At 37.8% G+C, this 130294-nt stretch overlaps 1 protein-coding gene across 2 annotated transcripts; it reads left to right on the top strand.

Moving 5' to 3' along the window:
* Positions 1-233: 233 nt before the first annotated feature.
* On the top strand, positions 234-64236 carry RB1CC1 (RB1 inducible coiled-coil 1). 2 transcript variants are annotated; one of them, XM_059815228.1, is made up of 22 exons: positions 234-310; positions 2797-2923; positions 3184-3354; positions 14976-15178; positions 16299-16734; positions 20627-20797; positions 26929-27113; positions 29548-29734; positions 29815-29896; positions 30765-30826; positions 31888-31991; positions 34078-34204; positions 40551-42466; positions 48029-48188; positions 50358-50466; positions 50587-50827; positions 53687-53738; positions 55059-55106; positions 58047-58105; positions 59922-60058; positions 62835-62905; positions 63261-64236. In XM_059815228.1, the coding sequence occupies exons 1-22, from the start codon at positions 240-242 to the stop codon at positions 63336-63338; spliced, it is 4797 nt and encodes a 1598-aa protein (XP_059671211.1). In that variant the 5' UTR covers positions 234-239; the 3' UTR covers positions 63339-64236. The 2 variants fall into 2 exon arrangements, with proteins under 2 accessions (XP_059671211.1, XP_059671212.1); XM_059815229.1 differs by having other exon boundaries at positions 59922-60049.
* Positions 64237-130294: the final 66058 nt, after the last annotated feature.

Raw genomic sequence — 130294 nt, forward strand, 5'->3', positions numbered from 1 at the left:
ATATGTGGAGGCTTACCTTGCCTATGTTTCTGGTCAGAGGAGCATCTGTATGTTTAGTAATGGATAAAGAACTGTGGCCTATGAGAGCTGATGTATTCACCTGCTGTATATCTAAAAGTATTTTTTCAAAAGCATGTACATGTCTGTCTTGTATGTGAAATTAACACTTGAATCTTTTTCAGTTTCTAAATGATTTTAGCAGTGGAAGTTATAAACTTCAGAGACCTAAAGAAATCATCATGAAGCTATATGTATTTCTGGTCAACACTGGAACTACCCTTACCTTTGATACGGAGCTGGCTGTACAAAAGTAAGAAAGTAAATTAGTTGCATATTCTTTGTTTTTTAAATTTAAAAGAAAAAGACTGTATATATACTTTCTGTATACAGAGTTCTGGAGAGGCGATACTCAGTTGTTTTTCAGTATGTCCATGTAGTTACCTTCTAGGTTTTCATGTATTTGAATGAATTTTCTTTTTTTAAATTTTTTTTTTATTAGCGTTTTCAATGCCTTGCAGGTGATTGTGTGTGTTTGAGGTCCCATGAAGGAGTGGAGAGGTTATTTACTCTCCGTGGCAGTGACAGAGGATGACTTGCTCTTAGCTGAGTCTGGTGTTATGTTTGATGCTTTTTGGAAAAATGGTCAGAATGAATTCTGATCTTCTGTGACCTTTTATTGGATGGCATTTTTATTTAGGATTCCTCTGTAAAAGGTTTATTTTTTACTGACTGGCATCACAGAAGAAATTCCGCAGATTGCTCTTTCTCCTGTCGCTATATACTCATCCTGAAGAAAATGTGCACTTTGTAATATTTTTAAATTGCATGGTAAAGAGCTGGCATATAGGTTTTTGTCTCATGTCCAGGATGGGTAAAAGTTGGTTCTGTTCTATGTTGTAAGGCTCCAAAATGTTTTAATGAGATTTATATGTAAAACACGAATTTCTGAATGCTCAGCTGCCTGAAACATTAGCAGTGTTACAGAATTGCAGTTAAGTCCCGAAACTTTGCTATTTGTGTTTTTTTCACTGCACATTAAAAGCACTTTGCAAATGTAAAGATGCTTTTAGAGAGGTCTAGATATACTGGATGTACTGGATCATTTTATCTTGTTCTCATGCGGAACTCTGATCTAATAAATAAATCGTGTATAATACCATGATAGCCCATATACCTTGCAGCTAGCAAGAGCCACACTTACCTGCTGTCCTCATATTCTATCGGTGATGAATGAGTTGCAAGTAATTGTGCTTGAAAGACTTCTATTGTGGATTTTGTGCTCGTATCCATTGTTTCTGTTGTCCTGAATTCCTGTTTGTAACTTTCATGACTAAACAAGTGAATTTGGATTTTGAACCTTGTTTGGGGTGGAAGGGCCTTGAGACTGTCTACACTGATTGTTTTTGTATGCTCTTCTGCAAAGCCCACTGACACTCAGGTATTATTGAGCATGAAATAGTGTTTCATATCAGCCATTCTGGATCTGCTGGGTCATTTGCAGATGTGTTAGCACCCGTGTATGCTGTGTGGTACACTGAGACATTCTCTTCCTAAATCGTGGTGAGTGAGGTACAGCACTTGAACTGCCAGGCGAAGCGCCTAATAGTTTGGTATGGGCCCAACTTCATGCTCAGTTGGATACTTCTTTGAGAAAGAAGCTTTCCAATGGCTGAACCACCCAAAATCCAAGACTCTTCAGTTGAACAGTTTAACTTATTCTGTATATCTGTATATAGAGACTTGCTCTTTCTAGGAAGACTTAACTTTCTTGGGTTCTTTGCCTGTCTCCTTGTACATGGACAGGCCAAGCTATCTTCCCAAAGACCATGGAGATGATAGGTGAATGCTTACTGTAACACAGCTAGTGAGTACAAGCTTGTGCTCATAAGATGTTTGTGGTGAATTCATTATATCATATTGAATCATGGATATTTTAGATAACTGATCTTTATTTTTTCAAGTACCATATAGCCAGTACCATTGTTATGCTTACTGCCAGTTATACCAAAACCATTGATGCTTATATTGATTATTCACTTGATACTCTGAATCTTTTTAACACCTTTGCACAGCTACTACCCCAGTGTGTTGGGTCAGTTACTTTATCATATTAGAAAATTCTTGTTTAGTTTGCTGTTTGCCTGTGTCTTCAAGACAAGGTCTAGAACTGTCTGAAATAAGCAGTAATGTGAAGATGTCATCACCCAGAATTAAAGGTACGAGGATGGTGAACAAAAATGGGTGGTTTATTGATTTACTGTTTCCACATTAAGTGTCTGTAATGCTTATATAGATAGATTGTTTAATATCCTGTTATTGTTGAGTGCTATAGTGCACTTCATATACAGTAAATCAGAGTTGATTAGGTGAAGTTGTGCTGATGTTATGCATAACGAAGTGTTAATACTCTTGTTGTGGTCTTCTAGGGTTTCAATAAGTCAGCTGTTTGTTCATAAAGTATATATTCAAAGAATATAATATGACTTTTACAGTTGTTATCCTAAATGCTTGATGTGACTTAATCCAGAATTTCAGTATGCTATGTGTCTTCTTGGAAAAAGATTGCTGGTGACTTACCAGTGATGCAGAGGCTGTCTTCTTTTAGCTCATAGGTTATTAGCTGGATATCCAGAATGCAACACATTACAGGACTTACAAAACTTGGAAATATGTCATTGTGCAGAATAAAAAGGTCTGCTTTGACACAGACAAGTCACCTGTCTCTATTACAGGAATATGTAAAATTAGAGACACAAATATGCTGATAGTGGCGTCTTCTCTTCACATTTTTTCCAGTGTGGCTGATCTGAAACATGCAATTCAAACAAAGTATAAGATTGCTATTCAGCACCAGGTACTGGTTGTCAATGGAGGAGAGTGTATGGCACCAGACAGAAGAGTGTGTAGTTACAGTGCTGGAACAGTAAGTGCATACTGCATTCTTCATCTAAACTGTCATTTATAGGGGAAGAAAAAGATGTTTTACTAAGGGATTTTTAAGTATTTTTCTGTAGTGTAGTGTTTGCTGGCTTTCTTTTGTGAAACAGATGTTTATGTATTCAGCTTATATGTGTAGATTTTAATGTGTTCTTAAGACACATTACCCACATGATGAAATAATTGGTGATTGAACAGTATGTTGCCTTTACTCAGTGTTTGGTTTCATTTTCTTTTTGAGTGTAGGATACAAACCCAATTTTTTTATTCAACAAAGAAATGATCTTGTGTGAACGTCCACCTGCTATCCCCAAAACCACGTTTTCAGCAGAGAATGAGATGGAATTGAAAGTAGAAGAATCTCTCATGATGCCTGCAGTGTTTCATACGGTAGCATCACGGACACAACTCGCTGTGGTAAGTAAATCTTACTGTACTTGCACACCAAAGGAAAATAACCTTTTTGTTTGTCAAAGGGGAAGCTTGATATAAATTATAAAATAGTTTGTTCAAAAGATGGTAAGAATGGCATATTAGTGATGATGTATTTTTCAGAGCCTTTGTCTCGAAGCTTCAAGGTAGGTATTGAAATGTGCTTGCTTCTTCAGCATGTTCAAAGCTTCTTTCAAAAGCATATTGTAATACAGCTTTATGGATTCATATGTTTACAGCATTTGCAAAATAAAAACAGTCTGGTTGCTTTGGACCCATGCCTTAATGCTCTGCCTTATTTTCAAGTGTCTTCAGTCTGCCTCAACGTGCAAACAGAAAAGTTTGTTACTTTGGAAATGTTGTTAACCCAAGTAGAAAATGAAGCAGTATATTTTTTTAAAGGCACCTTGCCAAGCTTCTGTTTCATCTTGTATGTCTAAACAACTGGTGAGGAATTAATAAAACTATGTTTCCTTTTCCTAAAATTCAGGCCTTTTTATTATTGAGTGTTAACTTTTACTTGCCTAGAAAGCAAATTTGTCAGAATTCCAATTTGATTACTTCTGTATTATTTTGGTAGGGAGATCTAGTTCCTTGCAACATGGTCAGTAAGATACCAAGTGTGCATGCAGTAGGAACGGCTGCGTGTTTGAGAGTGACACAATGCTTTCAAGTAGCTGGACTGATTGCTTTTCTTCATGTTAGGAAATACTGCCCTCATCTTCCTTTTCAAATTTTACATTTAAACACATTAAATATTTTTCATGTCTCTAAAGATTATTTGAACTTCCAGCAGCTGGGAGTGGGGGAATGGTTACGTGTAGCATTTAGCACAAAATGAATAGTAATATATATTCTTAGCATGTTGTCTTAGTAGTAAAGTTTCTTAGTTTCAGTGACAACTTTAATGCAGTACAAAAGAATATTTAGCGCTTGAAGTGGCTGGTTTATAATACTGTCCAGCTGAACTCAGAGAAGTGCTAAGTCTTCCATATATAGTACAGGGTTTTTTAGTTTTCCCTGTTGGCCTCCTGACCTGTCAAGAGGGTGAAGTTAGCCTGAATAATCTGACCTTGACATACTGTCTGTTTTAAGGCAAGGATTGAGTCCAGTAGACTCTCTTCCTCTCTCCACCACATGTTGACAGTTACTGCTGACTTAGGACCTTGAGTTATTAGGGATCTGTGAATCATATGACTGTCATACGGAGAAGAGTGGATATCGATGTGAATTCAGCTAAGAGTGGGAGGTTTTCATTTGTGCTCAAGGAGAGTGTAAGGATTCTGGTTTTTAGCAGCTGAAACTGAAAGTGCTTTAAAACCATTTTTTGTGAGGTGTTAAGAGGATCTTATAAAAGTCAGCAAGACTGATACGTGTTAAATGCTTAACATTGATTTGATATGAAAGGGGGGCTCTAGTAAGTACTACGGTCTTTGTGTTTGTGCTTTACTTAGGGTAATGAAAGTGAAAGGTGGTGGTACCCATTCTCAGATTTCTCATTGTTGATATTTTATCTTCTTTCTTCATCCCATCCCTGATTTTGTGGTCTTGAAGATTCTTAATTTTGGTTTTGGTCTGATGAAGGTAGTATACACTGATAAAACATATTTAATTCCTCTGGAGTAAGCTTTTGTATTCCAGGGGTTTTATAAAAAATACTCCTACTTAAACTTGAAAAGAATTGTTAGTGATACCTTCTCTTCCCCCTTGATTCTGAAGGATGTATTAATATGCAGAGCAAGCAAGTTTATTGCAGTGTTTCTGCTTTTAAATTAATTATTTAGATATCTACTGGCTCATTCTGGTGGCAAGTCTTCTGTAAGGGAAGCCCATATTTCAGAAATACTCTTAAAAGTCTCTGTGTGGAGTACAGCTTTTGTTGGCCAACTAGAGCTATAATATTTAGCTAGAGACTGGGAAGTTTACCTAGAGAGAGTGATCCTGACCTGATTGCAAGAAGAAAATAAATTTTTCCGTACTTGATGGCAGCTATTAATATTATTACAGGATGGGGAGAGGAATTTAGTATTAGAAGATCTTTAAATGTGGATCTAAATACAATGGAGGTTTTCTTTTTAGACTGCAGATTTAGCTTGGAAAAGGTTATTCTGTTCCCCACTCTTTCCAGTTCTTCACTGCTTGTAAAAGGGCTACAATGATAGTAGAATCTTTTGTGAAAAACTTAGAAATTTATTTTAATATTAAATAGGTAGCAATATTCTTAAATCTGATACACCTTTATACCCACAGTTAATTTTCTCCAAGATTTTAAATCTTTCAAAGTCATAGGCTCTGTGTTAGGCTGTGAAAATGCATTGGGTACTTCTTAGGGAGGTCAGGGGAATGACAAAACCATCATGTATGGTGGAAGATTAGTAAATAGGCTATTGTGACTGTAGATGTACTGAGGTGTGAAAACTGTATAAAGGAGTATTGCAGTATTGTACTAAAGCAGTTTTTCACGTTGCCTGCTTGAGGCATATTGAGCAGTAATTCAGAAGAAACCAAGGGAGGACTGGAAATGTGGTTAGAACATTAATCTTCTTCAGGGTTCACCATAAGCCTCTTGGCTGGGAAGAAGAGAGAACATGGGATATTAATCCTTCTCAAAATTAATTAAGATCTGGGGAGAGCTAGAAAGGCTCTGAACCTCCATAGTTGTGAGACTGATGCATCCAAAGCCACACTGAGAATGCTGTATGGGAGACTTCCTGCAAAATGGGCATGAAAGGTCTGTCTTAAAATGATCCAAGCTTTGTCTTTTTATTAATTTTAGAGAGATGGTAACCTGCTTTACCAGAAAAGAGTTTTTGGAGAGTTTTTGCCTGTTGTAGTATTTATGGTAATTTAATTAGATTTAATTAATATTTACTACTAATACATGATAAAAATGTTTTGTATTAGGAAAATAAAAGTTACAGTCTAAATCATTGCTCATGATAGAAAGTCTTACCTATTCTTGTCAGCAATAAGAAACAGTGATGTAAAAGTAAGGGAGAATATTTGATAGCTACCAGTTTCTATTTAATTTGGTATCTATTCTGCCTAGAGGATATACAGTATGGTTTTAAAATCAGACTTGTTATGAAATTGTAAACAGCATAAGAAATAGTAAAAATTGCTTAGAAGATGGCTGCTAACTTACTGTGCATGAGCTCTTGGTTATCTCTTGTACCTCGTGCCCTATGTCTACTTTAGTAATAGGCAAACTCGTTGTGTGGAAGATTATGAATATTTCAGGGTGTGAAGACATTTATTTCTACCTTGTTTCTCCCTCATTTTAAGTCTGCCTGAAAACTGTTGAATTTAATCATGTTTTTCGGCATCTGTGGCTTGAACTGTATACTACTTGGCAACTATGCTCTAGAACTGTATGAAAGGTTTAAAAAAACCTTGTACCTTACCGTATTTTGAACCTTATTTGTACTATGGAGAAAGGTGGACAGGTATTTCTGATTCACTTTTTCTGATCCATACTTTGTATATGCTGGTATGTGACCTTTAACTTTTTTGTCACAATAACAAGTAGTTCTAGATTCTCCTTTAACAAGTATTTTTATTAATCCATGCCTATATTTCTCTCCATTTGTTTTTTGCTTGTCTAAAACTGACCAGTATTGATGTAAAATCTGCTTTTGTTTTCTGCATTTTTTTGCCGTAACTTTCATATATCCTTTGTTACTATTCAGATATAAACAAAAGTAATCTTTTCACAGTGGAGGTCCTGGCATTCTTACAGCTTTTTGTCCATATATGTATAGAGTATAGGTATATGTAAAAGCAGCCATTATTTCTTTTTTCCCAATTATAAGTTAATAAAATTAGTTTCATGTAGCCTTTTTTAGATTTTAATGCCTTCTAACCAAAAATCATTCATGTGAGAAACTTACTACCTCCTGTTTGTTTTTCTGCTGTGCTGTGATTATCATATCAAGATACCTCAATTTTTTCTTTCTTTTTGCTTTCAAGATTTTAACATCTATACAGATTTTCTTAAGTTGCTGTTGATTACACAAGATCTCGTTACGTAGACTTCACAGTATAAAGATTCGGTAGCTTGAAAGAAGCTATGTCTGTTACCTTAACTTGTTCCTTTACCAATTAAACTGAAATTCTTGCCCTAGGTTTTATTACATATAGGACAATGTCTCTGTCTTAAACTTTTTTTATCAGATCCTTTTTGGTCAGTGTTTGTTACATCTACTGTCTGGCTTTTAAATCTCAGTTAAAGCAACTTTCTAAGCCTATTTCCATTTTATGTCCCAGTATCCTGGTTTCCTTTTGACTAAAACCTTGCCTTTGAGATGCCTGTGCCTAAAGGGTTACAGTTTGCCTTTTTATAACTAGCCTAGTTTTCCACCTCTCTTCCAGTTCGGCAGTTTTGGCCTTGAGCTGCCGTATGTGGACAATAAGGTGCACAGAGTGTTTGCGAAAAGTTATGTACACATCAGCTTAGGGGAAGACAAGCTGTTCTCTACACAGTGCATTGTGCAGTAAACTGCATTGTGTGAATCTTGTCTAATCTTGTGGTCTTTTAACACTATTGCTTAAAATAATTTCTGGTAGCTTAGCCTTTAGAAAAGGATTATTTATTTATTTTTAGTGATCTAACTGAAGTTCCCATGTTATTTGTCCCAGAAGAAGGATATTGGAAACTTGGACTTTTTGTTAGTGGGTATGTTTCACGTCTCATGTGAGATACTGTTGCTGTCATCATCAAACTGTCAATTCTGATCGGTTTTTCTTTGAGAAATGGGAATGAGCATGAGAAACTGTGTGGTCGTTTCATCTGGTTGCCTAAAACCATGGCTGTAGTCATAGTCCCTGGATCATTCTTGGTTTAGTTCCAAACGCTTCTTAATACTTAAGCCAAGAAGTACAGTCATGCTTCCTGAAAGCTGTGTATCTGCTCCTTAGAGAAATGCTCTTTCACTTCCACTAGAAAGTTGTTTTGAGATGCTCTGGAAAAGAGTTACTTTAAAATTTTAATGTTCTTTAAGGTGTTGTAATATTTGTAACAATTGTGTAGCTAAATTAATGCTATTCAATTTTTTTGGGCTGAATTATTAGTCTAATAGCCAGACACACTTCTAGCTCCTCCACAGAAGTCCAGACTTCTTTGCAACTCGGATTATCGATCAATCTCATAATCTTTTAAAGTGATGGTGAGGTTAAAATGGAGTAGGCTTTAGTTTTCCCCAAGGTGTGCTAAGAAAGAGCTGCCCCAAGGTGTGCTAAGAAAGAGCTGCCCCAAGGTGTGCTAAGAAAGAGCTGCCCCAAGGTGTGCTAAGAAAGAGCTGCCCCAAGGTGTGCTAAGAAAGAGCTGCCCCAAGGTGTGCTAAGAAAGAGCTGCCCCAAGGTGTGCTAAGAAAGAGCTGCCCCAAGGTGTGCTAAGAAAGAGCTGCCCCAAGGTGTGCTAAGAAAGAGCTGCCCCAAGGTGTGCTAAGAAAGAGCTGCCCCAAGGTGTGCTAAGAAAGAGCTGCCCCAAGGTGTGCTAAGAAAGAGCTGCCCCAAGGTGTGCTAAGAAAGAGCTGCCCCAAGGTGTGCTAAGAAAGAGCTGCCCCAAGGTGTGCTAAGAAAGAGCTGCCCCAAGGTGTGCTAAGAAAGAGCTGCCCCAAGGTGTGCTAAGAAAGAGCTGCCCCAAGGTGTGCTAAGAAAGAGCTGCCCCAAGGTGTGCTAAGAAAGAGCTGCCCCAAGGTGTGCTAAGAAAGAGCTGCCCCAAGGTGTGCTAAGAAAGAGCTGCCCCAAGGTGTGCTAAGAAAGAGCTGCCCCAAGGTGTGCTAAGAAAGAGCTGCCCCAAGGTGTGCTAAGAAAGAGCTGCCCCAAGGTGTGCTAAGAAAGAGCTGCCCCAAGGTGTGCTAAGAAAGAGCTGCCCCAAGGTGTGCTAAGAAAGAGCTGCCCCAAGGTGTGCTAAGAAAGAGCTGCCCCAAGGTGTGCTAAGAAAGAGCTGCCCCAAGGTGTGCTAAGAAAGAGCTGCCCCAAGGTGTGCTAAGAAAGAGCTGCCCCAAGGTGTGCTAAGAAAGAGCTGCCCCAAGGTGTGCTAAGAAAGAGCTGCCCCAAGGTGTGCTAAGAAAGAGCTGCCCCAAGGTGTGCTAAGAAAGAGCTGCCCCAAGGTGTGCTAAAAGATACAGCATTTGTTTTGGTTGGCCTTCAATCTTAACAGTTCTGGTTACAAGCTTTTAGAAAATTCACCAGAAGAAAAAGACTTGGGTGGCTTGGAATCAAGCTAGTAGAAGTTATCGCTTACCTCGTACCATGATTTGATGCCCTGGCCGTGGTGGTTTATGTCAGCTTCTCAGTATCTTTTTCGGTGGTAGATTCTGTCACTTGACTTCTCCTACCCTGCTTTTAATGTCAGAACAAAGAGCTGGTGCATACAGTACTGAAGAGAAAGTCACTAAGCTATAATTTACAGAATAACTTGTTCTGTATTATGCTGATGAAATAAATACTTTCTGAGTTATGTATTAAGTTGTGAACTGTGTGGACAAATGTCCAAAGGACGTAGTCACCAAAAATGACCAATATTAAAGGAGAATGGAATAATCAGCTGTCTAATGAAAGGAGAGAAATTGCTGTGAAATATCAGTCTCCCTCCCAGTGGAGTTAACTGTTCAAATTACAGGTTTTAAAAGCTGAAATCTTGAAGTGATTAATCTAGTAGCTTTACTGATGTTTTAGTTGGAGGTGCATGAATTAGAGATAATGGTCTTGGTTATTAATTTTGGTAAGCAAGATAAATGCTTCCACAAAAGGTAACCATTATCTGCTTTTACAGTGTATGGGTGTGTGTAATTTCACTTTCAAGGATGTCTTTTGTTGGCCTGAGGTTGATTTTTAGGGTGACTGAAACATGTAAGGAGTCCTTTTTACAGCATTTCAGAGACATGGCAATAGAGGACTTTGATGACTTGTTTCCTTTTACCACAGGGTTGTAGAGAATGGAAAGAACCCTGCATTTCCTGAGAACTTTTGTTCTTTAGAGGTAAGTCCAAAGACCACTTAAGACACACAGACCTTCCCTGGATATTTTGTTCAGTTGAGCAGAATTACGACAGTAGGATGCAAAGATGAAGTCTTGAAATTGATGGGAAACACTTTACCAGTTAATTTCTGGTTTAGATAAAACATACTTGGTTGCTTCTACTGATTTTGGTTGAAACATACTAAATGGAAGTAATTATAATCAGAAGAATCACCTAAATTTAAGTTACGGCGATTGAGGGAAATAATTCCACTAAACATTCTGTTAAAGGACCCAGCCAAAGGTAAAAATCTTCCTGGTGGGCCTGTGAATTTTTTGACAAATTAGAAATTGAAGATGCCTTTAGTTACTCTTCAACATAACAGTATGTTGAGATTAGCCTGGATTTGTCTAGTCTTGTACTGGTAGTGGTGCTTCTTGAAGTCCATGTTCCAGTGGTGTGGTGAAGCTGTTGGTGTTCTAGGTATGCTGGTATAGCGAGTAAGATGGTCGTAGCTCTACAAAGCAACTTAAGTTAATTTTGATACTATGTGAACCATTGGGTGTCTGCCAAATACCCTTGAGTGGATCTGTGAAAAATCAATGACAAAAACAAGCCTGTTTTTAGGCAGGCTTCATTTTCTGTGCTGGAGCTGGCAACTTTACTGAGAAGTGTGAAAACGTATGTTGGATTGCAGGCCTTTATATGCCTGACATAATTCAGCTTTTAGACTTTTTTCATTTAGCAGAGAGCTGCTTAATTCTTTTCTGCATACAGACATACTGGTTAGTGAAATAGATTGGTCTTGATCCTTTTGAAGTAGCCTGACGAGGTCTCCCCAGAAATGTTGCCTATGGCAAAGGTAGGAAGAACAAGCCAAATCACTTGAAGCTGTATTTCAGTAGTGATGGAATGATAAGAAAGATATATCTGTGTAGCTTTTAATTTAATTACTTTTAAGCTACATAGATACTCCAAAGGCAGCAGAAAGCTTCACCACTTCATTTTCTTGCTGCACACTCTCACATTTTAAAAGCAGGGTTACAGGATTGACTGAAACAGTGTTTTCTTCTTGATCCCTCCATGCAGCATTAAAAAATAAAATAATGCTTTAACATAGTGTTCTTCTTCCCTGCACTGGTATCTGCTTAGTATAGTCTAAGACTGAAACAGTTCTGATAGGTGGAAAAATAGTTACTCCATGTGGTTTGAAGTTTATTAGAACCATCCAGTTGGACCCCCTGAATTCAGAGTAATATTCTTTACATTTGAACGTAATGAGCTTATTTCATGATACTGCCTAAGGAACCAGCATCAAAAGCAGTACTGGGTTCATCCATACAGACAGAATTCTACTGCTTGCCTCCCACCACCCAGAGAGAATTTCTTTGGCACTTGGGATACACATGTAAAAATAACTTTGGGAGGATTATAACATGGAATGCTGTTGTAATATCTTGCATATGTGCCCTGAAACAGTCATGTCTCTGTTTAGTTGTACAATTTGATTTGTGTATAAGCTTAAAGGTAACTTTGAAAACATGTTATTAGAAAGAAACTTAGCTATGTTTTCAGGCTAATGAATTTAGAGCTCAATGTTAGTTCAGTTTGAGCTCTAAATAGTTCAGAAAAAATATTTTGTCTCTCAGTATCATATTTAGGATCGCTTTCATAATGGGATTTTTTTTGTTTTAATGTCCATGTCTCCTGCATATACAGCAAGGAGCTGCAGCTCATCTGACAATGAATACCTGGCTGAATACTTAGATGGCATTGGGGTATTTTTATATAACAGTTCCTCTGGGCAGTCTCTGTTACGTGACAGATCCTGACACTTACAATGCCCTTTCTGTTACATGGTTTCTAAAAAATAAAGACATACTAATTTGGCACTCTGGGAAATACTGTTGTTTACTCTCACTTTTCCAGGAATCAGACTACTGGGATACAAGCTTCTAGTTTGGTTAAAATTGGGTAAATGGCCACAGGTTAGACCACTAGATACAGGGTGTTGGTGCTGGTCATTAGTAGTGTAACAAGCGATTTCAATTGTAGTGATTTCCTCTCCCCCCCCCCCCCCCCTCCCCCCCCGCCTAAAATTTGGTAACTTGTGACTTCTGTTTTGTGTTTGAAAGTGTTTTGCTGAGGAAACAACCTTGTTAAAACTAAAATCTTAAACTGACAACACTTAGGTTCTCAAGGGAGCATCAAGAATGACATAAATAAAGCTTCATAGGACAGCACTAACTTGTAACTTTTGACTTCCATTGTGAACACAATAAATAGACCTAGCTTAAAAAGGCAAACACTGGTCACTAGTTAAAAGTACGTCTTAGGGTGGAAAGTCTGGTCATATCAAGACTAATGTATGCATTTCCTTATTACCCAGTTGAGCTGTGCCATGCTAAGTGAGTTTGTCCAAAGGAAAATAGAACTAACAAAAGCCTCTACCCAGGGCTTTTAAAGAAGCATTTTTGTTTGAAGGTGGGAGAAGTCCAGTCTTTACTTTCCACTGTGATACTCACTTGAAGAACTGTGTAAGAAGACTTTATGATCAGTTCTGATTTTGTAGATGGCTTATATTGTTTTAGTCTTCAAACTAATAGTGGTTCTGCATATGCTCTCACTTCTGGAATTACTGCCAGTAGTTTGGAGGAGGGTTGGCTTTGGGAGGTGAATAGTGTTCGTGAGTTGAAAATAAAATGCTTATGTACATTCCCAGGACATGCATTAGAACACAATGGGGACATTCAGTTACCTTTTCAGCTTCATATTTTTGGTGTATTTTTTAGTATACCTTAGGGTAAAACAGACTGTTCTTTTGGTTCTTAATATGATAATTGAGGAGGCAGTAATTATTTTTTAATATGCTGTGGAATTTGCCTTTGAGTAACTTGTCTACAAAGTGAAATTAAGAAAATATTGTTCAAGTTGTCAATATTGGTTTGGTCAGCTTATGTGAATTTAAATTGTATAGATGAACTGGAGGTAGTGACTTGCAGATTTCATCACTACTTGGATGCCATCTCAGTTGTGTTACCAGTTGATTTTGACTTAGGAAGTGAGAGCTTATGCAGCAAATAAAATAACTGTTCTTTCCAAACTGAAATCCTTATTCTCCTGTGCACAGAAAGTGACCAACATTCGGAAAACAGGAAGACATATAGCATCTTTACTATGAAGTGATAGAAATTTGTAATAGCTTTTGATTTCCTTGGAGTTGCATGTACAAGTATGTTTATATATTCATTGTTCACTTGCTGATAGCTTAGATACCGGTGATTTGCTTGAGACAAGACTTGGACTTTAAAAAAAAGAAGGGGGAGGGTAATCATAACTTTCAGGCTTTGTCAATATTAATTCTGCAATTTTTGGGTAAAGTGCTCTGCAGTTCTGTGGCTTATTTTGGGAAGGTAAGTGTTGTTGGGCTCTTTTTTTTTGTGTACGCTTATGTGCTGCTAACCATGTGTTCAGCAGCGAGTGCGTTCTGAAATATACTGATGTGTTGGGTTTTTAACACTGCTTTCCCACTGTATTTGTATAACTTGTTTCTCTGTGCATCGTTTTCTCACATGTACTACAGCAGAGGAAAGTTATGTGTTCAGTCCTAGTTTAACAGTATGCTGAACCTGCAAAAAGTAGTAGGATTTACTTTCTTGGAGGGTAGGTAGATATTAAAACCCAACTTACAAGTATGCTCAGGAGAATATTTTCCATGTAGTATGTTATTGATAAAGTATTGAGCTGAAGAATTTATTGTATGACTTGTGTTTTACTTTCTCATTTTGGTATTTGAGTAGTGGGGACAGTCTCTTTTCTTAAATTGGTAAATAGTTACTCTTGTACTGGTAGTTAAAACTTTGGAATTTAATATAATAGGCATTGCTGTTAGTGCACTTTTAGTAAGATATGGTACTTAACATCTGTAGGTCTCTGTTTTAACTCTGCCAAGTTGGGTGGTAATTAAATTCTCACCTTCTTATGGCAGTAAAATGCCTCTTAGTCATCCAGTTCTTTAACAGAAAAGCTTCTGCATTGGTTTGCATATACCAAGTTTCAGGGTGTGTTTTAGAGTTTTGTGGATGCTCTGCACTGCTTCTTACCGTGTTACATCTGGTTAATTCATTGAAGTCTTCCATTGATTAATAATCTGCCCTGCTGTTTTCCCCATGCATCTCTTCTTGCATCTGATGCACCTGCGCTTCTGCTGACTGATCCTGCAATTCATTGGCTTGTTCTGAGCTTCTGCTTGGCTCATCAATAGTTTTCTACTTAATGGACCTTGTTTGCAAACTCTTTCTATCAGATTAGTACAAGCATTATTATTCATGTATGTGTGCACTGAGTATATTAACAGCATTTAATTAATTTTATAAGGTTTTTTGGAACTACAACTTTCACCTGCCTGTTTTGAAGATATTTCTTAGTAAATCGTCTATACCTTTTTTTCATCTAATTATATTTTTTATTTAAGAATGAAAGAAGTTTTGTTATTTTTGAAGTTTCAAGGTGTACAACTTTTTAGTTATCTGAATTTAACACTTTTTATTTATGTCTCCCTGTAATGTTTTATATAGTTACCACAGTAATAACCTGAAGTGATTTGCATTTTGTTGGATTTTTTTTTTTTTTCCCCCGCAGGAAATGTATGAGGTTGCCAAGAAGCTTTGTTCCTTTTGTGAAGGTCTTGTACATGATGAACATCTTCAGCATCAAGGCTGGGCTGCGATAATGGCCAACTTGGAAGATTGTACATACTCTTACCAAAAGCTACTTTTCAAGTTTGAAAATGTATATTCAAGCTATTTGCAGTCCATAGATGATATCAAGCTGAAACTTACACAGTAGGTTTGCCATTAAACTTCAGCCTCAGTCTCCAAAGTTACTGTATTTTAAACTTACTTTTTGAGTGTTGTATGTCTGGTGCTAGTTCTAATTAATCAAGTGTGTATCTGTTTGATTATGTGTCAAGGAGAACATTCTTTCTGTTCTATGCTAGTCACTTTTTAACTGACATTTCTTCCTTGTATTCATCAGCATGTAAAAACCTGTATTGAATTATGTGGAAGATATGCTCATTGATGAACAGCTGTTTAAGAGCTGGAGTTCTTCTAAATGTGTACTAGAAATAGCTATATAATAAATTTAGATATTAATCAACATTTTTAAATACATATTTGCACTTTTGAATTCTTTTTAATACACTTGAGCAGATAGTAAGACTGATCTATGTTGAAAGTATGAAGTCATAAGACAAACTTTGTGTGTATATGTATACCTTTGGGGGGGGGGGGGTATGTGTGTATATATATGTGTGTGTACTTTATCCTGGAAACTCTGGATGTTACTTCAAGGAAAATCTTTGACATCTTTCTGGACATCATAGTATTATGGTATTTCTGAGTGCTTTGCCTAATAGAATGTAAGTGAATGTTGGATACTTGAAGAAATAAAGCATAAATATGTTTTACTTCTCAAAAATAAAAGTTTAACTTCATAGCTTTTACCAAATATATAGAAACTATTCAAACTCCACAAAAGTAGTCGGCCAGAGGACACTCAATCTTTTGCTAATGAGCATTGGTATTAATGCAGATTGGAAACATAAAAGTCCCAGTTGTTTGTATTTTAAAAAAAAAGGGCATGTGTCAGTTCATCAAACTGTCCCTTTTTTCATTGCATTATAAACACAAGCTTGCTTGAAGTTTAGAAGAGTTCATATTCAGCAGTGGAAGAGAGCAAAAATTGTAACTTCTTTAGCTGTCCTCTCATGACGTTGATATGAACACAGTATTTTGAAGGTGTAGTTACTAAATTTATTTTGAAATCTGCTTCAATTCTGAAATAATAGTACTTTATATTACAGATGGTTTGTATCTAAGTTTTTTTATATCACACTGGTGTCTAGATACTGATGGCTTTTGTGTTTTGTTTTTTTTTTCTTTTCACCCTTCTTTAAAAAAGCTTGGGTTCTGCTGTTTCCATCATGGCCAAGATACCACTGCTGGAGTGCCTAACGAGACATAGTTACAGAGAATGTTTAGGAAGACTGGATTCTTCAGCTGAGCATGGAGGGGCAGAAAGTGAAGAAACTGAGGATGGGAAATCTGCTGAATTGGTGCTTTATTCTGATATATCTAAAGTGAACAATAAATCAATGTTAACCTCATTTTGCAAGTCAGTTGAACGTTCAGCTTTGGAAGGCACAGATCCTGAAAATGTAAAAGATGATAAGGAATCTGGTCAAAATGCTACTGTCCAGGACAATGAAACATCAGTAGAATTGAAAGATGACGATCAGCCTTCCTTCAATGTGTCTTTGTTAGACTGGATAAATGTTCAAGATAGACCTAATGACGTTGAATCACTGGTCAGAAAATGTTTTGATTCTATGAGCAGGGTAAGTTAACAACTTTAAAAAAATCAAGTTATATTGCCTTGAATGTTGCTGTTTATTTTCCAGATGCTGGTCCTTTTCAAGTGACTCAACTTTTTGTAACTTGTTTCTCAGATAACTTTCTGAATGGAGACCAAAGCGGAGACTGGGGGGTGGGAAGTATTTTAAGAGTTCTTGAGTGTCAAGAATTTGACCTTTAGGAAAATGTGCAATTTAACAATGAATACTTGTTATCTTGCTTGTTTCTCAAATAGCCATTCCTGTTAGAAAGCCAATAGCTTCTTGTAGCGTATAAGCAAAGTGACTTTACTTCTCCTCTTTCTTTGCCTTTTTCGTAGAAATTTATGCTTAGAATGAAAGTGAAGATTTTCCTGGACCAAAGTTAATGTTCTTTTGTGTTAAAAATACTGAAACCTTTATTAAAATATAGGACAAATTCATGTGGTTAATTGTGATAAATTTACATATTATATATGTGCATTCTTTATTAGCTGATACAGCTGTGCTCAGAAGAGCCCAACATTTCAGTTTGTATTTCTGCTGCTGGTAGAATAAAACATTGCTCACTGTCTTTACTTTCCAAATTATTATTTTAGCCAGTGAGCATTATAACCTTTTAAAAACCTTTTGCCTAGAGATTTCCTTCTTTCTTTGCTTTCACTGTAGCTTATATTTCTTACATTGTCTAGCCTTTTTTGCATATATATATAATTTTATACTATTACAACCCAATATACCTTGAACAAAGACAACAATTTCTATTGTCTTTGACACTTTACTTCCTCCTTAAGGTAGGACTGGAAGACTGTATCAGTTACGTCTAAACCCCATCTGTCGTAGGGAACATTATGATGTGGTCTGTTCTGTACATTGATTTTTCAATTCTGTCTTAAAAGTAGTTGGATCCTTAATGCTAAGGGCTGCTTAAGATTTTAAGCTGTCTAAATCTTAGTAGTATAGAAAAGGCTAAGAGAAAGATTGGACTTTGCAAGTTTTTTTCTTTAGCAAAAACAATATTCAATTTTGTATGTGAAAGACTTCCTAATTGCTGAAGTCTGAGACAATCCTTTGTCCTGTTTATTCAGTAATGCCACAAGGTACTTTCTACTAGTTTAAAACAAGAGTAACAAAACCCAGTATTTTGGTTGTGAGAGAGTAAATTCACTTTGTACATAATATTAACAGGGCACAAATGTAATGTCTCTTAAAAAAAAAAATCAGTATTTTAAGAGACAGACATTAAACAGTTGCTTCCAAATAAATTAGTGATATTAAAGATACAAAAACAAAAAAATAACCACTTTAGTTACATACTTACTGTACCTTTTTTATCAGCTTGTAGTCTTATCGGACATACATCACACGTTTTAGAGAGGCTGTCTTGTAATTGTGTGCTTTTCTGTTCTTGCCTTACCTAAGACGAGTTAGAAACCCTTTGTTTCAGCTATTGTAATTGTTTTGTAACTTAAGCTGATTTTTGTAGGGGAAAAAATGTGATTGCTTCTGCAAAAATGAAGTTTTCTTTTTGTTTTCTTGGCATAAGCAGAATTGGCAGCTAGGGAAAACACTTTAGTCAGACTATTATGGCCACCACCAGAACAACTGTGATGGATCAATCTTGATTTATTTTGGTTCACAAAAAGCCCAAAGCTTTGAAGTAATGTGGTAGTTCCTAGTTTTCCTTAGGAAAACATTAATTAAATCTATTTAGATAGTAGCACAGACAAAGGATGTAATCTTTTGCCTACCATTGATTTAGAATTGGTTTGAAAACAGAATTGGCCTGTAGCTGAAAAGGAAAAGAAAATACTAAATAGATATCTTGCAACACAATGGTTCTTTTAATATTTATTTGAGATAACACTTTTAACATAGTGCCATTTTATTCTAGCTTGCTATTCTTTTTAATTGTTTTTCCTGCATTCTCCCCATGCCCTTTCCATCTTGGAAATATGAACCATACAAATGGTTTGTGATTGCAGTTCTTATTTGGAACTCTGAGTTCTACAAAATGACACTTCTAATTGCAGAAACCTAGGATACAGTAAAAGCAGTGGGTAAGTAGGAGCTAACCAGATGTTTCTGTTAAGTTCTGTTCTAGCCACTTAAATAAAAGGCTAGAAAAGGAGGAGACTTCTAAAGATGAGGAGAGCAATATTATCTGCCAGTGAAAGTAGAGCTGAGTGCTACAGATGCAATTAGGCCAAGGATGGGATAAAAAGAGTGGATGGAGGAAATAAATTACAGAGTGAAATGAGAGAAATAGGCATTATTTCTAAAAGGAGATAAAACACAATTAGTTTATGAAGGTAGAAAAACCCAACCCACTTTAGTGGGTTTTAGTATTTAGTCTGTTTAGAAATTTTAGTATTTTGTCTGTTAAGAAACTGTTCTGGATGCTGCAGTGGAGTAATTCAGGATGCCGCAGGAGAGTAATCCTGAATAGGATGGCAATGAAGATGATCCTATAAAAATAATCTGGTTCAATCTCTGAGACTATTTTTATTACTGGTTCTTGAAGATGGACAGCTCTTTTGAGAAAGACCAAGTTTCATAAGGCCATTCATAACATACTAAAAATTAGCCTTTACCGTTTTCAGAAAACTTTGACATATTTTGTCACATTAATAATAGCATTAATTATTTCTTCTGAAAAGTTCTGGGCTAATTACCAATTTTTAGTACTTTCCTTTGTGGTTGTCTGTTTTGGGGTTTTTTTTGTTTGTTTGAAGAGAAAGACCTATTCTTTGTAGTTGCTCCTTTATTTGTAATGCTTTTCCTCTTCAGATTCCTCTCTCTATACCCCAGAGGGTTGTTTCCAGAATGAAAGTGCTGTGTGTGAAAGCTTTTATACAGTTAAATAATAGATTGAGGGGAAAATAGTACTTCTATTTATGTTAATATTGAGTCATATAAGTGGCTGCTTTTTTGGGGGTTAATTTGTGTGCTCTGTAAGTGGCATAAACCCTGCATGTTGATGAAAGAAGCCAGTGTTGTGACAGCTAGTATGACTTCACAAGATAGTGTCCTTTTCACTAGATTCTCATGTAATAGATGGCATACCATAACCATTTTGGATAAATTTGGGCAAATTTGTTCATGTTCTGCTAATACCTAATGACTCTTACTATGTTCCTAACTAATATATTCCAGATTTAGACTAAACTCTGTCCTACATAAGCTGTTGCGACTACCAATGTTTTTTTAGAACTAAGACTTTTAGACTCTAATTTGTTTCACTACTCTTATAGTGAAACGTAAAGAGCCACTTAATGTTTCAACCACTTTTTTTTCCTGGATAATGGCCTGTGAAGGAATATGATGAAATAATTTAAAAAATCTGGTTATATTAGGAAAAACATTAATAAAAAGTATTACAAAGGTATTATTTTTCCATAGCTTGTTTTCCAGTTACTTGGAACTAATCCGCCTGTGTAAGGACTCAGCTAAAACATTCATTTCACGGGAAAAGGCTAAAGGGTCTTGCAGCTTTTTCCCATCACCCTCCCTACTTCACTTTCCACTGGGTCACATTCACCACTTGTTTTGATTGTAGCTGTAAGGATTCTGGTCCAGGGTAGACTGTGTCCATTAGCTTTAAACTGCCTCTTCCCCCTGCACCTGCCTTGTCCCCTCAACTAATGTCCCTGCCACTTGTAAGGATCCTGATTTCTATGATGGCCTGGTTGGAATACTTCAAAGAAATCCATGCTGTGATATAAAATCCACAGACTAATTAATTCAGAAGTCTGAAACGGATGACAGATGTAGGCACACATTAGATTTATTTAAAAAAAAAAATAAATTAAGGTTATAAAAACTCATGTAGCTAGCTCATGTCACCTTTCAATATGTCAACTGCTAGTAAACATTTCTTTTTATTTCCTTTTTTTAGCTTGATCCAAGGATCATCCAACCCTTTCTGGCAGAGTGTCGACAAACTATTGCCAAACTAGATAATCAGAACATGAAGGCTATTAAAGGCCTTGAGGATAGGCTCTATGCATTGGACCAGATGATAGCAAGCTGCAGCAGACTGGTGAATGAACAAAAAGAACTTGCTCAGGTAACACACATTTGTATGTGTAACATTAGAAGATGGTAGATTTTTGATAAGTGTATGCTGTTAAAGATTACAATGAAACAATTGCATGTCTTAATGCAAGATAGTTTTCAGCTTATCACACTCGAGATGCTCACAAAGGTGCTATATTCATAATAATTTGACATTTAAATATTGGTAGTTTTTACATCTTGTGGTCACATTTTCAGCTCATAACTCGCAACTACCACATTAATTTAAATACTTTTTTAAAACATCAAACTGGTTGAAAATGCAACAGTGGGTGGTGGACAGCACCGGAACTTAAATACAGGGCTCATATTTATGTTGCTTCATCTATATTGGAGGAAAAAGTCACTCTACAAAATAAAAATGTCTTACTTAAAATATCCTAGACTTAATGCACTGGGAACATGCAAAGCTGTAGTTCACTGCAACTTTGTCGACTGCATATTAAGCTGTATGTTTTTATAGCTAAAGTATTTCTGTCAACATTCTCTTGGTTATAATTTGGAAAAATATATTTAAATCCAATTCATCCAATCAGCATTCTTATAAAAGAACCAGTGTAAAACTGCTGGCTTCTGAGATACATCAGTATGATATTCTGGAATAGAATACATCTATTTTATTTTAGAAATTAGGTTTCTTCTGGATGAGTAAGAATCACTCAAAATGGTAAAAATTAAAAACTTTGAAAATACCTTTTAAGGTGTGTCTTGTTGTGTTAAGGTTGTATCTTGTTGAATCTACTGAATGGTTTACAAACAGGTTGTACTGTATTAGTGTAACATTTTGCACATCAGTGTAGAAAGCTGATAATGAAAATAGGATCTGATGAAGGTGTCTAACAGCTATAAACACTGTAGATGTTTATTTTAAAGCTTATTTGAAAATTGTTGTTTTTAATTAGTATTCTGCGCTTAAGGAGAAGTAAACATCTGGCTTAAATATTATCTTAGTCTCTGCCTGTACATATCTTTGTCAAATCTGTCTAAATTTCACCTGGCTTACAGCTACATTTAAGAGCAGACAACTTTTTGCCAATGGTAGACCATCAAAGACAGCCTGTAGTTTTTCAATTGCTCATATGCTGGAGGCCAGGATGCTGTGAATTGGTTCATCTTTGCTAGTTCATCCAGTCTCTCATTAAATGGAAGGCAGAAATGGAAAAAACCTCAATAATGGAAAGGGAAAATGAGGCATGAAATTGGCATCATGCCAAGGTGGCATGTCCTGATCACTTCCTGTCACACCAACTAATTCATTGGTTTGTTCTTAATATGTTATCTTCTGACCTTTGACTAGTTCTAGTGGCAACCAAATACAGCCAGATGGGTGGTGAGCTGCTCCACAGTCCTTTTATCCTTTCTTTTGGTAGTGTTATTTCACTTATGTGCCATTCCATGCAGCTAGCTCTTCTTGTTCTGAGGGGGCATGTTGTTTTATTTTTCTGAGCTGAAAAGGGGAGTTATGACCCTGCTGCAGTAAATACTTCAGGAGTTAGAAGTTGAGGGTGTTCAGGTTTGAGTTGTGGAGGGATTTTCTGTTATCCTTATGGTCTAGAAATAGAAAAGCAGCTAGAAAATCAGAACTTCAGTTGGAGATATGGAATAAGAGGTAAGTAGGTTAAATTTAGTTTTGAAGGGAAATACTGAGTCCTTAATAACTTGTCACTCAAAGATACAGGATCAGGGAAGAGGTAATGTGGTTAGTGGTTGATCACCAAGCTCGTAGTGAGGAGATGGAGTAGTGTGCCTGCATTAGACAGTGTCATTTGAAGTAATAAGAAATTTGATTAAAGACTATTTTAAATGTAAAATATATAGCTCATATTTTTTTTAAACATTACAGTGTCCGATCAAAGCTTCTTTAATAAATACAGTTTCTGTGAAGAGCTTCTGTTAACTTTATACTTAAGATTGTCCTTTAATGCCTTGTCTGCGATTGAAAGTGTATTAAAATCTGTATGTAGTCATTATCTGATGTTTAAATTTTCATCATTACATCAGAGCTGGGACCATGAAGAAAGGCACGAGTTTCTTATTTCTGCTTGCATGTTGGTATATAGTTAGTTGGAGTAAATGAACAACACTGCCTCCCTCTCTTGGCTTGGTTAGAGCCCCCTTTTGAGGACCAGAGAACTGTGCTGACAGTTGCATAGGACCCAGGCTTCCTGCTCCATCTTCTGGCTGGTGTGTAAAGATGGGTGCTACCAGTACTTCTGGCAGCATTGTTTAAAAGTGGAGCCTGTCTTCAAATAATTTCAGTAAGTCTAGAAGTAAGTTTGTAAGTCTCGCAGTGTTTATATTGTAGGTCAGTGCTAAATCCAAGGGAATTTAGCGTGATGGAAAAGCTACTCTTCTATCTCTATACTTACTTGGTTGCCCAATGCTGTGAGTGGTAGTTTTAGCTATGTTTTGCCTCTTTGCTTGAATGAAGAGCCTACCTCAAGCTTACCAATCCTACTTTTGAGTGAGGTGCCTAGAAGTCAATTGGAAAGATACTTTGTCACGTTGTATAAAAGCCACTGTAAATTTAGCATTTGTACCTTTTGAAGACTTGTCAGAGACTTGTAACTTTCAAATCTTCATCTTTGCCTTTTTCTTTTTATAAATTGTCTATTCCTTTATTTATTTAGGGTTTTTAAGAACAGTCAGATAAAATGTGATGGTGTGTTTGGTTTTCTTATTGTTTTTTGAAGCTTCAATTAATTAAATGTGGTTAAACAAGTGAGTAAGTGTACTACTAGATGCTTTTATTCCTTGATTTTATATGTGAGCCTTAGGAAGTATTTTCATACCAGTTTTAGTAGTTGTTTGGATACTGTTTGGAAAAAATTAGACACTTCTAAGATATTAGAGCTGGTATCATGTTACTCATTCAAATGATAGTATGCATAGAAATCTAAGAAGAATGGTGAAGTGCAAGGGTTTAATTAATTTAAAAATATAGATGAGGACTTGTGTATTTTTAAAGGTGGTGCTCACAATTTGTGTAGTAACTGTTAATACTCAGTGTTATTGGAAAAAACTCACACAGTTTTCCTTTACATCACAGCTTCCAGCAGTGAACTGTTTCTGTTGATAAAATAAAGTGGAGGTACTTTATAGAACAAGGATAAGGAACATCTCAATGGTAATCTCATTGGCAGTATTTGTGTTGGAAGTTGTAGGCTTATTTTCCCCAGGCCAGAAAAAGCTGATGTTCTATCCAGAATTTGAGCTAACTTTCTACTCCAACCTCAGTTGCATTATTAAAATTCAAACCAAACTTATCCCATGGAACAAAGTCATCTGCTGCTAGAAGGCCTCATTGCCTAGTTAATTTGCTTGTTCCTGGAACTGCCTTAAGAGTTCTTTTGCTTCTAGTCAGTCTTTTCAATTAACTGACTGTTAAACAGCCTTTTATATGAAAAATTACATCCTGAGTTGTGTAGCTGAATAGTTGATATCCAGCCCCTAACGTTTAATATGGAAAGCTGCTTTGTTAAATTAAAAAACTATTTTTTTTCTCTGTGGAAGCTGGGATTTTTAACATAAGCATATAAAATTGCGGTCAGTAAGTGGCATTATGTGATAAGAGTATGCCTCTAGAAAATTTGGAGCCTCTCTAATTTTCAGTGTGATTCTGCCCAATAGCTTATCTTTTCCAACATTTTCTTGTATTTGACTTTTTTTTAATTTCCCTATTAGTAGTGTAGCTTTTCAAAACATTTTGTTACAGCCAAATGCATTTCCATCAGTTAGGTTCATAGAAGTGTTACTCTTCTATTAGCTCTGTTTAAAAATAGTCACAAAAACTGGTTGGCAAATGGCCTTCTTGATTCTGGGCTTGTTCTCTTTCCCTTGAAGTTGTTGGGAAAAGGACTTTGTCACCATCATATTCTGTACTTTTACTTTCCTCCTGCTTCTTGTTACATCAAAGAAAACCTTAGATTTACAGGTTTATAGCTATTCAGGGTCTTCTCAGCTGCTTATTACACCACTGACTGCCATCTCTGATTGTTTGAACTTCAGTCTAAAATGTTCTCAAATATTCTGTATTGTTGCTTCTTTGATTTTGAAATAGTCATTGAGAAAAATCCATAAAGACATTATCATACCTGTGTTTCAGGACCCTTTTTAGCTTGACTATGATGCTCATGTCATGACTCCTGTCATCTGATCAGGGCTAGAAAGGCAAGAACTTGTGAGAACAATTGATTATATAGATCTTGGATTTCTCTTTAATTTATTGGAGTTCCCCCACCCTCTTTTTTTTCTCAGTTTACAGCAGCTTTTCTTAACTGGCCTTTTTCTAGTGTGCTGAGATTTTTTTCTTTCTGATTTGCATACTAGGGTAATTTTAGTTTAAATATGATTTTAAAGATGGGTCCACAGATACATAAATGGCAAAAGATACTCAAATTTATGAATAGCCTTTTGGAACTGAGAGTAAAGCTGGAAGGGATTTTCCAGCTCACTGCATCCAGTTTTGTGTAACTTCAGGCTCCATGCCATGTGATTCGTTTAAAAAGCTTACTGAGCTGCTATTTAAAAGCAATTATTTTCTTGACTTATCTATTCCTGTTGCAAAGTTGTATAGAATCTGATTGTCCTAATGTTTATAAACATCCATTGATCTCAGATTTGAAAATATTTTTGGCTACTTCAAATCTGTATGCTCTCATGCCTATACTGCCTTTCATTTTGGTGCTCGGCAATTCCCTAACGATTATCACAGCATGCTTCTTCAATGTCTTTTGTCTTCCTTGACTGAACAATGCAAGTTCTTTTGATGGGGCTGTCATCTTCATCTCAGGAACAGTTCTTCTCACCTTTTCTGGTTTCCATTCCCTTGGTTCAGACAATACATATCGTTAAAAAGTTTGCAACCTGCTTTTGTTTTTCAGGGGGTCCTCGCTCATGCAGTACGTAAGTTGCTCAGAGTTCAGTAAATGGTTGACTCTTCAGTATTCTCTTCCATCTTCAGTGTGCTGCTGCTTCTTTTTCTTTTCATTACATTTCATATACTTGTTTGATACTTACTTTGATTTCTGTGCTGTTCTCACTAGGGTATAAATATTTATTGCAGGCTTTGCAAATGTGTTTTGTAGCATCTTAGGACAAGATTTCTTTACATTGAGTATCAAATCAGTAATGACAGTGGTTTCATTTTTCAGCAGTTTTGTGTAGCTCTCTATGGTTTACTCTTCTCATGAACTTCAGCTTCAGAAAGAAACACTTAAAACTATTGTCTGGTTTTGAATTCTTTATTAAGAAAACAAAGGCTTAATAAACAAGTTTGTCGAACTACAAACGTAGTGACCACTGTGATGTTAAAGCAACATATCACAGACATGATACAAATGCGGACAAAATCAAAGCTAAAATTGGTGGTGGTGTGTGGTATTTTCTTGCCTAAAGAACCACGCTGTTTCCAGCAGTATTTTATTTCACCCTTTGAACTTGATGGAGACGATGGCCTCGCACGGTAGTTAACACCAGCAGTCCCCTGTCTTCCCTGTCTCTTCTGTGTATGTGTACATATGTTACCTTCTGTAGTCAGCCATCTAAGGCAGTCCATCTTCCCTGTTTAGCCCCCCCACCCATTTTATGGGTTGCCTGTTAACCATCCACAACAGATGATTCTTGGCTGTGCCCAACTTATATGCACATATAAGATGTCTAGCTGCGATCTTGGCTCTCAAGGAGGATTAGTTTCATGTATGAATTTCTTTATGCAAAAAATACATTCTTTAGCCCACAGTAGTACTGAATGTGCTCTAAGTTGATGTTAAGTCTTACATACGCCAGGAGTTAACAAGCTGGTTGTTTGCAGAAATTAGAGTGGTGGTTGATCCCCTCCATCCCAGTAGCTACTTTTCTGCTGCATTAACTGGTGTTGGTTAGTTGTGTAAAGTTCTTACAGGGTTGTGTTGGTAACTGTTTGGGAGGGAAATAGCAGATGGACTGGATTATAGAATGAAAAGAAAGCAGCTTTGACACTTCTCTGTGTAGCGTTCTGTTATACTCCTCAATGGTTGCAGTAAGTTTATTAAAATGCTTGCCTTCTTACAGAGAAGATGGATCAATTCCACACTTTTTGATTGTCACAAAGCTTGTGTAACAAATGCGTGTCTTTTCCTCTAGGGATTTTTGGCTAATCAGAAGAGAGCTGAGAACTTGAAAGATCCTTCTGTGCTGCCTGATTTGTGTTTGAGTCATGCAAATCAGCTGATGATTATGTTAACTAATCACAGAAAACTGTTAGATATTAAACAGAAATGTACCACTGCCAAACAGGAGCTTGCAAATAATCTACAAGTCAGACTGAAGTAAGTTACAACTTTTCAACTTCATATTGCTTCCACTTGCATCAAGACTGTTTAAAGAATGTGTGTCTTAAAGTCTTTGGTAATGTGTAGAGTTTTTCTTAATGGGAGAGAAAATAAAAGCTAGATCACTTCAGTTTGTATATGAAGTTATTTGTAAGCGTGAAACAAAATACTATTTTAAGGGAAACTTATCTTGGAGTTTAAATGGTCTTCATATCAATAAAACAATATCCAAGAACCTACAATCCCCTCTCCTCTCATCAACCTCAGAAGCCATCAGTATCTTATTTAAAATTTGACTGGCAGTTACATTGATGTTTTCAAAGGATTATAATAAGCATAAACGAAACACTCTTCAGTAGCTTGTGATCACATCAAAGCAGAAAAACATGCCAATAGTTTGATTTACTTGTAGTTAATGAAAAATAATTTTATCCGGTCACAGCCAGTAAAAATGGCAATTTTTCATGTAAGCATCATTACCATATAACATAGAAGGCAGTAAGTAGTCTATTTTGCACAATGGGAAATACAGTTTTTCATACACTACTACACTTTAATTATTAAGCTTTAGATAATTTGTCATGCCAGATACATAGGAAAAATATACAGAGTTTAATTTTTGGGAGAAAAAACTTTGTTTATGCTAGCAGCTAATAATTAGGCAATGTTGTGACTCTGTTAGACTTGCACACTGGATAATCCATCAAACAAATCTGTTTTTTCTTCTTGAAGAGATTACAGTTCGTATAGATGAGGTGGGTGGAAGGTGCAGGAAGTAAAGCAGAATTAGCAGTGTACTAGTGACAAAGATCCTGTTGTGTTTGTGAAATAAATTACTGCTAGGTAAATTGAAATGTGAATTTGTCTGTCTTTGTTGCCTATGCATCTGCACTTAGCTCAATGAAAAGATGTCTTTTTTGCACCATTTTTCACTGTAGCAGGTATTTAGGGATAGTATGTAGAACCTAGGTTGCCATAAATATCACTTTCATTTCCTGTATGTTAAAGTATTTGTGTAGTATACACTTAATTCATGCACTTAATTGGAGGCAAAGACTTGCATCCCTTTGTTAAGGAATAAGCTAGTGAGGTGTGGAGAGTGAATGCACAGAGGATACATCTGAAGAGAAGAATAAAGCGTAGATGTAAAAAACAAAACAAAAACCACCCAACAAAACAAACAAAAACCCCAACAACCTGTCCTCACTTTCACACACACCCACCCCCACTGCCCCCAAAGCAAAAAAAAAACCAAACCACCCCACTGTATTTTGGGTCAAACCAAGGGTGGTTCTAGCTTGTCTTCAGTAGCAGTTAGTAGCAAGTGACCCTAATGGGAATCTAATAATGAGGAAAGAACATAAACTTAACTATATGTAAATATTCTTAGAAGAGAATATTCTTATCTGATCTAGAAGTGGCTCTTCTGTGTTTAATTGCTGATGGAGGGTTTTTTCCATTAACTAGTCCAACTTCTTTTTGAATCCTCAAACTCCTGGTTTTTGCAAGCTCTGCAACTTAGCTATATGTTGTGTGGAAAATGTACTTCCCTTTGTGCTCTATACGAAGTCAACAATGCCCTCTTCTTACTTCTTACTACTCATTACTATGAGAAAGTCAACAATGCATGTCTTGTAGTTTTTCTGTCAGTATATGTTCCTAGTTGCTTAATGTTGACTTGTTCGTATTGTTTCACTTCTTGACACAATTCAAGTAAAAAACTAATTTTTTGGTTTTTGTTAGTTGCGGGACATACCTCCACCTTATGCCTTCTCTGGTGGCAAAGTTGCTGTAATGTTTCCCCTGAAATACACCAGCTGATCACCTTTGCAGTAGTTATCCCGGGATTTAGTTATGTTGGTGGCTGTGCTTGAAATCAATGTATTGATTGTATCAATAACATAATTGAAGGTGTGGTTACAAGGTGTGGGAATTTGTATATTATGGGGCTATAATTTGTAGTGCGTGAGTAGATGGTGTGAACTTCCTAAACAGTATCCTTACCCTTAGTATTTCTGGCTAATGCTTTTCAATAAGTATTTTCAAGATTTGTAAACAAAAAGTAGTCTCTTCTTTGCTCTGGATGTACCAGCTTTTTTGGTTCTTCTGGAGAAAGTTACGTTATCATTCCTCCTAAGGTTAGGTATACAAAGAGCATTACTTGTCAAAAACAATACCTTAACTCAGATGGTGGTAAGTGCTCATTTTTTGAGCACTGGTATCCATATCTTACTGAGAGAAATTAATAGAGAACTGCAAGGCAACTACTGAATTCTGAATTGCTTGGTACTTCCAGATAGCCTGTTGGTATCCCATGTAAAATTATGTTATTGTTCAGTTCATCCAGACATGTTGCTAATCACAGTGAAATTTAAAGGCAGAAAAAAGATGACTAAGTTGTTACCTTCTAAAGTGTAACCTACTTTTGTAGGTGGTGTTGTTTTGTAATGCTTCATGCTGACCAAGATGGAGAGAAACTACAAGCATTGCTTCGTCTTGTGACAGAGCTCCGAGAAAGGGTCAAGGTTGTAGAGGCTCTCAGTACTGTTCCTCAAATGTACTGTCTAGCTGTTGTTGAGGTTGTGAGGAGGAAAATGTTCATAAAACACTACAGGGAGGTAAGTAAGTAAAACTTGGAGACCAAACCTTTGTGTCAATGTATAAATTAACAACTAACTACATATTTTCCTGTCCGCAGTGGGCGGGTGCTTTAATAAAAGATGGGAAACACCTATATGAAGCTGAAAAGGCAAAAAGGGAATCTTTTGGTAAACTGTTCAGTAAGTACTTTCTCGTCTGTGAAACTGTGGTTAAGTATGACTTTTGTCTTTGTAGTTAAAAGGCCTTTTATTGTGATGTAGTTTAAATACATGTATAATTGTTTTTTACTTAAACAGGAAATGCATGCAGTGTGCCAGATAGTCCTATTATGAACAAAATATTTTTCTATTTTTCTATTAATCAAATTAACTGTTTCATATACATTACCTAAAATACTGTGAAAGTTCTAATTAGTTTAATGCTTGTAAAAGATAAGATTTCTAATTATTACATTTGAATGCAGTTTCTATTTGAATATGCTCTGTGAGCTTTACTGTTCTTTTAAATAACACTTTAAAAACCATTACTGAGTATTTGGGTATTGCTACGACTTCCTCTGTACTACTTCAGAAAAAAACAAGAACGAAGACCCACATCTAAAGAGCCTGACCAGGGGTTAAAAAAAAAAAATATTACAAATTAAGTTGCTGGTAAATCTGATTATTTTTTCTTTTTTTCTGCAAAATCCGCAATTTATGTTCTGAATGAACTGCTAAAATAAGAAAATTGAGCAGAAGGTTATCAAAATTTTGGAAGGGAGACTAGCAACATTACAATGAAAATTTCAAAAAGGAGTTGAGGCTTTTGCAGGGGTGAACCTTAAGCTAAAAGAGGCTTCAATGAAATGAGAAATTCTACTTGCATATAGTGGGTTTTGTGTGAAGTTCTGTGGTCACTTGCAATTTTTATGTTGTCAAGAAATGGCATAGTTAATAATGCTTTCAAATTTAGTTCAGCTGTTAAAACTGCAGTAGCTTAATTGTTTTCTCTTGGGGCATTGTTTGTATGTTGCATTTCTTTAAATAACCATTTTTTTTCTTTGCCCAGGGAAGTCTTTTCTAAGGAATCGTTTGTTTAGAGGACTTGACTCCTGGCCTCCATCCTTTTGTGTATGTACTCAATATATTTTTGGGTTTTATTCAATTTTTATAAACAGTACTTTCATAAATTAAACACCTAAGCTTAATTCATTCAAGCTATATGCCTGCCACATTGCTCTCACACAGACGAAAAAGCTGGGAGCTAGTGTTCTTTGTATTTCAAGTGACCTATATTAACATTGGTTCGTAACTTACAGCGTGGTGGGAGAGGAAATGTCAACTTGATACTCCTTTTTAACAAGGAGTCTGTGGTATTGAACAAAAAATTGCTATTAATGATCAGAAAAAAAGATGCCAGGAAGGATAATTTGATCATCTAATCCTCTCTTCTGAGTAGTAGAGCCATAAAATTAATCAGATGGTAAAAGCAAGTAAAAGGTTTTCATGTTTTTCTATGATCACCGATGAGTGGAAAAGCATTTTTGTTTCTCTATTGGCTAATAATGTGAAGGGGTGAAAAAGTATAGCTGTAATTAAGCATTGCCTGTTAACGTTGATTTTGTACAGCTTGGTTAATTCAAGTAAGATAACTCTCCCTGATTATAATGTTGTCATCTCACTTTGCCTCATTTAACCTTTTAAGCTTCTCCTTTGCAGCTTTTTTTTTAAAGGATACTTAGAAAAATAAGAGTGCTACTCATTTCAGTGTTTTGAATACTGAACTGAATTCATACTTGACTGTATGTTTAGCAGCACAATAAATAAAGCTTCAGTGCCATCTCTTATCTCTTAACTTTTTAAACACATCCTTAATGTTTATGAAGCTTGGTAATGGGGAAGAAGTTGGACTACATGATTGTTGTAGGTCCCTTCCAACTGAAATACTCTATTCTACTGCTGCCTGAGGCACTACGGATAGAGTTAATGACTATAAAGGAAAACAATTTTTTTTTTAGGGGGGTGGGGCCAGACATGGTTCCTTTAAAAAAAACCATGAAATCTATTGAGAGATCGATCAATTTAACACCAACCTTTGTGTTATTAGTGAAGCTCTTTTTTAATCTTACCTTAGTTATCTTGATATTATTTACCTTAACAACAATGTGAAAATTACTTTCTTCTTAATACAGACACGAAAACCTCGTAGATTTGACAGTGAGCTTCCAGATATCTCATTAAGTGACTTGCAGTTTTTGCAGTCTTTTTGTCCTTCAGAAGTACAGCCATTACTCAGGTAAAGCATGCTTTTAAACTTATGTTATGGAAATACCTTCCCCCTGTTCCTACCTGCTTCAGTCCCCCCACCTGCCCCATTAATTTTTCATAAGAAACAGACCAAGGATACTTTTTTGTACTGATACGATTCTTAAACAATGGTCTTTGCTGACTTAATGCAGATACGTATTACCTATATGCTTCACATACTCAAGCTCAGAGGATTTGAGCACATGTATTCTGTATTGAGATGTGAAAGATGTTGGATGTTCTTCTTAGCTGCCTCATAGCTAAAAAACAAAAATTTGTTGTCAGTTTTAAACTGAAATAAACTCATAACTTTGTTTTGTCAGATCAGAATTAGATTGGTGGGGGTTTTTTTGCACTTTATTAAGTGGTATTCTGGAGGAAATAAAATACATTTCTTTAGCTCAGCATGAGATCATAGAGATCTCCTGTATTCAATTATTGCTTTTTCTATGACAGACTTATTTTACTAAAAAGTGTATTCTCTAAGTGCCTCTGCTGTCTATGGAAATCCATCATTTTGAGCAGAAGCTCTGTTTCCATGTTTCTTCTCTCCCAACAATGAGGCAGACATGCAAATGTAGAGAGGAAAGCTACTGTTTTGTCTCACAGGCAACTTGACAGGATTAGTTTCTTACTTAGAACGTGGAGATGTCTTTCTCGAAAAGTTGACTGTTGGAGTGAGCTTTCAAACTCATACGTCTTAAACCTGTAGCAATCACATATAAAGAAATGCCAACCAAGATAATGGGCAAGAAATAGGCAGTAGCAAGTTCTATGTAAGGTTCTGTCTAGGAAGAAATCTGTCCATCAGTATGACTGCAGTCAGATGCTGCATCTATCCATCATCCTTCTCCTAGAAGAGATCTGCAGTTAGAGGTTTGCTGAGATTCCTTTTTGTTTTTAGCCCCAGGCCACAATCCCACAAAGGATGATAAGGTAAATGCAAAAACAGGATGCTCCACTGTCATCTGTCAGGTTCACCAACAGTATCAGCCTGATACCTGTTATCGGTGCACAGTGCAGGAGCTGAATTCACTGTGGTTTTCACCTCTGTCTACTGGCATTCTTTTTGATTCAGAATTCCTGGCCATCTTTATGGTATTTCTGCTGGAATTAACAATAAGTATAGTGAGCTTAGTCTGCCTGACAGGGGATTTGCCCTAGATCATGATACAGCTGATGTACCCTTTTAATTTCTCTTCTTAGGCTCTTAGGCCTGCTCCTCAGTGATTCTGCAGGAAAAAAATGCAAACTATATTATCATATTGCTGATGCTTGCCTGATTTTTGAGTTTGAGAATTTTATAACATTTCTGGGAAGTTTGGACTGAGTTCAGGAAGAATTTTGCCTTGCTATTGTCAGAAGACCAATCACTAACCAAACTCTTTTAGTTGGTCTGAATTGTAGTGACATAGCTTTCCACTTGATGGCAATAGAGGTGGGATTATGAACTAAATGAACTCCTGCTTCATGATTTCAGTGGAGCTATTCCTGAACAAATTAAAAAATCCTGGATATACAGACTCTCAAGAAAACTTAATGTTGCTTTTCCAGAGGTATAGAAAAGTTGCAATCGAAAGCATATCTTGCAACACTTGCAATGTGATCACAACACATTAATTAGTCTTTTAATTTAGGTTACCTATCATTAGAATAAAATAGTAGAGAATTAATAGCTACTTCAAAGGAAGAGCTGGATTGGAGAGAATCCAGCTGGAGAGAAGAATAGTCATTTGCTTCAATTACAGATCTAATCATTATCAGTGCTCTTCTGTTACTGTAGCTCTAGGTACTACTGGTAAATCTTTTCCTCAGAAGGAAAGACTCTGACATATTACTTCCCTATCATTGTGTTTATCATTACCTACTACTTAAAAGCTATCAAGTTCTTAATTTAAAACACAAATACCAGGTGGTCTTAGTGGATTTTCTGGGTAAAATAGATGAAATTAAGAAAGTACAAAGTTATACAGAGGGACGCTTAGTCTGATTAGAATATACACATAATAATTTAATATATTTGAATATTATATTAACAATATGGAAAAAAATTCTAACCCTATACTGTTTTTAAGGGTTCCCATACTTTGTGACTTTGAACCTCTTCATCAGCATGTACGTGCTCTACATAACCTGGTAAAGGCAGCACAGAGTTTGGATGAAATGTCACAAACCATTACAGACCTGCTGAATGAACAAAAGGTATTTTTGTTTTTCTTTACCAAGAAAAGAGAATATTCTATTCAAAAGAGTAAGGTATTTTCATAATATTGTTTTATCAACCACTTCAGAGAGAAACTTTGTTTTTCCAGATGTAAAGATTAGTCGGTGTCATAACTGTGTAATGACAGTTTCCTTTCGAATCACATACTAGTAAATATTCTGAGAATTTTGAGCTATTCAATGAGTAAAGTGAGTCTGTGTAGAGAATAGTCAAAAGATATAGAACATCTTCTAAACATGTTACAGATGCTTATATTCCACAGAAATTGTAGAAGTAGAATTATTCTGTTAATGTTTCTGTTTTCTGTCATTTTCTCAAGCTTCTGTGTGCAGAATGTATGCGTTTTGCCTTTGTCACTTTAGTTTGTATTTAATGAAGTTGGTATTACTTCTCTAGATTTTTGCATTGATTCTTAAGTTCTTTTGGCACAATCAGTTAAGGAGAATTTAGGGCCTTCGTTGGTTGTCCCCATTAGCCTGAATATCGATGTGTCATCTACTCCTTTGTTGCAGTCCTGCTTTTTGGGGAAGGGAGGAAATATGTGCAGTTGTTTGCTTTGAGTATAGAAGGAACAGATGACAAAAAGATTGCTTCCTAGTTTCACTCTGCTTGTCAAGCAGATTCTTTCCCCTAGTAACTCTGTTTCTGCCTCTGTGCAGTCAGGCTCTAACGTTCGTAATACACCAAACGGGGCCCTTTTAGCTTCTGACTGGAGCCTCTCCCAGGGAAACTGGGTGAATTTAGCAATGCTTAAAATCTTATGTGAAGTTGACTGCTTCGAATTGGGTTTCTTTAGCAGTTTTGCTATAGAGAAAAGGTGTTATTTTTGTGGGACCCCATGTTATCATCTGTGATGTAAGTGTTTGCTTACTAGAAGCATCTTCTGTAGGGCTTCTGTAGAAGCATCTGCCAAGGTTATGGGCATGTTTAATTTTGAATTAGCAAATTCCTGCTTATATCAGGTGACATGAAGTCCTCTATCTTCTTATTCCTCTGGGACTCGAACAAGAGATTCACTGGAAGTCTTTTATGTATGTAAAATACAAGATCTGGGCTGCTCTTTGTTCTGTAATATAGAAAAGGTGTGTCAGTTATGTAATTTTTTAGCTCTTTTCTCTCTTTATGAAGATTGTTTTTTATATGAACAGCCATTAAGAACAAGAGTGTTAGGGCCTGACCACTGTATTAGCCAATGGAATGGCTAGGACTGGTGTAAATTTTGTGAAATCTATGAATTTTCTGAACATGCTCTTCCAACAGACCATGCTCTGAAATATAGAAGTCCACCAGCGACTTGGAGCATCCTGAAATTTATCTCATAAGAAGACAGGATAGTGACAGGTGTTCTAATGAATTAATTTATCACTAAGGCTTGCAATGTCAGAAGAGTGTGAAATAGAGAAGTAAGTTTTAATTCAAAATACACGTAATAACAGTAGAAAAATAAACAGGAAAGGTGCCTTACTTGTTCAAGTCTTGAGGGTTTGCCCTTTTTTGTTCAGACTTTGCTTATCTGAGAAATCTTTATCAGTATCTGGCTGCACAAAAAAGATATTTGCCAAATCAGGAGAATCTGTTCTTTCCACTCCTCTCTTTTTTGCTGTGCTTTGACTAGTTTGGATACTTGGCTGACTCAGAAATGTCAAGTGTTTAGACAGATTTGGATAATTGTCTGGTTCCTTAGTAAATTACATTGCACAGTCAGAGCTGGGCCCTTCATGATGTCATTTTGAAAATGCCCATCTCTCTGTGTAATTTCAATGATTCATGTGAACTCTTCTTTGGAATTGAAGTAAGTAGATATGTCAGATTTTTTCCTTCTCAATGACAGTGATCTTGTTATTACTTGATTGAAGATACTAGGTCTTTCTCTGTGTCGCTTTGTTCTGCAGATTATCTAGAAGTGTTTTTTAAATTATACTACTTCTGCCCCTGTTCTTTAGAATTATTGAAATAATTTGAAAATGTTCTTTTCTTATGCTTAGTATTGCTGGGAACTTACAGTATGTAATCAGAAGGATGAATAAACATTTAATAATAATCCTGAAGATGCCTACAGTGTCAGGCACCTACACATTCTGTTGGTGAACTGTGAGATACTGTCCCAGCTTGGTGCGGAGTTAGCGATGACTGTACAGGCGTTGCCCATGTAGCAGAGTGTTGCTCTTGTACTCTTGCAAGGAGACACATTAGACCCCAACCTCCCTTTCCATACAAGTGACAGGAGAAGCCTGGTTCTTTAAGTTGGACTGGTATAGTTTCCTTGGCTTGTTGGTGGTGCAGCAGTTTAGCTCTGTCTGGGTCAGGTGGGAGTTTATCCTGCTGCATCAGCTACAGCAGCTGATCTTTTGATTCAGGCAGGAGAGAAAAGCTGTGGTTGCAGACAAGTGAGCAAAGAGCAAGTCAGAGAGGAGATCCAATACTTTACTGGGGATGTTAGTAGCATTTCTTTTTAAGTGTCCTTATAACTCTTATTTCAGCTTTCAAGTTCATAGAACATTAATGTTGATATGTTTCTCTATCCGATACCCGATTTCTTTTTTTTAGTATTGCATCAGAGTAGTTAAAGAACATTGTTTTTCATTTTTGCTTAATTTGTTACTACTTTGAAATCTGTTTTCCTTTTCAAAGCTTTCTGCTTATTCTTTGTAATTTAATGGTCTCACACCAAAGACATTGCTGTGCCCTCTCATTTCCATAATACAGACAAAGTTTAAGCAGATCAGTGATTGGGTTAAAGATGTCCAGGAGAAAGTTAAGGTGCCCGTAGGAGTCAGGTAAGAAGATTAAGGTGTCTTCTCCACAGTTAGTAGGTGATTAACATATGCTATCCTTTGGTATTAAAAGTTTCTCTTACAAGAGAAGCTGGCTTTTCAAATGAGATTATGAATCTACCATTTGTTCTAGTTGAATTCAAATTTTAAACACTGTTTATAATCCTTCCAAGAATTGCTCCGTTCCCTGATTATGTTTATCATAGTAACATAACTAGAACAAGGCATGTAATCCAGCAACACCTGAGAACTTAAAAATTGACTCTGCTTCTCTAGCTCTGCTTTCTATTTTTTGTTTGCTCTTGACTCCTTTTTCTTATTCATCACAGGAATTACGGTGTATGACATACGCATACATTGCTGCCTGTAGATTGTAAATAGACTAGATGGCAGACACCAGCTTCTCAGGGAAATAAGCAACAGTAAACAAAGTCTTCCATATAGTTTCAGCTACTCAAGAAGTGAGGTTTAACTCTTGACTAGGCAGTAATCTGGTGCTCTAACTAGAGACCCAGCTCACAGCAGCCACTGCAGAGGCACGGAATTTGTTACAGTCCCAGGTCATGAGGAAACGAAGCTCAGCAGAGTATTGCTCCCCACAGTGACAGCTATTTTTTTTCCTTCTTATTGTGATATCCTTAGTCTTTACCTTCTAGAATGATTCTGCAGGGGTGCCAAAAGTAGATACCATCTTTCCTTTGCATGTGGCTTTCTTTAGGGCCTTACTCAAAGTCTTTTGAAGTGCTTTTTCAGTATGTGCTTACTGACGTCTGTGATGCTAGCTTTTATTACTGTAAAAGCTCTGGTTTATGTTTGTCGCTTAAAGCATATGCTTTGAATCCAGGCATGTATCAGCATATACAGTATTCTTCAATATTTCTTTTTCTAAGTTTTCGTAGATAAACAGCAAGCTGAAATTAAACCCAAGGGAAATGCTCCTTTTGTTAAAGATACTAATAGTCCAGGTTTAAGCATTTCCCTTTAACTTTTTTGTCTCGTGTCCTGTGTTCATTTTTGATAACTAAAGACAATATATTGTGTATCATGAACATAAGTTTTTTACAGTGGGTTTTCATCACTGGATTGCAAAATCATTGTATGATTTACTTGTATATAGATGCAAAGGCTAATGGAGGTGAGGTGTAAATGCAGGTCTGTTAAATAAATGAGTGTCAGAGCTGGAAATAGATTCTTCCTAAATCTCAATTCAGAATTCAGTCACACTACATCTCCATTAAAAGAACATTTACATGGTACAGAGAAGAAGAGGGTCCCTTTTTGGGTAGCAGCCATTTGTAAAAGATTGAGAAAACAAAAATCAGCTATTTATACATCAGCAGTCCAATATCTGTCACTTCTATCTGTCTTTTTGGAGTTCTGTTACTGACCATTTATTGTCCAGTTCCACTAACTGTTGCCAGTCAAGTAACTGAGTTCAATGGATAGCAAAAGTTTCTTCGATAAAAAGTAACGTACTAAAGAACACCAGACACATGATTTAAATGCATGGAGACAGCTTAGATGGCTTGGAAAAGAGGTACAAGCAGGATCGTCAGGATTATCAGATGGAGGCAGTGCTGGCTTTTTGGAGAATAGCACCATTCTGAAAGATCTACTGCACTTTGAGACTGAACATCTTATGGGAATCTTTTACGGTAAATATTCCCATGAGTCTTTACGAACAGTTTCTTTTCAAGATGGTCATATTCCTCAGATGAGCAAGATCAAACAAGTCCTTCAAGGATGAATGATGGAAAGGCAAGTTACCTTGGGCTTGGTTGGGCTATGGTGTTACAGACAATGCATCTGAGGTCTTTCAGGACACTGATCCTTTCAAAAAAACTCAACATCTCTTCCAGTTTGTGATCATGATGATCCTGCTCATGCCTCTTCATCCTACGTGTCACAGATACTCTCCTTATGTATTTTAACTTTGTGTATTTCACTGTGATTTTCTTAGGATGGATAGCAAAGCAATTTTTCCTATTACAGACTTGTTCAGGTATGCATCCTTGGTGGATACTGAGACTGTACATTGCTTTTTGGCTTCCACTGGGATGTGTTCTGCACTTGCTGAAGCTTAAGGTTTATATTTTTGTTCTAAGAATCTGCAGATTATATTATTGTTGGCATTAGGGCTTTTGTAATCCCTGTTCTATTTAATAGTTAATAGTATAAGATACCACAGGTTTACCATTTGTTCCTAGTTCTGGTAGATATGAAGACAGTAAAGGAAGAGGACTTTAATACACACTTCATTTATTCGGTCAAAGAAAGCTTGCAAACAGTTAATTTATTGTGTTAAATCTATTAAATAAATAACAAACGTAAGAAAATCTGTAACCCAAGTGTCATCTTGTAGATACATCATACTGTAAGTTAAATTGAGTTTTAGTCACATTGGAAAAGCATAAGTGCATGTAACTTGGCCTGCAGTTACAACTGTTATAGGTATGATAAATCAAAATTCAACTGAATTCACTTAAAGTATATATTTCATGGCAGTATAGAAAAACACGATGTCTTTGAAATATCAGATTGGTTTTCAAACACTGTGCGTGAATTTACACTTTACAGCAGAGTATGCACTGGAACTTGAGATCTTGCTTTGTAATTCGTATAGTAATGAACAAGAAATGATGGTAATGAGATTTAAACATGTCTTCTAATCACAATTAATTGGAAAATTGATTGGAAGGTAAGTTTTTAGCCTTTTAAGAATCAAAAGCAGTGGAATTGATCAGAATTATTTGGGAACAGTTCCGTGACGGTGGAGAAGCTTTACTTAATCTTTTGTATTGGTTTACAAGCAGCTGTTACTGATAGATTATTATGGGTGGTTATTCTAACCATTAGCTTTTCAGCTGAAGATTGAAGGATCCAGTGCTATAGAATCAGGTTTGGTGGTAACCAGGGTCTAGAGGCAAAATGGCAAAAATTGGAAGCAATGGGAGGAGCATGGGCGGGGGAAAAAAAAATCCACTCAGACTGTGATGTCTTGCATTCTGAAAAATCAGAATGTTCCTTTTAATTAGAATGTGCCCTTCATTATACTCTCTGTCCTTTACACTCTCACAAGCAGTACAATTCTCATGCATGTTTTTGATATGTTAGTAGAGAAAAGTTTTGTTGTAGTAAAGCTTTTTGTAAACCTTCTTAACTTAGTATAGTGACTGGACTACACCAGTTTTAACAGCAGTATTAGCAACAAAAAAATAAAAATATTTTAGTAACAAAATTATTAGGAGAACTGAAATCAATAGGCTGTTAGAAAACAAAGCCTATTTCTGACTGGTTACTTGAGTTTTTTGTATCATCCAAACTTATGTTTCAGGCCTTTCGCATGCATTTATATGTGATTTATGTAGGACTTTTGGGTAGGTGAACATATAATATTTATGTATTTACAAATGGTGCTTTCTTGAAACTTACTGATAATAAGGCTGACTCTTTAAGTTCTTGGTTTTACCTGGTAATTTTTAATGAATTTAAAATATTAACACTTTTGCCTATCACTTTAAGTGTTTGTTTCCTGTTTTATAACTTGTAGGCCTCCAACAGTCAAGCATCGCCACAATCTGCTACTACACCAAGGATGGAAAGTACAACAGGAACCGCAATTGCTACCTCTTCAAGAACTCCTCCATCACTCAGTCTTCAGGGTCCCCTGTGTCCTCCTGTGTGTCCCCCAGCTCCATTAGAAGAATTGTCTCCAGACAGCATTGATGCTCATACATTTGACTTTGAAACTATTGCCCATCCGAACTTGGAGCAAGCTCTTAAGCAAGGGTCATTAGACTTGGATTCATTAGCAGAAAGTCCAGAATCTGACTTTATGTCAGCAGTAAATGAATTTGTAATAGAAGAAAATCCAGTATCTCCTAATGTAATAAGTGATCCACAAAGTCCAGAAATGATGGTGGAATCTCTTTATTCTTCAGTTATCAATGCAATAGACAGTAGACGTATGCAAGATACAAATTCTTGTGTAAAGGACGTTTCAGTAGAAAATGCGTCTCTCAATGTTTGCATGGAGAAGTGTAGGGTTATTGCCCAAGACTCAAAGGTACATTTAAGAGGTATAAAAGAAGATCTTTGCCACTTTAGAACACTTGTACAAAGAGAACAATGGGACTTTTCTAATTCTTTAAAATGCACTTCGTTAGAAATAGTAAATACTATTGAGAAGGTAAAACTTTCACTTGAAAAAACACTAAAAGATAAACATCAAAAAGAATTACAGTCTTTGAAAAGTGAGTATGAAACTAAAATTAATAAATTATTGGAGGATGGTGAAGAAAATAAAAAGAAGATTAAAAAGTTAAAAGGTGACTTATTAGGCCTTGAGGAAGTTCTTCAGAATAAGAATGATGAATTTGCAATGGTGAAAAATGAGAAAGAAGCTGTAGTTTGCCTTCAGAATGAAAAAGACCAGAAATTACTTGAATTGGAATGCCAAATGGAGACACAAAATTGTGAAATTAAGGAACTGAGACAGTCACGTGAGATAGTACTTGAAGACTTGAAAAAACTTCATGTTGAAAACAATGAAAAACTACAACTCCTGAGGGCGGAACTTGAGAGTTTAGAGCAAAGCCATTTAAAAGAACTGGAAAACAACCTACAGGCCAGGCACTTACAGGAATTTGAGAAGGTGCTAGCGGAGCACAAGGCCTGTTTAGATAAATTAAAAAAAGAGAACCAGCATAGACTTGAACAAATGCAGGAATCTCATGCAGTAGTTGTGCAAGAGAAACAACAACAAGTAGAAGAGTTACAACTCAAGGTTTCAGATCTGTCTGATTTGAGGTGCAAATTAGAAGTTGAACTTGCCCTGAAAGAGGCAGAAACTGATGAAATGAAGCTTCTTTTGGAAGAAAACAGAAACCAGCAACAAGAGACCTTAAAATCTCAGATTGATAAGGAAACTGAAAGCTTAAAAAAGGAGATAGATAAATTAAACAATAAAATACAAATTAACAGTGATGAATATCAAGTGGGCTTATCAGAACTAAGGACTCTGATGACAATTGAGAAAGATCAGTGCATTTCTGAGCTAGTAGACAGGTATGAAGAAGAGTCAAATTTGCTTAGAACTGAACTAAATAAAGTAACACTTCTTCATCAAAAAACTTCTGAAGCAGAAAAAAGACTTTCAGAGCAAATAGCGGAACTACAAAGTAAGTTAGAGTTGGAAGCGAATGCACTAGAAAAAGAAAAAACAGAAAAATTGTCCCTCTGTGAGCAGCAGGAAAAATATGAAGCTATTATCCATAAGCTTAAGGAAGAGAAAGAACTGTTAGTGTCTAACCAAGAACAAGACAGGCAGTTGCTCATTCAGAAGCTCAATTGTGAAAAAGAGGATGCAGTACAAACTGCTTGTAAAGAGTTTGAATTACAGAGGGAAGCTGCTGAAAAAGGGCTTTTGGAAAAAATACAACAACTTGAGATGCAAGTAAATCAGAGGTACTGTAAGAATTAAGTTACTGTGTTTTCCTAGTATTTTAAAGTAATTAATATGGTATATTAGTGATGCAGTATGCAGTAAGTAAAATTTCTATGTGTATGTAATAGTGTTTATCTGGGTTTCTATATTCAAGTTTCAAGTTATTTCCATTTTATAGGTGCTGATATTCCTGTGTCTGTAGTTAATCTCAAATATTGTAAAATACCTTGTACAAAATTATTTCCAGATGGTAATGAAGGCTTTATATTTCAGTCTTGTAATGTTACGTTGAAGGAGCATTTCAACAATAGACTGTTGCTTGAAATTGCGATTTTGATGGTCTCAGGCTCTCTCTCCTTTCCCGTCCTGTGCTCTGGTATTAGCACTGTGTGAGCATGCAGTGGCTAGCCTTTAGGCTGGTAACTTTCTTTTTCTTGGCTAACTATAAACTCTGGTTGGTGCTAATGGTGGCACAAAAAAGTGTGTGGGAATATATATGATCGACTGAGACCTATCCTATGGCCATCTGGACTTCCATTGACTTTAGCTGCCATGGCTATGTATTTCAGGGTCTTCAGTTTGAGCTTTATAAGGAGACGCACACGGGCAACATAATTTTAAAGAACATCCTAACATCATTGTTTTCCATTGTTAATTTCTGCACTGTTCTTCCATTTTAAAAAGAAAAACATATTTTCCCTTGCATAAATGCCTAGAATTACGCTTTCTGACTTCTCCTATCTTATGTACTTGCTAGTTCATAATGCCTGTCAGCAGAGTGGATTATGATGTTGTGGAACGGAAATACTAGAATTTTTCTATGTGACTACTGCTTAGAAACAATATTCTATTTTGAAATGCTAGAATTTCATTTATGTTCTTGTAGTGTGAAGGAATGCAGTGGATAGATCTTGTTTGTACAATACCTAAATAGAGCAATTTTTTTCTAGGTATTATGATGATACATCAAGTATGTGAAATGGGAGACAACCAGTAAAATGGACAGAATGAGCATAAAAGCCAGAAGAGTACTGCAGAACACGAATACAGACTTAAGTTAGCATTTAACTGTTGAATATCAATGTAATGTTAAAAGAAAAAAAAAAAAGCAGGAGGGGGGAGGTTATACAGAGAGTCCAACACGCATGCGCAATTCACTTACATAGTGCAAGGGAAATCTGAATATCCGCTTCACTTGAATTATCTACTTCAGTCCCATTATGTCAGGATTTTGATATGCGAACATACTCGTGGCTTAGACAGGTGCACTCTTCACTGGCTAAAAAACTGGCTGGATGGCTGAGCCCAGAGAGTCATGGTGAAGGGAGCGAAATCCAGTTGGCGGCCTGTCACAAGCGGAGTCCCCCACAGCTCAGTTTTGGGACCGGTCTTGTTTAATATGTATATTGATGATCTGGACAAGGGGATCGAGTGCACCCTCAGCAAGTTTGCAGATGACACCAAGTTGGGTGGGAGTGTTGATCTGCTTGAGGGTAGGAAGGCTCTGCAGAGGGATCTGGACAGGCTGGATCGATGGGCCAAGGCCAATTGGATGAAGTTCAACAAGGCCAAGTGCCGGGTCCTGCACTTGGGTCACAACAACCCCATGCAACACTACAGGCTTGAGGACGAGTGGCTGGAAAGCTGCCCTGCAGAAAAGGGCCTGGGGGTGTTGGTTGACAGCTGGCTGAATAAGAGCCAGCAGTGTGCCCAGGTGGCCAAGAAGGCCAACGGCATCCTGGCCTGTATCAGAAATGGTGTGGCCAGCAGGAGCAGGGAGGTGATCGTGCCCCTGTACTTGTGTACTTGGCGCTGGTGAGGCCGCACCTCAAATCCTGTGTTCAGTTTTGGGCCCCTCACTACAAGAAGGACATTTTGGTGCTGGAGCGTGTCCAGAGAAGGGCGATGAAGCTGGTGAGGGGTCTGGAGCACAAGCCTTATGAGGAGCGGCTGAGGGAACTGGGGTTGTTTAGCCTGGAGAAGAGGAGGCTGACGGGAGACCTTGTGGCTCTCTACAATTACCTGAAAGGAGGTTGCAGAGAGGTGGGTGTTGGTCTCTTTTCCCAAGTGACAAGTGATAGAACGAAAGCAAATGGCCTCAAGTTGCTCCAGGGGAGTTTCAGACTGGATATTAGGAAAAATTTCTTTACTGAGAGAGTGGTGAGGCACTGGTATAAGCTGCCCAGGGAAGTGGTGGAGTCACCCTCGCTGGAGGTGTTCAAGGAATGTGTGGACGTGGCACTGCGGGACATGGTTTAATGGGCATGGTGGTGTTTGTTGGTTGATGGTTGGACTTGATCTTACAGGTCTTTTCCAACCTTAGTGATTCTGTGATTCTATTCATCATTAAATGATGTTCCATCAGTATCTGTTTTATATGTCAGTGTATGAAAAAATACATCAAGATATGTTACATTTTTTTGAATTAAGATTGTGACTGGGATATAATGAAATTAAGAACTGCCTTTCTTAATTGAATAAAATATTCTCGTAATGAAATATTGTGAAGTTAGGAGGAAAAAGATAAACTCTATGTTCTTTTCCTTTTTTATGTATTAATGTGCTGTAGAAGTTTTAAAAACTTGACTCAGGAAAAAGATGTAGCTGTGTCATCAGACTTTTTAAAAATCCACAATCTACACTTAAATTTGAACAACTTCTGAGCACAGCTGTGTGTATTCTTATACAAACTGGATAAAACAGATAGTAATATATTTCAAAGAAATATCTGCTTCAATCTAAAGAAGTGTTAGTAGCTTGTTATGAGTTCTGTCAACTAATTTAATTTTTAGTGTGACATAAATACATATTGCCTCCTAAGGCTGCTCTTTGTGCCTTTAATCTACTGTTGGGCTTTTTCTCTAGGAATAAAGACATGCTGTGTTTTATCTCCAGAGGGCATGTGTTATGTGAATCTGTCTTAATATTTCAAAGTCACTGTCTAGCTGTTTGGTTTTTGAGTTCCTAAAACCCCAAGCTATGTCAGTAATTCAAGTTGACTTGTTTATCCTCACTCAGTCATTGTTTAGCAGTTAACTTGTAATGGTAGAAACCAACTTCTATTAGGCATGTGCCTATATGCTTGTCAGACAAATGTCCTTTTCTGCAAGTGCAATGTTACATTAGCCGTCTGGAAGGCATGGACAGGGAGATGAATTGTTAAATTTGGCCCGAGTGTTGTGCTGGTATCAGGAATTCAGTTTTTGAATTTACATGAAAACTAACAAAAATATTTAGAAGTGATAAAGAAATGTTTGTGACCCATGCATTACCAACATATGAAAATGAATGTGTTTTGGTTATAATGTGCCTGAAATTCAAGTCATCATGATTGGGAAAAATAATAAAACTGAAAGGCATTTGTAACTCTCCTATTTAATCTTTACACTGTATGGAGCATGTACTAATCAAGATTAACTGAAAAACACAGTTTCTGTAATGACTTTCATTGTTAAGCAGTGTGCTGGTTACTTAAAAGATTTATAACATTGTAAAGAATTTTAAAGATAGGGTAGGAATCCTGACTGCTTTGAAAACTGAATTACAGCTTTGGTGTCTTCCAGCTGTGATACTGTCCAGCCACTTCTATCAGACCACCATCAGCAGTGAAACTTCTCTGTAGAGCATGCACTCTCTCTCACAGTTAGGCTTAATTTAGAAATAAATTGAAATTTAATCCAGCATGAAAATGCTTTCTCAGTGGCATAAGAAAAATTTTCCTGGGTGTCTCATGACTTGCTTTGTTCTCTGCTTATTTTACTTCTGATTTCTGGAATGTCAAAGGTTGTTTTGCCACTCTTGAGAACTTCAGTTGGCTTTCAGGGCTCTTTTATTTACAACTTCTCAGGGGCTTTTTGAGTGCTTAGCTACTGCGTAATAGTTTGTATCTTCAGTATATGCCCATGTGGTAGAACAGTGGTAGAGTTGTTAAATACATCCTTTGTCATCTTAAAGTAGAGTAGTACAGTGTTTACTTGCAAAGGAACCCCAATCTCTGAAGAAATGTGCTTTTGGTATCTTGAAAACACTAAAAAAAATTAGGCATTGTCACTATTGCCATGGTTGTTGAGACCTTTGTGGATTAAATGTGTAAACCCATTACCTGATCTAGTGAAGCAGTTTGAAAACTAGTAATGTGTTACCATGCTTTGCAGAATAACAGTATCCTTTACTTGGCTGTCATTTGCAAACAGTCGGTAGTCCAGGCAGCCTCTCTGAGAGGCAGATGATACCTGCTTTGGTTTGGTGCAGCTAACAGTTTTGGGTTTAGGCTGATGTATTAACTTGGGATTTAGATAACCTGGAATAATATGAGTGAATTTTTGTTGCTTGTAAAGTAAGGTGCAGGCATACCTCTTCTTTACACTTCTCAGACAAACTTATCCTGTGCTTTCTTAACTTGTTAGGGAGAATTGATGGCAAAACCAAGGTAGGTGAGTATGTATGTGATTGTATGGTAAAGCAAAGAGTCTGTAGAAATGGCTGGAACTGGTTGTTCATGGATGCCCAAACTCCCATCCAGTATGCACTGATCAGAATTTTAGGTTCCCTGCCTCCTCTGCAATTCAGTTTTCTTTAATATTCTCTGTGCTGAATCTTTCTGGTGTCTCTGAGGTTCTGTAGCCCTTAGTCTTAACAGAGAAGCTTCGTATTATGAAGCAAGAGGAATTCTTGGAACATTTTTAGCATTAGGAGCTGTGCTTGTGAATATTAGTACATTTGCACGTGATGTTAGGTAGGCTGTGCTGAAAGCAAAACATCAGGAGACCATACCTCCAAGTATGCTCTGACTAGAGAAAACCATTGACACATATATGTAGAATTAGAGTTAAGTTTGGGAGATTTTCTTTATATTAAATATGATTCTAGTGTAGACGAATAATAGAAATCTACAATAAATCTACAATAATAGTTTTCCAACAAAGGGATTTGTCTATCCCAGTGTTCTTTAGTGGTGGCTCTTGATAACTCAAGCCAAAATACAGAAGAGGGTAGTTAATGCTTTGGGTTCAGTGATAGGAAATATTTGGCCTATGTAACATTGCCTGTTTCAAGAGCCATTTAAGGTTGTTATCCCTCCTGCCTCAATGACTTTTGATGCTTTCCTTTCTTTGTGACCGTTGCTACTGTTCTCTGGATTCTGCAGCCCAGACTTTTGAGTTTCATATCTGGATTCCTTAGCATCAGCTTTATTGCTGAATTGCTTTAATTATGTGAAAGTTCTAGAGGCTTTGCATTTTGACATACTAAGAATATTCAGGGAGCTGATATGTCATTGTTCCTGTTCTTACCACTTTCCATACGTTCTGTTATGTTAGAAAAATGAAAACAAAAATCTCCCCTCGTCCCCAACAAAATTTCAAAATTAGAGCCAGTGTAGTACACTAAAAAACAGAATGCCCAAGAGTGAGAATTTGGTGAGACGCTCATGATTAAAAAGTAGAATTGAAGATTAGTAATGACTTAATTGGAATACTAATATTTGAGAAAAATGTCTCAAAAAGGAACTTCTGACTTTTATTTTGTATGTTCTGGGACTCTGTATATGCTGCAAATTTAAAGCCTGAACATTTTCTTTTAAGTCCTCCCACTGAATCATCTGCTGAATCAAGCTTGGTTGCTGAACTTCAAGAGAAGCTTCAGGAAGAAAAAATGAAGTTCTTAGAGCAACTTGAAGAACAAGAGAAAAGAAAGAATGAAGAAATGCAGAACATCAGAACATCGCTTACTGCAGAACAGCAGGTAAAGCTGATTCTTTTTTATTACTTTTGCTCCTGTGACAATTGTGTGTTCTTTTGCTGTTTCGAAGTTATGGAGTTGTTTGGGTTTTTTTTGCTATGTAACACTTACACATTCTAAATTTGCGCTGTTATCTGGAGCCAGGATATGATGTGTTAATGGAATCCAACACCTAAGATTTAAAAACAAAAAATGAACAAACAAAAAACCTGGAGCAAAAACCCCTGCCTTAAATATCTGTAAACTGTGCAATCCAGATTCAATTTTTGTTATTTTGTGACTACTTCTGCTTAAGTTGTTAAGCTAGTGCTGCAAATTTTTATCCATTAATCTGTTGATCTCCAGAAAGATACTGCTGAAGCATAGTTTAAGTTAACAACACAAAATTTGTGGACAACAGAAAATTAATTATATGAAATACTAATTGAATTGGAATGTTACTTAATGGCTTTTAAACTTTTATTAGCCTGCGCAGGTGGCATTTGAAGTTCGAAGCAAATGTTGTATTTTACTTATAAACTTAGAAACACTATGTACTCCACACCTTGATACAAAATAATATTGCACTGGATTAATAATTATATCTGTATCCACACATTTTTTTCCTTTCAGAACATCTTGAATCTCTCAGATTTTGTAGATGAGTCTTCAGTTCTTAAATTAAATCTGTTAGTAACAGCTATTATCTACAGCTTTGTTGCATTTAAACACTAAGAAAGGATTTTCTGTTTTAAGCACCTCTATTTTAGCTAGGGTAGGATCAAATAAGGACAAAGACCCAGTGTAGTGATCAGCCATCTTGGTGAATGAACGCTGTGAATCACTTGGTGCAGAGAGCAGAAAATCAGACAGTTATACGGGAATATTTTTGAAATTTCTGAACTGCAGACGTTAATACTGAAGTGAGCCTTACTTAGTAAATCTAGTAGGACTATTTCATACATTACATTGGTATTAATAAGATCTGTTTTTCCATTCAGAATATGCCTTAATATGCCATTTGCCTTATTATCTAATAATAATAATCTTCATTTGTGCAGCAGAGCGTGGAAGAGAAGGTTCTGAGGCATTAACAGCAAATTCCAGGGAAAGATGGAACCTTTTATTAAAAAAAAACAAAACAACCACCAAAAAAACCCACATAAACATTGTATCAGTCAGTGCTGAAAGCTTACTGGACTGGCTCTTGCTGATCACTGAATATTCTGGGTATTTAACCTCACCCTTGATGTAATTTTTTTATTAGTAAAGTCATCTTAGAGCTGTTAATTATGCTTGTGGTGTATGATAGTTTTGTTACGCAGACATATACCAAAGGCCGCTGTGCACTGTGTAAGGTGTGCAGCCTGCTAAATAGCTTGTGTTTTAAGACTGAGAGTTGATAGGCATAGGGTAAGACAATCTTAAAATTCACCAGAAAAGTGAAATTGTAATTTAAAATATCCTTTTAGTAGATGCTTGTTGGTAGTTTTTATCTGTCTCTTAGTACAACCTTAAGAGTAGAAGGGGTGAGGGCATAATGGTTAGCAGGATTGAAGAAGCAGAAAGATTTGTCAGACTCATACAGAAGGGTATGTTAGCCTCTTTTATGTTCAGTTATTCAAGCTATTAGCCAGGATTCCTGTATGACTTCTGCATTAATTAATTGTTCACTGAGGAATTAATGCATGACTTGAAATGTATTTTTAATTCAGATTCTAGGATATTATTCTAGTTTATTAATAATGAAATTTTTCTTTTATTACATGTTACATATCTTGATGCAGTGCAGCTTTGTCTTAATAACCATTTTAAGCCTTAAAGTAACTTTTTTAATATAAAACATGCAACTGTCTTAACTGGTATATAAAGCATTATGTTTATAAAAACCGACAACTTACAAATTATTATTTTTTAATGATGATTTCTTTATAATTATTCTACAAGTATGTATTGGAGTTGTGGGAACCAGAGGGATAAAAATTTAGAAAATCGTTACAGAGAAACCTCAAAAAATGTACAAACATGCTATCTCTTCACCAAAGTAATATGTAAACAACTTTAATTTCTTAATTATAATTTAGGAAACTGAAATGCGGGATATCTTTTCTACTTTTTTGTTCTAGTGATGTATCTTGCATTATGTTTATACAGTGCATATCTTATTTCAGTAATGCTTCTTTCTGTTTTCAGACCAACTTTAACACTGTTCTGGCAAGAGAGAAAATGAAAAAAGAAAACATAATTAATGATCTTAGTGACAAATTAAAAATACTTACACAACAGCAAGAGAAAGATAAGGGTAAGCAAAGTTCTGAAAAAGTACTCATCTTTTTTAATAGGACTATTCCATTCACTACAGATTGGTTTTGATCCTTTGTGCTGCTGTTATTAAAATAATTTTTATTCACTTTTGTCATAGATTTGATTGAAACACTTTCTGAAGATCGAGCTCGCTTACTTGAAGAGAAGAAAAAGCTTGAAGAAGAAGTTAATAAACTGAGAAGTAGTAGTTTTTCTCCGCCAACCTATTCAGTGGCAGCTTCAGAAGCTTGTGGAGCCTGCGCAGCTGATATTTCCACTGACACAGACAGATTGGTTTCTGACATTGCAGCTGAAGGGAGAATGGACTCCACAATGGAAACCAGTATGATGGCTGTGCAGTAAGTATGGAGCATTGTAGGAGAAATACACAAAGCAAGCTTTCATTCTTTAAATGTGTGCTGTTGGGTGTTGTGAAGTACAAATGAGCATGTTTAACACTCCTGCCTTTGTTCTTGCTAAAAATATTTTTAATGTATGCATACAATTGTAGTGTCACAATCATCAGAAACGTTTGGTTTTGGTGACCTAGTAGTATGCAACTTAAAGGTGAAACTTGGCCCCACAATTATGAGATGGAAAAAAAAAAACCCAAGTATATGAAATGTAAGTCAAATGGGAGAAAAAAACAATTGTAATAGTGGCCTAGAATGAGCTGGGTGACTGCATGTTACTGGAATGTCTTTTGAACAGTGGCTGGCTCTCGTTTAAAAACAAAACAAAAAACTTCGTTATTGTTCGTGTACATGTCTGCTGTAAGATAGCATAATGATATTCCTTGATGAAGGGGAAGGGATGATAGGTATGCTTGGTAGAAACTAGGCTGAATCCTCAGGATTCAAAACAAGTAATGGGACTGAGGCTGATTAAGTGGCCTTGATGGATTGATGTTTTGTATTATGGGAGAGAGGACAGGTATTCAGCATTCCTTTGTTTGTATAACCTCTGATTCATCAGTACTGTCAGCTGTGATGTACTGGTGACTTACTAGAAGGTAGTGATGGGACTGGGAAAAAAATTTCAATGGTTTAAAAAATTACTTGAGGAAAACAGCTAGGGCAAGCAATTTATGTACCTCAAACTAAACTTTTCACTGAAAAATGGTTCTTTTGTGTTTGGATCTGGTTGATAATCTGGATTTACAACAGATTCAAATAACGTTATGTTGATATCACACACATTTATCACCCTTTTTGTTTGGAGGTTTGTTTAAGCAGGGACTAGTTTGCAGGGAGGTGTCTGAATCTATGCTTGAAATACTGAGGTGATTATAGAGATCAGAGGGAGTTCACGGAGTTTTGTTGCAGTCATTGACTTCACTATAGTCTTTATTTTGGGTGCCCTACAATAGCAGCGTACTTTGGTATTGGCATATAATGCCTTGCCTAGTAAGTTAAGAGTCTAGATGTAAAGCTAGTAGACTGTGATCTGGTCTCAGTACATGACTATGAAGTCTTCTGAACTTAAATAATTCTGACTGGTACAAAGTTGTCCTTTTGGTTGTTGTCAGGAATCCAGCTTACTGCAGATGTATTTTCTGGTTTTTTCAGTACAAACTTCCATGAAAATGTACATCAAGTTCAGATCCTCGATTCTTACTTCAAATGTACCTAAAGTAATTTTATAAAGGTTTTTGAATAGTAAAGACTCTCTATGCTCCAAGAGAAGGGGTTATGATGATGCATGCAAAAATCCTTTTTTCAATTTTCTTAACAATTTTCATAAATTCCTCTTAACAAATGTAGAATGTTAGGCTTAAATTCTGTACTAAAATGAGCACATTCTATTACATGTACTTTCTGACTAGAATAAGACAAAATGAATAGCATGTGATGTGTGCATTAAAATAGGACTTATTGTGCTAGAAGATGCTCAGCTATTATCATGCTCGGTGCAATACAAGAATCCAAGTGCAATATGAGAATCCATTCAGAGTAGATTACTGGGAGAGAATTCAGGAAAAAAAGATGAAGTTTCATCCAAGGCTTTTCAATTGTTTTTTTAATCCCGTATAGAAACCGGGGAAAACTAAAAAAAAAAATTAAAATCTGCAGTATGAATATGTTTCTGCTATAGCAGCCTAAGAAAACTGAAATAGTCAACATTAAGTATTTTTTACTAATTAATGAGAATTGTTCTTCATGCTAACACTTTCTACCTCCTCATGGTGGAAGATTGCATTTCTTTAATTTTCGCGTGCTAGGAATACTCATTTTAAGATCCCTATCTTTAGAAGGAGAACTATTTCTTGCAGTAATCATTCTAGTCCTGAACTCTCAAGGCAGGTTTACAAAAAAACTTGAAAAGATAAGCCTGGGAACAAAAAATTTTGGCTCAATATACTGAAAGTCAGGTAACAAATAGGCAGAAATTACTACAGGTTTCTGTTGACTACTTCCTATTACGTGAGAGCTGAACAGCCTTTTAACTGAAATGAAGTAATGATTAGCATGGCTTAATTATAAACTGTTAGTTCTACTTTGCATTTTGCTTGGATTTATAGCATGTTATGTCAGACTGGCTGAATGTTCTATATGTCCAAAACTTGTCCATTTTCTTTTCCCAAGCAAATCCGTTTGGGCTACAAAATACATTGTTTCTTTCCTATTAACCTGCCTATAAAAATGTATTTTAATTGGTATTAGGAATTACTCTCTGTGTTCTTAGGAAATTTCTTATGAGGATGTTAGCATTATCTTGTCATGCCCCAGTGCTCGGTTTATCTCACAGATAAACAATTAGCAAGTTTGCATTAGTGTCCCTCTACTAGAGAGTCCCAGGGCATAGAGCCTTTAAATTAAAAAGATTAGGAAAATATGACATTGTAGAGCTGAACCGCAATATCGAGGGTTAACTGCCAAAGCATTTGGAGTTGTTTCTTTCATCCTAATGTTTTGAAAATAATGTAAAATATGCAGAAATGGCCCTATTAAATTTATAAACTAATCAGTGACTGAAAGTTTACTGGCTTGTTGCAACAATCAATCTTCTTGGTTTTAAAGAAAAAAAAAAAGAAAAAAAATCCCCGAAAACATTCTGCTAGAGATGTCGATGCTGATTCTCAAGGTCTCTTTCTGTGCTGTTCCTCTGTGCTAGCAAATATATATAGCACTCATCACTGAGTGAATATGAGGGGAAGATAATTTTTGATCATGGAAAAAAACCTCATTTTTAACCTATCCATTTTCTTTCTCTTTTAGTGAAAATGTCCATATATCTGAAGAAAAACAGAGGATAATGTTGTTAGAAAGAGTGAGTAGATTGTGAGGTTAATCATTACAACTAAGTACTTACAAATAAGTATGTGTGAAGTTGTGCTGTGGTCAGGTATGTACTCTTAGGCAATAAGTATCTGCAAGGCTTATAAATATAATTCCAGGGAATGTTTTTACGCTGTACTCATTTTGGATAAGTATAATTCGTTGCAAAGTACATTATACTTGGCCTATCTTAAATTTTGTTTATTCTGTTTATGTAGGCTTCAGTATGAAGGAGTCAGGTGTAATATTTCTTCTTAGGAGTGACAGGTCATCGATCTAGGGATTTTCTGTAGCAAAAAAAAGTTTTGATTACTTTTTCAAATTAAGGCATCCAAAGCAGCTGGACAGGAATTGAGATTGATTTACCCGTTTCTCTTGGAAATGGGTAATTTCTCCTCTTAGGCTGCTACTACTTAGATAATTTTAATTCTTCCTGAGATGCATTATGGTCTTGACAGCATTGCTTCTGTAAAAATTGAGGTAGCACTTGTTATTAATGTGCTTAAAATTATAATTTTCTGAAGTTATTGTCATGCTCCTACAGGATACAATTGTAAGTTTATACCTCAACCCCCCTGCTTCTCCCAAAGACATACCTTAAATTTTTACTTCTGTTACAACTTTTATTTTGAGCATAGCTTTCAATGTACACTGAGTAATTGAACCTTTTCGATGAAATAAAAGTTGTTATTCATGGTAAAAGGCTCGTTTAACCCTTAGTAGTTACACTGGAATATTTCAGATTCTAGTAATTTTTAACTACCCAGTTATATCTAACTCCATTCCATTTGCATCTTCAGAGTTGACCTTAAAAAAAAAAAGTCTTTAGTTTTTAGCTTTGTAGGATCACTTAGACTAAAATCTGTGATCAGTTAGAGAACGTGAACATTTTCTGTTAATGGATTGTGGCACTGTATGATGCAAGTGGCCGGATGTTTCTGACTAGGAGCACTTACGTGCTTTATTGTGTCATCTGCTTATAAAGGATTTGTCATGGGTAGCAGCTATAAAATAGCAATATATTACATTTCTTCTGCTGTTCTATCAGTGAAATGTTTTTCTTAAGGAGAAGGATGAGTATGGAGATAAGTATAGCTTAGCAGTGGGTTTTGTAGCACTGTGGTAATTGCTAGACTTCAGATTTTTTTACATGTCTTGTTCAGAAGATGTTTTGATACTGTTTTAAAGCTGAAAGCTGTAGTAAATATGTATATTGTATAAGTAGTCTGGCACTGGTCATACTAAAACTTTTTAAAATGTTTATATTGTTTAAGGTGTATTAATCAGTTAATCAGGTAAGATTTTCTTTCAGACTTTGCAGTTGAAAGAAGAGGAAAATAAGAGATTAAATCAAAGATTGGTAAGTATTTGTGCAATGCATGTTTTAAGTCTCATGAAAAAAGAAAAGCTTACAAATGTTAGGTTTGTTAAAATCTAAAAATGTGTTTTATTAACTTAAAAAATTTTAAGTTTTAAGGCAAGTGGCAAATAGGTAACCTGATAACCTTTCAGAGATATCTCAACTTAGCGGTCTTATGGAAAAGATTCACAGGACTAGAGAGGAAGAGACTTCTTCCCAAAGAACACAGACCATCCAGGCTTGTGGTAGGGCGAGTTAATTTCAGTGGTGCCATGGCTCAGTTTTTCAATAACAGTAGGTTGAAGGCCAGTTTACAAGAATGTAAGTATGCCTGCACATTAAGCATAATTAGAACTGTTAGCAATAACTTGGAGATTGTGTGACAGGTGATGTCCTGGAGTTTGGTAGGAACTGATACCTGTGTAGTTGCAAGTTATGTTTCATAGCAAAAGTGTTTAAGTTTATCCAGTAGGAGCTGCCATTTTTCTGTCTGGGATAGGATTGAAATTTACTATGTAATTTACTCCTGCTACATATTCAGGTATGAAATTGCTATTTTTTTTTTTCAAACACTTTGCATTCCATGCTAAAACCTGTCCATAATAACCCTGCTGGTGCAGGGCATAAGAAAGGATTGCGAAACATCTAAAAGCATATTTTATAGAAGAGGATTTTTTTTATTCAGAATGCCAATGAAGTGCATAAAAGATATTTCAGTGTAGTTTTTACGATAAAACTAAAACAGACTGGACAGTCTTGCAAACCTTTCTGTACATTTCCTGAATTAAACTCTTGATCTCTTGTCATCTCAGAGTAAAATGAAATTGAAGAAAACCCGGTGTTATACAAGACAAATACAAAATTCTTTTTTGTCGTTATGATTAATACCAAGCCATGTAAGAGAAATTAGCAGCTCCTTAGTGTCTAAAGTAATTGAAAGTTGATTTCTAAATGGGCAGAGGAATGTAGTATCTTTTCAATTTCTTATAAATAAGTTGGTCATTTCATAGATACAAGAAATAAAAATAGTTTATTTTATCTTCATCCTCCTTTCTCTCCCCCTCCCCCCCCAAATACACTTCTAAAACAGAAATATACATCAGCACTTAAATACTGATATTTATTTCTATCCAGCTACTTCAGATAAGGAACCCAGAAGGGGTTCTGCACAATAAAAGAAAGTCTTTTCAGGTCACTGACTTTTGCAGGAAAACTTGTGGGTTACCTCTGCAAGCAATAAAAGATAAAAAGGAGCTCCTTTTTAATATGAGAAATGTTATTACAGGATTTTTGTTATTTTGTATAGATTATTGAGAGAGGGGAACCTTTTTTCTGGTTTAAAGGCTATTAGAACTCTAGTCATAAAATAGTCTTTATAGAGTTTTAATTGAAGTATTCTTAACATTCTCATTTGTTTTCTTTTTCTTAAATTTAGAAATAATGAAAAATACAGAAATCAAGCTAGTTTGCATTTTAATTTAACACTTATTTCAGTTTTAAAAAACAGTAAGAACAACTTTGGTCTTAACATCTGAAGAGAACTGTCAAACACTTTAGTGAACAATCTAAGCAAATTATATGCATTTGACAACTTTCATGTTAGCTGCAGCTTTTTCAAGAAACAAAAGAACAATGTGAATAAATCAAAGAAATGTAGTCTCTAACAAAAAAAAATTGATCTGAAGTTAGTCTCCATAAAGAAAACTGCTGAAAGTGTTACCAGAAGTTGAGAGCTTTTTCTGTTGTACTGTATTCAATTTGGACTCGTTCTTTGCAGAAATTAAGAAAACAAGTTGTGAATAGGCTTCAAGCTCATATTAAGACAGACTGATACACTTGGGGAAGTGGGGGGGAAGACTGACTGTAGGAGATATGCAGTAAGTAACAATATTTGAGTTACAGCTGAAAAATGATGTGCTAAACTTCAAGTATGCGTGATCTAGATTTGAATAGCATGTATAAATGGTCCAGGGAGTAGGAACCTATGGAAAAACTGCAAGACCTTTAATCAGAGTTTCTACAGGGAAATTACAAATTGTCTTCTGTAAGGAAGTTACCAAAGGGTAATGAAATGTATATGTTTACATCAGATCTACTTGCCTGTATGTGGGCTGTGTATCCCTTTGTAGATACAAAGTAGCATTACCCATTTTAATTTCTCATTATCACAGTTAGAAAGTGTACGTACACTTACATTCATTTTTAGATCTAGTTCATCCTGTTGAAGTTGGTTCATGTGCCAGTATTAATTAAACAGACTTAAAGGCAAATATCATGCATATAGGAGATAAGAACTTGGTCCAAAACCGTACATAATTGAGCCTTTGTTTGGTCTTAGTAAATTTGACTCCAGTTTTATTCCAGGGACTGCTGCTTAGTTTATTACAGTAAACTTTAGATTATGTGACAGTCCTTAGTAAAACTGAGAGGCCATATCGAGTTCAACATCCAGAGTTTAATTGTAATAAACATGTTTAACCTCCACTGTTTTACTCTCAGCCTTTTTAGAATGCCAGTGGCTTCTGTGTTAAAGCGCACAGCTATATCACAGGCCTTGTGTATGCTCAAAGCAAATCTTCACTGGCATTGATCTGGAAAGCACTTCTCAGTTTTAAATAATGAGGGAGAAGTCAGTTATGTAAGAAACTTCATAATCAAAGGTAGCTATTAAAAAAAAAAACACAAAACAAAAAAAACCCCAAACAAACCCAAAACAAAACAAAGGCAAAAAAAACCCTCCACAAACAAACAAAAAGTAACCAAACCTGCTACAGAACAGGATGACAAAAGGGTATGCTCTTTTCTTGAGTGAATGCAAGATCTACAAGAATAGACACTGTTTAAAATAATAATAAATTATTTATCTTAACCACATTGTTACTTGCAATGTACATTTCGTCATAGCTTGCCAATAGTTATAGCTTTTATCTTTTTTTATAGATGTCCCAGAGCATGTCATCAGTATCCTCGAGACATTCTGAAAAAATAGCAATTAGAGAGTAAGTACATGTTAATTTTCACATAAACAGATGGATATGCCTTCAATAATAAGTATGTAGTTAAAGAATGTCACAATTCTTCTGTTCTTGCTCTGTGGTGAAAAGATATATAGGTCATCTCTATAGTTTAGCCATCAGTTATTGAACCATCCCAGCTGGGCAAAAATAAAATCTTTAAATGCTTTTTTAAATAAAAAAAGGCCTTTCTGAATTCTGTATGTCAGTGGTTTTCTTGAATTCTGTTCCTTTCTTTACACAGTTCATAAGGATAATACCTCATGGGATTTCTAGAATCCTCCCAGAGTTTTCTTTTAGATTACTTTTGTTTATCTGTAACCTTCTTGAAGTCATGCTAATAAAAAGTACAAGGAATCCTGTTCACCCTGAATGAGTAGTGCTCCATTATATTTCAAGAGAAACTTGAAGTTTCCTGAAGTCTTCAGAATTTTTGTCTTACCTTGACAGAATGAAATTAAATTAACTCAAATATTTTTTTAGATATTATCAATCTGTTAGCAGCTGCCTGTAGAATTGTTACTGGAAAAAAGTATTAATTCTTGCAAAATATGAAAGCTACAGACAACTGTTTTTAAGTAATTTAGCAGTCTGATATTTATTCAGTAATACAAAAAAATCTTTTTGGAAAGAAAATCAACACAGATTAATTCTTCAGTGTTTTCTGAATTATACCAAATTGCATTTTTGTTGTAACAAGTTCAGTATGTGCAGAATCAGCTTTTCCTGTGAGCATCTGAATATTCTCACAACTCTCTTGGTTGTCTTTTTGGTCAGGAAAATGTCATGAAAAAAGAATTCATCTGTCCAATAGGGAAGTCTTTAAGTCAGTATAATCTGTCACCATCATAAGTCCAGGCAGAAAAGCCTGGAGTATTGTTTATTTAATCTGAAAGTGAACTTCAAAGAAGATAAGCTAAATGTCTTTCTAGATTGACCTGTTTATCTCTGTGTATCTGCAATCTGCTTTTATGGAGAAGAGTTTTCCCCTTTCTTTGCAAATTCCTCCCCCATCCCCAGAGTTGTAGTAATATTTATTCTTAGAGCTCTCTCATGGTCTAATGTTTAATTTGTAGCTATTTGAGACTTGATTTCATTAATGGATAAATAATTTACTTCCAACAAATTTGCACAGAAACAGAAGTTGGAGGCAGAAAAAGTTCTCCCAATTCTGTTACTGAAACTTGGCATGAGAACTGGTGGCTTCTTGTGTTATCCTGGTGTCATGAAGAAACAGATTTTTTGAAGCTTTTTATGTAAAGTTGTCACGGTGTTTCTTTTGCTTTTAACCCTTTGGTCAAAGATGAACACTTCATCCCTTCTTTGTCTTGTGTGCTTAAAACTTTAAGATTGAAAGCTACATAAATGTTTTGCTGTATTTTCCTGTGCTCAAATTGACTTCAGTTTAAAACATCACAAGAGTGTTTGTAAGCACTTGTACAGTGATCATTACATTAAGTATTGGTGAATAAAACAATACAAAATTGAACTGTTAGTATTTTGTTAGGTACTTCCATTTATATTTTAAAGCAAAATCGTCAGTTCTTTTGAAAAAAATAATTTGAGCTGATGGATGTAGAAAAACATTTCAAAAACACTTTTTAAAAGTAGAGCGTTTTGTTGACTTTAGAAAATATAAAATGTATATGAGTTGGCATAACAAGTAGAAACGTCTGTGCTGCTGTTCAACTAAGTCTCAGTCTGTGCAATATTTGAGGAAAAAACTGTAGTGGAATTAACGTAGTTTTGAGCTTCTGTGCTTTTTTTAGTTAAGTTCCTTGATTTTTATTTTTTTCCCCAGTTTTCAGGTTGGCGATTTGGTTCTCATTATCTTGGACGAAAGGCATGACAACTATGTATTGTTTACTGTTAGTCCGACCTTGTATTTCTTGCACTCAGAATCTCTTGCTGCACTGGATCTCAAACCAGGTGAGTGTGGTAAGTGTCAGATTACTTCCAATTATTATCTCCTCCTACAAATAACACTCTTAACTTTCTAACACTTAGTAAGTGATTTTATAAATATGTATGTGATAAATATGAGAAGCATGTAATATAGATGGCTGTCAGCTGTCTTTGTAGCTTTTGCTATTTGTTTTGACGCTAAACACTTTTCAAGGCAGAACATTTTAAATCAAAAATTTATATAGATGTTAATATCTTGGCAAAGTAGGGAAAAATATCTGCATCTTCAAAGTAAGCTGTAAAAAAAAAAAAGAGAGAAAATGCCGATTTTGTACACACGCGGAGCTTGTTAACATGTCTGTGGGGAAAACATTCCCATCAGGCTGCTTAGCTATTCAGTAGCATGAATAATGTATAATTGTGTAGGTCTCGGGCCTATTTTTATGTTAATTTGTTTTCAGTGTCTTTTTTTGATTAGGAAAGTAAATACAAAACTCAAGGTAACATTTCTGTCAAAACTGCATGCTCTATTCTTATTTTTTAATACCTGATTTTATGATGTTCTTTGAAGATTGTCTTTGGATAAAACTTGTTCTCTTTGTAGCTCATCTTCTCAAAGTGACTGGAATTTATGAACCCAGGGCTCATAAGTTGTCAGAGAACAGTTTCTGTATGTTTTGCTTATGTTCAGGTTGATGGCACATTTGCTTTTTTCCTCCCTTAATCTTCACGTTATTTGTTGGCTATTTTTGGCAATTTAGTTAAATTGAAGTATTAATCTTTTTCAAATGAGGAAAAATTACAATGCTTTGCGCTTAACTGTGTGCTACACTAGGTTCATGAAAACGTCTTTAAACTATCACACCTAGTATTTTTTGCAAACCCACCCATGCTCCCAACTTTCTTTTGTCTAAGAACATTTTGTGTTAATTCTAATTTATCAGTAAAAGTTGCTGTGTGTTATTGCATGTCAGAAGCTGTCAACTTATTCTCAATGAGCAGACTGATTGTAGATTTCAGTTATGATGAAAGATGATAGCTCTGAAATAATTGTGTAGTCTCCAGAAGACCACCAAGCTCTAACTGCATTCCAAGACTGCTGAAGAATCTGTCCCACATGTGTTCTGTGAAACATACGGGAAGAACTCCTATCTTGTAGTTGTACTACATTCTGAACTATGGCATTAGTAGTCCATTTGTAACTATGTGATACATGATTTATTTTCTTACTATTGGTTTACATACATAAGGTAAAAGACATGTGAGTACATAATTCACTGACCTGTCTGTTTTCAAATGGACTTTGCTTGCTCCGTTCCTTAACACTTGCTAACCAGAGTTAGTCTCAAATTTGAGAAAACTGCACATAAAACAAACACGAAGACTTACCATTTGCTTTAGGAACATGCTTGTCTCTAGCTCAGTACTTTAGGAAACCATGTCTTGATTCTATTTCTGCGTTAGGGAAGTGGGGCAAATGAAACCCAGAACACTAGTATTATTTGTGCTAGATTAAAATTGGTGTGGACCTAGGTGCTGCAAATTATTGTTTTAAGGGCTCCCAAAATGTTGCATCTAAATCTGATCTTTTGTACCAACAGGTACATACCAAATTAATAATCCTGTATAGATCCACCTACAGGATTAAGTGTCAGGGATTTAGGCTATTGTATGTTGTCTCTACCTACATTAAGAGCACTTAGAATGCTATGACAACACTGAAATAGGTTGAGGACTGCATGGTTTCTGTGTTGTCCCTTATCTTCAGGATATGGAAGTTTTCATTTCCAAATGTAAGGGAAAAAAACCCTGCATCTTTCTCACTATCTTTGTTAGATCAGTGGAGTCTGTCAGCCAAGCAAATTCAAAAAAACTTTAGTTGTAGAGCATTCAGGCCAGATATGAATACTTTGCACTGATTTGTAGGAGTGTGGAGTAGAACAGAATCTGCTCCATTATCAATAGTCAAATTAATCCTGAAGGGTAAGTTTAAAATTTCAAACTCTGGTTCTTGAGTGACTCCTGTTCTAATCACTAGATACAGTGTCTCATAAATAGTAATGCTTAAAAGGTGTTGATTTTAATATTATGCAGAGCATATGTGAGCTGTTCCTTCTGCCTGTTTTAATGTTTTCTTCATGCCACAATTAGTGATAGTTAGAAAAGAGCAAAGCAAGTAAAATGGATATAATTTCTTTGAATACAAGGCAAATATGCATTTTCTTACTGTTACAGAAGAGGATACAAACTGAAAGTGTATTTATGCCCACTTTCTTGCTCTTTTGACTTGTCAGTTCATTATTGAGGTTTTTCACTTTCTCCTTTCTGAACAGTATCGGGTACTCTCAAAGACTGCAACCAAAACTAGCAGACTTGCAGGGCTTTCCATCACTAATACAGAAAAATAATCAAATGTTTCAGTAAGGGCAATAATAGCTGAGTACAGAAGACTTTCTATACTTTTAATTACTTCAAAAAATCCTTGCCTTAAATCAGACCAAAAGGTCAAGCAGGGTTGACTAGAATAATTTTGAATCATTAGATTAATTTCAGTTTTGATTTGTTTTTGTCTTCTCTAATGTTAACTTTTAAAACATAATTTAAACTGGAAACATAATCTTTTTGTTTGAAAATGCCAGTGATCTGTCTTGACATCTGAACTTAATTTTGTTAATTTATTAGAAAACTTTTTTGAAGAATTTCTTCTTTCAATGAAGTCACTTCAGCAAATAATCTTTAACCATATTGAATGTAATATCCTGTTACCTGTAGCTGATTATCCAAAATAATAAATATATTATTGCTTTAGCTTCAGGTGCATCTAGGAGACCTTGGGTGCTAGGAAAAGTGATGGAAAAGGAATATTGCCAGGCAAAAAAGGTAAGGAAATAGGAGTGGAAAATCATCTAATAAAATTAATGGAGAATAAAATCAGATTTAATGTTTGTAACAATTGTGAAAAGTACTCTCTGCATAAGTGAGATGAAAATTGTTCTAGGTTCTGCCACTCCTGCTCCATTTTTTTAGTCAGTGAATAGCAAGAGAAGGGGAACTAGAAAAAAAAAGTAAGTGAACAGTGGCTTGGGTGGTTGTGTCCATACTGCCCAGAACCTTGCCAGACTCCAAAGGGTTTCATAAATGCTGAGAGGTGGGAATCAGTTTCTGCTTAAAAATATAAAAATCAGAGGAATAATCGCACGTTTCTAATATAATTTCATTTTTTTTTTTTTTGTAGGCACAAAACAGATTTAAAGTTCCTTTGGGTACAAAATTCTACAGAGTGAAAGCAGTACCATGGAACAAGAAAGTATAACACAACAAAATTTTAGTTTGTTCTGTCTCCGTTCTTTTTTGACTTGTCCTTCAGTGCTCATTCATCGCTCCAAATAGCAGGCCATCTTTTTATACTGAGGTCATGTGACAAGATACGTCATTGATGTACTGCTTTTACTTTTTAACAGGTCACATTTTAGAAACAAGAACTTCATCAAAAACTCTGGCCCTAATTGTTCCAATTTTTTTACCCAGATAACTTTAGGAGTGTGGACCAAATGAGTTCATTTTCTCAAAGGGCAACCACATGAAACATGGTTTGTTAGCCATGTTAACTGCCTGTTAAATATACATTAGCTTGTATTTAGATGTTAAATGTTAGTTACCATTATTACCAGCATACGTTCTTTTGTGAAATCATTATCAAAGTACTTGCACTCTTTAACAGATTCTTTATATGTGTAAAATTCATCAACTATTTAAAGAGGAGTGTTCATTGCATGCAGATAATCATATAATTTTTCTTCAACATGAGTTTGCCTCAGTAGATGAATAAAAATAACTACTGCAACTTGTTTCATTACATGAAAATGCTCTTTAATGTTAAAAAAAAACTTTTAATTTGATAGACTGACTTTGAAAATCAGTCACAGTTAGATCTGCAATCTTCAAAAGCACTTTCAATGGATTGATCACACAGATTCTGAAGGGAAGACACCCGTGCCGTTTGTTCAAAGTGAAGCACTTGTTCTTCCCAACAAAACAGAAATCTTGTATTAATCTATTTAGAAAAATCATATTGATGAAATTGTATTTCATGGTTGAGTTTCAGGAAAAAACTCATTGTATATTAACCATACAAGAGTCATTTAAGTAACAAATTATTGTAATTGTAAAAGACATGTAGAATTTTAAAACAATAAAGATTTGAAACTGTATGTGTTTGAAGTATTTGTGTGCCTTTTAAATACCATCTATACTATTTATTTCATGTTACTCTGTTGCAGCTGCTTTCTGATTCCTCCAGCAGTTTCATTACATAGAAATACCTAAATTTTCTACAAGAGGCATTAATATTCAGTGATGTTCAGGAATTACAACAATTACCTTGTAATGATAAAAAAGAATTCAAATAGACAAAAACTAATTCTGTCAGCAAGTCAAATTGATAAATGAAACTTTTCAAAATATTTATACTGGCTACATTTTTAAAATGTAGTCTAATTTATTTTATTTTTTAATAACAGTATAAAAAGATGTACTATAGATGCATAGCCAATGCAAAGTGAAATTCTGGATTCAACTATGAGCTTATGTCTAGGACTTAATCCATAGAGTTGTTCAACTGTGATTTATCTTCAGAAGGTGTGGAGTGGAGGAGGAAAAGAGATAAACAAATGATCACCTGAAAATGTCAATGCTTCTGCCCATATGTTGCAAATAATATTCCTCCAGACTAACCAGTCCACTTGAATACAAAGAAACTTCTGTATATGCTTTATTTAAAATTTTGTTACATAACAATTTTAAGTTCGGATTTTTATGAAATGCATGGGCTTGTAATTGTATCACACCTTTGAAATAAATTGAAGACAGTTGATCTCTGGAAAACAGAATGTCATTTTGTCAAGTTGCATTCTTATCTGATTGTTAAATTTGCTAGTTGATGTAATAACTTTTTTAGATTACTTAGCAAAAAAATGTGCCTCCTTCTTCAAGAACAATATTACCATAGTTGAGTACTGCCCAGTGTAAAATGTGTAAATAACATACAGATCTATAGACCAGGTTTAAAGCAAAAAAAATCATTATGCAATTTTTTTACACTGAATTTTTGACCTTCAATTAAATGGGAATTCAGTTCTGTCTGCAATTTGGTGCAGTCTTGTTCCTTTAGTCAGCTTGAGTCACAAGTGGTTTAAGAAGGTGCACGTGTAGCATGATTCATTCCTTCTAATATGCCAAGTGTTTAGAAGCCTCGGTATCTTTTACCCCACTGACAAAACTTCTCCAGCCTCAGATAATCTCCCTCCTGCTTTGAATAAGATTTGTCCTTCAGTGACTCATTATCTCCCAGAAGCCACCAGGCCTAGCTACAAGGCACAGAGTCCTTCCATTTCTGGGAGGACAGTTACTCCTTGAGTAGCAGCAGTGGATCGGCGTAGCAACATGCAATCCAGCACTACAACGTAAGACCCCACTCTTCTATTATTGAATAGTCCACTTCAAAGATAAGTAAAATGTTGCCTAGAATTTTCTCCACAGAGGAAAGGATGTGTTTGTCAAGTTCTTCCAAGTTGGATAAAACTGCAGATTTGATGATGGCCCTACAGGACTGTGCACCTACAAGTAACACTCATTTTTGGGCATACAAAAATGAAGGTCTTTTTCTGATACTCTAATCTCATTAAGCACTAAGACCTGTGTGTCTTGCTACTCTGTGTGGATGACATACCATGAAGTTCGTTGCAGGCTCTGGAATGGTGTCCTGAGCGCAGAATTGAGGTGAGTACAGAACTCCATGCTGAGAATTAAAAAAAAGTCAGAAGTTCTTTCATCTTTGTCTGTAAAAAAAATCTGAGCTTTCTAGTCTCAGTTTATTGTTGCCCAGATTAAAAAATATATATATTTAAGCTTATATGTGGACAGTAGCAGTGATGATTTATGATGCTATGAAAGTTGGCTTGATTTCTGACTTAAGATAGACAAAGGGTGACTGACGTTTATATAACTCAGAAACTCATAAGCCATATATGAAAGTGAACTCATGAAGCACCTAAATAAGTTGTTTAAAATAAAGTACTGTAATGCAAACTATGAGGGAAGAAAAAGTCCTTCTCTGCTGATTTCTGCCACTTAAAAGAATACCAGGTTGTATCTGTTATTGTTACATGACATCATATTTTTAAAATATAAATAACCAGCAGTGGCTTTGGGTTTTAGCAATATTTGTCATGTGTTTCATTTTATAATCTTCATGTATATTCAAAATGGAAATTCTGTCAAACAAACTCCTAACATACTCAGTAATGATTCTGAACACTCATTGAAAAAAATGTAGTTTACATATTTTTTTGTATGTCACAGCCTTACTAGTTCTTGAAACTATGCTTGTTATGCACCACCTATGTGTTTCATCTTGCTCCATAATAAAACTTTGTATATAGCTATATAATTTAGATGAGGGGCATATTCAGAGTGGATGGGGGGAAGTTGGAGGATAAATTTGGTCTGAGATTTCTCTAATTCTTTTGTGTAGCTGCATGTTGGAAACTTACTGATTACTAGAAAAGCCTCTTGTGCTACTGCTAATATCTGTTTATTCCGTAAGTCTGGCAACAGAAAAAGGCAACTATATTTTTGAAGTGCAAAAAAGGGATATGAATGGTAGAGAAAGTTGATTGAAAGCAGATGTTATCCTGCAGACTTAACACAAAAAGCGTGTGAGAATTTAAAAGGGATTTTTTTTTTTCTTCATAGTTCTTGGAGGGCCATATCCATTTGAATACTCAAAGAAGCACATGGCTTTTTGCACAAGTCAGGACCTTGTGCTGTTGAAAAATCAGCTGTGGTTCATTTGAATCTTAAGATGGTCTATGAATAGGACCAGTTTACACTTAAGTATACACTTTTCCCTAAATTTAGTTGTCATTACGTATGTTGCATAGTAGGACTGGAAGGTCTGCCCTCTTCTCTGCAAAATTATTCTGTGCCTTTTTGCAGTGCAAGTTTTTTCCGTGACCTAATACTGCATCCTTTTCTGTTTTGTGGAGTTTTAGCAAGAAGCCAGATTGGCTGTAAACAGTTACAACAAAAATTGAATAGTACTTTGGAGTGCTTATTCATTCCTATAAATTTTCCATTAATAAATTGTAATGCAGGGAATTACTTCTTGGTGCCAAATTGATAATTCTAGAAGTGGAGCGTTCACCATTTAAGAACTCTGTTGCCTTTTCAAGCTACGTTTTAGCTATTAAGCTTCAGTGAGTGATCTCAGTGCTGCAGTTTAAGGTCACTGATGTCCTTAGATCACTTTACAAGCCATTCTGCAATCCTAAAGCAGTGATGGTAAGTGATAAACAGTTACTTCCTTTAGCATTCACTGTATTAAACCTCACTCGTACTAACAACATCCACATATAATACCGAGGAACATGGGAAAGTCTAGTCTCCAGACTCCAAATACTGGCTAAGAATTGAGTTCAGTATTGATGCACTCAAGCAGCATCAGACTCACAGAATGGTTGAGGTTGGAAGGGACCTCTCAGGGTCGTCTTGTCCAACCCCCTGCTCAGGCTGAATTGCTGTGACCTTTTGACTAAAGGTCTTGAGTTTACAACTAAGTTGGCAAACATTCAATTTAGGTCTTTGTTTTGAAGCCTGGGTTGAAACCAATGGTATAATTTGAGTAATTTTAAAATTTTCCCCTCAAAAATACATTATCTTAGGTAAATGCTAGCTTTTCACATGCTTTCACTATAATTTTTTTTTTAATTTTAAATGCAAGAAATATCAGGTAAGTACCTGTACAGTGTTGTGCTTGATTTGTGGCTAGTCCAGAATACCAGTCTTTTGAACCTGTAAACTGTGATGGCACATGCTTCAGTTTTTGCAATGATTAAGTTTTTAAGCACTGAAAAATCAGGAAATGTCAGCTTATGACTGCTTGTCAAACTTTGCTTTCATATGCATGAGGATGCACTTTTCATTTAGTGAATTAGGTGCTCTTTTCCTGCTCTTCTTGTCTCTTTCAAATCTGTTCACACAGTTCTACATTAAAACCTTGCCTTGAGCATGTGATTACAATCTTGTCCTTCTTATGATGACAATTTCGGAGCAGAATGCTTGCTTTGTGTCTCTTAGGTAAGACATGAGTCTCCAGATTATCCACTTACTTTTGGTACCTGAAAACCAAGGTGACCAATCTGAGATACCTGGACTGCTGTTTCAGAGGATAGCAGTTTATAGCTTCAAATACTGTGCGCTCACAGTTTGTGCTCTTTCCATTATGTAAACAAGAAATTGCTATTACAAAGGAAAACAATGTGTAGAAAGGCACATAGCACTAGAATTAAAAATTACAGCCTTGCATCTATGCCCTGTTTGACACTTCTGATTCTCCTCTTGGGTACCTCTTGAAACTATGTTAGTAGTCTGTGTGGGTCCGTTCTTGCTCTGTAAGTCAGTTTACTGGATAATACAAGGCATGCAGTTGTACCGTGGTGTGTATCAAATCACGTACCCCTTTTAGAATATATCTTTAAGGGAGACCTAATGCAATAGAAAATTGGTTGATTAAAGCACTGCAACTTATTTTCAGCTGTGTTTTGTAGATTTAGATTTCTATCTACTGGGATCCTTTGCATTTTTCTGCTTTGTATTAGACTTCCATAATGTGCGTATTTGAAAAAAGGAAGGAAAAATCATTCCCAGTGCTTCTGCATCTGCCGAATTACTTCTTTCTTTCTTAATCTACAGGTGTCGTCTTGAACTTACAGTCTTTCTGTGGATATAGTTCCTTAGCAATCATCTTGAAAAATTTTGTTAAATTTATGACCCAGTACTGCATAGGAAAGTTAGGATGAGCCATGATTTTTATACGGTGCCTTTTGATTGTCTATGATGATCTTTCCTTTTAGCCTCTCTTGACTCTTTCCAGCTCTTCAGTGAGTTTGGAAAGAGGAACTTACTGTTGACAATTCAAGTCCATTCTCTATATCCCTCTATGGTTGAATGAAGCAAATGCATTTGTCTCATTGTGTAGATGAATCGTATTTTCCATTGCACATACATAGTTAACCTATCCACTGGTGACAAAGAATAGTGCATGAGCTTTTAATGCCCCAGTGCTGGAGCTGGTTGGTTTTTAGTAGAAAGTTCTTTTTTGGAAAATCTCAACTCTTACAAACTTGAAATATCCCATAGAAGTACATCTAACATTTAGGAAACTTCTCATGAGTAGACATGCCACTTTGTAATCTGGCATGAAGGGAGTCATCTGCTGTTAAGGGAAGACACCCTGCTGTCTGACTGCTAGGCCATTGATTAAAATAGCTTTCTCCAAGGGGTCCCACAGTTCATTTCTTAGCTTAATTACAAGAATTACGCATCAAAACTGCAATACTCTATGCAATGGAATAGCTGTTTAGTAGCCATCAGTGGCACCAATCTCTCTCCTACCTACAAAGCATTCTTATAACCAACTATTTTAAGAGATATATTAAGAAATGAGAAGGAAAAGAGGTTAAAATTATTTTCTGTATCCATTAAACATAGTGTTCATATTTAAACTTTTCAATCAACTTATTTTTCTAACGTGCTCCTTTGCCTGTCAGACAATGACTTATTTATTGGTTTTGTGTTTATCAGACAACTGAAATCAATACATGTGTCTTGCATCTTTTGTTTTAAACAACAGGCTACATAGCCATTTATTCTGCAGAAACATCTTGAGGTGTCACTGAATCTCAGACTAGTTTAGGTAGTTCCGCTGTAATTTCACTGCCAATCAAATTTTGAGGCAAAAATCAACATTTTAAAGATGGTATTTCTGTATGGTAATTATTTGAATGGCTGCATGTCTCCTTGCTTCCTATGACAGATACAGAAGATGGAATTGTAAACCTATTCAGGAGTTCAATGCATAATTTGATTTTTTTTCCAACTTTACAGAAATTTTTGTTCAAGCATCCTCAATATGGATAAAGAAAACCAAAATTATACTAATAAGTATTATTTTTGGTAAGGAAAAGAGATCTGTAAAGTATGTCTTGTACTTTTAAGCATAAAGTAATCTAAATAAGAAGGAAGTTTAGTGATGAGGTTATTCAATCATTGTCCTGTAGATGTTCTTGGAAACCAGTTTTAAAAGATAAGAAAAATGACAAATCTGCTATGTTGTGCTCGTGGCTACGTTTCTCTTTTGCTGAACTTTACATGTTGACCACTGTGAGAACAGTATTTTTAAGAGTTTATGGTTACCATCTTCACCGGTACTGAGAAATTAATTGGAAACCTTTAAAACAAAAATTAATTTTTACAGCCTAAAGAACAGAGAGCCTTGGCTGAGAGCTCATACCCACGTGTGCTGAGTACAGGAATGCTGCTTGTTGACCAGAGGGGAGAAACTTAGGCCAGTACAAAAAAGGAAAAGTGGGGAAGAAATGGCAATCTTCTTGCTTTCTACTTGTCGCAGAACTTACACCATCTTCCATAAATACTCTTCACCTGCTTTACATGTTTTCAGTTGCTCCATATTTGTTATATGAACTTCCTTAATTATTTCCCTGTGTTGGTGGGATTTTTATTTTTTCTGTGGGGGATTTCTGCAGAAGCTGAATCACTTTGCTACAGGCTGGATGCGGTTTCTCTTCCTGCCCATACCTTCTCATCTTCGGTAAATATGGTGTCAGCCTCCCTGCATGCACTGTTTATACTTGTGATCCTCTTGCTGAAATTACAGGTGGGGAATTAATGGCAGCACTGCTTTGCTCTGGATCAAGTGCATTGGCTTCGGGCTGGGTTGTAACGTTTATAATGGAAAACCCCAGCATTATGGTCTCAGCTCTCCTGCTGCTCTGCGCTGGTTTTATAGTGTTGTAGCTTTCTTCGTCAATGGCACCTCATGCACATTCCAGGGGAGCGACGCACCCGCTGTTTATGACTAGTTGTGCTGCCCGGGTGACTTGTTTAATGTGTTTTCACAGCAGGTTATTAGTGGGATGTTGAGGTTGCCTGCTTCATGCTGTAATTATTATCCCATCACTTGTGTTAGTGTTTTGGTGAATTAAATATTTATTTCTAACAAAATGCTCTTTCCCATATGGTTCTTTAACACTCTGACCTGCTTGCAAAATCCTGCCTTGTGGATTCAGGAGTTCAGTTTGTTTCTGTATTATGAGCCTTTCACTTTCCTGGTCAAGGCAACGGAGCCAGTTTAAAGGAGCGGAGGAGGGAGTGGATGTTTGAATGCGTGCTGAGGAGCAGTAGACCATGCTGAGACCAAAGGTCTGAATGTCGTTGGCCTGTGACCATGCTTGTGATGTGTGGTCTTTAGGATGCTGGTTTGCCTCGTGCCTTTCCTTGTGTGGAGCCCGGCTGCTGTGGCTGGATTGACCCCTGGATGTAGGTGTGAGGAAGAGGGGGACAGTGGTGGGGGGAGTTGAAGAAGCCCTGCCAGAAGCTTCCTGTGATTCCTCTTGACATAAATTCTGGGACCATCAGTACCCAGATGGTCCAGACCATTTTAGCAAAAGTTTTAGCTCCTTCGCCAGCAACTGTTCTTGAAGTTTAACCCTTCAGCTGAGTGCTAAGGATGTCTCTGCAGGATCAGTGCTGAAGCAGTTCTGTACATGTTATTCTCAAAGAAACTAAACCCAGGACACTGTTTGAAGCTTACCCCCTTTTCTCCAAAGTGTGAGGCTGCAAGAGGTAGTGATTCACAAGCCCCCTCAAAAATTCAGTCTATTGCTCTGCCAGCTCCGACTCTTCCCAGTCACAAATATTCAGAGTTCTAACCACTTGTGGTTGTGGCATTTCTGTATCTTTAATGCACCTCCAGAAAGTACAATCGCCACATTTTTAGCTTCTTAAAACAGATGAATAGTTTCTACAGGACGATGTCTGTCACTGTTGCATAACCTTCTTTGGGTTCTTTCAGAACGAATATTTTTAAGTCTATGAACACAGTTATTAGACAAATGACAGAGCAATAGTAGTACTTCCATTTCTGCATGCTTAGTTGTTTCTTTTTAAACAAGCATGTGATTATAACATGGAAGTTGAAGTAGTTGATTTAGTAGTTATTTTAATTTAAAATCCATTCTAGATGGGAAAAAAATGTGATGAAATTCCAATGCAGGGGAGGTCTATTATTAAATTTTTGAAGGCATAAAGTAGACCTTGATATGTTACTATTTCAAGTGTGTCCCAGGAATCCAGAAGTCTTTTTATACCACAAAATCCGTGGGTTACTTTGAAAAGGAAAAAAGCAAACTATTATTCTCATACAATTTTTTTGACATAAGTAATGTTTAAATCTATTTTTGAAGGTACAGAATTAGATGCTTTCTTATTTTAAAACCAGCTTTTAAAGAAATCAAGGTTCTCTTCTATTGAACTGCATCCAATTATGTATGGAGGCTAGTTAAAACAGTTATTTTGTGGTTTTAAGACACTTTTCTTGTGTGTTTATTTGATGAACAATAAAAGTAGACAATAAATATGGTAACAGCTACAATGGAATTACTTGCTTCCTTCCTTCTGTGTTTCATCCTCTAGAAAATGATTGTGACCAAGGCAGCATGCCCAAGCTGTTAGCGCTGTGTTTCTATATAAGTTATATAGCATGAAAACGGCAATACAGTGTTGCTGTGTGGATAGCCATATGACTGGGATGTTTTGAATGTGCTTAATGTAAAGCTGGTTATTCCTGTCGCCTGTTTCTGTCTGATTTGAGATTAGTCTTTTCATTAGACCAACTTCCTCTAGGCCTGCTTTTGAAAGTTGCATGTGTTGAAGACAGACATCAAAAAAGATTAATTTCCTGCAAGGCATTAGTTTAAGTAGCCTGTGTTTCCTCTCTTTCTACTAAGTTCTAATTTTGATTTGTGACTGAACCTATTTTCTGTTTAAAAAAAAAAAAAAATAAGGGAAGCATGGGACTACAGGCTACAGTTCTGTTTTGGAAGAAGCAAAAACTGCAGATTTTTGAGAAATAACGAGTTTTAGAACAAAACATGAAGGGAGAACCACAGTTAACGGATAAAGTAACTCACTGGATATTGGACTAGAGGATACTTTCTTAAGGATAAGTAACAATATTTTACTATACTGCAGTTCCACTTAATAATAGAAGTGAGTGGAATTATTAGTAACAGCTATGTATAACGTTCTGGTAGATGGAAATAAGGATCTCAGTTGAGTTGCTTCTCCAGGGCCATGTTTCACATAGACTAAGCCTTACAACCTGCAGTTACTCTGCATCTTTTTCCTTTTCTTCCGTTTGTGATGTTTTTCCACTTTCTACACTGTATGTTCAGCCCTTGTTCTTTTCGTTGTCCCCTATTGCTGATCTCTGTTATTCAATACTGTGGGAGAATATATAGATTTTATTTTTTTTTTCCTTGAGGAGATAGCATCATTTGCTACCCGAGACTCCTGAACTGTGAAAGAAGGAGCAGTGCCATGTTGGGCAGCTAAAGCTCAAAGCTCATCTGCTGATAGTTTTCTTCTGATCTGAAACCTTCACATTTTGAGTACCCCTTTGATGGCAATTTTAAGGAGGAAATGACTGCTGCCGTTTCAGGAAAATATTAAAACTATGAAGAGGCAAGAACAATTTTGCTGTCTTTGAGGTAAAAGTGAAAATTGATTATTCGTGGTATTAGCTGCTTTAAAAAGCTTCAGTACTTGTAAGAAATATCAGAGTGGAAATTATATTATTCAGGTTTGAGGTGGAAATTAGCAATGTGATATTCTAGAATAATCCTGAAAGTTCATCCATTAGGTATTCTCGTAACAGAAATAGCTATCGACTTTGAAGGAGAAAGGAAACTTTGATTTATTTTGCCGCAGCCAAAAGAACAACTGGGGGAAGATCACTGGGTGCAGACTGCCGGAAGGAGTGAGCCCAGTGGTGGCTGTGACCCCAAGGAAAGGCAGCAGGGCTCCAGAGACCCAGTGACATCTGCAGAGAGGTGTTTGCTGAAGTGCGTTTCCACACCACCGAAAGGATTATGTGCTGGTAATACCAGCCACATACACAGCAGTAGCGTGGCTTGGTGCAAGTTGTGTTGGTTTTGTTTGTGCTGAAGGTTATGGATGTTTTCTGAAGGCTCCCATGTGCTTCACCAAAAACTCTGTTGGATCCTGGTTTTCCCAGTATCGCCGGTTTTCTAGCATGGGAAAAGGTTCCCATAATCCTCGTTCGTAAGATGCAAATATATGAAGTAGTTAATGGAAGACATCTGGTCGTGCATGGGGCTGTATTTCCAGAGCAGAATGATGATCCCTCATGTGTTACATGAAGATATATTAAAAGAATACGTGAAAGTCTCTGACCAGCTCAGAGATCTGAGAAGGCCTTTTCATACTGCTTGGACTAAAGGTACTGAAGAAACACTCAAGGCCCTGCTGTATATGCTAAAAATAAAGGACAAGACAAGCAAGAGAGCCCAAGCTGGTGGCTTAGGGAAGGTCAAAGTTATTTTGACTGGTTTGTGTTACATGGGAGGGAAAAAAATAGATGCTTGCCTTACTTACACTTTTACTCTTAATCTCTTGTACCATTATCCTCGTTTAGGCTTCACTGTGATGTTACATAGTACAGTCACCTACTACAGAGAAATATCTCAGTGGCTTCAGATGAAGGATATCTGATAGTCTAACATTTGTCATGAACAACAGTTTGAGCATGAAATGCAGGGCTTTGAAGAGAAGTTCAGGCTTAGATATGCAATTCCAGGTGCTTGCTTGATAAAGGCTGAGGGGGAAGATGATGCCCAAAGCCATCAGAGACCTAGGATCTAAACTTTCAAGTTATTTTGCCATTTTCCCATTTGTTTAATAGAAAACCCAGAATAACCATGTTAGAAATCTACCTATCTGCAGTTCCTGTAACACTGAAGTGTCAAAACAGACAATGGTTAAAAATAAAATAAAGTAAAATCCATCGTTATTTAGGATGTCAGCAGCTGACACTGCAGAGGCAGTATGATGTGTGCAGGGAGAAAGGTGGTGCTTTCTGATAACAGTGTTTATGAATAAGATAATCTCATAAGAAAAGGAAGGTGTCTTCAGAGATGGGCAAACAGAGGATTAAGTGACTTCAAGACACTTGAGAAAGTGAATTAAAAATGCCAGATCTTCCATCCTGCTGGAGGAAAGCATTTCTCTTGCTTTGAGGCTCAGTGATGCCAAATGAAATGAATGTAATGCCTCCTGATTGCAGAGCAGTGCTATCTATGTAAAGTAAGACCCGCAAGTCCAGGCAACAGCAAAACATCACCTATAAACTGAATTTAGTGGACCGCTCCTAACCAACCAGAGTTTGGAATGGTTTTTGCCAATTTTTAGGAGGCATAGTTTGTTTGTTTGTTTTCTTTTTGCCTGTAGTAGGAATTTGTAACTTTATACAACCGAGTTTCTTGACTGTAGGGGAAAGGGGCAGAGAATTTTCCTCTAGAGAAAGCGGTGGCAATTAGATGGGTATCCATGAGGAAAGCGGATATTTTTTTGGTACTTTGAATCCCTGAATGTCACAGCCACAACAGTGGGAAATTCCCATGAAGTTATGAAACTTATAAAAAAAACCTGTTGTTGCTTTGAAATACTATTTTTTTCCAAATCAGGAAAAAGTCATCTGTGACAGGAAATACGAGCTGAAAGACAACCGATGAAATTGCCTTTGATTTTTTTCATTATTCATAAGAAGCCTTATCTTTAGTAAGAATGGTTTCTATTAGTGTCTTGCTGAGATGAACCTTTGACTCCTCTAACATCTGCAGTGCCATGGACAAGGTAGTCTATTAACTGATATGGAGTGTTCAGCAAGAATTCAAGCGGTCCTAGATATTAAGCACGCCATGGGAGATGTTGCAGGATGATGCAGTGGCCAGCTTGGTCAGAAAAATGTTGGAACCTTTTTCTAACATCTTTAAAATAATAAAAGGAACCAACAACCATTTACAAAGAAATACATGTGCCAAAATAAAAATACACTGCCTTCTGGGATTTCATTAAAGGTATATCCATTTAAAGGTATTTTTTAATCATGTATAAGCTAAAGCTCTCAATATCTGTTCTAATTTAATGTTTGGTTTTTCAACAATTAAAAAAAATCTAATCTCACTTAAAATACTTTTTCACAGGCTTATGCCAAGTGTATCCTTAAAAATCATTCTGCACCTCTGATACTTGAGGAAAATACATGTATTGAAAAGAAAAAAAAAAGGGGGGGGGGCGGAGGGGAGAAAAATAAAAAATCTGATGCTAACTTATCTTGGGGAAACTAAATAGTCATGTTAAAAATCTCTTGGCATTGTATTGTGAGACTAAGCAAATGTACTTTCATTATAATGCGCTTAAACATCTAGGTAACTGTTTTGGGAGCTGGCCCTTTAGAGTGGTCTTCCACTGCAAGCTAATTAGAGGAAGTGCCTTAAAAAACAAAAACATCCATTGAGCTGTGAACTTTATCTTGCAAGTATGTTCTTAGAGTAATTTTTGTGGTGAGAAAGTGTCTCAATTACAGATAAATACTAATTTCTTTTAAGTAGTTCAATAGAGGTCCTTATGTTAAAAAGTAAATAATTAGGTTTTCTTTAGACTGATCTATTTCTACAGCGCTGAGGAAAGGCTTTACAATAACTGCATATTCAGCCAGCATAAGCAATTCTTCCATCTGCCAGAAAAGCTGGGGATGACTTCTCTTGCTGCTATTCTACTGAGCATTTTCATATGTATAGTTTTTGTAATTTTATAGTATTTAAGTCAGAAAGCTGATTAGATCACTTAATTTGACCTTAGTTTGGCACACTATAGGCCATTGTATTTTTCTCCATTAGGACTGAATTGAACACAACTTGCCTAAATAAAAATAACTTAACACAAGCCTGTCTTCCAGAAAGACACTGGGCCTTGGTGTCAAGACTCTCACTAATTCCTAGCTATTTGTACAGTGATTCATCTTACTTTCTGAAAACAAGAACAAAAAAATGGGCCTGACTTCCAAATCTAATGCATGTGGCTTAGTTTCCAGCCCGTGTTCTCGTTTTGCTGGTCGCTGGCCCTGGGCACGTTAGCCAGGGCCCGGGGGTATGTTGCATGCAAAAATGTGAGAGTGACCCTGTGTCTGCTGGCCTATGGGAAGCAGGAAAGCATCTTCACCTCTTGAAGACACTTGTGTCTTATTATTCTTTTTGACTGACTTGCATAGGTTGATCTCTAGAAGTCTTCAAGAGGTTTTTTGTTTTCTTGGGGGTTTTTCCTGCCTGTGGCAGGGGGAGGGTCTAAGGTACCTTCACAAAAATCTACCAACCAAACTGACTGCTCTAACCAGATACATCTCCAAGGGCAAAGACTCCACATCTCTGTTGTGTGTATCTGTGCACATGCTACTTGGTGTTTGTCCAGTCTTCAGCTCTGTGACTAGAAATCCCAAAGCAGACTGTCATCCTGAGGGTGGATGTCAAATTATCTCTAGGGCAGATTTGTATTGGCTTAGTGCTGTGTGGCCAGGGGAGGAAATGGCTGAAGGTGCTCCCAATTGTGTTGGATGCATAGACATCATACTGAAGTATTTATTTAGAAATATTTCAAATGTTTTTAAGATTAGTCTCTATTACATTCAAAAGCAGTAACCAAAACCAGTGTGTTGAGCAAGTTAAATACTGATAAAAAGTGACTATTATGGGTGTCAGTGACAAAGAGACACAAAAGTGATTGACAAACCTCCCAGGAGATGATTCTCTCCAAGTCCTCTTAGATGTGATAGCAAAATGGTTAGATGGTGGAAGAGGTGGAGTCAATCTCCTCAACCAGGGGCAGGAATTTTGCTTTTCCCATTTGTTTTGGAGTTTAATGACTTAGCTGTTATAAACAGGACTTTGGGGCTGCATTTTTATGTTAAGTTGTCAGGTTTTTGTGTGCCCCTTCTCTCCCAGCCAAAATTGGTCAACCATTTGATTTATCTTCAGGCTTGTTCAAGGCCATGGCCTCCTTGAGGTATTTGATATGCTGTCAGCTGCTGGTCTGTGATGGCCTTTCTTCTCAAACGAATGTTAGGTTATTTTCAGTAAATAAGTAGTTTATTAAAAAAAAAATACTGTTCAGGTCTCGTCAGGCACCAGAAAGCGCCAACTTCAGGTCTCTTGTTACCGAGGCCTGTGATTTAAACCTCTATACAGGAGGAGGGTAGCACTTTCACAGTTGTTTTATGAACAGTTGTTTGTTTTAGCTATCCTAACTCCCACAAAAATGGGAATAGTTGGTTGATGGGAGTCAGTGGGAGAGGTCCCAGGTTTGCCTAGCAGGGTGGCTGGGGTGTTACCTAAAGAAAACCTGGTTCCCTGAGACTCCTCGTGCTTTTCCTCCGCTTTTCCTTCTGAATGTGTGTGGACCTCTACTACGTGGTTTTATTTTATTTGTTTTTTTACTTTATTTTTTATTTATTTTATGTTATACCTATAGTGCTGGTTGTCCTTAGCACTATTTAGGTTGCCAAGTGCTTAGCTTGCAACAAAATCATTCTGAGAACCTAGGTCCTACTGCAAAATGTTGCTTCCATGCTGACATATGATTTGGAGTGAAGCACTGTAATGAGCATGCCCCCACTAACTGGGTGGACTGGCTCAAAGCTACAGAGGTCAGGCTGGTTTGGGAGAATGAGGTTCTGAGTTGTGCAGAAGACAGAACAATATAATGTTTTAAATCATATAAAAAGCAGTTCATGCAGCCTCTCAAGGCCTTAGCAAAGGGGGAAACACAAGAGGGATCAAAGCAATCAAGGCAGTAGCAGTTAATGGTAAGTATCACTTCTTAACTTACACTTTGAGCATTCATGTAGACATAATCGTTTTAATACATCTTCAAAGGTATTTATTGCTGTTGGCTCAGTAAACCAAAAACTGATTCGATTTCCTCTTTCCAGACTCCTTCAAAACAGCATTTAACAGCTACTTCAGGCTGGCCTTCTTGAAATGTGATGGGCATGGTATGTTGAGTTTGTTGGGGATTTTTCCCCCCAACTTGGTTTGAAGCCACTTTTAGACTTTTGATCTTTCTCTGATCTGGATTTGTTAAATAAAATGATTACCTAAGCATTTCGATGGTATGGGAATATCAAGGTTCATTCAAACACAAATGATGTCTCTCTGACAGCTGGTCCTGGAGGCAGAGGCCCCTTGATAGCTGACGAACAGCAAGGCTTCCCACAACTTAGGAGCTGTGCCTAAGCAGGACATGATGCCAACGCCGGGAACGAGCAGTTAAGGTACTGTGCTCTTTCTCTGTGAGCATCTCTTCAGCTGCTGCAGCTGCCAGTTGTGGAGAGATCGGCAAGCAGGTTATGTCTCCCGTGACACTCGTGCTGTGGGAGGTGGAAAACATCCAGTACAGTCTGAAGGGTTCCCAGGAGTCATGAAAGATAATAAACATGCTTTAAAAAAAAAAAGTCCTCTCAGATATTAATCCATCCAAAGAATTTGTCACTGGGATAGCAACAGCCGTATTTAGCAAGGTATAAACTTCCCTTTTTCCTAAACATCCCAGGCATTGTGGAATTTGCAGCTTAAACAGCTGAAAGGAGAGGAGCACAGCTGAAGTATTTGAGGAACTGCATTACATAGACAAGTAGGGTCATAACTTATTAAAACATTTTCAAAACACATTCCAGTGAGACGAAGTTAAACAGCTAGAGCATCTTCCCACGTAAGAAAGGCAACAGGGAGCAGAATGGGTAATCATGGAAATCGTCTGTCCAGGCGCATTCCTCAGATAGCTGAACTCACTTTTGATAACTCTGAACTCCCTGTCATTGGCTTGTAGGGCAAATTCAATTGGTATTACAGTGTAAGTGATGCTGGAGCTTACGTAAGAATTTTTTTCCTTCTTACGTCCCACTGTATTTCTAAGCTGTACATGATTGTAGGCTGCCATGCAAGCATATGTTTGGGTCAGAAATAGAGTAGTGTGCAATATACTTTTTCCTGAAAGTCTTGCATATAAATAGTACAGGTGGGAAAGATGAACTCGGTTGTCCTCCAGTTCAATGGCAGTTTGGAAACTGGTCTGGCTGTCCTAGTGGAATGATGTAATACTGGCAATGGTAAGCAGGAGTAGAGCCAGGGATTTCCAGTTCATGCACAGAGCTCCTAGGCTGCTTCTCTATGCCCCATCCGACATGCAATTAGTGCAGCTGCACGCTCATGACTCTTTCCCCTCTCATCCCTGTTAGCTATTGCATTTTGAGGGGCCAGAGCAGGGGATGGCATATCCTCTAAAGAAGAGGCAGACTAGGTGGGAAGCTTTGCCCTCATCACTTCCTAGAAAAACTGTGCAGCTATATGCAGTGAAGGTGCTTGCCTTGCACCTTTAACAGCAAATATGATGTTAATAGTGATACACAAATGTGTCCTGTTGATGAAGATGAAAATGAGAAGTTCTCTCTGGAATGTATAAAAGGCAAAACAGATAGGAAAGTTTTTCAGAGGTCTTTGGTGAGCTGGATCCACAAATCCCTTCAGAAAGCTGCAGGCACAGTTCAGAGGGGAATAAGCATGTTAGAGAGGTTTTGGTTTATTTGTTTTGTGTCACAAAGTTGTTCTGAATATTAACTAATAGTCATTATAATATGCAGGATATATCCATACTCTCCACTATCAACCTTTTAACAATATATGGAAAACCACCTGCCATGCTAACTGGATAATTAAATGTATTTGAGTATCATTGTTTGAACACGTCTTCGAATAATGCTTGCATGCAATAATGAGTGAAATCTGCAGGTAAATCGATGAATACTGTGACTGAAAGTGAACAATAGTTGTCATTGGCCAGTTTCTTAACAAGACATGCAGATTTAGGATTAGCTATTCTTAAATCAACATCCACTTCTGCAAGGCTGAGTGCTGATAAACATCATATGCTGTTGTATTAAGTGTAAAAAATTTATTGTTTTTCTGGCTCTAGGACTAAATGCTATTAGCCTAAATGAGCTATCAAGGTGATATGATAAAGGCCTTGGTGAATACTTACACGGAATTAAATTAAATACGCATGTGCCACTTGCGCTACAAAGAACATAAGGGAAAATATGACTAATACATAAAAGCAAAGATTAGTTTACTTGTTAATTCATGATTGTGATATAGATGGAATTTCCTTCCATAAAAACATTATGACAAAGAGTTCATGAATATTTTCATCAGTAGCTAATGTTTCCATTCCTGGAGGAGAGCTCTAAGCCCACAAACAAGAAAGGCTGCTACATTTAAGATTCAAGGGAATGTCATCACAAAATGTAAACTGTCTGCAAGAAACTTTCAGCTTTGATAGTTTTATCGCATTAGAGACAAGTGCATCACAGCTGTGAAATGTATCATAGCATAGACATGACCCATATTTATAAAAAAATCTTTGACTAACATAGTATTTTGTTACATTAGAAATCTGTGTTGTAACAGTGCAGGGCTGGGCTCTGCTGAGAGCAATGACAGCTTGTAGGTGGAGGGCAGTATTGACTTTCCATGTAATCATTTTCAGGTGAAAGGTGCAGCTTTTTCACTGCTACAAGTGTGAGGGCATATTTTCAGAGAATGGTACAATGAATTTATGTGCATTCACTGTATGACATTTAGGATTGGTCATAAATGTAATAGATTAAACTACAGATTATTAAGTAACATGTAGGTGCAGCGTATATACATTTTGAATATGGCTATGTCATAGAAATTATTGGCCTTGTTTAATAGCTTAAAAACAATGCTCTCCTAGAATAACGATAGTCCTCATAAGTGAATATGAATTAGATAAATACAACCTGACTTTGAGGCCTTGTGTAAATAGTTTATGCGCTGAGCTAATTTGAAATAGCAATATCAAGTATTTGGAGCTACGTTACCTTTTGCCAAAACGAAATCTATGCATCATTTTGGTCATTCTCGTGTACCTTTCTCAGCCTTTTTATCCCTTCTTCTTGAAAATGGGAGGGATAGGCAAACAAAATTGGAAGGAGTATTACCCAAATATGGGTAATAAAAAAGCAGTGCTGCAGCAGATCTGCAGAAACTAACACATAGGAGAAAGTAGCCCTAATAGTAAATGAAAGAGAACGGTGAGGCTGAAGTTGGAATAATAATCTTAAAAGTAGATACTTAGCAGAATAAGTTAGAGACATCATAGGTGGGGGAAATATTTTCCAAAATGTATTATGGGAAAACTCTTTCAGCCTTCAAAATGTGATAACTAGAAAATCAGCAAGTTTCTATAAAGGGAAAAAATCCACAATCATTTAGAAATATTTTTATTTTCAGTTGAGTGTTGTGACACCTTTTCCACAGAAGGAGTACAGAAATTCAGGAAATTCTTATTATAGCTGTTGAACAAACCCAAATGGGAAAACACTTAGTTTTTTCCAAGTGAATGCAAGTTCTAGTGGCAAACAGCAACGTTCTAAGGAAATGAGATAATTAAGTTACGGGATTACAGACATTTACTTCTAAGGAAGTCTTAAAGAGCATTTTACTACATTTCTATTGTTTATACTATTTTAATGTCTCTACTCAAGAGACAGCTGGCCTAATGTCTGTAGGCCATGCAATAATATCTTCTGTTTAACATGCGGTGTGGTCCAAGAAGCAGCCAGGATGTATCTGGATTGGGGTAGTGAGCTATGTCTTTCAATGCCTGAAAGCATACTGGGGAAAGCAAGGGATATCTGGGCTCTGTGCCTTCCTCATGCTCTGGATTTAGGGTACATGTGGGGGCAGACCCTGTGCTGCATTACGGAGTGAATCTATGGTACCAAGTATGTACAGGCCATGCAGTGTGTTGTAGCATGAGCAGTCATGCCCCTAGTTCCCAGTGATGTTGTGCCTATTTGTCCAGGATTCCCAGATGTCCGGTGTCCTACACTACTGAATATCAGGAAACACTAGCCGGTGATAACTACAAGACATACTGCATCTCTCCAAGTAATATATTTCTCAGTATTTTGCCCTCAATAACTGTTATATAAAGTACCAGTGAGGGAATATTCACATTAAGAGCAGTTTATTCTATTTTTCTGTAGAACTTGAGCGCAGTTCCACATAATATTGTGTGAACAGTCAAGGCTACAGGAAGAAAAAACAGGTCCAGTTTTTTTGGGGGAAACAAGGAGGAAGCGGGAAATAGTAATGGGATGTTTGTTATAAAAGAAAGATATGTAAAAAGAAAGATACACACACAAAGCAGCGAGTGGAGTGGTATGCTAGGAACTTCTCTGTCAACACAGAACTCAGGAAATTTAATGTTATGGAAAGGTAGCACAAAGGCCGGGGCAATCTGTCTGTCCTGCCACTACCCCTTATAAGGAGCAAACTTTGGCTAGTTTAGGCGATGGCCAGGTAAAAATCTCCTGAGAAGCTGCCATGGTGCCCAGGAAAGCAGTTGATTTTCAAAGAAAATGACCTGAAAGCTCAGGAGTAAATCATTCCATTTTACAGGAAGACACATAATTCTGGCAAAAGGCCTACTTGGCAAAGCAAGGAGCTTTTTGATGAACTACATCACAAAATGGGAGCATGTAAAAAAGGGGAAATGATGACAGGCTGCAGAGGTGTAGTATAAAACCTACGGTTGGACTTGGTGATCTTAAAGGTCTTTTCCAACCTAAATGATTCTATGAAAAGCTTCACTTGGACATGTAGATATGAAATTGGGAAGGTCAAAGCCCAGCTAGACCTAAGAGTAATAAGGGACATAGAAGAAGCATTTTACAAGTTTGCTCAGAGAAAATGTGGGCTTTGGGTGAATGGTAGGAGACAACTGAGGGAGGGATGAGACAGAAGGCTGAAGTACTCAACACATACACACGTACCTCTGCCCCTTAAGTCTTCACAGGAAAATCAACCCTATCGTGGTTTGTGAAGAAAAGGGAGAGCTGTCACTGAGAGCAACAGGTGACAGACTATGGAAGGTGAATGGCAAAGGTAAATGGAGGATCAAGGGAGCTTTAGGCTGCCTTGCCCCTGTTCTTGGAAAGATCATGAACGATGTGCCTCACATGATGAGGCAGAGCATACCCTCAGCAAATTTGTGGATGACACTGAATTAGGATGGATCTTGAGAAAAAGGAAATTTGGATTAAAAAAAACCTCATAGCTTCAGCAGGGACATGTGCAAAGCAAGGAGTCTCTGGGCTCTGTGCCTTCCTGATGCTCTGAGGTATAACTCCATGCATCAGCACCATCTATGGCACAACCAGCTGAATAGCTCTGATAAAAAAAGGACAAGATGTTATGGCAGAAACCAGGCTAATATGAGTCAACAGTGGTCTCTCATCACTAGTGAGGCAAAACCCATGCTGGGCTACCTTGGGAGAAGCATGACCATCAGGAAAGTTTTATTCTGTCTGCTTGGCACTGATGAGGCTGCTGTAGTGTCCCCTCTTCTGGGTCCCCTCGTTTGAGAAAGATTTTGGACTGAAAGGTCTATTAGAGAGCTACCAAGATAGAGGTACCTGACTTGTGGGGAGGGGCTAGGAGTGCTTAGGGGCTATGGTGGGGAGGGGTTGCTAATGGCAGAATACAACTACTGGAGAGCAGGCTAAGGGGGGACTTGGTGGTAGCCTCAGATCACTTGAAGGGGAGTTACAAGCACAGTAAAGCCAGGCTTTCTTGGATAGTGAAAGACGGTAAAGCAAGGGACAAATCACAACTTGGGAAGTTCAGAGTGGTCTTTCTTGGCTAGGAGGGTGATGCAGCACTGGATTAGGTTACCCAGAGGTTCTGGGATCAGGGCTCTTGGCAGCTTTCAGGGTTCTGCTGGACAAAGCCATGGCTGACCTGTTCTAGTGCTGGAGAATGGCCCTTCTACTCAAGCAGGGGGCTGGACTGGATGGCCTCCAGAGGTGGCTTCCAACCAGCACTTCCGTGATCCTGCGAATTCGATGAGCATTTATACATTTTATATGTATGGTTATATAGTAGCTATAGTTTTCACAGTTAAACTTAAAGGAAAAAAAAAGACCAAAACAACACCTCAAACCAGAAGACTAATTGTCATTATTCAGAACATGTCAGCCATCAGCTAACAGAGAATTTGGTGGATTCTCACATAGGATTAGAGATGCATTTGCTTCCTCAGAGTTGCTATGTATCAGATGCACTTTTTTAAATGTGTGAGGGAAACTGCTGGCCCTCACAGACCTCTGGTTTACAGACAGAGTAGCAATATCTATGTCAAATTCTAGCGTGGTCATGTCACTTTAGCAGAACTCACGAAGTCTTTTATGGAGCCATGTAACTTTCAAGCTATACTGCAAGCACATAGGACAAACCTGTGGTTTCATTAAAGAAAAAGGCATGGGTTAAGTTACAATAGTATTAAAACATCAGGAAAGGAAACACTCATTTAATACATGAAAATAGCAGTCATGAAGGGAAATAACAATCACAAGCACAATGTTAATCTCTGAGTACTTCTGGCCAGATTGCTAGACGTCAGTTGAAATCTATTTTCTCTGTCTTAGTTCTGAGATATTTTGTTACTAAATGGTGCGGCATGTTAGTGAGCAACAAGGGCCAAAACCAGACCACAAAAGAATAGAGCAGAGTTGCATTAATGTAATTAGTATGCATTAATACATCATATATTAATAGCTTGTTCAAAATAAAATAATTGTAGTGGATTTAATTACATACAATTAATGACTGCTTGAGGGCTAAAGCCTTAATTTTTTTATAGATGAGACAGATGCTGCCTTTTGGTGCCTCGAGCAGCAAGAATGATCTAGGTCCATTGCAGTTTGATCTGCTTTGTGAACCCTGGGTACATGCACTGGAAATACAATTTACAGAATTTATATTGTTGAAGGATCTATTGAGAAAAAGCAGGAACTAGCTCTAAATGCTTTTTTTGCACTTCCTATCCTAAACATACATACTGTTGTCTGCATTGAGCAACAACATATGTTACTCTGGAAAAACAGATGTGTGAAGTATACTAGCAGTCGGGAAGTATCAAAAAGGTGAAGATGAGTCTTTAGCAGCTCCAGAGGCAGCAAGGAAATTGGAAGAGAAGACAGATGCAATATGTGCTTGTAAACAGGGCGTGCAGAAGAGGTAAAAAGATGTCATGTGAATTGTTTAATTTGGAATGAAAAAGAAAAGCTCCAGGAAGAAAAGTACAATATTGTGAGGGCCTGCTTATGCTTTTGTTTTCTTTAATCACATTCCTTATTTATAACAGAATTGATGACTTGGGGGTTTCCCAGGAATCCTTTCATAGTTCTGGATGCTGATTTATACTGACACTCATGGGTTTGCTGTCAAGGGGATGTTGGATTAGTTTGACAATAGCTGGGTATAATTCTTGGCCATGGTATAACTATTTATGAGATGAAAGTCTGGCTCCAGGAGATCAAATAGGAGTTTTTTATTTGATATCAGGACTTTGCCCTGTTTTTTCATTTTTTTCACAGCTTGATCAGACCAGAGGAAAAAAGAAAAAGGTGCTGGCATGCTGATTGTTTTGTAGTGGCATTAGAACTGAGAACTCCCAGCCTTTGTAATCTTGTACTTATTTTTTTTTAAAGCCTTGAACCGTGGAATTTAATGCTTTATGTGTATGTATAAACTTGGAAGAATAGCTTCACTAAATGTTCTAATTTCAGAAGACAAATAGATTGAAAGCTAATTATTTTTTAAAAATTCTTGTGTCTTTAAGCCTATCAAGTGATGCTTTGGGATCTGACTTGTAGTACTGGAATGCTTGGAATAGCCAGTCCTGGATCTCCCCTGGTTTCTCAAATCCTGATATATTTCAAACCAACGTTCTTGACTCTGCAAAAGTTGGCAAGAGTTCTTTGTCCTTTCCATCCAATTCCAGCATGAAAAAAGTAGAGTTGGGAAACAATGATTAAATAAAAAAGTATAGTTCAGACAACACATTTGAACTTCTAAAAAGCTTTGCTCAGTTCTGTGTTTTACCTGAATGTTTGCTTCTCCTTTTGCAGCATTCAAAATTATGGAAATTGGGAGATATTTTGATAGTGTTTCTTCCTTGGGGAGAAGGATTCATTTCCTGACCCTTATATGATGCACTGTGTCTTTGGGTGTCTTTGAGAGCATTTTAGTCTCAAGTTTGCAAGCTAAGACAAATGCAGGCAACAGTTGTTTTGCTTCTGGGCACCTTGAAGGGGGTTAGCAGAAAAGCTAAAAGTAGAACTGAGCAGGTATATGGGAAATACCATCCTGGATTAGGTCCAAAATCCACCTAATCCTGTACCATGTCTCCAGCAATGACCAGTGTCAGATACTTCAGATGAAAATGGGATTACATGGCCTTTGTTCCTCCACAGACATTTGAACGCTTATCCTGAGTTGTAATCATTTGAAATTGGCTTAAATCCTGAAGGCTGTGGTTTAATGTCTCTTGCACTGAATCAGTGGTAATGAATTATGATACTGTGGATGTTCCTGTCATCCACAGAAATGACCACTCTCTCCTCAAATTTTGCAGATTTTTTGACCTTCACAGCTTTTTGTGGCAGTATGTTATCCACACTTTAATTGCACTTGGGGTGAAAACTGCTTTGGAAGTCTACTTCGTTCCTGTGTTAACAGGGAAGGAGCACAGAAATTTCTTGTCTACATTCTCTGGAGCACTGGTTATTTCTATAATAGTTATTGTATGTTGTTATCACAGCACCAAGTTTTCATCTCCTTTTCAGGCTACTTTTTGCAATCTCATTGCATATGATCGAGGGGGGTTTTTTTTATGTTTGATCATTCTCAGGGCATGTCTTAGACTTCTTATGTTTGGCTGTGTCTCTGACACTGATCATCAGTGTCAGAGGACCTCAGGACTGCCTATGGCAGGAGGAATGTGTTAAGCGAGAAACACTACAGATAGTAAATTCGGAGAAAATTCCAAGGCAGAGTAAGGGCTTTTTTGCTAATTGGGGTTAAAAGCAGCAAAGAAAGTCACAAAGAAAGAGAGATGGGCGAGTGTGAGGCAATTTCATCATCAACAAAAACAGTGAGAAGAGCTCAGGGAAATGATGTTTCAGGTGCTGGGAGGGACAGAGCAAGCAGGAAAGTTTGCAGCCCCCCTGTCTGGGATGAAATACTGAAATGTCTGAGAATAAACTATTATAAAGTGTGATGCTGAAGTGAATTTTCATATACCTTACTTTCCTCCTCCTGTAACTGATTCTGATTCTGTAATGAAAAATTTATCCCGTAGTTTTCCAAGAGCCAATAAACACTATAAATAGTGTAACATTTTACACTATCAACATAATGTTAGATGACTACAGATCATCAGTGACCTATTATAAAACTACTGCATGAACTTAACTGCCATAGTTTTTAAGTATGGTATTGACAGGATGCAATCACCTTCCATTGATTTGGAAGCATCCAATTTAGGAAATGGTAAATGGCATCTTTGTTATGAAGAACGGTGGTGTTTTGGGGAGCACTTGCACATTATTCTGTGTCAGAGGTTATCTCTGTTGACTAAGTTGTATAAAAGAGCTTTCATTATCTGCTTTAAAACACAAACGGCAGTTAACTAAAGCCATGAAGGGATCATGATGGCCTGGGAGACTGAATGGACCAATCTTGTCTTACTGGGCTTCGTAAGCTGGAAAGGTCTTGGACTGCTGCACCTGTTGTGGGATTATGAATTGCTGGCTTGAGATACAGGCCTCGTAGGTATGGAGTAATATCCCTGCTTCTGGATATCCTACAACGTATCTGCACTGTCAGTTTGGCAATGCTTTTACTGTTGTTTCAGCTGATGCTGTAGGTGTACCAAGACTTTTTTGCTTTTAAACCCTGATAGTCTGAATGTCTGTGCAAGACAGCCATAAATTGGCAGGTGTCCATCTTAGTTGTGTCTAGTCTGACTACTTTTATGTGCAGACAGAATTTAGTGTATCCCGGAGTTTGGGATTAGAGAGGTTTCTCTCCCACAGTTCCTGCCCTCCTTCCTCAACTCCCACTGGTCATCAATGAACCACAAGCTTTCAGGTGGCTGGTAAGTTACTGGTCAGTGCTTAAACCTTGACTCCAATGTAGCCAGCTCTATTTGTGTGTCACTGCACAGCCACAGGCTTGCCATGCAGCTTGTTGGTTAAGAGATTAATATTTCATTTAAGTCTATGAAAACATGTATTTTTCAGAGCATTGTTAAAATCAACAGTGATTATAGATTCCTGGTCTAACCCACAGCCCTACTGAAATGGCATATTAATTCATGGTTTTGCTATCATTTTGCCCCAGTGACTGAAATTTTTTACTGACATTCAGACACTCACCATGGTGGGTCTGAGGGAAGCCCCGGGGCCAGGGGAGAGAAGTTCAGGGGCAAAATTAATGGTATCATGCACACCTTTGGATTACAAAAGATGAAAGCAGACCTGGGAAATGGAGGACTGGTAAAATTTACGAGGTGGACGATTCTGCATTTCCTCAGGAGAGGCTGTAAGGTGAGAGACAGGGGTCAGGTGCAGCAGCAGCAAGATCCACCTGAAGCCGGTGTGACACCCGGCAAGCCCTGCTGCCCGTGGGGCTCCCCATGACAATGCTGAGGCAGCTGATGCAGAGGCTGGGTGACGGTACAAGCTGGGGTGGGCAGAGCGTCCTGTCGCTCTGCCACAGCACAATCGCATGCACTCCTGCACTACCTAGGGCTGTGATACCCATTTCCAACCACAGTTAAGGCTGTATTGCTTATTTTTGTATAATAATTGCAGCTGAGGGGCCAGGTATATGCCTGGTAGTGTTTCTGCCCCTTTCAAAGGATCGCACATGGGTACCTGGGACATCTGAATCTGGTTTTTAGAACATGTCTGTTTGTTTTGAATCATTTCTTTACTCTTTCACAGTAGGAGAAAGCTATTCTCAGAAATCCATGTGCTGTGTCTGAAACACTAGTCATGCCTGTCAAATGAGGGTAATTGCTTTGCAAGACTGATTGTCTTTCAAACCGTTCTTACCAGCCAGGTGGGTGACTCCTTAGTGCCCAGTTGTGTGAGTCTGTGATGTGCCTGTGGGTGGGAGTAGCCTGTCTCAAAGGCTGCTGTAGAGCTATACACAGGGAACAATTATTCACTGTTTTTCTTGATACAAAAAGTGGGGCAACCAAGCAGAATTACAGGGCAGGAAATATAAAGCAAAGGATAGAATCACAGAATCATTAAGGTTGGAAAACACCTGTAAGATCATCAAGTCCAACCATCAACCCAACACCACCATGCCCACTAAACCATGTCCCACAATGCCTTGTCCACACTTTCCTTGAACACCTCCAGTGATGGTGACTCCACCACTTCCCTGGGCAGCCTCTTCCAATGCTTCACCACTCCCTCAGTAACGACATTTTTCCTAATATCCAGTCTAAACCTCCCCTGGTGCAACTTGAGGCCATTTCCTCTCGTTTTATCGCTAGTTACATGGGAGAAGAGACCAACACCCACCTCTCTACAACCCCCTTTCAGGTAGTTGTAGAGAGCGATCCTCTTCTCCAGACTGAACAACCCCAGTTCCCTCAGCCGCTCCTCATAAGGCTTGTGCTCCAGAGCCCTCACCAGCTTCATTGCCCTTCTCTGGACACGCTCCAGCACCTCAATGTCCTTCTTGTAGTGAGAGGCCCAAAACTGAACACAGTATTCGAGGTGCGGCCTCACCAGTGCCGAGTACAGGGGCACGATCACCTCCCTACTCCTGCTGGCCACACCATTTCTGATACAAGCCAGGATGCCGTTGGCCTTCTTGGCCACCTGGGCACACTGCTGGCTCATCTTCAGCTGGCTGCCAATCAACACCCCCAAGTCCTTTTCTGCTGGGCAGCTTTCCAGCCACTCTTCCACCAGCCTGTAGCGTTGCATGGGGTTGTTGTGACCCAAGTGCAGGACCCGGCACTTGGCCTTGTTGAACCTCATAAAATTGGCCTCAGCCCATCGATCCAGCCTGTCCAGATCCCTCTGCAGAACCTTCCGACCCTTGAGCAGATCAACACTCCCACCCAACTTGGTGTCGTCTGCAAACTTGCTGAGGGAGCACTCGATCCCCTCATCCAGATCATCGACAAAGACATTAAACAAGACCGGCCCCAAAACTGAGCCCTGGGGGACTCCGCTTGTGACCGGCCGCCAACTGGATTTCACCCCATTCACCACAACTCTCTGGTCTCGGCCATCCAGCCAGTTTTTTACTCAGCGAAGAGTACACCTAAGCCAGGTATGTTTTTTATACATAGTATGGTTTTTTACTCAAAGCATAATAAAATTGTGTTGCTTACTGCCATAAGATATATCTGTATGTGAAGTTACTGATGTAACTGCTGGCTCAGGAATGCTCTAACTCTTGGGGTGCTGGAAACTGGGCGCAGACACTGCTCACACTTAAACTTGCCTTTGCTTTTGTTACTGGCCATCATGAGAACTAGTCAGGGCAGAGCAGCTGAGCTAAGGACCTTTGTCTGGACCATATGGCCATTCCCACTTTCTTAGCTTGAGGAGGTGGAGGTTTGCAGGAGTTTAATTATTTGGCATGCAATAGTTCAAGAATTATTATTGGTTATTCCAATTTGTCACAGCTGTTCCACCAGCTAAGTGCCTGTGGTCCTGTATAAAGTAGGTTAAAAAAAGCAACCAACCAACCCACCCTGAAAACCACCCTCTAAACCTGCAGTTGCAACAGTACATTAAATGTCTTCTTACTTGTGTTGCAGTGACACTATCAGCACAAAAGCAGCTGCTCATCTGACAGTATCAGATCCAACAGTGTTTTCAAAGTGTGAAAGCATCTGTGAATAATAGAGGTGAAAACTGGGTACCTAAAGTATGTAAGTTTTCTCAGTTACCCAATCAAGTGCCACACTTTATCTGGAAACAATTCAGTACCAAACATTTTTAAAGAGGAAACTTTTTTCTCCCTTTAATATCCCTTTTAAAAAAAAAGAAGGGAAAAAAAGGAAATTGTTTAAACAGTAACTTAAAATAAAGTGGTGGGGTTTTTTTTCTCTGATCTATTGCTTTTATGGCATTTTTCAAATGACTCTCAGTGTGAAAATTACTGCACACATATGTTCATCAAATATCTTGGTTTTACTTCAAAGTCACTCCTGGGGCAGCTAGAGCAATGGCAGTGGTGTATTCAGCCCTTTCAGACAAATGCGGGTTTGATTCTGTAAGTCTCCAGGCAGCAATGAGATGGGCTGAGTTTATGTCTATCCAGTGAAACCAGTGTAAGCCAAACGTACTCAGATCAGCCAAGACAGCCTTGAAGTTCCCATTGCACGTGACTATTTCCCTTAAATATTCAAAGAAAGAGAATAGATCTTAACCTCTAGGTTTGTTTTTTAAAAAAAAGCCCAAAGGCTTTTGGGCTCACATTAGAGAAGGCTAGTGTTATATTGAAAGAACGAACATACATTAAGCAGAGTTTTTTCTTGACGTAGGACTTTGAGTTATAGAAAAGCTTTGCAGTCTTTCTTGTTCATCTCAGTCATATTGATTCTTCAACACATGGAGATGATTTCTGAGGTATGGTAAACTGAATATTAAAATTGTTGCATGATAAATGCTGGTATACCAATTCACCTGTTAGAAGTGCTGGTATTGTTCTTTACACATAAAACACATAAGAAAGCTCTTTATTTTTAATTTGTGATTTATTTTTTTAATAACTTTTATTCTGATGTCTGTGAATATTTTTGTCTGCATGTTAGATCATTTGGGCAGATTTTCAGCCCTTGGGCATTTGCAGGCTGTTACCCCACGAAGGGCTTTGCAGTGCAGAAGGAACTGCAGGGGGGGAGCTCAGACAGATGTTGCAGCATGAAAGCAAGAGCAGCAACTCCACTTGGCTTTCCTCCTGTGAACATGTGTAGCATCTTACTGTCCAAAAAGCTGTTACAATTTAGTTGTGTTAAGAGGAACAGGGCTTGATTTCCATCTGCTTATCTGAGGAATGTAAAGAGAGCTAAGATCCAACGTGACAAAAGCCTGAAGCACGTGGCAGGGGACAAAGTAGCCTAAGCTGGCCCTACCAATCACAGGGGTGAAACCAGGGAGTGCGCATCTTCAAGTTGCCTCAGTCAGTCTGGGCCACGTGCACTGTTTCTCCTTGATATCAAATGCAGCAGCATTTGCTCTGCTGGTCCATTACTAGGAGGTATGATGGGCTCCCTTGTAGAGTCCTACTAGGAATTGCTCTGCACAACGCCTACCTCTGTGTGCGCAAAGAAAGGAAAACAGTGTGTTCAGAAGGGCCAAATGCAAGGCAGCAAGCACTGGCTGATCTTGCTCTATTGAAGGTCAGCAGCTGCCCAGCAAATCCAGACTCGTTGCTGGAAGCACTGGGATGGGGAGAGGACTACTGCAAAGACTTGGACCAGGCAAAGGCTTGTACCCAGCAGCCCAGCATGAACTCGAAGCTCAGGCTGACAGGATGGTGGGAGTCAAGTTGGGAATGAGCTGTGGATGAGGACTAGTGGGTAACTTTGGAGTTAACCTTAGTTACAGGTGAAGATAACTAAGTTGGGTGGGGAAGCTTCAGTCCTTACAGTGAAGTGTATTCAGGAGAGCTTTTTGAAGAGAAACACCAAGACAAATCCCAAGAAGTTTTATGCATCCTTTTCCCCATTCCTGCAAGCTTACCTCTGGGGTGGGTATAGTCTGACCAGTGGTGCTTGCAAATGGGACCTGCTACTAATATAGCAACCACCGCGGAATTTCTTTTGACATTTGTATGTGACACAGGTTACTTCACTTAGTGTGATGAATTAATTGTATTTGAGTGGCATTTATCTTTGCCTTGATTAAACTCTTCATGCCTTGTTTTTCAGTTGGACCTGCACAGAGCAGAGAACAAACATTTTAAAATGTTGCTACTCTCTTTAAATAGTTGTGTGAGATTGTATTTGAGTCCAACTCTGCACTCTGAGTGAGTCCAACTTTTTAGAAAAAGCAACAGAAATTAAAGTAACTGTGTAATTGTTTGAGACCTGAAATACAGCCTATACTGCTGTTTGATTAAGTGTTTAATATCCTTCCTTAGCTGGTTGCCTGTTCACTTGCTGTGATACAGCATTTTCTGCGGGACTGTTCAAGCTCTTCCATAAATGCTGTGCAAATCTGATGCTTAAGCCTTATGATTTGGACTGTCAAAACATCAAGTAGACAACCTCTAATTATTACCTTCTGGGCATTGCAGATGGTGTTTCAGAAGCTTGTGGGTTTGTTGCGCCCCTTTAAAGAGTGATTTAAGACTTCTTTATATTTATACAAAGGCTAGAATTAAACCTCTGTTAGTTTTGATCGAAATGTTTTTCAGCTGTAGTAGTAGCAGACAGATCAGGTTAAAACTCAGCTACATATTCTTAAATGAATAAAAATCACTTTGCTTTTTTCACCAGATTTTTTGGTGCTGTTGAAAACATCCCCCCTCCTAACCACCTTAAACTGTTTTTCTAGGGGAATTTGAATATTTATTGACACTGTCAACCAGAATTGTTACAATTAAATTGGGAGGGAGGGAATTCTTCAGAAATATTGGCTGTTTTTATGTGCAAGTGAAAAAAAAAATTCTAACAGGAACTTATGATTTACAGAAAAAAAATAGTAAAGTGTGAATGATTAAAGGAAGTTTAGTAGGAGTGATTCCAGCTGAGCTCTGTGTACTTGCACTTGATTGAAAAGACAGCCTTTCCCAGGCAATCCTTCAGTATTTCAATTCTTTTATCTCTCTTATAAATCATAATAAACTGGGTAATTTCCTGCCATAGTCTTGGTTCGTATAAGCTTTTGAGTTCTCTGACTCTTCTCTGAAGCAATTACACACTTTAAATTAATGGCTGAACTGACTAAATTGACATGTAAAAAATGTGTTTCTTTTCATATGGGAGGCATTCAATAATTTATCATAAGGGTGTTCTTAAAGTTATGTTTTTTTGAAGACCCTCTTTATCCTAATTGTTAGAATAAATAAAGTAGTAAGAGAACAGAAATATACAAAACCCTGCATTTTTGCAATAAGAAAAAATGTCCCTTTCTACATATTGAAAATGAACAGAAAATAGAGGAGGTTTTAATAGCTGTCCCTAATGCTATTTGGCTTGGTGCTGCAGAAATCTATTTACTGTATGTAAGTGGACTCTTGTTTTAAAACTACTATTCAAATATTCTTTGACAAGCAAAAAATTTTTGGTGAAACTTCTGTTTTGGCCTCTTTATCAAGAAATTACATTTTATTCACACCTTTTTTAATTTAACTTTTTATCTCCTTTTTAAAGGGTGTGTTGGATGATGAGGTCAGTTTGGAAATGAGAGACTGCAACATTCCCCAGTTGGGGTATGTAATACATAGATCAGAGATATTTGGAAGCTATATTCTGCCTTAATTTCCAAAATGGTAATTATTACCTGACCTGACTGCTGTAAGATCAACAAGAAATTGTTTACAGGCTGACGACCTCTTTTTAGCTGTTGTAGATAAGTCAGGGTGTAGCCAAATGTCTGAACTTCTCTAGTACTTGCAAACCAACCCAGTCTCTTCCAAAAATAGTCCACACCCTGCCCTGCTCCCTGCTTTCAATGTAAAATGTTTTTACATTTACATTGTTTAGCCCCGCTGGAAAAATAAGAAAAAGGAACCCCTGAATTCTGAAAGCTGGTATCTAGTTAGGGAACAGGTATAACATGGGAGAGTTTTGCAGGCTTCCTCCAGATGATCTTGGGAGTGTGGCTCAAGCCCAGCATAATGCAATCAGCTCTTGGCCTCAAAGGATTGTAGGGATCCGTTTCGTCTTCGACAGTCCATCATCTGTGCCAACAATTATGTCATTTCTCTGCCATGTCGCTTGAAAAATGAACTGATCACCAAATTTCACACACCTTTATGTTTTTTGGTCATTGCTAATATGGGCTGGACTTAGTCAACATTTTTGGACATATTCCTTGTACGTTAGTTTACACCTGATTATTCCCTTTCCAAAAAGCTTGTTCACAACTCTTCCTGATAACACCACTTTAAAGGGATTTTTTCTTTAAGTATTAACTTAATCTCAAAGAAGTTTTAAAATCTAAACTAGTGCTTTGTTCCTGAAGGCCCCGTTCAGCTGAAGAATTTGGTGATTGCTAGAGGTCATGACTAGTCCCAGGACAGGCAGCAGGACTGTGAATTTTCAGTAGATTTTGTGCTTTGAAGGCCTGAGCAGTTTGCTGTCACTAACATGTCTGACTTCAAAGCCTTTACAGTTCCATTTGACTGATGAATCAGTGAAAGTTTAGGGTTCCCAAATTTGTTTGCTCTCCTCTCAATTCAGTTGTGCTGATTCCCTGTCCCCAAAATGATGCCTTACACCAGAATGGTTAGCTGTAAACTTACAGGGCAGGTCTGAGTTGCTCCTACCTCACATTTTGTAAGCTATCAACTGTTTTCCCCCTGAAGTCAAATGCTGCTGGACTGGTCTCATTCAGACAGACAAAGCCTGCCTCTGCACTACAGCACAGTCCCCAGCAGCAAGTCTCAGTGGGAAAGGCCAGAGCAAGAAAGGAGCTCCTGCATGCTCGCTGGACACCGTTCTGCCTGCTGCAGCAGCAGGCCAACGTGCTGGCCTCGACTCACAGCACTGCAAAACAAAACCACTTCTTTATTTCAAAGGACGTGATTCTTAAGGTTGGTGAGAGATGATGGTTTTGATGCCCACTGACCCGGACTGCTCATTCATGGTAAGTTAAAGCTTTATTTTAAAAGTTTAACGTTTAGCTATCTTTTATTGGGCTTTATGCCATACCAACATTGCTCTGGTCTCATACTGTGGTAAACTTACACAAAGCAAGAGGTTCTAAGAATGATAAATCCTTCAGAAAAATTATCTTCCTGAACACACATGTCCATCTGAAAAGCAAACCCCAAACCAAGCCATTAGAAGTTCTCTATCTGTAAGACCCATCATGGTACTAAATCAGAAGGACCAAATGATGATGGTTTACTTTGCTGCTCTTGTTGCAAAAACTGGATTAGAGAAGGGTGTTATCCCCTCTGATGCCCCTTAGAAACTCTTCTGCTGATGGTGGAGCCCTGTAGTGAAGAAGAGTAAAGTGGGTCCAGTTGAACAATCATAAAGAAACTGGTTGAACTTCTAGCTGTGACGAACTGTGTACTTGCTTTTGGGGCTATCCTGGGAGGACATCTTTGTATTGTCCATCTCTGACGAGCCAGGAGGAACCACTGGAATGGTTTTTATAATAGGGCTGTGCTACTTTGTTTCTTTGGTGAAAGGAAGCATTTAATATTATTGATCTGATGTGGCAGAAGAAGATGAAGTACATAAAACAAAAGATAGTTTGACTTAAATATGAGAAATAATTTGAATTTCTATATATGATGAGTCCATGAAGATTCTGTGATGTCTGATATCAACAAATATGTATTTAAAAACCTTTGGTCATCTGCTCTATCTGTATGGACAGACAAGCACAGGAAAATGCATAGTTGCATTTTATCAAAGGAAAATTAATCAAAAAGCCAGTGCCATCAGCTCATCAAGAAATTGTTTGCAAAGAGTAGTTGATGGTAATGAGGTTTAAGGTCAGTCATTAAATGCTTCACACTACATTTGGTTGCTGGAAGATGTCAGCTCATCCTGAATTATATGCAACTTTCCAGTTGGTTTGTGACTGCAACCACAGAAAAAAAGGAAAAAACAATCCATCTGGATAGTGCTCCCCATGTACTCACAGCAGTTAACTAATCCTCATGTGATGATGGTGCTTTTTTCAATTTGCAACAAATAAAGCAGGGAAAAGAAGTTTCAGAAAAGCATTTTATGACAGAGTCTTTGGCTTTTGCATCACTCTGCTGCCCATATAAGTAGAAATTAAAAGAGCAATCACAGAATCACTAAGGTTGGAAAAGACTTGTAAGATCATCAAGTCCAACCATCAACTAACACCACCATGCCCACTAAACCATGTCCCACAATGCCTTGTCCACACGTTCCTTGAACACCTCCAGTGAGGGTGACTCTACCACCTCCCTGGGCAGCCTGTTCCAATGCTTCACCACTCTCTCAGTAAAGACATTTTTCCTAATATCCAGTCTAAACCTCCCCTGGTGCAACTTGAGGCCATTTCCTCTCGTTCTATCACTAGTCGCTTGGGAGAAGAGACCAACACCCACCTCTCTGCAACCCCCTTTCAGGTAGTTGTAGAGAGCGATAAGGTCTCCCCTCAGCCTCCTCTTCTGCAGACTGAACAACCCCAGCTCCCTCAGCCGCTCCTCATAAGACTTGTGTTCCAGACCCCTCACCAGCTTCATCGCCCTTCTCTGGACACGCTCCAGCACCTCAATGTCCTTCTTGTAGTGAGGGGCCCAAAACTGAACACAGTATTCGAGGTGCGGCCTCACCAGAGCCGAGTACAGGGGCACGATCACCTCCCTACTCCTGCTGGCCACACCATTTCTGATACAAGCCAGGATGCCGTTGGCCTTCTTGGCCACCTGGGCGCACTGCTGGCTCATCTTCAGCCGGCTGTCAATCAAAACCCTCAGGTCCTTTTCTGTGTGGCAGCTTTCCAGCCACTCTTCCCCAAGCCTGTAGCATTGCATGGGGTTGTTGTGACCCAAGTGTAGGACCCGGCACTTGGCCTTGTTGAACCTCATACAATTGGCCTGGGCCCATCGATCCAGCCTGTCCAGATCCCTCTGCAGAACCTTCCTACCCTCAAGCAGGTCAACACTCCTGCCCAACTTGGTGTCATCTGCAAACTTGCTGAGGGTGCACTCAACCCCCTCAGCCAGATCATCAATAAATATATTAAACAAGACTGGTCCTAAAACTGAGCTGTGGGGGACGACAGCTTACTGATTCAAGTAACAAATCAATAGGGTATGTGTATACCAGTCCAGGTAGACCCCAAGCATCCCAGTGGTAAATGAAAAATAAAGACAAACTTCATAGGAGATCAACCAATCAATAATATATCAATAAACTAATTTCTGTCCCTTGGAGACCAGTTTTTTATTACTGGGCAAAGGTGAGATATTCTGTCCTCCTGATGCTCTTTTTCTGTTTCCTGGGTAGAAAGGATTTTTTGTTTCTACTGTCAATAACACTGCAGTCTTCATAGCTACTAGAAGATCATTCTGCTATGGCTACTTTAGCCACAGATGTTTTGACCACAATGCTAGCACTACAAAAACCCCCAGATCTGTCTGTTAATGCTGAATTCTTCCAAAGTTAAAACGATGATAAATATTCCCTCCTCTCTGACCTATCCTCCTGCAGCACAGTGAACTCCAGCTTTGGTACCTGTTTATGAGAAGATGCCTCCTGATACACATGGCAGTTGGGGTCAGTCATCAGGGGTGGAGCACTTGAACTAAAATTAATAGATCATGTAAGCCTTATGAAAAGCGGTTGAGAGAGCTGGGGTTGTTCAGTCTGGAGAAGAGGAGGCTCAGGGTAGATCTTATTGCTTTCTATAGCTACCTGAAAGGAGGTTGTATGATAAGAGGAAATGGCGTCAAGTTGTGTTAGGGGAAGTTTAGACTGGATATTAGGAAAAATTTCTTCACTGAAAGGGTTGTCAGGCACTGGAACAGGCTGCCCAGGGAGGTGGAGGAGTCACCATCCCTGGAGTACTTAGGGTGGATGAGGTGCTTATTTATCAGTATTGGAAACAAAATGTCTTTTTGATACAATCAAAGTTTTGCATATTAAGACTGTAGAATAATAAAAAATTAGAATAGGCTTGTCATCAGTACAGTATCATTTTTTTGTGATTTCAGTAACGTGGATGACAGTTAATTTCTGACACAGTACATGTCTGAGAATACTTTACACTAACTAGCCTACTTTTTCAAAGGTGAATTTAAAGGTGAGCTTAATTGAGACTTTGGGTACTGAAAATTTTAAAGAGGACTGATCTACAGCTTAGTTGAGGGTGTTTTTCCTGCATTTCTTGTTTCCTGCTGAGCTAAACGACTCATGGCTTTAATTTGTTTCACGATAGGTTTTTAGCTTATTGGTAGTTATGGCTGAATGTATGTGTAGATACCCAAGTTGCCTGGTAGCCCGCATCTGATTTAGGAAATACTTCTCTGTGTCTTAGGTATGGAAATCATCTCTTCTCTGGCACTCCTATCACGGGAGACCTCTGCGAGCACCAGGGAAATGAGGTTGGTGTCCTCCTGCCCAGCCACTCGGTAACGCTCAGTAAACTGGTACGTGACTGAAATATTTCCTGTCTTACCAGTTCTCAACTCCAGCAGGAAATCACGATACAGACTGGTTTGGGATTTTACTGACCCCTTAGGAAACAGGGTGCTGCAGGCTCAGGCAGTTCAAGAAAAACGGTGTATGTCTGGCAGCTTCCATGGAGAGCCTGCAGGAGGGAGAAGATGGATGGCAATTTCTTCTTCCACTCTGCCCTGTCACCCCTCTCCCAAAGGGAGAGGGCAATTAGTGTATTCAGTTGAATGAAAGCGTACTAGCATGAACACATCAGCTGTTCTAAATGCTTTGAAATTACATGCTGAGAGTCACAGTAGCTAAACAGCGCTGGCTTAGACCTTTCAGAGCTTTGCCTTCATCAATCAAGGTCAACAGAAACACCATTCAACAAGTGAAGTTCACTTTCTTCTGGGAGGAATGCCACAAGCAAATGAGGGGTATTGTAAACAAAAATGTTTTTATGTGTTTGACATCAATGCTAATACTCTGAAAAAAAGTAAGTTTTTTATTTAATTTTAGCTGCTTATGTTATTTGATTCTCCCTGGAGCGTTAAGCTGGTATCTGTAGGTTCCTGACAAAACAAACTGAATTTATGTTGCTGGAATCATCACAATGAGTCATTAAAATAATTAAAATGAGTCAATGAAATGAGTCATCAAGTGAGAGAGAGTTACACCTGCAACCAGCTCCTGTCCCTATGTTACGCAATTGAATTTTTGATGACAGGCTTAAAACTTCTGGCTGTCACGTTGAAGCGTTTCTTAACAGCTCATACTGCAGTCTGAGTTGTAATATTTCGTACTGCTGAATGAGTCTTTGTAATTGAATTAACTTGTTAGTCACAGAAAATAGAATCTGGCACACAGAAAGGGAACATTGTTGCTTGAAAAGAAGTGTTCTTTTGAAAAAGTTTTTGTAAGCATACCCTTGGGCAGAAATTACAGTGTATCAGGGTTAGCCTTCAAAACTAGTATATTACGGAGATACAGCCTGCTTTCCAGATTTGAGTTTATTTACACCTTGGTTCTTGCACTGGTAAAATTTTCATTTATGTGAATTAAGAGTTTGATTTTTGGGAGGAAGGAAATTATATTTCACTGTGTAAATGAAGCACTCAAACATTTTAAGGAGGAGGATTACACATTATGGGTATCTATATAATGCCTGCCATACCTGTTTCTCCTTGTTATAGTTGGTACCTTTATGAGTTAAAGAAAAAATACAAGCGCTATCCTTATTTATTATGTATTGGATATTATTTGCCAAATACTGAAGATCAGAAAGTGTTTCAGAACTTCTAGTCATTGAAGAGACATCACTCATTTTGAGGAGAAATTCAGTGAGGGTATCATTGTTTTTACTGACTGTAAGATGCAATAGTTAAGGCCCAAAATTTGCAAACTCGGGTACCTAAATACTGACTTCAATTATTTTTATCTTTCCAGGTTTGTTGAATATTTGGCTTGATTTCAGGTACCTAAATGTAACTTTTGTTGTCCCCTTTTACAAAACCATGCATGAAAACTTTGGCCCTAGGTATTGATATCAGGTTTTGGGCAGGTTAGACTAGAAGAGAAAATTTGGCTTGTTTTGACCACTCTTTTTTATGATTCTAGTAGTTTCTTTCCAAATTTTCCCAGTTAGTACTCGGTGATGTAAACAAGCTTGTAGGAAAACACATTTCCTGTTCTTAGCTGATTAAAGAAGAGGTTCAGAATGCTTTCCAGAAAGTACCGATAATAATAGATCCATAATTCAATAACAGATTAATAACCCAATATATATCCACTGAGGCAGAATATTTCAGAGTAAACTTATTCATCTCATTAAAGATGTCATAATGTCATTGGCATATTGTCAACCTTAATTATTTTTTTTCATATATATTTTTCCCCTTTCATTTCTGGACTAATGTTTCAGGTTGACAGGGCAAATAAGCAACATGCTGAAGACGAAGATGCCGGTGGTAACAGGTACATCTACAGAATGTAGATCAAAGGGCCAGGGGCTGTCAGTGGCTTAGCTACTTACGGCGTGGCCACTGTAATACACAGGGGTTTTGCATGCTTGGCCCAGGACTGGGCTGAGCACTCAGCTGCAGGTGGGGGACATGGGTCTTAGGGTACTCCTGGAGAAATGGCCCCTGCACCCCTTCCCAGGTACACTCTCTAATTGCAAGGCAATACATGGAAAACAAGCAGCTGCTTTGGAAGGAAAAGAGGTTACAAACTGCGTTTTTAAAGACACAAAATCGTGGTGGTGTGCGCTGAGCATGCTGCTATGCTGCCTGTTTCACAGCCCTTGAAGAGCAAGACATGCAAGAGCTGGGTTCTGCTTCCCAGCAAGGCTTAAGAAGATGGTGGCACCCAGTTATTTCAGTGCTTCATCTCAGGAAAAGTAGCAGCCTGGTGGATCAATAAGTTCTTTTTAAAGAGTTTGGGCTGTTTCACTTTTTTTACACTTTCATAAGCTGTGTAAGATGATGGAGGAGGAAAGTCACACCTCTCTCCTGCCTGCCCAGTGCTTTTTTTTTTGAGTAGGCTTAAGAAGTTTACTGAGGAATTAAGGGAGTTTAGCCTTTCTTACAGGTGATCCAGTAGAAATTTATACTGTGCAACAAAATGCCTTTTCTCGACAGATTACACGAATTTGTTCCATAAGTCTATTTCAGCTCACAGAGAAGTACCAACAGGAACTACTTTTTCTTCTGTGATAAGCTTCTATTTTGTAAGTGATTTACAATTCCCAGACAGAAAATCAGAGCAAAAGAGCTGTCAAATTTATTATTGTGGGCATATCACCTTTCTCTGTAGACTTCTGAGTATTTAGTAAGTAAAAGAGGGAAAATCCACCTTCTGTGTGTAGGGTGCCATCATCTACACAGACATGGCAATCTTTCATTTCACTTTGGCTTGCATGAGCAGGGAGATACCATTTCTATGGGAAAACCTCAATCCCTTTCCTCTTATAGTGACAGATACCTGATTTGGAGTTTTCTAGAGAGAGCACTGTGCTTTTAGTCTTTTTTCAGCATACAGCAGAATGGGGGTTTGGTCATTAAGTAATTACTCTTTTTCTTCATATCTGTTTGCTACCCAGCTGTACTGTTTGTAGATGGACATCTACTGAAAGACTCGTGCTTGGGATTGACATCTAATACAGTTTGGACAGAAGAGGGAAGGAGAAGGAGGGGATTTTGAGACACCTAGTTTTCAGATGAACCCTTTCAGTATGCCTCTTCATGAATCTAGAGTCAGATTTGCTAAACTGAGGCAAAGCAACACTAAGAGCCCCAGACCTGTGAAAATGCTGATACTTTTCAAAATGCTGATACTTTTCCAGTAAAATTCCTTTTTTTTCTAACTGCTGATGTCAGAATATTTCAAGTATATATATCCTCCAAAAATTAATGCCTCCAGCTGAATTCACTGCCTTGCTTTATCTTTGCTTTCAAGTTAAATAACAAAAGAACAAAATAAAGAGTAGTTTTCTTCCTGTTCCTATCTCAGTCTGAGTGTTTAAAAAGTCTTAAGGGAAATTCTCCAAGGACTCTAATAGGCAATTTCAGTAATGCAGCAATGTTATAGATTCTTGGCTTTTCTGTAAGGTAGACTATGATTTAAGAGACAGATCTTTTTTTATTGGCCTTAGTCTTCTATTGAATAGTTTCTGCCTTCCTGGAAAAATGCTTATTTCTATCATTGATTGATGTCTTCAGTGGATAACAGTTTAAAACCTGGTTCAAGGGTTAGGTAATTTCTAGTGATATGATTTAATATTTCCAGACAATAACTTTTGCCTTTAAAATCTAAAATAATTATAAATTTCAGGAGACGGTGCAGGTTTTGTTGTTGTACCAGCCATTCCCAGAGCCAAGCCTGGAGCAATGGTCAGGACAATTCTCTTGCAGGAAAAGACAATAAAAAGGCAGAAAACTTCTCCTAGGCTCCTACTATGCCATTGGCCTTCAGAAAACAAATAACCAGCTCTGTCACTAGTCTTCCCCAAAGATGGGTGTTACTTAAGGGAATTGAAGGTTTGAGGAAGATTTGATAACAGCCTTCAATTATCACAGAATCACAGAATCACACAGAATCATTAAGGTTGGAAAACACCTGTAAGATCATCAAGTCCAGCCATCAACCCAACACCACCATGCCCACTAAACCATGTCCCACAATGCCACGTCCTTGAACACCTCCAGTGAGGGTGACTCCACCACCTCCCTGGGCAGCCTCTTCCAATGCTTCACCACTCTCTCAGTAAAGACATTTTTCCTAATATCCAGTCTAAACTTCCCCTGGTGCAACTTGAGGCCATTTCCTCTCATTCTATCGCTAGTCACTTGGGAGAAGAGACCAACACCCACCTCTCTGCAACCCCCTTTCAGGTAATTGTAGAGAGCGATGAGGTCTCCCCTCAGCCTCCTCTTCTCCAGACTGAACAACCCCAGTTCCCTCAGCCGCTCCTCATAAGACTTGTGTTCTAGACCCCTCACCAGCTTCGTTGCCCTTCTCTGGATACGCTCCAGCACCTCAATGTCCTTCTTGTAGTGAGGGGCCCAAAACTGAACACAGTATTCGAGGTGCGGCCTCACCAGTGCCAAGTACAGGGGCACGATCACCTCCCTACTCCTGCTGGCCACACTGTTTCTGATACAGGCCAGGATGCCGTTGGTCTTCTTGGCCACCTGGGCACACTGCTGGCTCATAGTCAGCCTTATGTTAAAGGTAGACATGGAAGAATAAGCACACTCACCGTGTTTTAAGTGGGACTAGGAATAATGGGTTTAAGTTATAATAAGTGACAATAAATTACATGGGAAGAAAACTGTCTTGTAACATTGAAGTAGTTTGGTTATAGAGATGGGAGAGTCTCCTGCCACTGTAGGCTCTTCAGAATAGACTGGACAAGCATCTGTCATAAATGCCAGTGGTGTGTTTTGCAGAAGGGTGAGAAACTAGATGTTATGTGATGATCGCTTCCAGCTCTACTTTTCTATGAGAAGAGGGAGATTGAGAACTGCAAGCAGAAAGAGTAACACTGATCTCTAAAAGCAGACAGTGGAGAGTACATTTCCCATGGTGCCAGTGCTAGACCATCAACCCATACACAAGGCAAGTAGGAGAATTGCAATCTGACCTGTAGTGGAAGGATGATGGGGAAGGCAGTGCCGTTTCTCTGTTGTGCATGCAAGGTGTAAACTCACTCTGCTTTCACCTTTGCTAATGGAAGAGGAAGCATTTACTAGCTGCAGGCTACCTCCAGAGGAGACACCGACACAATTCCCTCACACGCAGTGTGATTCCTACAGGCACCAGGCTCTGGGAGGTCAGCTATTGCTTTGGGCTTTTAGTGGTTACCGCTTAGCCTGAGCATACAAGAACTGCACAACTGCACTTACTCGCTCAGCTGAGGATCTGAGGGTGCTACTCAAGCAATTCTACCCCATTTTGCAGAGAAAGAAAATGGGTCACAGAGTGGTTGAGTGGCAGTTCACACAAAAGCAGTCAGGTACTCAGAGCTCTCTGTCAACCTTAGATAAAACACAGGAGTTTGCTCAGTAATTCTCAGCTGAATGAAACATGCTGTCCACTCTCTACTGCCAAATGGACAGGCACTGTATTACCAGGAGATCCTCAAAGAAAAACTTTGAGACTTCTTCAAGTCTGAGCATTCCTTAGATGGGTCGATTAATTTCAGTCCTGATAAACTCAGAAGAGTAAAAAGAGCTCTAGTAACCTTCCAGAAAGGTATGTTCTATCTGGACCACAAGTCATGCTAGAGCATATGGCTAAAGGATCTTGCATTTGCCATCTTCTTTTTTGCCCTCAAACTAACAAACTCAGCACAACTGTAGTGATACCTAGATTCTACTTACCAAAACCCACTGACCTGACCTCCTTATTCCATGTTCTGCATCTCAGTCTGGTGGGTGACAAGCCAGAATAACACCAAAGGAAAACAGAAACACTGGAAAGAAACACTCTAGTTGAAGCATTTTCAGTTTCATGTCACCATGAGTAAATCTGGGGAACAGCAAATCATTCACAACTACACGAGCAAGGAAGAATATGACAACAGTGAAATGTTGAGTACTCATCCCAGGGCGTGGTAGCTAACAGAAACAGTGACCATTTCAAAGCCTTGTAACAAAAAATTATGTAAAAAATCATCAAATCATCAGCAAGTGAAGGAAAGCCTGATTATAACTACATAGCTAATATTCCAAGCTTATATGGCAAGTCTTCTCTAAATCACACAAATATCCGTAAAGAGAATTTTGTTTGTCTTGAGAATATATTTACTCTGAGAGGATCTGTAGTACCAGAGGGTATAGCCTTGGGGTAAGAATGTCAAAGAATATTCTGTTGGTAGAAACACAATAGAAAAATTTTTATATGGTAATCACTTTTCATCATCAAGTAGATGTTGCTTCACTTATTCATGTATCTGTGAAGTATTAGAGTGGTGGCCACTTTTGCGATGGAGCTAAAGTAGCTAAGTAGAACTTTCTTTACACATTCTTTAAAGGATGATTGTAGCAGTAACTATTTTTCTGGTTATACCAGGTTAATAGTAAATCAGCAGTGTCTGGAACTGCATTCAGTCACAGGGGGTGGGAAATACCTATTGACTTATGAGACTGAATTTTCTTTCTTTCTTATTATCTGTCTTACACAACATGTGTGGATGCTTTCCAATCCCTCTGACTGACAGATGACATCTTTCTACTTCTCAGTCAGTATGAGTGTTTTTTTCTCTGCTTGTTTTTGTCCATGGGGGTATTTTTCATTCTACACATCAGTTGTGCTTCTCATCTCTGGCCAAGGTGACTCTGGACTAGAAAATGATGAGTATGAACGCAGGTAGTAATAGTTGTGTGTGTGTATATATACATACACGTGAGTTTTATGCCTAGTGAGGAAGGAACAACTTAACAAATTAAATTAGTAGCTTCATGGGGCTGAGTTCAGCAATGGTACAAAGTAATCAAACCCAGTGGAGTTATACAGATTTAATGCAAAGAAGAATTTTGTTCATTCAGACAACTGGTTTTTCACAATAGTGGTGGACAATTGTTCGTGGATTCTGTTCTGGTTTTGATTCCGTTAATGACACCATAAGAATGAAACTAAACAAATGTCCACACTCTTCAAATACAAGTGTTGTCTCCTGAGACAAACAGATTAATGAAGAATTCTGAAGACTGCATAACTATTTAAATAATTTCCATCTCCTTTTGCTCAAGTGGACATCTCTGTTGTCATTTCAATTATCACACCAGTGCAAGCATGTTTTCCAACCCCATGGAAATGTGTTCACCTGTTATGTCATGTCAAGGATCCTGTTGGCTGAAATGTTATAGGGGTTAATCTAGACAGACACTCTGTCCAAACTTAATGATATTACTAAACAAAATGCTGATGTAATAGGATTCTTTTGAGACATGTTTAAACCAGCAATGGAACCACAATAAAATCAGAGAAAATGGGTGATTTTATTTTAGTAAGTACTGAGTACAATGGAGTGATGTTGCTATAATTTTGAGAGATTAAATTTGTGCATAAATGTTTCACAACGAGGCTTCTCCCCTTGTATAATCCATTGGTCCCTCATTGCCTTGTTCCATATCCACTTGTGGGATTTACATTAATTGTGCGGACTTCATCCAGTAAAATGTGTAAATTACGATTAATGTCACCTTTAAGCTAGAGCTGCATTAAAAGCTTTTGATGAAACTGAAAACTGATAGGTTTACAGAAAAGTTCACTCTGTGAATCCAGCCTGAATGTCAATTGACAGAAATCCCATTTTTCCCTTAGGCGTTACTGCAGACACCTTCCTTTACGAGCTGGATCGAAGCTTTGTTTCTTTAGGTACCAGCTGCTTGTGCTGTCTCTGTCCCTCACAGTCAGTGCAACAGATAGTTAAATGGGTGTAATGCATTTCCTGCTCTTGAATTTTACGTGTCTCTGCCAACTACAACGGATAACTGCTGAGAAGACCTGCCACAGGTCCCTTTAGAAAGAAAAGTGGCAAGAGAAGTGAGTCAGAGGGAACGGGATGGTTGTGAAGCTTATTTTCCCAGCATCTGCTTCTTGGAACGAAGATCATCTCATTTCGCCATCCTCTTGATTGGACTGAGACACTGACTTCAAAAGGAAGTGGATCAGGAATGTTGTGTCTCAAAGGGAATACACATACTACCTGCTCTGGAACTACCTTTTCTCCCAACGTCCTATTTATGGCATTTGAATTCCCACGTGAATGTTGGCGGCATGTGAGCCATGTAAACCATTTTTTTTGCCATCAGGTTGTATATCTCTAAGGCCTGTGTCTGTAGCATTACTGTTTTGACCACCTTTTATCTCTTTGCAGTTGGTCATACTCTTAATAACTTGGTTAAGTCTAGCTATAGTAATTTCAAAATTTAGTTACAGCTGGTGATGAATTATTTTTCTCAGCTGAGAATCTTGCCTTGGTAGTTTGCACTTTATTACATTTACTCTTTGTAAACTTTGTAGGTTAGAACTGTGCACAGTGTTTTAATAGAAAGTGCTTTGAGTTTGTTGCCCCTATTCATATGCCTGAGAACATGTTTATTCTTTTAAGATTTAATTCCTGTTTACTGAGAGATTGTGTTGTATTTTAACACTTACGTGTTATTATGAAATGTTTAGGTTTTACAAAAGAAATTTTTCTAATCAGCATCATAGCAAGTTAGCCAGAAAACAGAAGAGAAAAGTGTTATGTATTTGTCATGATTCAACAAATCCATGTTATCACTAAGATAACTATTCTAGAATGGAGCCTCTACAACAGTTGCAAATTATGGATGAAATGTTAAAATGCATTTGTTGCTTTATGGCATGTTGACTTTGATTTTTTAATTTAACATAGCCTTGCCTTTGAAATGAATAGATTTAAACCTAGCCCCAAAGTCTGCAAACTTTCTTCTAGTTATGTCAGTGAATGGGACACACCAGACAGAATAAATCTTAGAAAAGCTACCAAAGGAGGTAAACCATCTGCAATTATCAGGGTCAGCATCCACTGCAATTTCTCTGTTTGACCTGGCAATGATCCTGACCAGTGACTTGCCAAGCGATGATAGCACTGGCCTCAGTTTGTATTACCTCGCCCTCCACCCCATCCAGGTGCATTTGGTAACAGACTGTACCTCTCATATATTAACTCAACTAATGCTTAAATTAAGCATTTTACCAACTCAAATACAATCTGTCTTATAAAACAGAGAGGAAAATCAATGGACAGAGGAGCTCTGATCTTTGAAACCCATGGAAAGATGTGCTTTTTTAAAAAGAGATACCAACCAATTACTGATACAGATACATTTCTGACAGTGACTAACTACTCTAGGTTGATTTTCTCTTTTAAAGGTCTGCATATTATGCATGGGACCTCACTAATTAGGAGGCTGTTTGTAATCCAAATATAGGTTACATAATTACTGAACTGCTGTTGTATTCTCTCTGTGGTTCTCTCACTAAATCAAGAAAGGTATTTTTAGAGCAACAGATTGTTTGACACCTGGGCTCAACAATCAATCTTCATTTACTATTGTTTATTATGAATGGATTGATTCCAATATATTAAGTGCGTTATGAAATACGCTTGTTATAGATCTCAGTATGGAAGTAAGTATCTAATAATGTTCTCTTGCTTTTCCAAGAATTCAAAATAAAAAAGTGTATTTTCAGCCTCTTAATGACTTCTATTCCTTTCAGACTTATGTTTGAGGACAGCTATGAATCTGGCACTGTGACCTAGAAGCCAATACAACCATAAAAATTCTTCTGCAACCAATTAGATGAAGCGCTTAAAACTTTCTAAAAAGGTGGAAGAGAAATTGTTAACACCTTTCAAGGCACCCATTAAAAAAGATGTTCTGATCTGGGAAAACTTCCTGCCGCCCTGTCTTGGTGGCATTAAGTTCTGTGTCATAAATTACATTATTTATGGATGTTGTGCACTAAGTCAGCTGTGGAATTCTGGGCCACAGCCAAGTTAAAATTTTACACTGGAAAAAAATCTAGTGAAATACATGCCAAAAAAATGATCTTTTCTTCTGGAGTCTGGGCTGATCCTTTAGACTCAAAGCAGAAAACAAATCTAATGCCAAATTAAACATATATTTATATATAAAGAGAAACAAGGCAATATATGCACACTCATTTTTAAAAGCTTCCTGGCTGATTAGTTATGTAAGATAAGGCAGGAGGGCAGAGAAAATTCAACTTGTTTTTTTTTGTCTCTTCTGTTTCACATTCTGTCTTTTATTTTCCATTCTCTTCTCCTTTTGAATAGTTTTGAAAGGGGAATAATGTTGGATGGGATGTTATTTTATTGGTACCAACTACCAAACAGGTGCAATAAAGGAATGAGGTGTTACAAAAGACATTGGCTGCAAGTTCTGTGTTTTGAGTTCAGGTTTTGCCCAATTCAGCTGTGCATTTCATGTTGGAGGCATCCTAAGGAGAAAGATACAACAGATTATGTGCCTTTTTTTTTTTTTTTTTTTTTGTCTTACATGGGCTTTTTGCTCCATGGTAATTATTAGTTCTGTTGAGCATACCCAGGTTAGACTAGCTTACATGGAAAATAGTATCAGATTATGTCTGTTTCTACTTAAAAACAGAGTTAGGGAGGTCCCACTTGAAGTCATTTTGTTCTGTATCACATTTTCTACCTTCACATCCAAACTGTCACAACTTGAATTTCATGATTTGGAGTGTAGTGAGTGAAAGAATAAAATGGGGTTGGTCTTAGTTTCTCGGAGCTGGGGAGATCCTATGAATAACTTTTAACTTTTGGTGTATTTTATCATGTATCATTTATGTGAGCATGAATTTAATGCAAGGTAATTCTGCTATATTTAATAAATTTAAGTAATAACAAATAATTTATTAATAATAAATATTTTAATTATTTTAATGCAAGGCAATTCTGCTATATTCACTGTTGTAACAGGATCTGGAGTCAGCCAAAGTCTGACTGCACGTTTCCTAGTATTGGTAAAGCTAAAACTTTTAGAAGATGACCTCGAACAACATCGCTTTTAAACAGACAAAACTCAGCTAGGTTAAGACCAAAGTAAAAGGACTTGTAAATGCATCTTCCCGTCTTTGATTTCTATCCTTGACAGGGGTGATGACTTATTTCCAGTCAAACTACTTTCAGTGATTTTCTGTACCACAAATCTCTCTTCAGTCAACAAGTTCTGATTACTGGGTAGAGCTGGCTATCACTTTCTGTCTGTCTGTCCCAGCTGGACCTCTACAGGGCCATATGACTACTGTTGGCCATATAGAAGGCATTATCTCCTCTGCATAAGAAAACAAAGGTTTTTTTCCATAATCAATGATCAAACAACCACCTACACTTAAAACTTAATGAAGATCAGATTTAAACTGAGGATAGCCTTAGGGCTAATACCATTGTTAGGAGCTCTGCAGAGACTGATAAATGCAGAGAACGTGGCCTGCCCCACTTGGTGCTGTACCAGTTTTTCTACAACCTCTCTTTAGTGGCAGCATTTCAGGGAATTCTGACTCATCTCCTTTGCATGCCTTCAGATAGCAGTGTAAAACCAAAGAGTACAACAAATCATAGTTACCCAAACCTGCCCACGTAATGTGCTAGTGGCCCGTGGTATGCTAATCTCTCCAGAAGAAACTTCTCTTCCCCCTCCCGACCAGTCCATTCTTCAATACACGGATGAAAGACAGACAAATCCTAAAATGTATTTTGCCCTCGCAAAGAGGAAGTAACGTTAATGGTATTTCTGGAAGATCATCTGTGACTCCCTCTTCGCTTAGTCTGCAAGGAAAAATGGCTTAGGACAAGATCTCCCGACACCATTAAGTTATATGTGTCAGATACCTACCAACAGATTAAAAATACGGTTATTCGTGTTTCTGTCTTCTCTTCTGAGGACAAATTGAAAACAGTTTTTCTTTAATGGGAACCTCGTCTTTAAGTACACCTCTTTTCATATTTCAAGGTAAGGATGGAGGCAACCAAGTTCAAAAAGGTATTTGCTACCAGGTGTAATATACAAAACATATGTATAACTTTTCTTAGAAGAATAATATAAACTTTTCACTGGTAAAAATAGCAGTGCAAACAGATGTAGTTAGATGTATTTTACAAGGGTTGATCCAAACCATCAATGTAAAGATAGGCTGACATTTTTCTGAATATACTGTCCAAATAAAGAAAAAAATTGAGATGTTTCTGTGTCTTACAGACTTGTTCACAACTCTTTGAATTGTATACACATTTGTGTATGTTTTAAGACACATTTCTTTGTATAATTAGTGACCTTTGATGGACCTTTCTGAGGGCTTGTCCAGTCTTCCTTTAAACTCACGTTAACTTTTAGCATTCGCAATACACTGTGGCAAGGAAGAGCATAGCTCAAATATCTCACGTATGGTGTATGGTTGTCTTTCGTTTGCTTTGATATGGGTCCTTCTAGAAACATTTGATACTCCCTGGTTTCTTGTAATGGAAGACAAAGTGAACAATCCAACCTCTCTGTCTTTGACACTCATGGATTTGTAGACCTCTGGCATAATGTCCTGCAATTTTCTCTTTTCCAGATTAAAAAGTTCTTCTTTGGTCCTCAGAGTAGGAGCCACTCAATACATTTGACCAGTCTGGTTGTCCACCTCTAAGTATTTTTTCAGTTTTACTTTGCCCTTTCTGAGACAAGAGAACCAGAATACACACACAGTGTAAGTAAACTGAAGATTTGTAGGTGGCAGAATGGTGCTTTGTGCACTATACCTTTCTTCCCTATTCATTTCCTACTAACTCCTAACAATTGGTTTAGTTTTTTTCTGACTGCTTCTGTGCTCTGAACTGCAGTTTCATGAAGCTATTATTCACAGTCCTAACATCTTACTCCTGAGTCCTAACTGTGAGCTCAGAGCTTAATTTTATAAGTTAGAATTATTTTTCCCCACGTGAATCATCATCCATTTACTTACATTGAACTTCATCTGCCATTTTGTGGTCCAGTCATGTAGCCCCTCTGCAGCTCTTCACAGTTAGCCCTCATCTTTGCCATCTTAGATAACTTGGTATCAATTCACCCAGATTTCCAGCTCACTTATAACAAGAATAACAACATTGTTTGTCTTTCCAAGAAGAAATGTGAATGTGACAATAGTGGGAGCAGAAGTGATGTTAAAGTTTCCTCTACAACTGACATGCCAGTTGACCAACACTAGCTATGTTCTACATATTCACAGCAGCTGCCATTTTCAGGCTGCCTCAGGGCTCTGACCCCACTTAGAAATATTTCACTGTAAGTGGGCATCTCCTGTGGTGTCTTCAGAATGCAAGAAGAATTATCTTGTCTTTAAGGTGGTGATGTGGGACTCCAGAGACCTTGGATCAGTTTCTGTTACTCCTGTAGGCATAAGTAAACAAGCCATTTCATCTTTTTGTACCTCAGTGTCTCATCTGTAAAACAGAGATAGCAAGACTTCCACGTTTTTTGTCTGTCTTGTCTATTTATATAGAGAATTCCTTCAGGCAAGATTTGGTTACCTATGAAAGCGCCTAGTCCAAAAGAGCTCCTGCCTCACATGGGGAGTTCTTAATGCTACTTGGTAGGTGAGGAACGCCCATTCATCCCTACCATGATCTGTCTTAAAACCCCAAGATGTTCCCATCCTAAGATACTGTAACCAAAATTTTTAAGGAATAGTTGTCCTCCCATATTCACTGGTCTGTGTTAATTAGAGTACTGCAGCTGAGATCTGGAGAACCGAGTCCTTTTAGTAGAGGAGACTTTTGCATGTGGGGAAAATGTCCCAGATACAAATTCAGTCAGTTGTACTAGAAATGAAGTGGAAATTCAGTTGGTACTTGCAGTACTACAGGGAGACATTCCTTTTATCTTTCTATAAGGCTCTCACATGGATCTGCAGCAATCACTAGTTCCTCTAGGACATTAGGTCCTTAGCTTGAGGCTGGAAAGAGGGTGTTTCTTTCTTATGGTGTTCATATCCATGACACTTATCCTGTAGTTAGGAAAACTTTCATGCAATCCAAATGGTGATGGGAAAGAGAGGGCGGTGAATAGAAGGAGAAAATGAGTTAATGGCTTGAGAAGTTTTTAGGGAAGGGGAGAGGTGGGCTCAGCCTCTGTTCCTGTGAATTTTCAGCTATACAGATTGGAGCAGCTGGAAAATTTCAAAACTTTTGATAACCTGGAGTTAGGGCACTCTCTTCAGAGCTGTGGTCTGAACAGTTCTCAGGTAGAAAAGGGAATTAGCCTTGATTTTTTCCATTCAAGGTAAATCTGTGAATCTGTGCTAGTGAGTAAAAACGTGCTGCCACTGTTGCTTCTCCTTTGGTGTATGTGTGTGTGTAAATACTGTTCTGAGAGTTGCCTCAGCAAGGAAGGTCTTTGCTAATCTTGCTGGAGCTTTGGTACAGTACCGATGCCTGGCTGATCATCAAATATTTAGAAGACTCTATGGAAACAGAACTGCCTTCAGACTACAGATGGAACCATGATTAGGTGACAGATAAGTGTGATATTTTGAGGATCTACAGTTTGGACTTAGGTGTTTAAAGCAGGAGTTAAATGTCTAAGTCCCTTAACGGATCTATGGTGATTAGTCAATTCAAAGATTCCTGAAGACTTGAGAAATGGTTGGGAAGGGTCCATTTTCCTTTAAGACAGTGAAAAGCAAATAACTGAGAGTGGTCATGGAAGTAGTTAAAACAAAGAAAGTACTTAACTCCTTTACCAAAGCTATAAGATGGTTTGATATGGACTGAAATATGTTGGGGAAGGCACAGCTGTCAGAAGTAAGATTTGAGATGAAGTCACCCTGTGTCTCTGCAAGCTGTGCAAGTGCTGGAAGAGAAAATTTTGAGTGTGTTGCATATTTCACCCTTTGCATACTCAGACCCTTCAAGGAGCTGACTGATCTTTGTGAGGAGTGAACATGAATGTTTGCATGTACTGAGTCATTCAAGAAAATACATCCACACTACTGAGAGCTACAGAGGACTCAAGCCCAGTAAGTAGCATCTGGAACAGAAAAAGACAAACAGCGACTTGGTGAAGATTTGCTTTTCTCTTCTGTTGCTTTCACGCTGATAGCACAGCAATCCTAGTTGATTTCTGCTTTGCTCACAGGAAGTGAAAGGAGAAATTTTGAATCTATCTCATACACCAGCTGAGGGGATTCTTTGCATCACCAGTGACACAAACCCCTTTATTCAGACAATTCACCATTCTCATCCCCCAAAGCTTATGGTCCATCAACTCTGCTTTTGAGTGTACCAATCCAAAGAGAGAGGTGACTGCCTGCTGAGTCAACCTTGGTAGCTGAGCCCATTGAGCATGAGACACATGTTGAAAAGTAGGAAGGGAAGGCTGCAGAGAAGAGATGCCGACAAACCATGTAATATATGGTAGCAAAGGAAGTACACCCGTCTGCTTGCCTCCTGAAAAGGGATGAATAGCTCACTGGGAAGGCTTCAGTCCAGTAGGCTGATACCAGGACATGGAATTGGTTTCAAAGTAGGCATCAAAAGAGATTTCCTTAATCCAAGGACTATGGGATACCGGAACATATGAAAGTATGGCAATGCTCTGGTTAAAAGCACAATAATAATAATAATAACTCCAGGTTTTACAGAAGGATCTGCCTGAATACCTACCCATCTCCTGACATCTGACTTTTGTTCCGCTTTTTACTCCTGCAGGAAACTGAGTGATCACTGCCATCTATTGGTAACAAATAAGCTAACGTTACTATCCCACTAAGATAATGCAGTAGAAATTACATAATTTACCTGGAATTGAACATGCTACACTGTTAAAGATTATGATCTGTCTTAACAGCCTACTGACTCTCATGATGAACTTTTTAAAATGAGAGTATTACACCACATGAAATGTGCACCTTCTATGCTAGCTTTTTTTTATATTACTTAGATGTTTTTGTCTGTTATAACACAGTTCTCCATTTATATGATTCATATGAGACTGAACGCATGTTTTTAAAAGAAAACACCTGGCTGGGAGAGCTCCAGGGGATTAACAAATTGGCATTTCCAAGTATGAGATAACTTGGTTGCCTGAGGGAGAAATTCCTTGCTCAAGGCACAAATCTTGGGAGAAGAAGTATGGTGAAATCTTCCCAATGAAAGGCACTGATTGCCACATTTTTGTTTATCATTATCACATTGGCCTTGATTGATAGAATGAAACAGGGAAACACTTGCTGCGTGAGAGTTCTACCATTTAAACATGTAAAGGAGAATTGTCCTTACCAGCACCTAGGAAATTAATCAAAGGCAAAGCAAAATAAGTGACTAACCTTTTATTAATATCGAAAACATTTATCTCCAATGTCTGAATAGCCTTTAATGAGGGTACTAAGTGTACAGAACTAACAAATGTAATAATGAACTAAGTAATTTTCTTCAACATCTTTATTTTGATTGTTCAGTGTTCAGAAGATCTGCACACCTACAAATAAATAATTCAAAACTGATTTTAAGCACATCTACAATGGCTCAGTGTCACTAACTTTATTAGAAGTTGTAGCTATTTATGCTAGAAAGATGATAGCATAGATTTACTATGAACAATCCCATAATTGCAGCTGTGTTATAACTAGTACAAAAAATAAAGTTTTTTGCTGTGTGCAGCTTTATACTTCAATTACACTATTTGAACATGAGATTAGGGAATTAGGCATAACAAATTTGGAAGAAGGAAATAATTTTTTTTCCCATTTTTTTAGTGAATGCTTTGAAAACCTTCCTAAACATGTTGAGAGAAGTTAGGTCCTCTTACAAACTAACAACTGATGTATTTTTTCAGAAGCCTCAAATTTAATCCATGATATTTGTGTTGCCAGTTATAGATTGGAATTTTAATTACTTCAACTGACATCTTTTTTCTGTAAATAATCACTGTATAATCTAGATTCACCAAGTAAGATGAAAACTGATATTCTATGTAAAAGTAGACTATTGATTCAAATAGATAGCCTAAAATTTCATTTTTCATTCATTGAAATGAATGTTTCCCAGGTCCTTGGAGCAGTAAACAAAACTTTGGAAAATTGACAGTCCTCCCCCCCCCCCCCCAAAAAAAAAAGTTAAGACCAATCATGAGAAATAAAATGTGCTGATTTACAGTTCAAAAAACTAAATGGATGAAAAAAGTTGTTTCTGGCAATATTAAGCAGCTATATGTCATATGAACATATAGGAAATTATTAGGGAATATTTATTTTATTTTTTTAATATAGGCAAGTCTCTTCCAAAAAACTAACAAGCTACTTACATGTATTTGGGGCATGTTTGACTCCTTTTTTGTGCCCAGGTAGGAGCGTGCTAAGCTCCTACTCTGACCCTGGGAACAGCGGTCAGCCAGGGGATGGGAACGCAGCCGCCTGTTAGAGCTACGGGCTGAGCAGGGCTTGTGCATCCACAGTGGCAAAATGAGAGCAGAAGGTGATGTCATGCTCACAGCTTAGCAGAACAAGAGATTTTTAGCATCATCTTGCAAATGGCCTCAACTGTCCCCCAGAACAGCTACTCACTTGCATCAGAAAACCACTCAGCACAGACCAGGATTTCAGAATCGTGCACTGTGGAAGTACAAGGCAAGTAAAGCTGCCTGACAAGCTTTATGAATGTTTGTTTGACTTTTGTAAGAGGATATTTTCATAAAGTTGTAATCTTTTTATCTCAGAAGGATTGGTGCTTAAATTACTGTTAACAAAATCAAGAGTGGGAAGCAACTGAGGACTGCCAGTGTTAAGAAGATGAAAGCATGCTGGCATCGATAGCTATATTTATGTTGCAGGTTTACCATATTAAATTATTTAGGTACTTTAGAAGAGAAGAAACATTTCACTATCAATACAAGAAATATTAGACTGCTAACTTTAGTTTAAACTTATTTCTTTTTTTCAGGAGAACGTCTTTAATTTCCCGTTATCTAATAAATAAGATTTGAAAAATTATTTCTTTAAAAAAAAACTCAAAATGTTATGTTTTTCTGTACTTGTTTAAGGCTTAGGGGAATGAGCAGTTTCCACATCCAAGACAACCAAATCTTCAAATGAGGAGGCTTATTGCTTCTTTTAGACTTCACTTCTTTCTTGTTATAATTTCTCCTTGTCATACATACAAGGGGAGGAAACCAGTTTTTAAAAAGCATTAAATGTGGCTTTATATTCTTTGTCCTTCTCGTCACTCAGCTGTGCTTTCAAGACACCAGTGTGTCTCTGCCTCAGTCTTCCCTCGCTCCCCTACTCTGTACATTGGCCAGATGAAACCAAGAAGGTTGGTCCAGCCAGCCAGGATTGCATCCCTCAAAACACTACCTGAGCTTTTGACCAGCTGAAAGCAACATCCTCAGCAGATTCATGTGGCTCTGTTGGCCACCTCCTTCAGCAGCTGCCAAGAGAGATCTTGCTCCTCTCTCTGAAGCAGTGATGCCCATAGTAGAGACAGACTGCAGCGTTACCTGCCTTTGTTATTCTTTTCTTTAATCTTTCCCTTAATTTGCCCTTTGGTTTAAAGAACCAGGATCAGAAAGTCCTCAGAAAGAGCTCAAGATCCGGTCCCTTCATGTTTTATCTTTTTTCTGAAGACTGCCAAACTGAGGAATTTTTTTTCTTACAAAGAATAAGAGCAGGAGAAATGTACGAATAAATAGTGCTGACACAGAAGCCCTACTTCACACACATATATATCTGCAAATATGATTATATTACTTATATTTATTTCCTCTTGCCTTCCTATTTTCCTCATACTTAATAAAGCTTTAAAAAGCATTTAGTGATGATTGTTTAATGCAGGACTAAAAAAGCTACACTCTCCCAGTTTAACCCCATCCCCTGCATCATATTTAATTGTAATAATGTGAAGTGACAATGTCATGACATTTCCTTTAATCAGCTGGCCTCCCTGAAATTAACTTCCCTAATTTTGGCCTCTGGTTGCCTACTTAGAAACTTCATGGAAGAGGACAGCAACAATTCATTACAGCCAGCTGGAATAGGGATTTCGTTTCTCACAAGAAATAGCATTTTAAAATAGATGTACATATACATGGGCGTACCTATATATTACCTTTTTTTACACATATATATATATAGACACACATGCACACACACACACACATATATTTCCTCCTGCATTAGGATGAAAACTCAGAAACTTGACACTTTTCATGGGAATGAGATCCCTCTAATGTCTCTCTCAATTTGCCAGCTGCCAAACTCCTTTGCTTCCCACCTCTCTGATTGCTTTCCTGGATGCTCAGCTGCCCAGCTGCTGTGCTGGCTTGTTGGCTGCCCGAGGAGCCAGCTGCTCTGACAGGGAAGTGGAGGATCCCGGGGAGCTGGCAACCTGCCCACCCCTCTGCCAGCCAACTGGCTAGTGCCTTGTCAAGGCAGGCTGCCTGGAAACCTGTATTATTTCTGTTGAATTTTTTGATGGACTCCTGCAGGATCCATACGTCCTGTTTAATCAGTAGTCTCTGATGGACCAGTATTCCTTCAGGGACAAAAACTAACGAGCTTCAGTGTTTCCGTGGTATGTAGAAGCGCTCTTCTCAAATGCGTCCTTTAACTATGACTGCACTACTGCATGCTCAACACACTTTCAAGATGTGCAGATGTATCAGAACAGTATTCAAACAGGGCTCAAGAAAAATAAAAAGAGAACCATGGAGGTACTGGAAGCTGATGACAGTGAAAGGAACTCAGGTATTACAAAAAAGGAGCTAGCAGGGCACTTCAGAAGGATAGGAATGATCTAAAAGAATGGCAGAAATTTTTAGGGAATTCTTGATGAGCCAATGTCTTCAGCTTTTAGATATTAGAAAGCTATGAATGTGTCATGCTTCAGAAATGCTCAGAGTCAATTTATAAAAGGTCAGGATTGTTGTATGAATAGATAATCACTAAAGAACATCATCTGTGGTTATGCAACAGCAAAGCCAAGTTCATAGTCTTTCACTTACCTCAGTACCAAGCCAAATGCCAATATAATGCCTTATGCCAGAGAAAATGTTTTGCTTTGGGATTTTTTCAGCTAGTAAATAGCATAAAATCCAATGAACATACCAAACAAAATCTATTTAAGACAATTAATGTTTGAGAAGGGTGTATGAAATGTATCTGACTTACTTATCTGTATGTATTGCAGATATGCATTTGGTAGTATTTTGATGATGGTCTTTCTCCATAAATTATTACTATTTAAAGCGTTATTTCTCTTGTAAATGTCCCTCCCCCAGTTTATAACATTTTTGGCAGGTTTTTTTACTTCCCTTTTCTGTTGTTCAACTCCAACTTAACAGTTCCTGTGGAAAGACCCCTTCATTTTCTAAGAAAATAAGGTGACTATAATTAGACCAATAGCTATATCCCTCAGCTTCTTACCCTCCATATATCAAACATATTTTTTTACTTTTTCTAATTTCCTCTCCTACCCCAGCTGACTATTCTTTTCTTCTTCTTTACCTAGTCTATTCCAATTCCTTCATTTCTTCTTCATTTGCTTCAGTTTCTTCACATTATAGGAAAGGTGTGGAGTACAACTTCCTTCCTTCAGCCTATTCAGAATTTTCTCTGTCTTTCTATTTCTTTGTCCTTGCCCTTCTGATTTCACTGTAAAAAAATTCTTCCTTCCTTTTAACATTCAACTTTTTGATTTCTTCTTAATCACCTCCTCCTACTCTGCATTGACTCAGACTTTCTTTTCCTCCTCTCTTAACCCTTCCATGCCTTGCATCTTTCCTCCTCCCTGCATCACTGCTTCTGCACTCACTCAACAATCTTTTCAAAAAATTTTCTACCTCCTCCACTCAGCTTGTTATCTTTCCTACTTAAATTTTCTCCTTGACTCATTTAGGGTTATTATTGTTAATAATAATAGTAGAAAAGAAGCTTTCCACAGAGAGCAAAAGAGAAGGTCTCTGCCAATGAACTTGACAATATAAAAAGAGACTATAGAGACAAAGATGAGGTGAATAGGACTGAAAAAGGCAATGGCACCTAATGGGACAATGAAGTCCTTGTTTAACTCTCCATTGTTTTGTTGTTTAAGTAATCTTCTGCTAGAGGAAAATTGAGCCAGAAATTAAAGTACCTGCAAAGCTCATTTTAGATAGGTAGCTGCTTCGGATAACCGAGTGGGAGTGCTTCAACTGTGTCACTGGAGCCATTTGTCAGAGACATATTCTTCTTTCTTTTCCAGCATTGTCTGCAGTATTTATTCTTCTGCCCTACAGAGCTGACACTATGTCATACAGAAGAAAAAGGAAGGGTTGGTCTTTTGTTTTATTTTTTAATCTGAATTACTCTCCAAATATTTAGTAGGGCTTACATCCAAATAAGCTAAACCTGCTCAAATCAGATTTAGTAAAGGTCCATATGTTGCAGGCAGGCAGTGTGAGAGGCTATCCCTACTCTTAGTCTTCCTCCTCAACCAGCTAAAGGTCTTTGTCTGGGCCACGAAGATCTGCTTATCTCAGATCCACTAGCTTTAGTGACACATTTTTTCACAGTGTTTTATAGACCGTCTAAAGCATCATGTCTGGCAGCTGAAATCTTTCTTATAGTCTTTTATTTAGAAGGAGAGGGAAGAAAGGTCTTGGGAAATACAGACTTTGCCTAGCTTTCAGTCAGGTTTTGCACGACTGGTGCTGCAGGAGCCTTGTGCAGTTCGCTCAGCAACATATTCAAATTCCTGCGATGACAATGAAATGAGAATTGTGGATGAGGGAAAACAGGTGATGAGGCAGGAGAGGTAGAGCAGTAATGAACACAGTACTGGGCTCACCTCCTGCTGAGTCAATTCTCTCTTGACCTCCTGGGAAGGAGGGCAGAAGAGCAGGGCACCCCTCATAAAGATTTTTAGTTCCTTTCACACTCCATGCACTGATGAATTGCTCCCTCTGCCTTTGGCTTTTATGTTCAGGGAAATATGAGGATATCTTTACCTATTATTACCCCTCTGTCAACATGGCTGAAATGGCCAGTGCACTCAAATATTGTTAGGGTGGGCAGAGAGCACCACAGTCGTGTCCGCAGCCACATATTTGTGAACATTTTAAGTCAGCATTGCTTCTGAAAGAGGCAGTCCTGCCTCTCCCTTGCTACCAGTTCTTCACTGACATCTCCGTAGTATCTGCTTCTTCACATCTACAAGAGGAGATGGGCACTACATATTGGGCTGCATGGGGAAACTAGCCATTGGGAACCAATTTTAGCTTGAATAAGTACTCTGACCCAGCTCAGCAAGCAACTACCTGAACTATTGTGCCAGCATAAAGGATGCAGCAGCTGAAAGGCAGAAATTTGGTGGCCAGAGGCATGTAGTGTATGGCATTGATCTTTTTGGCAGCCATTCCAAATTATATTGGTTTAAATGTGCATGAAGCTACAGACAAATAATGTAATTGCGTGAGAATTCACTGCCTTGGGAAAACAGGCCAAACAAAGAAAGATTTTAACAAGGTATAATAAATGTTCATGTTTGTGCTGGTTTTGTCTGGGCTAGAGTTAATCTTCTTCATAGTAGCTAGTATGGGGCTGTGTTTTGGATTTGTGCTGAAAACAGTGTTGATAGCACAGGGATGTTTTAGTTACTGCTGAGCAGTGCTTACACAGAGTCAAGGCCTTTTCTGCTCCTCACACTGCCCCACCAGCGAGTAGGCTGGGGGTGCACAAGAAGTAGGGAGGGGACACAGCCAGGACAGCTGACCCCAACTGACCAAAGGGATATTCCATACCATATGTTGTCATGCTCAGCATATAAAGCTGGGGGAAGAAGAAGGAAGTGGGGGACAATCGGAGTGATGGCGTTTGTCTTCCCAAGCAACTGTTACGCGTGATGGAGCCCTGCTTTCCTGGAGATGGCTGAACACCTGCCTGCCGACGGGAAGTGGTGAATGAATTCCTTGTTTTGCTTTGCTTGCCTGCGCGGCTTTTGCTTTACCTATTAAACTGTTTTTATCTCAACCCGTGAGTTTTCTCACTTTTACTCTTCTGATTCTCTCCCCCATCCCACCTGGGGGGAGTGAGCGAGTGGCTGTGTGGTGCTTAGTTGCCAGCTGGGCTTAAACCAGGACAATGTTACTTTCCAGTTATGAAGAGTGGAATAGTGTTGAGAGGCAAAACTGAGCAGTGGGTAAATCACTGCAGGTGGACTTTTTAGGCTGTCCTCACTGTCCTTCAGGTGAAGCACATAACTGCCATGGCCATTCCAGTAAAAAAGCCTCTCCAAATAAGCATTTATCATCCAAAAAGCAGTCGCCAACCAAAACCAATAAATACCCTTCGCCAGTGCCTTGGGATGTTCCCTTAGACAGGGCAAGCCTCCCCTATCTCTGTGCTTTTGATTCATCATCTGGGAATCAGATGCCCTGGCCGCTTGCCAGAACCTGCATTTTGCTGTCTGCCAGGGCAGGGTCAGCAGCTTCCCTGAGTCTGGGAAGGGGCCATATGCACGCAACGCTGCTTCCGAGTAGCTGAGCGAGCACCTTTAGGGCTGTCTTAATCTCTAATGCAGCATCACGGTGTGCCTCGTATTAATTCTGCCAGTGATTGGGAAGGGTTAATACATCCTTGTATTTTTCTTTTTTTCAGTCCTTTCTATGCCAGCAGAGTTTCCTTTTTCTTACAGGATCCACAGTTTTAACAGAGAGATGACACTGATATAAAGTGAGTTACCTGAACTGAGGAGCCTGTTCAGTGGTGCACAGAAAGGGATCCAGTGGAAGCTATTAGATAGGCACAGCTTAGCTCCCATAAGGTCACACTGCCAGGATTTGTGGCAAAAGATGCAATAATTCAGAACAAGGAATGTACAACCTCAGCACAACTTCCAGTTTTAATATTGGTTTCAACTAAACTGAAAATAATCTCCAACAACAATACACCATGTATTTAACACAGCTTGATTTTCTGTCAGTCAGTCTTTATTCCCTTAAAAATGTCCAAGTCAATTTGGAACAAGAATCCCACAGAAAAAAGAAAAACATCACCAACAATAATAAAAAAACTATTAAAATTAAGAAATTAAAAAAATAGAAAAAGTGTTACTTAGCTTGTTTATTAAATTGCCATAGTTCAGGTACCAAGAAACAAATGTTTAGCAGAAATTTTGTGTGTGTGTTTAGAACGGTTTCTTCTTCTTTTCCTTGGCAACAAAGAACTTAGCAAATGGCTTTCTGTTTGTTAAAAATACAAGGGATGTGTAAAAAACTGCATGAGTGAACACGTTTGATATTTCAGCTGTAGTGTCATGTGTCATTTTAAATGAAAAGAAAAAGAACAGCATGGGGGATGGATGACTGAAAAGAAGAAGGCAGGATCAACCCATGTATACCAAGGAGAAACTGAGGCAGTTGAAGGAATAGGTAAGGTGAATATTTCAGATGTATAAATACCATGACAGAAAGGGAATAAGAAAAGAGGACAAAAAGAGACACAACTGCAAAGAGTTAGGAAGATCTAGTTCTTCTTTTTGGTATGATTTTGGAGCTGGGTTCTGCAATGATCCAGTCTTGCAATACAGGAGAAGGGAAAGCAAAATGAAATGCTTGGTCTTTTCAAACTTATCAGAAAAAGCAAATGTTTACATAATGTGTAATTTGTTAGTACCACTCATGATCATCAAAAGCTTCAGTTAGGACCAAGGATATGGCAAGGCTTTTAAAAGGATTTCAAACCTGATGTTAACAAATTAAACAGTTTGTTTCTTTTGTTTATAAGACCTGAATACATTGATATAATTTGTTATCATGTGATTTTCTCTGTCATTTGCTATAGACTTTTACAAATTAACTTTTATTAAAGGATGGACATCTTAAAAATAGACAAAATCTACTATCAAGCATTCCTCCAAACTGTTATTTAATTTTAGAGAATTAATAAGAAAACTGGGGGGAAAAAAACCATAAAGCCATTGGTCCCACTGCCTCTATGAACAGAACTGTGCCACACCTAGAAGTAGTCTGTTAAAAATAGCCAGCGGCTGTATCCAAGAGAATTTGGAAGTTATAGGATCACTGATCACCTATTCCATTTCCATTGCTTTAACCCCATGTTTTCACTAGCCACCTGATGAAAAAAGGGACCATTCCTTAGGCATCCCTTCGATGACTCGTTTGCTTCAGGAGGAGGAGAGGAGGAAAGGATTGGCATTTTTCCCTTCCTTTGAGTCACTGGAGACTTTCACAGCTGGAGACAGTATGTCAAAAAGAGCCATTAGTAATTCATTAAATTCTCAGCTGCTTGGCTAGTGTATCATAATCACAGGCTCAGATGTAAATCAGTCACCGGGACTGGAGTCATCATGAAATTTTTCCTCTAGGTCAGATAGGCAGAAGAATTCTGACATTCATAGCAAGAGGATGACCTGCTTCCTTGGGTCGGTTTATTTAAAAAACTCCCTACTCCTGCAAGGCCTTAAGGCTTTGGCATTGTTCTTGATTTTTTCCCTTATGTTACTTCAGACATCATTGTAGATTTGTCTTTTGGCCTGTCACAGACCTTTTAAATTTGCTCTAGACTATTTAAAAATATTGTGTCATCCGAAGTCTGTAAGGGCTTGTGGAGTGCATGTTTTATACTCTGTTTGAAGTAGGTCTCTATTGCACTCTTACTGGTCATTTCAGGTTTATAGACTGAATGACCATCATGGTCTTTTCCAAATTCATGTTCCTAAACTAAAGAGTTCCCTAACATCAAATTTCTGTTTTCTGAGTAGATATTTTTAGGCTAAGCTCAAGGTTCTCTCTGATAAGCTTGGGTCTTTTGCTTTAACGTATTTTTTCCAAACTTAAAAGCATATTCCTTATTTGTCTCCAGTTTTTGTTACTCTTTCTGAGGTGTGAATTGGTGACTCAAGTACAAGATTTGAGCAGCAGTCTCATCAGTGAGAAATAGTATTAGCTGAGGTTCTTCTTTCTTGACATCAACAACATCGCTCTGGCCAATTACAACTTTTTTTTTTTTCAGAGCAAATGTTTTTCAGGTAGGAATCCACACTCAGATAGCTTCACTCCCTGAATCTGGCTGCATCCTGATTGATTGTGCTCTTTTGGTCCCAGCACCCAAATTGGCCTGCAACAGAGACCAGTTTTCGTTATCACTTGACAGTCTAAAAATTGATTCCTGCTCAAAATCTCTTCCCAAATCAACATTGATGTGCCTGCTATTCAACTAAATGAGGATATGCCACTAACATTTTTATTATGAAGCTTCTCAGTGAACCAGTTGTTAATCCACTGAATTCAGGCCATGTTAATTTTTGAAGTTCTCGACTAAACTGTCATGTGATGCAAAGTCAAATGCTTCTTAGAAATCTCTTGCATTGACACCATCAGTATGCAGCAGGTCTGGAAACTTTGCCAGCCTACTGAGAAATCAGGCAAGAAATCAGATGTCATCCACAAGAGACCACTGTGGAAATCTATCCTTGATGTAATACATCATCAAGAAATGCCTTTGCTGTAGGGAATGACATCAAATGTTTGAACTTCTGCTCTGGAGGTAGCATGAACCTGAGCTGGATGTCCTTCTCATTTGGGGTGGTCCCTACAGTTACTTTTTTCTAAAACTTTTCAAGCCTCCTCTTTCATCACTGACAGAACATTGCCATCAAAATTTTCTTACTTTTAAAGATGATTACCTCAGCAGAGGGGGTCAGTGAGCTTTAGACTCAGGCCACTCTGATGCAGCACACCTGCAGTGACTCTCCACCTGTGAAGAAGGCTGCCATTGAGTCTTTCCCTCCAAAAATGCCTAGGTCCAGGTTCCCTTGATGGAAGGCTCTCATTGTGAGAGGAAATTAAACATTTCTTCTGAATCAGAGACTCCAGGATTTGAATGCAAGGTTTTTTGCTGGATATTGCCCTAGCTGCCAAGCCCTGAAAATGCCACTCAGTTTTTGGTTTTGCTGAAAGGAAACATATCTGTCCATTTAGATGATGGTCCTCATGCTGGCAAGACAGAGCTCTTCCAGGAACCCATGTCGTGTGCACAGTTATTTTGGTCACCAGTCAGCTTTTTTGTGGTGTCAGCAAGTTTCTGTCTGCTGTCATGAAGTGCACATGGTAAAGATGTCTTCTGTGTCAGGCAAGAGATTTATTGTTGAGCCACTGTATCTGTAAATTAATACTTTTAACAGCTATAATGACAGGTGTAATAAGCTGTCATTACCTTAGAAACAGGACTTTGTCTTCTGCGGTACGTCCGACAAAGCTGAGAATCCAGGATTGAGTTCAAAAGACTCAAATCAATGGGAATATTTGGTACTGTCCTGGTTTCAGCTGGGATGGAGTTAATTTTCTTCCTAATAACTGGTATACTGTGTTTTGGATTTAGGATGAGAATGATGTTGACAACACACTAATGTTTCAGTTGTTGCTGAGCAGTGCTTACACTAAGTCAAGGACTTTTCAGCTTCTCACACTGCTGTACCAGGTGCACAAGAAGCTGGGAGGGGACACAGCCAGGACAGCTGACCCAAACTGGCCAAAGGGATATTCTATACTATATGATGTCATGCTGAACAAAAACGGGGGGGCACAGCTGCTGCTCGGGAATGGGCTGGGTATCGGTCAGCAGGTGGTGAGCAATTGCATTGTGCATCACTTGGTCTGTATATTCTTTTATTGTTGTTGTTATTATTATTCTTTTTTCCCTGTCTTATTAAAACTGTTTTTGTCTCAACCCACGAGTTTTACTTTTTTTTCTTTGATTCTCTCCCCCATCCCACTGGAGGGGTGGGGAGTGAGCGAGTGGCTGTGTGGTGCTTAATTGCCAGATGGGGTTAAACCACGACAGGTACCTATTTTTGATTTGATGATGGGGAAAGATAACAGCCAGTGCCTGCTGCAGGACTCTTGCGGGGGGTCTGCTACTTCCTTCTTAAATGTAATTCTGGCCAAAATAAGAAGCTGACAATAAACCAAGAAAGTATTGGAGATTTTCCAAGATAAACTGCCAGTTTACAAATAACTGCTTTCAAATCAGCCCTGTGACAATGTTTGTGAAGGACTGCAAGCAGTTCAAAAGGGTCCTTTGGTCAGACTGGTTATTGCTTGGCCTTCAAGACCTGTTCTCCTCAGTACACCACTCCTGGTTCCTGCAAAATCTGCTGGGGTTTTAAAGTCTTTCCATTTTTCTTTTTTTTTTTTTTGAAACTTTGCAGAAGATCTTGTCCAGGGAACAATTTAAAAGGCAAGAAATGTTCATTTCTTGCTCTTAAGTTCCCAATACTAATTGACTTGAGAGAAACTGCATTCTTGTGAAATAACATCTATAGACCCAGAGTCTACTTTTTAATTGGTAGTTTCTCCCATATACCTCCGTCAGCTGCATAGTCCCAGCTGCAGACAGTCACTCAGATGGTGCAGGAACAAAACCTTCACTACTTAAACTGTTTCAGAATAAATAAAAGGAGGAAGACGGACTTATCTCACACTTCTACCAGTCTCTTCTCCTCCCAGCTTTCTCCCCTATCCCCTCTTTGCTTCCTGCTGAACAACTTGTAGGTTAGTTTTTGGGGTTTTGCTTGAAATATCTCAGTCAGAAGCTGCTTCATGTTTCCAGCTGAGCCTTCCAGAGCACAGGAGAGCCAAAGGTCCTCCAAAAATGACCCCTTACGTCTTAATTGCAGATGCAAAACACACACCCCCAAGCCCAAATGGGGGTGACTTCAGGGTAGAATTTCTTAATGATAAACCCAGTAGAGATCATTATAGCTCTGTAGTAAAAAATATTTGGATATGTTTGTAATAATAAAACTAATCTGCTATTTTTTAATTGGAAAGACAATAATCTTTCTTTACTTCATGGAATAAATATTTGAAGCTGCTACCTAAAATTCAGTTAAGAACATTCCACGATTCTCTGCTGAGCTATTTCTACAAAAAAATGCTGAAAAAAATAGTACCGAGTTACGAGGTGAACTAAGTTTTAAGTGATGATGTATATATACGGCACACTGATTCTCACACCTCTTTTAGTAATACTGTTTTACTTCTTTAACCGTATGGTCTTCCCCTGTCATTAGCATGTTGTATACCTTAAAAGGTACTTGCAAAAAAATCTGCAGATTCATAGAAATAAAGGACTGCAAAATATATTCAAGAGATCATCCGATCAAGCCCTCTGCACTGAGGCAGGATCCAGTATATTTATATCACCCTGTTGAGGGTGATACATATATATATATAAGGTTGAGGCATGCATATATATATATATATATATGGCTGTTTAAAAACTCTGATTCTAAGGAAATAGCGTGATCTGAAAACCAGCTGGAATCCTCTGTTACTTATCAGAAATCACAACAGCCATCTATATATTACTGCCTTGGCTAATACTTTCATATTTTTGAGGTCATTTTTCACTTCCTCACCTCTCCTTTAGTAACAACCCTGCATTAAATCCCAGCTCAACAAAGTCAACCGGAAAATTCCCATGGACTTCAACAGAACCAGGTTTTGTCTCTGTTTTAGTTCTTGATTTAGCTGAGTGGCCACAGAAATCTTTGGCTGACAGATTTATTTGGAAACAGTGAGACACCTAAATTTAAAATCTTTGCTTTAGCCTGTCTTTTACTTGAGTGCGTGCTTTGGGAATACATTTAGATAATTCTTATATTTCAGTGTAAATCCGGAGGTAACATGTCACTACTAAACCAGCATTTACTAATTGTTCATCTAACGGATTTGGGTTGAAGTGTTGAGCTTGACGGGAAAAATTAAAAGTTAGGTTTGTTACTGAGCCCTGATGACATAGGTACAGTTGACTCTGCCTTGGGCAATGGAAAGCACTAGATCATCTCTCCAAGTCCCTGTCAGCCCTATGATACTTTGATTTAACTAGTTTGCTTTTAACTTCAATCAGACATAGACGTGGCTAAGACAGATCAGAGAACAAAAAGAACATGCCACAGGAAATAAATGTGATGCACTTGTTTAAATCCATTGG

This window comes from Gavia stellata, chromosome 3, assembly GCF_030936135.1.
Source record: "Gavia stellata isolate bGavSte3 chromosome 3, bGavSte3.hap2, whole genome shotgun sequence".
NCBI classification, from domain to species: domain Eukaryota; kingdom Metazoa; phylum Chordata; class Aves; order Gaviiformes; family Gaviidae; genus Gavia; species Gavia stellata.

Bases quoted from the DNA above. Each gene is read 5' to 3' on its own strand.
- RB1CC1 (XM_059815228.1), top strand. From the start codon at position 240: ATGAAGCTATATGTATTTCTGGTCAACACTGGAACTACCCTTACCTTT. The intron at 2,924-3,183 runs GTAAGTGCATAC...TTTTGAGTGTAG, and splicing joins GTAGTTACAGTGCTGGAACA to GATACAAACCCAATTTTTTT. The intron at 30,827-31,887 runs GTATGTACTCAA...TTCTTAATACAG, and splicing joins CCTGGCCTCCATCCTTTTGT to ACACGAAAACCTCGTAGATT.